Raw genomic sequence first — 144,179 nt, 5'->3', positions numbered from 1 at the left:
CCTTACATATGCATTTCTCTCTCTCTCTCTCTCTCTCTCTCTCTCTCTCTCTCTCTCTATGTGTGTGTGTGTGTGTGTGTGTGTGTGTGTGTGTGTGTGTGTGTGTGTGTATGTGTGTGTGTAGGTCCCCATAAGAAGACTGAACACTCATAATAATGAGCTACACAAGACTGATCTGAGAAGAGTGAAAACTCGTCTGCTCAAACAGAACAGAACAAACACAACACCTGTTTTTTTGCATGGAGGTCAAGCCTTCTGTCCCCCCACCCTACAACCCCTACTATAATGCCATTTGAGATTCTGGATTTTTGATCTTTCTGTCTTGATCTTCTAACATCTGTTCTTTTGATCTGTTTATTTGTGTGTATCTGTATAAAAATCGTACATATGAAAAATTAGACAGCAATATCATAGCAAACACTTTTTAATCAGCAATGACAAAAAATAGCCTTTACATATCTTGTGCTTTCACTACTATACACTGTTCCCCTCTACACCATAATTCATCAATATTGACTCACAAAAATTGAACAATGGTATAATAAGTTAACTAAATTTGATGCTAACCAATCTGCTAAATCTCACCACTGACTAGCCTTAAAACAGCTAGGCCAGTTAGAACTTCCACACTATCTCATCATCTACCTGGCAAAAATGTACAAATCTCAAAACTGTTCTGAGTTCCAAATCTTAGTGGAGCTTTATACTACTGCATGCTCACTGTGCTTTATGAACAAGTCCCTGTTAGTCATAACTAAACCCCATAGCTCTGCTGGTCCCATTTTACTTAAATTATGTCTCCAAAATCTGGATTTCCATCCATACCACCATCAAACAAAAAATCAAGCTATCCAGATTCAAACACTTGCTAAAACAACACTTGGAAATCCCATGGCTCTGCTTGCCCCTCCACAGACTAGACTACTCTGACCCTTTCACAACTACATTACCCTTACATACTTCAACAAAGCAAATTCTCAATGTACATTTCCTTATGTCTTCCATCCCTTTACCCCTACTGCCACTTCTGCAGGTTCTACTTATCCCCTGACAAATTTTCCCAGCAGCAAAATTCCAGTTCATAGTCATTACCTTCCACAGCCACATCTACATCTGCATCTACATCTAAATCTACATCTATGTCTAGATCTACATCTACATCTAAATCTACATCTAGAGCTACATCTGCATCTACATCTAAATCTACGTCTACATCTAGATCTACATCTGCATCTGTATGTACCTCTGAATCTACATCTACATCTGCATATGCATCTAAGTTTACATTTACATCTAGATCTACATCTGCATCTATATCTACATCTACAACTACATCTCTACATCTGCATCTGTATGTACATCTACATTTAAATCTACATCTGCATCTAGATCTACATCTACATCTGGTATGTACATTTGCATCTACATTTACATCTAAATCTACATCTACATCTAGATCGACATCTACATCTAGATCTATATCTGCATCTGCATGTACGTCTGCATCTACATCTACATCTGCATCTGCATCTAAATTTACATTTACATCTATATCTACATATGCATCTATATCTACATTTACATCTAAATCTGCATATCTACATCTGCATCTGTATGTACATCTACATCTACCTCTATATCTGCATCTGCACCTGCATCTAAATCTAAATCTAAATCTAGATCTCCATCTGCAACTATATCTACCTCATCTTTACTAAAACTTCCTTTATCTCTGTATTTCCTAATAAATATGCATACTACTCACATTTCCTCATCTGCTCTCTGCTTTCTACTCTTATCAACTCCTCTCTGCTTTCAACTCATATTTCCCACTCCCACATCTCATCCCACTATTATTCTTGAATATAAAATTTAAATTTTACATTTTAAACACCACTGTATAAGCCCATTAGTCTTGTATTAATATGTAATAGCTCTATATGTTCCTGATTGCAGATTTTCTCTGTTATAGTTGCCTTTCAGTTATTGTATGTCAGCAATATAACTATAAGCTTTATATTTTTCTCATTTTTATAAAATTGCCTAGTTTGTCAAAATACATTTTCTTCTCTGGCCTTTGCTTAAAAGGGGTGACCACAGACAAATTGGACTACCCCGCTCAATAAAAAGCAATAAATACCTCACAAAGAGGATTACCAGCCTCAAACAGATGCCCTATGCAGGCTGTCTCAAAAAACTCCAGCTTTACTCTGTCGCATATCGCCTACTCAAGGCGATCTCTGCCTAACATACAAAGCTATGTCAAACCCAAAGCTGTTGGACATGCTCCACTTAAAGAAATCCCAATCCCTCTGAGCTACATGCTCTAGGGACCTAAACCTTGTCACAACAATAAACAGAACATGCTGGAGGGATAGATTTCTGTCCCAGAGACTTCCCATACTTTGGAACAAACTACCTATCTATATCAAGCAAAGCTCCTCATTAGCACTGTTCAAGCAAAATCTTGATGATTGGATGGGAGATAGGAAATTCACCCCGGGGATCACTTCTGTGGCTCTGCTCGACAGGGGCACAGGAAAATAATTTTTCTTGGGTGGCGAAAGCCAAGGTACCATTTTGGCTAGGCTTATATAGGCACTAGGGCCAATACCCTAGTACCTACCTATGAACCTATGAAATAAATAAATAAGCATGAGAGTGTATGTGTCTGTGTTTATCTATCTGTTTAGATAGATAGATAGATAGATAGATAGATAGATAGATAGATAGATAGATAGATAGATAGATAGATAGATAGATTTATATTATTTTATTTATTTTACATTTGTTAACCGGGAAAGTCTGAATGGACACAAGTCCTTTTTCAGCGGAGGCTTGGGAAGAAAAGTTCCACATAAAAAAGCTAATACAACACAGGTACAATTAAAATATAAAAAACACAGTAGAACACAGTTAAATATACAATGTGAGACACATGGCGTAATTAAACATAATACTAGATATCATTTGCATTTATATGTACAATTAGTAAAAGTGAATCCAATATAATATCAGCATTAGGAACAAGTAGGTATATATATCTATATATCTTTTTTATATAGATAGATATATTTATAGATATCTGTATCTATACATACACATACATATATATATATATATATATATATATATATATATATATATATATATATATATAGCTCTTCTTATTCCCAAAATCCCACAAGCATGAAGATGAAAATCCTGAGATGACAATTATGAACAGGGAAATACCAAATCATGTAAGTTTGCCCAGGGCAAGTAAACACTTGCCCAACATGGGGACATATGCCCTTTCTTCACTGCAATGCGATCCTGGAGTTGGTATATAGAGTTAGGGGTGGTGTGGGGTGATGTAGCCCTCAATCTAGGTGGATTTTAAATAGTGTGGTGTGTCTTAGTGTTGTGTTGGGCAAGTATTTATTTGCCCTAAGTAAACTTATGAGGTTCGGTTTTTCCTGGTTTACGATTGTTGTCTTGGGATTTTCGTCTTTGTGCTTGTGGGATTTCGAGAATTCAAAGTTGACACATCTATATATAGAGATATAGATATAGATTTAGATATAGATATAGACATAGACATAGAGATAGATGTATATGGTGAGTTCAAGAATCTTGTTAGACGTGACCCACAGCAGTCTGACTTTGTGAATAGTATATCCTGTCTATTTAATATGGTAAACTTCTGAAGGGTTATGGAGGTTGGGGATGGTGGCAATGCATTACATTGCTAATCTTCAGCTGGTCAAGGTCTTTAACACCATTCCACATGCAGGCATCATACCAAAGCTAAATGCTTTACAATTGAACATTATGTGATAACACGAATAACAAACTAGCTGAAACACAGAACTCACATAGTGCAAATGGCAAATGTCTTATCAGAAAATTTAAAAAAATGATCAGCTGTGCCTCGCAGTGCTTACTGCAGGAACCTGTAATTTTTTGGTATATACTTCTCAAATTTCCAAAAAGTGAACAAAGACCTCAGGCTAATAAAATCTGTATATGACTCAAACTTGGGGTTGTTGTTAGGCAACCCTATAATACCCAAACCCTATGACAATCAAACACTCTAGAATTAAATCTCCATTCCAAACTCCTGTTGCTCTAAAAATGTGCTTATACTAGATCTAAAATGTGTAGTATCATTACTTTTGTTAGCAACCCCTGACCTCATTATACTATTTAGACAGCACACCACTAGAAAAGAAATAATGTAGCCAGGGCCCTTGCAATGTGATAACTCCCTCTCTTTTGGCCATACTGTGACAACGGTTGTCAGTTAATCCCTCCCCTTATACTCAGCATTGATTAGACAAATTAACAATTACAGTCCCCCATTGAGATGTATCTCTCTGAACATATTGAATGATAAGAAAGAGCACAAATGTTCCTAACCAAAAAAATCACAGGCCTAAAGTTCCTGGTTACAACAGAGGCTGGAAGCTCAATCCCTTCAGTGTCTTACTTTTGAGGGGAGATGTCTGCCTTACTTATTACACCATTAGAGACTCAATTGTCCTGGTTCTTCTGTTTCTGTACAAATCTAATATCTCCACCAATACTAGAACCGAAGACATAAAGATTCACCAACAGAAAAATAGAACATGGTGGAGGGGCAGTATTATATTCCAATCTCTCACAAATCTCTGGAACTAACTTATCCTGCATGATAGTAAGTGCAACTCACATACGCTAGACGAATGGATGGAATTCCATGAATTCACATATTTACTCTGGGATTTACTGGTACGGACATCCTGTAGGAAGGATGAGCAACCTTACCTAAGTACTAGTAAGCTGAGAATGGTCATAAAACTAAGTGGCTTTGGAATGTCTTTGAATCATATATGAATCTGTGAGTGTCTCTGTAAGTACCTACTACATTTTTCCTCTTCATTTACAAATATGTATATTTATCTCCCTGCAGGGGAAGGAAGTCTTTTACCACTCTGTCCATGTCTATGAACATAGAAAAACAAGTGATAACATGAGTCGTTCAGGGAAATGGCTTGGGTCCTTTAATGCTCATGCACTAGGCACAATGTCAAATTTCTTGTGCTTTTTTTAAACAAATTGAAGCTAAAACAATTGTGGTTAACCTACCAGTCAATGATTTCTAAATTGATGACTGTTTAAGTCATTGATGCAGACCAGGCTTGCTGATTTTTTTTCTCCAGTTAAGAGAGACACAGCCTTTGACCTACCCACTGTGATGTCTGCAGTGGTTAAAGAAGAGGATTATTTGCTTAGGCAGTCTACTCCATTCAGAGCTTTAGGAGGGACTCCATTCCAAATACTTTTGGTTAGGGTTCACCTTGACTGGAAGGGTGGAAAAGGAAGCCAGCAAATAGGTGTGTTTGAGAATATCCCTGCAGATGTCCTGATACAGAATGAGTTTGATAATGCAGTACCTTGTGTGCATGCAGTGACATACAGTCAGGCTTGAAGACAATCATGTGGGTCTGGTAGCCTGCGGGGACCCAGAAAGGCCACAGACTTGAAGCCAGTACTGGTGTGGTGATTACTTCAGGGAGGGAGCTACCATGTAGCAGTGAGATTGAAGGTGAGCCACAGCTGCTTGTGGGTACTGATGTTCCCTTGGACAGAATGACTGCAAGGGCAGAGGTTAGTAGTAGTACCAAGGCTGACAGTAAGGCACCACTGTCAGAGGATACCAGACGTCTTGTGGAAGGGGAGCTGGGAAGGGTTACCAAGAGAGAGTTGAGACAGGCTCAGCTCTCAGACCCTACATTACAAGGCCTGAGGGGGGTAGCCAGTGAGGTACCTGATTGTCAAAGAAAAGGGGAATCTGTATACTAGGGCAAAGGGTTTCTGTTTAGAGAGTGGACCCCTAAGGGAGGGCTACAGGGTGAGAGAATACATCAGTTGGTAGTGCCCAGAGCCTACCATCTGACATTTCTAGCTATAGCCCATGACATTCTCTTTGCAGGTCATATTGGCATAAAGTGTACAAAGAGATATATTATACAGAACTTTTATTAGCCTGGGATTTCCAAAGATGTAACAGGATTCTGCAGTACCTGAGAACAGTGCCATAAAGTAGGTAAGGCAGGAGACAAGGTCAAAGCTCCTTTGATGCCTTTGCCTGTGACTGAGGAGCCATTTCAGAGGGTAGCTATGGATATTGTGGGACCTTTGAGTACCCCACGTTCCACAGGGAAAAAGTATATCCTAGTGGTACTAGATTATGCTACCAGATACCCAGAGGCAGTGGCATTGTCCTCCATTGAGGCAGAAAAGGTGGAAAATGCTTTGTTAGAAGTTTTCAGCAGGCTAGGTTTCCTAAAAGAAATACTGACTGACAGAGGTACCAATTTCATGTCAAACCTGCTGGTTTGTCTATGAAAGTACTGTGGGGTGAAGCCCCTAAACTCTACCCCCTACCATCCCCAGACTAACAGTCTGGTTGAGAGGTTAAACTCCACACTAAAGACCATGCTATGGGCATCTGCAGACTAGTTTAAGAGGGAGTGGGACAAATATTTGCCCCATCTGTTGTTTGCTTACAGGGAGGTGCCCCAGAAATCCACACGTTTTTCACCCTTTGACTTACTGTATGGGCATAGGCTGAGGGAACCTCTAGATTTGATTTGAGATGAGTGGGAGAGTGAGTGTGAATCCCACAAGGAGTCTGTTGAGGCATATGTCCTAAACCTCAGGACAAGGCTCAGGAAACTCATGGTCTTGGCTCAGGAAAACCTGGCAGAAATCCAACAGCAGAAAAATGTCTGGTATGACAGGAATGCTCGAGCTAGAAAGTATGCTGTGGACAGCAGGTAATGGTTCTCATTCCTGTCAGACACAACAAGCTGCAGGCAGCTTGGAAGGGACCCTTCAAAGTGGTAAAGAAGATCAATGATCTTAACTATATGGTAGAACTGCTAGGCAATAGGCAGTGGCACAAACTGTACCATGTTAACATGATCAAATCTTACAATGACAGGGAGGCCCTTGTGCTGCGTATTGGCAGTAGGAGGCAGGAGGAGTCTGAGGGAGATCTATGGCTACAGGGAGCCAGCCAGGAATGTCCCAAATTGCTATGGTGGAGCCTAAGGTTGCAGGCATACAATAGGACAGTACAGCACTTTACTGGGTTCAACAATGCCAAGGTAACTGGAATCGCAATACAGTGAATGGGGTAATGTATTCCCAGATAGGCCCAACCCTCTCAAGCAACGTTTCTCATGGGTCACTTGAAAAACTAACTTGAGTCTTCAGAGGGTGGGGGTGGGAGAGGAGTGTGACAAAGGGAAATACTGCCAGCCCAGCTATCTGGTGTTTTGTAAATAATTTTATGTTATTTGTAACTATTAACATAATTTATAGAGAAGTGCAACAAAAGGGAGATACTGCCATCACAGCTGTTTGGAATTTTGTAAATGATCATATGTCATTTGTGAATGCCAACATGTTTCAAATGCTTGTGTTAAAAATGAATTAGAACTATATGTCATATAAGATGGTTTGTACAGACGTGTGCTGAAGATATATGTTATAGAGTACTCAGCTTAGAGATGTGTCTACAGTGTACCATAATGGAAGAGAACAAAAACGTATGTAAACTACTGTAACTGTGCAAATGTATATATTTTAACAGTGGGAACTGGCACATAGAAGGTTAACTTGCAAAACTTCAGAAACATAGTTGAAATTAAATTATTTTATAACTGCACCATAAAAGATGGTTTCACTGTAGCAAGGAGACAGGATGTCTAAAACTAGGGAGCCTTCTGTATTATCTTGCAATTGTTTTATTGTTTTATGTATTCCAGCAACTGCCAAGATGTATTTTTCACAAGTAGATGGAAAAGGCTGGCAGTTTCTAGCAATGGGGGTTTTGTTTGGGAACTAAAGTCAGATGACAAGAAGTGATGTCATCCTGCAAGCTGACTCAGCAGTGATGTTTGATATTAATTTAAGAACTCTCTAAGAGAGGGAGAGCATTTTGCATTTTGTCTTCCACCTGACAGCATCAGCTGAAAGACCCACTCACCACATCTGTCTTGCCTGGCGCTGTAAGTAAGTTAACTAGAGTACAGTAATTTCTCTTAGATTTAGACAGGAATATAGTGAAGTATACCTTAGATGTTTTCTTTATCTATTTGAGAATGTCTTGCAGCAATGTTGTTTTAAATATTTCCTGTGATTTTTAACTCTGATGTAACTGTGATTATTTACTGAGTATTTTCTTGTTATTTTATTATTTATTATTAAATATATTTAAACCTTTAGTTGTGGCTGATCTGTGTTGAGACATAATTATATTCTGTGAGTACTTGCATATTTATTTGGTGACACTGTGTGGGCCACTCGTAATAGCCTTGCTCTTGGTCAAACTACAATTTGTATTGATAGCAATATTGCACAGTAAGATTGGACACCCTTTGTTAAGGGCCTCAAAGTAGCTGATAAAGAGTTGGCTGTTGGCAATATTAATGACCTTATAGTCTGGGAAAAAGGGGGCATAGCTAGTAAACTTGTGCCAGCCTTTCCCAGGTGTGTGTGTCTGTTTATGTATAAATCAAATCTTAAAGAATGTGTGTGTCAGCTACTTGGGCAGGGGCATGAAGCACTGGTTGGACAGAGAGGGTACTGAAGGTCTTGGCTTGGGCACTCAGCTGAGATCTCAACTCTATAGCTGTGCTGGTGGGGAGTCTTACTGGGGATCTGGAGAAAGAAGGAGAAACCAGCCACAGACTGACTGTGATCTCTGTGTGCTCTCAAGGTAAATTGCACTTTACTGTGTGTGTACTTGTCATCCTCCCAGTGTGTACATCCCCACTGTTGCCAGTGGTGAGGATTGAGGCTCCTTGATTACTGTGTCAGTGTTGGGGTGTCACACATGCTAACACAAATCCTGTTAATTCTAGCAACTTTCTAAATTTATAAGAGCAATACTTAAAATTTGTCCCTATTTTGGGGGCCCTGTTCCCCCTATTATTTTAGGCATTGTCCATATTTCTTGTGCTAAGAGGCTGAGAGGTATGATATAGATAGCTAAAGATAAATATACGTATTTATATAAATCAAAACCATATAAGTCTTCATGCCTTTTGCTGAAATCTTATGGTTCTTTTTTTTCTGTCCTTTAGGGCAGTGTGTCACACAGACTTCTATATAACTTATATCTAGCATTGCTACCCTCATCCCAAGACTGTACTTACCTATTCCGACACTCTCTGTCGATACCACACATGAAGAGTTGAAGCATTTCAATCCGACAACAAATCCTCTATCAACATTCATTTATGAATGCAGTAGTATCCTTACAACTAATCGGAATCGCCCGATCATGCACACTAATACTTTTCTCCTGGTATGGCTGTCCAATGACTACATGATAGTTACTGCTCTGTATCTGCCTTCTAGTAATATCTCATGTATCCTCTGCAGAGTATTGCCCTGAATGGGATTATGTTTCTAATCTCATGATCCATTCTCTGACAGCATCTTCCAGTCTTTCCTTACTTACTATAGTACTGGACATCAATAGTAATGTAAATGCAATCTTATTTTTTTACACTTCTTATGTGCCTACTACATTTTGCTTCTTCACCTTTTAGAGACTAACCAGTGGTCTCATGTAATATATTTTTTTTACTATATAAAGCTAATACTGCACTGAAATATATTTAGTTAGAGATGGAATCTTACTGTATGGTTAAATGTTCTGCTAGAATGTTTATGCTTTCTGTACATTTCTTTGGCCATAATGTTTTGCTGGAAGTGCTCTTCATACCAACAGGGGTAAAGGCTTAAAAATGCTGAAAATAAAAGTCTCTTAGGAAGTGATGATTCAGAAGAATTTAAGTAATAAAGTAATACTGCTGAGCAATTGTTATGGCATGCATTCAAGTATATAACTTTAACATTGGTGGAGCTGTGAATGTCTTTATACAGTGGCAGCGGCTAGGCTAACTATAACCCCACCAATCATTCTGATTTTCTTGTCATTATGGTTGTAATTCATAGGCATGTGTTTCAGTGTAGCAAATGACTTGCACCACACAGATAAACTACAGTGCAGTGCAGAATAAATATGATTATCTAGAGGCTAACTTCATGAATAGGCATAAAGCTGTGCTTCATCAAGATAGAAAAGGCAGAAAAGAACCATCATAAGCAAAGTAGGCTGACATAGCCAAGAGTAGGTGAAGAATAGTGCTTGCAGCTGATGAGAACATGTATTATAGCTACAATAATGCAACAGTGGTACCCTGCTGCTGCTGCATGCTGCAATAAACATAAATAGCAGACACTTATTGAGTACACTACAAGGTGTAACACTTATTTCTTCATTGAAAGGTGTGTAAAGGGCAATACAGGAAAGTAGGTAAAAGGGGGAAAGCAAGGAGAGAAATACACCACAGGAAAACCTTAAGGTAAATCAGGATTAGAGGAAGGTTGGGCACATTTGTTTTGGAATGGCTCTATTTTTCGTAAATGGATAGAGATGGGAAGAGGGTAGGAGTATAAGGAATGAAGATGAGTAATAAAAGGGGAGTGTATTAAGAAGGGGGGTGGATGGGGAAGAAACCCACATGAAACAATGCAAATAAATGGAGATGAAGGGTATACATGGGGTGGAGGCAACAGATAGATATAAACATGCAAACAGAAAGCAGACAAATATGTGTGGACAGTGTGCAGTACATGCATTGTACCAAGTGTTGTCCAGACCAGAAATGCATTAGTGGAAGCCAATAGGTGATGTTCATGTGCCAATGTGTACAGTAACGTGGGCCAGACCCTCTTCTATTGGCCTGATTACACCAGCCTGCCAGTACACTGAGTCCAATATCTGATACAGGAGAGACTGATGCACGCCAATCCAGTGTGTCATTGCCCTGCCATCCATCACTTCTACCAAGCCTTCTAGTACTAACAGAACTGGATCGCATATATAAGAGAGGCTACATGCCTGCAGTGGGCCAGAACCATATCCTATCCTATCCTATCCTATCATATCCTATTTTATCCATCTCACCCTACTCATCTTCAGCCTCCACCCGTGTGGCAAGGATTTGCAGATGAAATGCCTGAGGATCAAATGGACTATCATGAAGTGCAGAAGGGATATACAAAAGGAATGGCACTATTAGTGAGAAGGACGTATAGCTTATATATTATACATACAAGTGTGTAAATAGGATAGCACTACTAGTGCCAAGCCATTAGTCTTTACTGCCTCATTTTAAAGTTACAGCATGCTCCTTTCCCTCTGCTCACACTGAATGACAAATGTGACATGTATGTTGCCACATATCACAGACAGATCTGACAGAGATGCAGATTATGGTGCAAAGCTACAGCTCCACACACACACACACACACACACACACACACACACACACACACGCATATATATATATATATATATATATATATATATATATATATATATATATATATATATATATATAGATAGATATATAGATGTATATATAGATATAGATAGATAGATACACATACAAACAAAAGTTTGAGATGCTGCCCAGTCCGATACTTCAACATAATGTTAAAACACAAAAAGAAAGAAATAGAACAAGGTGCCTACATTTAAGACTGCAATCCACACCACCATATATAGTTATAAATGAGGTGGAGCTATTAAACTGCCACAGATATGTGCAATGAAGCAGAAGCATGACATGGTGCACCCAATGGCACTGAAATGTGCCATATCACATATTAGAGCACAACATCACAACAATACACTGCTTACAACAACAGAACACAGAATATATATACAGTCACCCACAGCAGCCACCCCTGGTTTATCCTGACATCTGTTAGTGGAAAAACATTCCAATTATAAGGAGAGCTGCAAAAGTCAAATGAGGTTATTGACAGCAGTATGACACATAGTAGAAACAAAAAAGCCTTTCTATGCTATTTAAGATGCCCTAGTGTTAGCACTGCTTCTCATGCAGAGAGACATTCACAGTGGCATTAGCACAGGTCCTTATATGCATGTTTTAGCTGTGCAATCTAGTCAAGGTGTGTCATAGCTCCATGGACAAATTTCAGTGTCTTTAATGCTTGCTTTTAGCAAGGCTTCACTGAGGGCAAAAATGCTATAGCAAGTTGTAAATCCAGGAGTGGAGTTCAGTTTGGCACTAAGGAATAGTAACATTTTCATACTTATGGCCACACTACTATCTGGACTGTGTTGGGGAACTCAAATAACATACACTTTGTACCCTCCCTCTCTTATTTGCCCTTCACATGGAATGTCCATCTACCACTGTTGCACCTGCTGAAGACATCCAGAAATAGTACCACACTATTTTACTCCTATCAACTCTACTACCCATGCATCTCATCAGACATTACACTCAGTGTCAGGAAATGCCCTGTCACCTACAGCTTTCAGTGGACTTCTGTAAGTCACATGCCACACATGTATACCTGCATAGGTCTGCCCCTGCCACAGTACACTTTGATAAGTGCTAAAGTACTCATGTGTCCAGTGTTTTCATTTCCCCAGCTGTCTTCCAATTTTGTCCAACCATGTCTTGTTTTCATTAGCCAGGCCAACATATGTATGATATTAGTATTTCACTCTACCCTTCCATCAACTGCTTACTAGTATGGTCCACTGTCTTCCTCTGTTTATGCATGTCCTTCAAAGGATAGAGGGAGAAAGAAGGGGTTATGTCACTAGGAATGAAGCTTTACTACAGTCACTCATGGGTGATGCCTGCTTGGAGATGAGGCAATGATCAGCATCTGTCGGACTGCATACGGGATAGTGTGACCCACAATTTCAATGTCAAGAATGGGAAGACTCATATAACACTGCAAAATAGAAGCATGTTGAAGGCACAATAAGGCTTGCCTAGTACAAGACGTACTACAGAGGTGGAAAGGAGTGCAGATAAAGGTGGACCACCTACCACTGCAACTCTCACAGATGATGAGATACTGTTTGCATGCCTGCATCAAGATGATGAGGGAATACTACACCCAGGTTCATTTAGCAGCTCAGGTGTCTGAGACACTGACAGGGAGGGATGAGCATGATTCTCCCAGGTGGAGAGGTGTGATCTATAGAGTGAAGTAGCCCTGGAATGCAACAGGAGACACAGTGTAAGGGGGGGGTTGATGAAGGGAAAGATTATTAATGAAAATATCCCCTGGTGGACAGAGTCAATGGTATGATCCCTCAGGATTCCCTTAAGTTCCATACTGACCCCAGCCTTAGAAAAGCAATAGTCCAGGGGCTATAGGACAGGGTGATAGATCCAGTGATGGTGAGGGGCCAGAAGGACTGTAAAAAGGAACCTAAGACATGAATAAGGAAATTAATATAATATTGACATTATGGGAAGGGATCCTAGGCCAGCCTGACCCTGCACAATCTCAAATGGAGATCAGCCAGATTTGTAGGTTATCATATATATACCATTCAGTAACTATGATCAAAAATAACATCAGAGAGTACATTTGGGAGAAACAGACCTGGAAACAGTCACACATCTTGTTGCCAGGTGTGATGCATTAATGGCAGAGGGCCTGCATATTGAAAGTCATAATAATGCGACAAGACTGTTGCATTGGGGGTGGTGCAGACATTGCAATACTGAAGTAGCCGAGAAGCACTGGAAACATGAACCACAAAGCATTATAGAAAATGATGAATTGTATATCACATGGGATTACCTATTACCAACACTTCAAAAAATAGATGAGAGAAAACCAGAATATATTAGTCCATAAAAAGAAGAAAAAAGTAACATTGATCACTGAAATTTCTACACCCAGTGATTACAGTGTCTTACATACAGAAAGACACAAAGTCATAAAATACCAGGAGATGCAGGCAGAAATGACGGCAATGTCGAAGAAGGATACCCAGACAGTTCCAATAGTTGTAGGAGCAATGGGGCTTATAGAATATAATTTAGAGTCTTATTTAATATGCTATCAGTACATGTAACTGTATGAATTGCAGAAGGAGTCAGCTTTGGGCACATTGATGGTGCTGCGGAGAGGACTTTTGGCTAACATCAAAGACTGGAACAATACTAATTTCACAAGTTTAATTATACTTTGAATTAGGAAAGGGGTTCATTCCTGTCATGGTTTAGAAACTAAAAAGACTTGTTGAAATTAAGCCATGACTATGATCAGCATAACATCAGGGAGCACAGACTGACCACTGCCTAAATTCTACTTAGGTATATCAATTGTTCAGACTCAGAGGACTGCAAGAAGAGGTAAGTGTCTGATAATTTCCAACACACATCCATCTTTCACATTTTACCACAGCGAAATACGGCTTGCTGGTGGGTACTGGTACTTTAAGTCAGAACAGGGTCTGATGATGATGTCAAAAAACTAACACATTCACAGCCTGGGAGCACATTAACACTGCCTATTGCTCTATTAGGTGGTCCTATACCTACTGCCCAGTGTGAAAGAGTGGTCTGCCCCACACCTGCGGACATATAAGATTTTTAGCATAGGACTTCACCATTCCTGTCACTATGACTGGCAGTACTGCAGTGCTGCCACTGGGCTTATGGTGGCTGGGAAGTACACTGACAGTTATTGGTATTCTGGCACCTCTGACAATCAATCAACAGGAGTACAGTGCTGTAATCTGAGTACATTCAGCAAGTATGCGCACCAACTTGAAAATAAATGCCAGGATTTAAGACCTCTGGAAGGATGCTTTCCCATCACTGCCAAAACACCTGAAGTCCAGTAACAAAGCCATATCCAGTCATGCAGTCCATAGAGACACACATTCATCCCTGGCCAACTGCATGCAGATGATAGCCAGTGCTGTCATCAGTGGCCTATTGTGATGTGTTACCTGGAGTAAGGTTTATATGTGTTACTACCATCACAGAAAACACAGTACCTGCAGTGCATATCTGTTAACCTTGTAGCACAAGAAATCTGGACAAAGCTAAAAATAATGGGAAGGAAACGTAGAAATAAGGGCAAATTTTATGTATTGCTTGTACAAACTTAGAAGGTTGCTAGAATAAAAGGTGTTTTATTATCATGCATTTTATGAAAAGTATGACTTTGTCATTACTTAGTAACTTCAGTCCTCAATGATTTGACAGAAAACTACAAGTTTTATAAAGAACAGACCAAAAATATGAGGAAGAAATTTAGACATTATTTAAGAATCTGGACAGCTGAGAGGCATGCTGGAATGTTCAGTCTATCATTATACCTTACCCCATGGCAAGGATGCCAGCATCACAGAGTCACTCAGGGTCAGTCACCTCCTTTGCACACCTTATGCAGGTCTTGTTCCAAGAGTTCCACCACTGTTTCCTATGGGTTACCTATACTATTTCTTGTCCATCAGATGCAGGGAACCAACTACGTGGCTTTGTACTGGCTCCCTCCATGACAAGCCATTACAATGCCTACACTGCAGAAATTAAAAGAAAATAGAAGTTGAAGTTATGGAATGCCTCCAAAGTGAAGGATTTGATGTAGAAGGTCTAACACAGGTTACATTACAGCATGACGGAATGAGTCTCCAAAGTAAGGAGAAACAGGAAGATCAGGAGACATCTGAAGAAAAAAATATGGACACGGGAAAGAAAAAGAGATTTAATATAGTGTAAAATTGATGAAAGGAGAAAGCAAATCTAATTAGTACAAAAAGAGCAGCATCAAAAATATTTGAAGAGAAATACAAGCAAAGGAATCCTGACATATACAAAAAATAAGAAGACAAAGAGGAAAAGTAGAAAAGGAGCAGGGGCGGCTCGTGGCATCAGACTGCTGGACTGCAGCCCCCTCAGCTAAAAAGAAGAATAAAATATAAAAAAAAAAAATACCTTTTTTTATGTGTAGCAGTCGTTTTTTTTTGTTTAATGCAAAATCTGAGTCCGCGACTCAGAAGTACGTGCATGCGCACTTTAACCGCCTCGGGCTGTGGTGGTTTTAAACAGATTTTTTTTGTTTTGATTGCAGCCCGGTGGAGTAATGAAGGCATCATTGTGATGCCCAGAAGTCTATGCAGTTCCAAACCACATAGACTTGGAAGGGGCTCGGAGTGCGACGTCCGCAGGCATGTCATAACATGCTTGCTGGGCTAAATGCTGCTGATTGGTTGTCGCTCTCTTCCCGGGCTTTATGTGCTGGGAAAAGAGCGAGAATCAATCAGTCAGTTGTGGGCTTGACTTGTGCATTGATTCTAATCGTGACCGATTTTATTAATAATTTAATTTCTTTGGCATTGGTCGGATTTTAATTTTTTTTTATTTGGGTGGATTTTGTCAGCTGTGCTGGAGTGTGCAGCCTGTGCTAGCCTGAAGGAAGAACAGAAGAAGAAAGAAGAAGAAAGAAAAAAAGTTAGAAGAAGAACAGAGTGAAGGGGTGCAGAATTAAAGTAAGTATTGTAGCGCATGTTTCACTTTTCCTGCAGCAATTGTACATTTTTGATAATATTTTTGGGTGATTATGATTAATATTGTATTAATGTGTCCCTAATTTGGAATTCCATGTATGGTGAGCAGTAATACAATAAAAGGCTAAACATAAGTCATAGGGCTACATACAACAGTTGCCTGTCAAGAAAGGGATTTGTTTAAACTTACTTTCTGACAATTAACAGTTTAACTGTAATGTCTAATGATAGAATAGCAATTTTTAAGTTTATAAGATGGCTATTTGAAATTTGTCCTTATTTTTGAGACTGTAATACCCTGTTAGTGGCTTTGTCCAGGTTTTTTTTGCTAAGGTTGACAGCTATGGCAAGAACTGAATTCACTGAATATGTTTGAGGGCTGTATTCCCTCATTACTGGGTTTGTCCAGGTGTTTTGTGCTAAGAGGTTGATAGCTATGGTGAGAACTGAATTCATTAAATGATAGCCATTTAAGTTTTAGTCTTCCTCTCTTTCACAAAGCAGCTGATTTGGCATAGTGGTATGTTGCTCTTGACTGTTTTGCACAGGGAGGGACCTTGGCAGTAAAATGTATGGTGGTAACACAGCATTTTTCTTTCACAAAGCAGGTGATTTGGCATAGTGGTATGTTGTTCTGACTCTTTTGCACAGGGACCTTGGCAGTAAAATGTATGATGGTAACACAGCATTTTATTCTAGCAGCTTTCCAGGATTATACAAGCAATGTTTAACGTGTCCCTGGTTTTTGCCCTTTTGATCCACCCCAATAAATTTGTCTTTTTCCAGACTTCTTGTGCTGCGGAGTTGAGATGCAGTTGCGTATTGAGTAGATTTTACAAGGAGCTGAGAGCTGCAGGGGAAGAGAAGTTTAGTGCTGATTATGCTAAGTCAGCTCACATTGCTAATAGCACAACAGGTTGTGTACTTGCTTTTGATGCAGAAGGTTGTTGGTTCTATTCCCATAATGGGTGAATGCTGCCGTACTGAAATTTAAGATACTAACTATGAGCCTGTTATCAGTTTGCCATCCATTTCCTATTGCAATATTACTAGCTTATTTTTAATGTAATTTAGGCAATTTATTCCTCAGGGGCATCAGACACTTTATTTTTCGATGAAACCATGAAATATAAAGGTGATTGCTAGCAGCAACCTCTTCATTACAGATTTATTTAACGTGGAATTATTTAGATGACTTTTTTTACTGCTTCAGAGATTGTGCATATTTACTAATAATGGTGGACTGTAGAATTGTGCATATTTACTGATAATAGTGGAGTGTAGAAGTTTGAGTAGACTTTTATGATGGAAATGTTCTGAATTGGGCAGTTTTGTTTCATTGTTTACTGGAAAAATGTTCAAAGCAATAGGAAGGTGTATCAAAGAGCACATGTATGTTTTATATGCAAGGGGCCTATAATTTGAAAACAGCCCAAAATTAATCTTTATCTGCCACTGGCAAAATGTATTTTCTTTGAATGTGGGTTTCAATGCTGTTTCAATGAATGTGAGTTTCAAGGGCAGAGAAGTTTTAATGCTAAGTTTTCATTGTGAGACTGCATTGCTTTGTTTAGTAGATGACTTAGTGTTTGTGCTGTAAAATACAAAATAAAACTCAAATGAAGTCCAATTCATCATAGAAGTAAAGCAGTATGCACATTAGTGTGTATGGTAAATAGAGTGAAATAGCCAAGTAATGGTTCATTGGAATGGCTGCAGAGGCTCCATTCAATCATGATTTTGTCAGGGGGGAAGGGAAGCAAACTCAGACAGGCCCAGCTGAATTATACCTCCCAACTGTCCAGATTTTCAAAGAATGAATATATTTTTGCTTCTTATTTTTGGTTTGTTCTTCATAAAATTTGTATTTTTCTGGCAAATCATTTAGAAATTATGTCACTAAATAATGATACACTGAGTTTCAGACTTCATAACCTTCAGAAAAATGCATGCTAAAGTAAGAACTGTTATTCTATCAACTGTCTCAATTTATACAAGAGCAATTTTTAGTACTGTTTATATGTTCCCCCAATATATTTGGCCTTGTTCAGATTTACTGCATTAACAGGTTGAGAGGTACATGCAAATAAATTGCTTTATAGAATTAGGCATAGCCAACCTCTCAACTGTCCCTGATTTTAGCTCAAAATGTTGCTCTTCCCCCTAATAATCCCTCCGCAAAATAGCAATTTTGGAAGAAAATGTGGAGGGTTTACAATTAAGAAATAACTGTAATAATCAAAGTTATAGATTACTTGAAATGCATGTAGATTCTTTTATTTTGTCAGCTGCTCAAGTTAGCAGTACTAATATTAAAGTGTCCCTTCTTTGACAGGTTCCCAGCTGTATTGTGTGGCTATTTTATATTTTTGCTTTACATTTGGTCCATTTTTCATAAAATTGTGTTTTTTGGCAAATTAGTGACAAATCACTAAAGACTGAAGTTAGAAAATAATGACAGACATTTGAGTTTCAGATGTTATACCCTTCAGAAAAGTCATACTAATGCAAGACCTATTCTATTATCTTTCTAAGTTTATTAGAGCAATATTTAAAAATTGTCCTTATTTTTGGGCCTTTGTCCCACTTCTGTGTATGGCTTTGTCCAGATTTCTTGCTCTGAGGTTGAGAGGTATGACAAATGTGTCAGGGCCATCACAGTCAGCCAGAGACATTTCAAATTGTGACATACTTGTTGCACCCCACTCCACCATGTAGTGACTTTGGATGTGTCCAAGCAAGGCAAGGAGTAGTTATGCAGTGTAAATGTGCAGTGTGTCCCCCCATCCAAGGTAGACACAAGTACTACAGTGGCTTTTCATCTGTCCTTGATTTTGCAGAACGGTCTGGTTTCTGTCATATTTTTGTACTGTTGATTTATGCTTATTACTCAAAGTACCTGTTGCTCTGTGTTTAAGTAGCAATGCTTTAATGACCATAAGGTAAGCTTGTCTGAGATTGTAAGATGCAAGTAAGCTTTAATAAGCATACTGTTAAAGAATTGTCAACATTGAAAGCCTTTCTGTTGTTGCCATGCAGAGAATACCTGACTAGATAATGTATAAGCCTTGGGTATTAAAGGACAGGATTTCATTATTTTAAAAAGCTCATTACACTTGTTGGAGACTTCCAGTCATCTCTACAGACTTTACCCGTAAACTAAACAGAATGCCAATCATGTGTAGTCCATAACCTGTACAGTAACCTTTAAGCAATGTATCTTGAGCTTGTTTCTTGTTTGCTTTTCATTTTTTACTTTCATGTTTTCCCCATGAAACAAGTAGATAGTTGTCAGGCAGCAGGTCATTTTTGGATAAGAAACATTTTTACAAGTGGGGGCATCACAGAGATTTCTACTTTCAACATGATACTTGGTACTTTAATAAAGCTGAATATAAATTATAATTAGAACTGCAGTGCAAGGAGAAGTGGTTTGAGTTGAGTGCTTCTGGTTTTTCTTATACTTGATTTTGACTAGCATTCCAGTAATGTATTTAAAAAGTAATTTATTTTTTCATGCCTCACAACCTTTTGTTTCCATATAGATATTAAGTAAGCTGTCATGCAGCCAATGCATTGAAATATTTTTATTCTTCTACACTTATTTTTGTCTTGATTGGGCTCTCATAATGATGGTTTGCCACCCAGGGCAGCGTATTTAATTAAAGTTAGTTTTTGTGGTTTTTGAGCATAGCTCCTCCCCTTTCTGGTTGACCACACCCCTTCCACTTGACCCCACCCATTCAGCTGTCTCCTGCAGCCCCCTTTTGATTTGAAGTCACCAGCCACCACTGAAAAGGAGATTAGTAATGGAAAAGTTAAAGAAATAGAAACTGAGGTTATGCAGTACCTGCAAAGTGAAGGATTTAGTGCAGAAAATCTAACTCAGAAAGCACCACAGCAGGATAGAGTAATGGGCATCCAAATTAAGGAGAAACCAATGGAATAGGTAGCAACTGGACAGTTGCCATATGAAGATACTATGGAGCCTTCTAAGAGAAACCACTATAAACCTTCAATTGAAATTGGACAGCAACAAAAGGAACAGGAAACTGTGGAAACTCTGACACACTCAATGTTGAGGAATGATAGGCCAGTGAGTTCCCATATAACTGAGAAATGGATGACACAGGATGAAATTGAAGAGAATGTGCCACAGAAGATGCTATAGAACTTTCTATAAAATGCCTGCAGGAAATGGAGAACAAAAAATGTGCCCTCAGTTTAGAAGGAAATGAGGTAAGAGAAGAGTTGCTTGATTTAATAAAGATAGACAGATATATTAAGATCAATGAAAGAAAAAAGACTGCAGAAGGTCAATAAAACCCAAAAAGTCAGAAGTTTGATAAAACAAATGACCACAGTAATTAGGACTTCTCACAGCAATCCATGCGCTATAACAGAAGTATACAGGATGCATTACTGTGCAGCCAAATTAATAACAGATAAAATTCTAGCACAAGAACACAGGGTAGTCAGGGAAAGGAAGGGGAGAAATCAAATGCTATCATGAAAGTATCGAATAGAGAAAACTATAAAGGAATTCAGACAAGAAGTGTTACTGTTAGAAGAGTATTTTTTCAGCCAAAATACTCAGAAAGATAGATGTGATAAAAGCAATGCACAGTGTCAGAACAGATCAGGATTTGTCATGCACTATTGCAAATAAGAAATTAAAAATCTCAGCACAGGCAGAAAACTTAGAAGATATGCAAATAAATATAAAGGAAAAGTACAAATAAACAATTTATTGATGATGCCAAAAAGTTTTATAGAGAATTGGGAAAAAGGGCAAAAGGAAATGAAAGACCACCTAAAAATGAAGAAATAGATACATTTTGGAGAAGTATTTATGGAGATCTTGCGGAACATAAAGATGCTAAATGGATAAAAGAAGATTCTCACGACCTTCATCTCTCTATTTTGACCACTATGCCAACTCCCCTTTGCTGTGTAGACAGACATATCCTTCTGTTCCTAAGCACCTGTGCAAATGATGATGGTTGTGGTACTTACCCTGTGTGATGTAGTCTAAGTGGAGATGATCAATGCACAATGTGACTCAACCATTAAACTCCCAGCATAGACTTTAAAAAAACATTGCATACATCTTTTGTTATGTTCTACACCAAATTGCTATTTTGTGTTTACCAGAGCCCAGACTGGTGTACTATAGCAATAACCCACGCCTGGGTGTGAGTAATGCTAAATTTACCCACGGTTGGCGTGGTTTGGTCCTGAGGGCGAAGCCCGAGGGACCAAACAAAGCCAACCGTGGGTAAATTTAGCATTACCCACACCCAGAAGTGGGTTATTGCTATTATACCATGACATTATTTAAGAAAATAAACTATTACTTTTCTTAAATAATGGCATAGTATAATGCCTGTTTACTGCCCTTCCGCAGATGTCTGGCATCCGCGGCAGTTCTGATGTACTGCGCCTGCGCAGTACATCAGAGTTGTAAGCAACGGAGAAAGCAAGATCTCCGTTGCTTTTTTTTTAGTGTTTCGCTATGTTAAATGAGTTTAACGTAGTGAGACAGTTTTAAAATAAGCAACGGACATCCCCGTTGCTTATTTTAACTGTCTCGCCATGTTAAACTCATTTAACATAGCGAACACTAAAAAGCAACGGAGATCTTGCTTTCTCCGTTTTTAACACTGTTCGCTATGTTAAATGGGTTTAACATAGCGAGACAGCTTTAAAATAAGCAACAGACATCTCTGTTGCTTATTTTAGAGCTGTCTCGCTATGTTAAACCCATTTAACGTAGCGAGACAGTGTTTTAAAAAAACGAGTTATACTAATGGAAAAAAGTCCGGGCGACCGGACCTTTTTCCATTAGTATAACTCGATTTACAACGGGCACGCTGGCCAATCAGCGTGCACGTTTTGGGGGGGGTCATGGTATAATAGACATTACAGCTTCACCTGCACTGCAGTATACTGTGCATAAGAATGACTGAACAGTCCCACTCCATGAGTTCCACACACCAACTGGATGAAATCCATTACCAACTGTGACTTTGTTGGGTAAAATGTACTGCTGCTTGACAATGATCCTGTTGCCATGGGTGTAGATGGTCCCAACAATGATGGCTAGATTGCCTCTTCCTGATGATCATACTATGAACTGTTAATGAAGCTGACAACCTAAAGAGTATATGGCATTGATTAATGTTGGCTTGCACTAGAGACAAATTGCAGCAATAATACTGAAGTATGCTGAGTTCATTAACATTAGAAACTATGACAAATACAAACTAAGGTATCACCATGCATTGCTTTCAAGTTGCAATTTCACACACATTTTATGTGATGATCAATACATTTTATACATTGAACATGTTTTTGGTATTACTGCCTTTGGAAGGTACTAATTACACTGATTAAAAAAGCTAGGTGCTGACTAGTGCATTATCATCCCTTCTGAATGGCGCAGTGGTGCAGCAGTAGCATTGTTGCATCACAGCAAGAGGTTCTTCGGTTTGATTCTCTGCTGGCATGCCTTCTGTGTGGAGTCTGCATGTTCTCCCTGCATTCGTGTAGGTTTCCTCCAGGTGCTCCGGTTTCCTACAATGTTTCAAAGACATGTGTCTGGAGCATTTTTCCCCAGGCCACCGCTGAAAATTGGCTTTATTCCAAGTGGGATTTTCCCAGTAAACAAATGTTAATAAGTAAATAAATATGAAAATTGCATCACCGTTCCACTGGCTAAGTGTTTTGGGAACCATTGCTGCATTCTGAATGAACAATATTTTGAGCTTCTAAGTTTCTTATCACTGAAGCATTATTATATTGCACATTATTTCACTCTCAAAATATTGGTTTGATGTTGCCATGTTAGAACATTTTAGCTAAAAATTCTTTAGTAAGTTGTGGAATATTTCTTCTACTGTTGTTCACAAAAAGATAGGGTGCATTGCACAGATAAGACAAAATAAAATAAAGAATACAGCATCTTCATTTCAGTTTAAAAGCGTTCAGGTATGAAAGATGTTCCTGTCTCTGGGACAGGAAAATGGACTCCTATCTGTGACTGAGGCAACTCTTATTTGATTAGCTGCCTCAGCACTGGAGGAGCCAGGAATGGATGGAGAGGAATAAAGGGCCTTGGCCCACTCATCTTTACAGGTGATAAAAGAAGGATCTGTGCACCAGTGGCACGCAAGGTTGGTACAAGTTCTCTAGTGGAGAGTTGAAAACCACCTTGTGTGCTTTAAGGAGGGCAAGGACTACACACTGGCAACATCCCTTGCTGAAGTGAGTGACAGCACATTGCATAAGTTCTTCCCTTGCATAGCCAAACATGCACAGGGGATGTATGGCAATAAAAAAAAAAAAAAAAAAAAAAAAAAAAAACACAAAGCATGCTTGATTTCAACCTCAGTGGCTCCTGTTTGTCAGTTGTCACCCCACTGATGGATAACAAATGGGATAGCAGACCAAGGTGCAGTGTGATGGTCATCAGGTACATGCATAAAATAAGACAAAATAAAAAAAAAATACATAAAGAGAGAACTAAAAAAGTATGGAGAAAAAAGGAACCATTAAACAGCCCATGAAATAATGAACAGTAGCCCAGACATGAAAACTTATTTCTAACAAAGCTGTATATAGTAGCTCTTGTGTCTCTTGACCCACCCAGCACATTAAATTCAATGTTTAGATCCATGGGCAGCCACTGGAGTTTTCTATCTGGTTAACTGAAAGAGAGAAGCAAGTTATAGAAGAAAGCTGAAAATAATCTACTCCAGTCTACTGGAAAACAGTACAGGGATGGAAGCTCTGACAATATGTATAGAAATCTATAAAAATCCCAGCATTTAAATGCAAGTCCTACTGCAATGATTAAGTGGAATTTGATTTAACAGATGAATATTTTGATTAATCAAAATGTTATATTTTCCAGAGTAAATTATGAATGCAACAGAAAGTCATCTATTGGCTGTCACCACTACAATGGAAATATGCCACGTTTGAATGTTGTAAACGGGAAATGTCATATTGCTTACATTGTGACGCATGGAGATGCTAAGCAAGGTGTGCATTAAAAACAGCAAAAGTGGAACCAGGAAATATTACAAAGAGGCAATACGGTGTCTAATAACTAGTGCATGAGGTAAATAAGGTATTAAAGTAAATCATTATTGAAACAGATGAGTTTAAGAATAAGAGATTCCCAAGTGACACTGATGTTCTAAAGAGGAGGATCAATATACACTGAGAACCCTGTTAAAACATCATTGCCTATTATGGCATTCACTCTTAAAAAGCTGTGGCTAGCAGTGGGAACATTAAAATAAATAAATTAAAATAACAACACTAACCACAAATAACTGCAGCTCTTAAAAAGCTGTAGTTAGTGAGCAGGAAAAAATCAAACTAAAAGGTAGTGTAGTTTTTGTTACAAGGACTCTGTGTGCATGTGTGTGTGTGTGTGCGCGTGCGCGTGTGTGTGCGTGTGTGTGCGTGTGTGTGTGTGTGTGTGTGTGTGTGTGTGTGTGTGGGTGTGTTTGTGTGTGTGTGTATGTGTGTGTGTGTATGTGTGTGTGTGTGTCTGTATACATCTACATGCATGTTTGTGTGTGTGAGAGAAGAGAGAGAGAGAGAGATGGTGCACATGTACGTGTATGTCGGTGTCTGTTTTTCTCAATTAATACATCTGTGAAGTGACTTGGACTATCTCCACATTATGCTGACTGTTATTTACGTAACAAATCATTTATTTGACAGTAAACAAACATTTGAGTGAGTACATCTGCATGTACAGTTGTGTTTGTTTGTGTGCATGCAACAATTTTTTTCAAGACGTTTCTGATGTTTTTTTTTTTTTTTTTTAACGGTACAGAATGTTACAATGTATTCAATAATATATGGTGTAAGTCTCTTCATGTAGCAAATAGACTTGGCATTTCTACTTTAAAAGGTAGCAGAAAATGCTTTTCTGACATACAAAATATTCAGTATATAAATTGTTCTTATCTGTTGTCCTTGTGATATTTAATAATGTTGCCACTGTTATGATTTCTGCATTCATTTTATAATCATAATTTGTTGTTTTTAACAGTTCTCATGATGCTATATTTATTGACTGTAAAAAATGATTTTTTTTTCTTTCTTACAGAGTATGTATTTTTATATCTTGCAGAACTTAAATATCTCTTATTGAAATTGCTTTACACATATTGCAATCATAAGCATGTTAGGTTATTTGCACTATTTGTCTCAGTTTATATCAGAGAAGCATAGTCCACATAGACTTTGCTCCAACACAGATCTCTTTGGGATGTCACTAATGACAGCAGTAAAATAAGCAAGTAATTTGCTCACCTTAATTTGTTGTATTCTGTTGCATAATGACTGTTCTTTCCCCTATAAATATGTATGACTTGTATAATGCTTCTAATGTGTGAGATATATTTTTATCCTTGTCTTTTATTTTGTAGGTGCTCTTTATCACCATGCCTAGCACCTATCAAGCCGACACCCAAACAGATACTTCAATTCATTTCCGTTCTCTTGCATTTCATCTGAGCTCAGGACAAGATTTGTGTAGAGGATAAGGGAGCTTTGGTACCAGCCCTAACTATGTCCAACCTTTACCACTTCTTCACAAGTCACTGCATAGGTGTATGCCCCTTTAGTATATATGAACACATTTGGCTTACATGCAGAGTATAGTCTGGAGTAAATTATTTCTTCTAATTTGTCTTTGTCTGAGGGTACGCCATTCCATCTGCTGAGTCTTTATGGTTTATCTTCCAAAATGAGGCCTGAAAGGAGATCTATCATTCAAACCTGTGCTGGTAGGCATTCCATGTAATCTGTGACCTGCTCCATGCTGCAAAAGCTGGAGGAGAAGATGTTTTTCCCCTTATCCTAACTGTGCTCTAACTCCTCAACCCATTAGTGATATAGGTGCCACATCACCAAAATTAATCCAATGCCCTTCTCTTGATAAACAAAAGTCCTTCCCCCAACACACATGCCCACCACCTTTATGTGGAATTATGGTGAATGTCTTAAAATGGTAAGATAAGAAGCTTATACTGCCAACCCCACAATAAGTGTTATTACCTCTATAAAGAATTCTACAGGATATGAAAGCAAGATTTTCCCTTAACAAAATCATATTGTTCCAAATTTAACAAATGCAGATTCCCTGAATCATTTCCAGAAAGATACATTATGAGTAACTCAAGAATTTTACACTCTGATGGGAAGTCTGATGTGCCTACATTTTTTGGGGGGTGGTGGCTAAAGTTATCTTTCTGTGAAATAATACATGTACAGTATATTAAAAAGATTAGGTACATGACAACCTCTGTGACCTAGTGAAATAAAGCTCTGACTACACTGAAGGCAACTGGAATTATGGGCAAAGGCAATGAAGACAGATTTAAAATTTATTGAAGCGCTTTTCGTCAGCTACCAGTGCTGACTTCATCAGCTGACGAAAAGCGCTTCAATAAATTTTAAATCTTTCTGCATTGCCTTTGCCCGTAATTCTGGTTACTAGTTTGGTTCAGCCTGTGGATTTAAACAAATACTGTCAGCTTGCCCATCCTTGTGGAGTATGATGGCTGTAGCAAACCACATAGGTGACACCTGCTGGGAGCACTAAATGGTCACCCAGTATAGGTCTGAGCTCACCCAGCTCACCGTACTGTACTGTGAGTACTCAACATAAGTAAGGCGAAACTAGCATGCAGAGACATACTATCCCTTAGGAGGTAACAACTGCAAAATCACAGAAGCTGCAAACTGGGAAAGTAAGTGCTCTGAGTTGAGAAGGTAGGCCACCCTACAAGATCAGCAAGATGGTCCATTGTCTTCCAGCTAAATCTTGCCAGGAAATAGAGGGCAAGCCAGAATTCACAGGCAGGAACACATTGGCTAGAGGCCTATTGTCTAGTATGAGAATCATGGATCCTGTTCTATTGGAATGAATGGCCTGATTGAGTGATGGCAAATGAGCCATCAAGAACTTCAAAGGTAGAGGAAAAAAATATCAGATACATCTTCACTTGGGAAAAAATGTTTTATATGACTGATAAATAGATTTATCTTGATTCTCTATAGGACACCATCAGGTGTGTCATCTGGTCTCATAGAACTTGATTAGTTCAATTTCTGACAGTAGTTTGGTTTCCTCTAGGTACCTGAAGTATTGATGCATGGACAAGGTTTGCTCTGACACCACAAATGAGTGGAATAGAAGAATCTATTTTATAGTCCATTTTACTCTCTCCCTGCATCACTGCTGTCATGTAGTTAGTATAAATTAGTAAGGCATTGTGTTACTGAAGGAGTTGCAGTTCTGTAAAACAAATGCATTTCTGTGTTTCAGTTACTTTTGATACATCCCATGGCTACTACTACCAAGTGTCAAGCAGACGAATGAAAGGTAGCAGTTACCACAAGTGTAGTTACTTTAGTTACATAGAACTTAACAGTTCTATTGTGTATGATCAAGCTACTTTAATGTCGTACTGAAAACACCAACAAAAAAGATCAAACACATCCACTTGTTGTTGTTGTTTGTCTTTTCAGCTTTTCCTGGTTAGGGGTCACCACAGCGGAACTTCGGTCCGCTAATGATTGGCAGTAGATTTTTTTTATGATGCTGAGTTGCCAGCCCAACATCCAACCTTCATCAAAGGCATGCCCATTCACGCATGTCTTTCGGAGGCCACTCGACCATGGAGAGGACATGCAGACTCCACACAGAAGGCACTCCAGCTGTGAATCGAACAGGAGAACCTCTTGCTATGAGGCAACAATGCTACCACTGCACCACCGTGGCTTCAAACATACACACTACTAAACCCAAACAATATCAGAAGAAATAATATTGACAAAGGACAATTATTTCCTTTCTAGTATTAACACTAATACCTCCACATCACTAGCCTCAAATTCATATGAATAGCGGTAGTGTTAACGTATTTTTTTATGAAAATAAGGTGTAGGGTTAGGGGTGAGGGAAGGAAAAGCATTAGAATCAGGGTTAGCACCTATTACTAAAAAGGGCAGGGGTGTTCTGCCATATCTAATGTGTATCAGTTTGGATGACATGGACAATAGTTCAACTTAGTTCACCAGGGATAGCTATACCTCTTTCTTCAGTGATTCTGTATAATTTCAACTTTCTGTGCCTTTTTTAGGCAGAGGTCATTTAGTAGACCTTCCTACCTAGCAAAGCCAGATTAGGACTATTTAAATTTAAGACTGGATAGGGCTAGAATCCTGAACAAAAAATGTCTGACTATGCGGCATTAATGATCCCTAAGCAGATACACAGCTGTGCGTTTACTGAAACTTGGTTCTAGTATAATGGTGACACTACTTTTTAGAGGGGCTGGACAACTTATACTCACTCTGACCCCTGATAAGGAAAGATGTGTATCAGGAGATAACATTTATCCTCAATGCTTTAATCTTGTAGCAAATCCATGAACAACCCTCCATCCTAGTGTCAATAAAAAAGTCCACTTAATATATTATTGACAACTACAGATTTTTTATAGCTGCTACTGTCATTGACAACTACCTCAACACTCAGCACTCCACAAGCATTGAACGCAATACTATCATCCTATCTGATTTCAGCTGCCCATCCATAAACTTATGAATATATGCCACAAACAACAAATATTCCCAATGGCTCCTTAACTTTTGTGATATCAACTCCATCAACCAGCCTCTACCTTCTTGCACTTGGGAAACCTATCTCCTTGATCTGGTGCTTACTAACGTAGCACCAATCTGCTCCACACCATTCATTTCCATGATTAAACTATACTATCATATCTTTACCTTTTCCCTGAAAATCAAATCTAAAACTCTGTCTATCCCATTGTATTCATGAATGATTCCAAGGCAAATCCCCTAGCATTTTCTGAAAGCCTAAAGAAATTCAATCATCACTAAGGGATTCTATACCCACATTAACTACTGCATCAAGCTATCTGTCACAGTCCAGCCCAAGTATGATGTCAAATTTAATATCAATGCTCTGTAGTGGAACTCTAGTATAAGCAACTTTAGATTGTCCTGTTAAGAAATTAATTCACATTTCTTAATTCTATAATTGAGTTCAAGATGATCTGCAAAAAATAAATTTATGAGCAAAACTTGTAAAATCAGTTGAATATCACTGATTCAAAGACAGCAATTAGCTATTATTTAATTTTTAGGAATTTCAGAAATAAGACCCAACAATGTGTGGAAAACATCTAAACAGGCATCATCATTTCTAAGGCTGAAGGCATAGACACATATTCACCAACAAATGTAATTTAAACATGTCCCTTTTCTCAACCCTTTGCATTCCTCCTTATCATTCAGCTGCTACACCCATTTGAAACTACCTCGGAAAAGGTGATAAAAGACATAGCCAAAACCAAAAGTCACGCCTGGCTGGGTCATAATGAGATACTAGTTTCTCTCCTAGTCATTGCCAAACACAGCTTCACAGGTTACCTTATAAACCAATTCATTCTTAATGCCTCCACCAAATAGGTACCTGAGGCTTTGACAATGGCCATACCAGAACCCCTACACAAAAGTGACCTTGACGACCACTGTTCAATTAGGCTTACTGGCACTTTTCTTACATAATGTAAATATCATCAATGAATTTGGATAATGGCCACTGTAGAACACTTACACAAAAGTGGCCTTAAAGGTGAGCCTGACAACCATTGTCCAGTTAGTCTCACCAGCATTATTTTTTACATAATGTTAATTTTGTCAATGAACTTGCAAACAATTATGGAGCAAACTACATTTCAATGATCCAAACCAATCTGGCGTTGCAAAAGTTAATTCAGCAAATGAGTTACATATATGCAAGGAAACAGACACCAAATCAGGGAATATTATGTATAGTTAAAGTAGTTCCCCAAGTGCATACTATAGTGAAATGTATTTACTTGTATACTTTCATTTATTAATTAGGCTTATCTATCATGATGATAGGGATTTACATTAACAAGGAAGTACATTGTAAACAAATATGAGCATGTAGTAGCTACAAAGCACACGGTTTATGTATTAATGCATCTGTCATACATGTACTGATTACACTGAATTAATATTGAAAATTTAGCAGAGTTTTGTTTTTACCACATTACTTCGTCAGATGAATTTTATGACATACAGGTTACACAGTCTGTTTAGGCTTGAAGTAATTGAAAGAAAAACAAAAGGAAGAGGCTTTGTAGGTAAATAGTAGAAAACAAGAAAAGTGAGGATAGTAAAAATCATGCAATGGGTGGCAGCTACTTTGAGTATTAGATCAATGGCATATTTGGAAGATGGAGTGGAAAACCTTGAATGGAAGCTGCTGTTAAAAGCACTTGCATGTGGTAAAAGATTTAAAGTGGAAAGGCCAGAGTTTCTTAAAGGAGGTTAAGCTTGGAAGTTAGAAGAGTTGGAATATTCAATTGTAGGGGACAGTCAGAGAATACTCATTCAGAGGTAACTAAGGGGAGACTGTTTTTTTTTTTTAATAGTCTGAATATTGGTTTGTTGTGTTAGAAGTTTTAGAAGACTTGTATTGCCTAAAAAAAAAAAACTATTAGGGTGGACAGAATTTAGACAAGACATGAAAGTCTTGGAGGTAGTGGAACTGGTCATCCCTGGCAAAACATTTTTGAGTGTTTACCATCTCCTCCCATGCTGATATGTATTGTACCCCCCTTTGAATATCACCAGAAGATAATCTAGTTTCTGAAAACAATAATATTTAGTTTATTTTGTACCATCAAGACTATAATATTTAGTTCATATTGTGCCATCACTCTTGTTAATAAAGAATGCTGCTCAAGGCTAGGTTCTTACCTGCCTCAGACACAAATTCTGAGCTCTCCATCATTTCTTTCTAAATATAAAACAAGGAAGCAAGTTTAAAGTAATTGATGCCCACTTGTACTCCAACTATGTTATATCTGTACTTGAGGTGCAAGAATGCATGTTAGCCTGACAGACAGCTGAGCATGACCGTGTCCTAAAATCTTTACTTAAATAAGGTTAGTGGAAAAGGGGGGAATGGATTTGAATTTGTTAACATGTATACCATTATACTTTGTTTTACAACTAAATAAACCACTCCCATACCTGCTAACAGGTATATTAGTCAGAACGTTTGTGATGAAACTATCATTCTGTTTGCTTTTTGTTTTGCTTGTATCACTTGTCTGTGTGTTTAATAAAGGATTTTCAACAGGAAACAGACTTGTCTACTATGCTTGGATTGCTTCTGAATACCTAATAGTGTTAATACATCTATATAATATTAATAATATTTCAAAATAAGTTTTTATTTTTTTGATTTAGAATGTTTCTAAGTTCAGCATTTCTATTACCATTTTCTGAATTTTCCTCTTTTTAATATATAGTGATTAACTAGACATACATGAATTGAAAAACTTCCACACAAAAAAGTTTCTTACACTTTTTTTAGAGTTTTGAGAAGCAAAACAGGAGTAGAGAATAATGAGCTTGGTTTGTGCATTTGTGGTTGGCTATGGGGAGGGTCTATATCAGAATAGCGACATTTCAAAATGTCGAAGCATATTTATTCGACACAAAAATGTCGAATGCTGAGTTTGTCGAATGGCCAAAACATTGATTTCTTTCCAAGGGAAAGAAATCTGAAGGCCAAGAGACAACACAACATAAAAACTAACGTATGTAAGTGGGGGGCTTTACCCCCCACACCCCCCAACTAAATATTCTAAATCCGAGACTGCACTACAGTCGGGGAAAGGGCAGGTGTGACAGAACGGCCAACCAATTTCTTTCCCCTGAAAAGAAATCAATGTTTGGCTGTTTGACAAACTCAACGTTTGACATTTTCATGTCAAATAAATGTGCTTCGACATTTTCAAATGTTGATAATCTGATATAGACCCTATGGGGAATGCAAAAGTATTGGTAATGAGTGGATATGGACTTTTAATAGGTGCATTGTTGTAAAGATGAGTGGGAGAAGAAAGGAATGAGCATTCAGGACATACCTCTCAACCTGCAGACTTTGAAAATAGAAACGAAGAACTTTGAAAAAATACGAACATCCAGCTAAAACTGGGATGTCTAATTAGCATGAAATTTGAATACCAAATAACAAATAACCCATTCCACTGCCATTGGAATGAGGGCTACTACTCAGAATAATGTGTTTAAAAACAGAGAGTGACAAAATGATGGAAACTGATAAGCACACTATCAAATGCACAGTGTAAAAATTGGTAGATAATGAACTACAACATTGACTACACAAAGCTATTCATTCTTGCTTCAGAAAAAGAGAGGTGTAATGTCTACATTCTTTGTCTTTAACATTGTTGTTACTAGTATGGTAGTCACGTAGTGTGACTTTCTGTGTATTAGACAGCTTCAAAAATCAAATGTGCTTAAGGAGATTAAGAAAAGTTATATGAAGGGGTAAATAAAGCCTGAACTTAGTTACATACCTCCAAACATAGTTACATGTTATCAGGCCTGAAAATAGGAATGTCTGTCCAAAATAGGAACAGTTGAGGGGTATGATTCAGGAGAATGAGGTACTGCCCAGTACTCATTTCTGGATGAAGGATGGCAGAAAGAAGAATGACAGGAAGCTATCTCAGCTCCTACCAGAAACTGTAGAATGATCATATAGTTTAATCAACTACCAGAGAGAAATGTATTAATCTGATAAGAGTTAGAGATAAGAGAGATGTCAAGACAAGAGGGTTTATATCAGCTGCCACCAGAGAAGATAGGATTGGGGAGATCATAGCTGTCAATTGAAGATGATGAAATGAAATGATGGTGCTTTAGATGGAAAACAAGGTCATATACAACATAAACCATTGTGATCTAGTCAGGGGAATTTAGTAATGGAGGTGGTATTACAATGGTTGTATTATAATGGAAGAGGAAGCAGGTGGTTAGTGCAAAAGTGATTATAGAGATAATGGGTTAATTTGATGAGAAGAGGTATGACGAAATTAAAAGGATGAGTGGTATGTGCTTGAAAGATGATAATTTTGGTTGCCACCAGAGACTGAGCAATTAAGGAGGTGTAGAAACTGTGAGAAGAGATTGTGGGGAGTTGAAGTGTTTCTACCACAGCCGCCACAGTTTGAGAGAAGAAATAGTTTCTGCTGACACAAAACAGTGTGACATAAGGATAGGAAGCTAGAGGATACTGTAGTGAAGCAGAAAAATGCCTACAAAAGTGATTTAGGGAAGAAAAAAAGACTCTACTGCCAGCATATATGGTAGTATAGAGTGTAGGAGATTAGAGAATCCTGTAGTATAGGAGTAAAGAGATGAGTGGAGGAGTATGCTGGTTCTAATGCTGCTTGCATGTTAGTATAGGGAAGAAAGATCAAAATGGGGTGGGGGGGTGGAATGACAGAATAGACAGGTGGAATTTGCACTAGTATGCATTGTAATATGACTACCAGGTAACTTGGATTCTTTTCTCAGCAAACGGCTTTTCACTAGCAGACCAGGCAGACACACATCTTCCTCCCTTCCTTGCCTGACACTTCCCATACCATCTCTATTTTTTCCCTTTCCAGCATTCTCATTTTTCTCTACTCCCTTACCTTTTCTTATTTTTTTCTCCTCTCCTGTTCATGTCCACATTTTCTGTCCACATTTTCAACCCAGTCATTACACAGTATTTCACATACCTTGCACTGTAACTCAGTATTGCTGCACCTCTATCTACCACTCTTCAGTCTAATGAAGACTACTCTAAACTAACAGTATCAATACTCATTTTACCTGATTAGTAATGCTTGGTAAACTACCACTTCCTATACTAAGTATTACTTATAACTGTAAAGCTGTATGTCTACACTTAAAAGATTCATAAGACTTATTGTATTTCAACTCATGATGTATAAAGCTGTGTTTTTTGCATTAGTGTATGACAGTAGTATGCATCCATGTAAATATTATTTTCTTTCTTAGTCCAGAGATTTCACCCTGGGACTCTGCTGAAAAGGAACTTTTCTGCCAACCAGAGTAACTGTCAAGAAAAGCAATAAATAAAATATTACTTGGAAGGTAATATAGGCTGAGTTGCACTACATCTCCATGCCGCCAAGGGTAAACCTGTAGATTTGCTGACAGAATATCCTTACAGCAATACAAATTTTTGAATTGCATTAATGATCAGATCATGGATGAACTACTCTGTTGATAAGGCTAATACTCATCAGTATCTGTATATATTTATATATATTTATATATATTTTTAGATTGCCAAATGGCCTAAGGTTTATATATTTTCAACCATGTAGTATATTGTCTTGGATAAAATCATAGACTTAATAATCTGGTTAATAAGAGGTACCACATCATTATTAATGTTATTTAAAGTACATAAGGGTTATATTAATATGACACTAGTAACTAGGACAGGACCAGCTTGAATGTCACACTGATGGGGGAAGGCATGTGAATTTGTTAACATGTATACCAATGCATCATGTTTTACAGCACAATAAACCACTCCCATACCTGATAAAAGTATATATATATATATATATATATATATATATATATATATATATATATATATATATATATATATATATATATAGTTAGAAAGTTTGTGATGAAACTACTATTCTGTTATTTTTGTTTTACTTGGATCACTTGTCTGTGTGCTTAATAAAGGACTTCTGACTTGAAACAGGCTGTCTATCTACCCTTGGATTACTTTTGAATACTTAGTAATTTTGTATAATATTTTAAATTAAACTTTTTGGTATTTTTTTCCTTAGGACAAGTTTAAGTTTGCTACTTCTACTACCATTATATGATCTCATTAATATACAGTGATTAACTAGATATATATGAATTGAAAATCTTCCACACAGACAACTTTCTTACACTGTTTTGTTTTTGGACCCACTATACTTGTTTAGTGGGTTGTTTGAGACTTTGGGGATATCACGAAGATTACTTGTTTTTTTATACTGCACTTCCAAACATAGGAAGTTGATAGAATCAACAGGTTGTACATTAGCATGAACTTTTTAAAGAGCATGAAGTTTGAAACTAAAATGTCAGTCATCACTTTCTAACTTCGCTCTTCAATAACATGACACTGATTTGCCAGGAAAACAAATGTTTTGAAGAAAAGATTGCAAATAAGAATCAAAAACTGGACATTCTGCATGGATCAGGACAGTATGTACTCAAATGTATGTAATATTGAATCACATCAGTTCAGAGATTATCCCAGTGATATAGCAGAAAGTCACATATTTGATAATGAAAACTTTTGGACATCCTGGGAATATCTGGACAGTTGAGAGGTATGAATGTGAAGTATATAGTCAACATACAGTACAGGACAATGTACCTAAAGTGGAGGGTATAGTGATATCCCATTTCTGGCATTCTGTACTGAAGTTGTGTTAATGATCTGTAACAGGAAATGGGGACTGCCATTTAGAATGATCAGTCAGAGAATGTGTGTGTATTGAATAGGGACACAGAGATGACAACACAGGGAAATAGGATGGGTGAAATGCCCTAATGTACAGCAGAGGAGGCATGCCAATGGAAGATGGTTGTAGCAGAAACACCAAGCACATATCTATATTGTACAGTATGGACTGTACAGTGAAAATGTGTTGTCTGAGACTGTCACAAAAGGTGACATAACAATGGGGAGGCTGTCTGTGTGAGATAATCATCCTTAAACGAATAATGCAGAAGACATCTATAAGGGATCTGACATGCAAGTGGGGTAGGGTGCATATTGTGAAGCTGTGCAAACTGATATGCCTGAATATGAGTGTACTCTCAGCAGAGGTTTCCAGCAAGGTAGGCAAAGATAAAGGATCAGGGAAAATATTAAAAGAATCAGCCACAATCATGAACAATATCAGAGTAATACCACCAGTAATCCCATTCCTCTGGTATAACATATGTGATTTAGAGTGATCAGAAATGATTCTGCTCAAACACACTTGTACAGCTATTATGATATGTCCACACTCTGTGAGGGTAATCACACTCACTGTCCTGGCACTCTAACATCTGCTGGAGGTGTTAGGAGTGACACTGCTATACCTGTATGCAACATTATGAGCAATACAGGCTAGTTGATTGGTGTGCATGGCATATATCTATATGGCACAATCCACACTGTCACAGAAGAGATACATGCCATTAATGTTATCAAACACTAATGTATGCAGTGTGTACATAAGCAGAACAGGTAGATCATATGCATCTGGTGTAACAACTTGATTAGTGCTCTGTACCATCAGACAGTCATGTATATTCCACAGAAAGAATACCTAGATATAGCCAATCAGCTATATGACAGCGCACAGTTCAAAGGTGGTAAACTTCAGTTACACTTCACTGGAAGATGTGTAAGGAGGTACATGAAGAAGGGTGCACTGTACACAGTTATTGATGTGATGAAGACTGGGAACCATGACATTAGTATATCTTGTGATGTGCATATCCTTCACATACCCAGGACTTGTGTTACATTCAAGGGAGTAGTCAGCACTGTGACCACATGCTGATGGATATACCACTTACTCTCTAGCCCAGGACACAGGTCAGATACCTATTGGTCTAATTATAAGGTGTTATGTCCACATTATACTTGGGTGGTGTGTCTGTTTCCTGATTCAACAAATCTCTATATGTTTCTTGTCAATGTAGGTATTGTCATGGCTGTGGGAGCAGTTTTTGTTATGTGTTGATACTGTCTGTATTATACTAATATCACATTTGGAGTCAATGATTGCCCACAAGCTGTACTCCTTCAGGCAGCTGTTTGGGCACAGCATGTAATTGTCATCTCTGATGTCTGCCCCTTGACTTATGGGCAGGAAAGGGTCTAACAGATACCCCTGATGTACTGTTCTGATCACTGGACCTGAGAAATATGTCACATCACACATTTTAACATAGTGAAAGACCACTATGCCATATACTATTTTAGTGATATAGCTGTTTATGATCACATATGACAGTGTTGGTAGAATAATTCAGTGTGGATTTGTGTCAAATCCCTTGACCTGCTCAAATTCCACAAGATGATACTGTTGTCATCATGTATACCCTCAATGACCTCACTGAGAACATCTATCTAATGTAATGGACCTGATGCAGTATTAACAACTCACACAGCTCTGTTGCATAGACTTGGAATATTACTAATGTACATGTAGAAGAGGTCCATAATGACATGTTGGCCTACCTCGGACAATGAAAACCCAAAATCCCACAGTTAAAATAATGCCATCAATTAAGATGAATGGAATAATTACAAAAGTTGTTGTTGTGTCTTTCAGCTTTTCCCGGTTAGGGGTCGCCACAGCAGAATTCTGGTCTGCTAATGATTGGCAGTTGACTTTTACGTGCTGAGTTGCCAGCCCTAACGCACAACCTTCAATGAAGGTACGCCCATTCACGCATGTCTCCACGCAGAAGACGCTCTAGCTGAGAGTCGAACCGGACAGCGTCTTACTGTGAGGCGACAGCACTACCACAGCACCACCACCGCAGACTGCAATAATTACAAAAGTAATTAACATAATTAAGAATTTAAAGAGCCAGTGATACTTAGTCTAATACTTAAAACTATTATATAATAAAAAAACTTTTTTACACAAACAGCAACCTAAAAACATTATTCATATTTCTTATTTCACTATATATAACATTTTAAATATGAATAATTTTTAAAAATTATATATCTTATTCAAAAAACCAAACAAGTGGATAAAGTATATTCATAAAAATATAAACATAAATAGATGTAAACAAGTGTAACAAATAAAATAGTGAATACATCAAGCTTCATCTTTGAAGAGCTTTTAATTTCAAAATGCATTTTTGATTATTTGTTACACCTGTTTACATCTACTTATATTTATATTTATATGAAGATACTTTATCCACTCGTTTGGTTTTTTGAATAAGATATTATATAATTTTTAAAAATTATTCATATTTAAAATGTTATATATAGTGAAATAAGAAATAAGAATAATGTTGTTAGGTTGCTGTTTGTGTAAAAAGTTTTTTATTATATAATAGTTTCAAGTATTAGACTAAGTATCACTGGCTCTTTAAATTTCTTAATTATGTTCATAGGTTCATAGGTTCATAGGTTCATAGGTTCATAGGTTTATACTAGGCTATCTGCCCTAAGGCATTTATAAGCCTAGCCCAAATTTTTGTGGCTTACGCCACCCCTTATATGAAAAAATACTGTGCCCTTCATCTACTTTTGTAATTATTGCATTCATCTTAATTGATGGCGTTATTTTAACTGTGGGATTTTGGGTTTTCATTGTCTGAAGAAGTTCCTGCATTTTTTGAATGAAAGCGCTAACAATAAACCGGCTTGGATTGTACAGCTTGTTGCCTAGTTTTTGTTTTTTGGTTACGGTGTTGGCCTACCTCACAGTCAAGGATAGTCAGGATTTTTCTATTCATGTACACATCAGGTGCTGTCGCCCCCAACTCAGGTGGATGCATGTTGATGTATACCCTTGTATGGAAATATAGGTCATATGGAGGGTGTGTTTAACTGTGTATTAAACCATATTAGGAAGATGCATGTGCTGAGTCACACCATAGGTGATCTGTGATGTTGTCACAGTCCACTGATTCCATGTGATAGGTCTGGATGAAGGTAAGACAGTGCATACTGCCTATTGTGATATGGCCTAGGGTTTTGATGCAATCACACATGCCGATATCATTGAGAAAACCCCCAAACTGGGGATTAAACCTTACATCAGTTGATGGGTAACCAATTAGCTCACTGACAGAACACATTATATGAAAGTTGGTGAATTAGCTGTACCAGTAGAGCTGTCAGCACTGGCAAACCCCAGGGATCTGTGGTGGCCCCTCACTGTTTGAACTGTATTTCTTTGCAATTCAGGCTAAAGTACATGGCCTTTGGCCTACCAAGTTTGCTGATTCTTGCATATTCTGTGTAATAACTGAGTCCACCAATGGTGATAATGTAGTACAGGAGGAGATAAGGCACTCAACTGAATGGTGACAAAGACACATGATGCACAAATAAATGCATAAATGTGTGTTTGTAATGTTGTCTGCCTGAAAGTGGAGCAGCATGATAATCACAGCAATAATAACAGTCCTGCTATGAAGAAACCCAGTGATGCAACTACTGGGAATGCATGTAGACAGAAATTTGAACTTTGACCACCAAGTGTCCACACTGTTATTGAAAGTCTATGTTGTGCACGTCGTAAGTCATGTCATCATATTGAAATCTTAGGATTGTATTACAGCACTGTAGTCAAACCTCATTACACCACTAATAGAGTATAATGCTCATTTGCACATGTACCTCACCAGACACATGTAGCAGCTGGAGAGACCACAGGACTTTCTCAGTAAGATAACACAAGGCCTAAAAATGCCATTCCACAATGTATGTGGATAGATTTCAAGCCATGTCATTGTAATCTTTATTGTATAGGATGAGGTGACTTCTGCCTGGCCTCCAGGCCAGTGGTTGACCCTGTCCTGCTGGGAGTACTGCATATCCAAAAATGTGATATAGCTGACGACATCAACAGTGTCTATTGAGGAGAATACAGCATTGTCACACATGCTGGTGTAAAATTCTCCCTGTAATATCAAGTAACAGCTCAGACACGCACAGTTAATTGCAGGGTGAATAGAACTCTGATCTATATAAGTAAAGAACCTACAGAACATGGTACTTAATGCAAGTGCCACAGCTCAAGTCCAACTTGGAGTGTGTCAGACAACAGTTTATAGCTGATGACATCAGCAGTTTCTGTTGAGGAGAAGATAACAGTGTCCCACATGCTGGTGTTAAATACTCTCTGTGATGTCAAGCAACATCACACACACACACACACACACACACACACACACACACACACACACACACACACACACACACACACACACACACACACACACACACACACACACACACACACACACACACACACACACACAGACACAAATGCACACAGTTAACTGGAGTGAGAATATAACCCCTACCTATCTAATTACACAGACTAAAGAACCGAGCAATTAAAGCAAGCACCACAGCTCAGATCCTGCTTGGTGTGTGTCAGACAACATTTTATAGATGATAACATCAGCAGAGCCTGTTGAGGAAATGTTTACAGTGTCACACATGCTGGTGTAAAATTCTCTTTATAATGTCAAAGAGCAGGTCACACACAGGCAATTAACTACTCTGGGAATAGAACCCCTACCTAGCCAAGTTTGCAGACTACAAAGCATAGTACTTAATGCAAGCACCACAGCGCAAGTCTGACTTATACAGGAGTGCAGATTAACTTATAATAGATGACATCAGCAGGCCAAGTGGAAGACAAGAGTTTGTGAGGCCTCTGTGAAATGAATGTGCAGGCATGTGCAAGTATCAACATATTGTCATGCCATGGCATTGGAGCAGTAACTGTGAGATACACACTTCTGCTCTTCTGTCTTCACACACACACACACACACACACACACACACATGCACACATGCACACATGCACATGCACACACACACACACACACACACACACACACACACACACACACACACACACACACACGCACATACACCAAGTTGACTAAAGTGAGAACAGAACTTCTACCTTCCTAAGTACACATTCTATAGAACACAGTACTTAACACAAGTGCCAAGGCACACGTGTGACTTATACAAGAGTGTAGGAGAACTTATAGTAGATGACATCAGCAGGCTATGTTGGAGACAAGAGGTTCTGAGGCCTGTATGAAATAGATGTGTAGGCATGCATATGCAAGTATCTAAATACTGGCAATCCATGTCACTGGACTAGTGTGGAATACAAACTTCTGCTTTTTTGTCTAGATACACACACACATGCATGCACAAGCACGTGCACACAAACACCAACACACTGGCGCAGTTGACTGCAGTGAGAACAGATCGCCTAACCATCTAACTACACAGACTAAAGAACACAGTATGTTACACAAATGCCACAGCACAGGCCTGATTTATAAAAGAGAGCAGGTGAACATATAGCAGAAGACATCAGCATAGCTACATAGGTTGATAAGAGCCTACTAGCCTAATAGCAGTAGGGTGTTTGGAAGTCTAGCTGTGTAAAAACACAAGTACCCTTACTGAGCATAGTTGGATTGTCATTTTTAGCAGAATGAGTTTGTGAACAGTACCAACTGGCCCCTATCCATTAGGGACATAGGTGCCAGCCCAGAAGTGACTTTACAATCACCCAACCAGTACTCAAGGTTGTGGTTGAACAGGATCACTGAAAAGCACTGCTTCCCATGCAGTGGGAGCCTATTACAGAGGAGAATGAATCTTTGGTGGATATATCTGTCTCCCCAGCATGTTCTCTTTATGTCACAGGCTAGGTTAAGAACCCTGGGGCAAATTATTTTTGTCCCATTTGAATTACAAATGTCCATCATTTCCAGAAGGTCAGGGTCTGAGACTGCTCTGCAGGGTAGCCATAGGTCACCTGTCAGCAGCCTGCATTATACCAAGTACTGTGACTGGTATGTCAGTCTTTCCATGTATATCATGTTTGGAGGCCAGGGAGTCTTCCAAGTACATCCCTGTATTTTTTCCAATTGTTGAATGTGTCTGGTGAGGTATAGACAAATGTGAGCATTGTACTCCATTATTGGTGTGATAAGGGTAGAGTACAGCAGATTGATGACTACCGTGGTCTGGGAAGTGATGTTCATATGCAATGCAGATTGTATCATCACTATGGGCACATAGTGATGAAAGTCTAGATTGCATTCAACATGTGTTCCCAAGTCTCACAACACTGTGTTTGAGTTTCATTGACAAAGGGGACAATGAGTCACTGTATCCTTTAAGGTTCAGTCCGTGAGTTTGGCATCAATCATTAGCCTGTGTCAGCTTCTACTGTAGTATCTTACCATCACTGGAGGATCTATATGAATGTGTCCATTTAACAGTCATCTGCAAACTTGGTAAACCACAGGCCATCTACAGTTGCCTTGGCTATAGAGAAATGTTTTCCAAACAGTATAGGGCCCAGCACAGATCATCCTTGTGGTATTCCACTGGTGAGTGGGTTAGTGGTCAAGGTGCAGTCCCCAACTTTGAAAGTATGTGTTCTGTCATTGAGCCAGTTGGCTATCCATGTAGTACTATATGGCCTAATTTCTAGATGGGAGATCTTCACTATGAGACATGAATGGGGAATAGTGTCAAAGGCCTTGGATAATTGAACATAGGCAGTATGTTCTGTTATCCCTCATCCAAGTCTTTGAATTAGTATCCAAGAAGTCCACAAGGGTCAATATGCAAGATCTGCCCTTGACAAAACCAAAATATATGGTCAAGTGTTTTGAATGTCACTTATATCTATTTAGATATGGTCCATGCTGATTCCTGCACTATGCTTGCAGATAAGGCTTTTTAGGTGTATGGGTCAATAGCTGTAGTTCTGCATGTTACCATATTAATGTGGATTGCATAGCACACAATGTTTGATATAACATTTTGTAGTGTGGTTGATATATGTGTGGAGAAAGAACTGAAACCCCAGGCTTGTAGTGCTTGACGGGTGCCAACAGATGGATGTATTATAAATATATGACATATAGTTAGATAGAGCCCTCAGTTTGTAATATTTCTACATGTAATTTTATGTCATACAAAGGAATTGGACAGTAAACAGCAGTAAATAATACAGCATAATATATACATTTCCATAGCAAGGCGAGTAGCGGGTTATGCAATGGTTAGCAAAGTATATACACATGCAGGATACATGTTTGTGCATTGCTAAGCACTGAGCAAATGTGAGACAGATAGCTAAAGTCTGACAGTTAGTGGTGTGCCTCTGAAATACACCTGCAACTTAGCCGACTCAATGGCAGCACATGTTAATGCAGTGGTACAATCCTTTATAGAGCCAGATGGTACTGGGCACGAATATAGCTGTATCTGCTACTTTTGTATTACCGTTGTTGTGCATTGTTGCTCAATGCACACGATCATACAATAATGCATTAAATAAAAGAAATGGGAAAGATAGAACATTGGTGAAATGGGGAGCAAGTAGGGCAAAGGACAAAAGGAAACCAGGACAGGAAGGTGCAGGAGGGAGGCAGGCAAGAACTATAGCTATCCATTTCTTTAACAGTGTAAAGTGAACTTATGTGTAAAAATATTAACTGTCTTCTCCACAAAGAGGGGTGACCACAACACAATCATGTTGTATGGCCCATTGTACTGAATCAAGTGTGGCAAGAAGACTTGTGCAAAATGGAGAGCTATGTGTGGGATGATTTTTTTTTTTTTTGTGGGACAGGTGCAAAGAGGACTGTTGGGATAAGGATATAGATATGTCTGGGCAGATACATTGCATAGGTGAGGAAGTGTCTGCAAACAGATGAAACAAACAAGATTAGAGACAGTGACGGTGATGGACACAAAAGATTGTGGGACATCATGACTGGGATCAGGGTGGGGACATCCAGTACCCATAGTCATCAAGTTGGGTGACAGTGAGAATCAAGTCCTCACCCAGCAGACTGTCATCTCACTCTGCCCTGGCTGGAGTGCTTGAAGTCTCCTCCTCCTGGTACTACATAAAATGAGGGAGAGCAGCTGGCATAGGTGTGCACCAACAATGTGGGGCATAGCTCTATGCACCATTCCTGGCAACTTGGTACAGGTGATAAACTCATCACCTCTGCCACTGCTCCCAAAGGGAACCACTGGACTAGCCTCCAGGGCAGGACTACCTGAGGGAGCAGATAGTACAGAGGCAGCAGAGGTGGTTCTGCCAGGTTAGTTCCTAGAAGTGCTGGCCAGTAGTGCCAGAGCTGGTTGAGGGAGGGCAGGCAGATCATGTGGGGTAGGCCTACCCCCCTGTGCTCTGCAACATTTTGTGATGTGGTACACGTTGATGACATCGACACATTTTAAAGACACATAGTAAAATAAAACAAAAAATAATAAACTAAAATAAAAAATAAAATGAAAAAGAAAGATAAGGGTTGTATTAAGAAAAAAAAGATAAGATTAGTACCTTTGTATGTGACATACAATGCATTAATACAATTTGACTCTGTTATCTTTAACGATTAGTCTTAAGAGCACTACCATCTAGCTGATGACTTTTACCTTTAAATCTACTAGCTCATAACAGATGCACACTATACTACCGATTGCAGGAAATACTCCTTGACATGTCATTTATTGCACATATGCATGTTCCAGTTATACAGATTAAAGTTTGCAGCAGGGTGTGTGTGAAACAGGTATAGAGCTTTTAGTTTAAATCTTTAAGTTAGACATCAATGAAAAATTAACAGTATTGTATATTTGGGTAGTTTGGTATTTGAACCCTTAAGCTCTGACTAAAGTCACATATTGTACTCTTGGTTTGTAATACAGCCTAATACATGCATACTTGATTTTACAGTTGAGATGTGCATGCTCAATTTGATACAACTCTATAAAATACCAAAAAAGCTATCTTTAACTTTTAATGCTACAATAACACTACTCTTCTGCTGCATACATACCACACGCTACCCACATCCTTGCCAGTCTAGCCCCATGGGTTCTTACATTGACTTCCCTTTCCATGGCAGCTGTGGAAAAAAAAAACAGAACAGAACAGAATACCATTATGAATACCAGTCTTGCCTATATTCATCTTTTAAGTCTTACAAATATTCTCTGTAGTTGATACTTACATATCTGTGGAATGTCTGCAGTTCTAAATTCCTCAAGCCAAACATTGAGGGTATCCTTCTTCCTCCATCATAGCTCAATATATTGATCCCTACATTGGTCACCAGTGCACAGGATACTGGTGGCCCTGGATACAGCCTGGGCCAAACTATTCCAAACCTCTGACTTATACTGAGAGCCAGAATAGTCTGACACTGTGGTGTGGTAAAAATCTTGGACTCCTGAACACCCTATCTCTGTGCCCTAAATCTGACAATGTCTCCAGAAACACCTGCCATGTATAACATGGATCATGAGCAATGGAGAGTGATGGGTTCCCACCAATTCCAGTTATCGTGTTTACTGGGAGTGTGCACACTGTTTGAAAATGTTGTGCTCTGCTTCCCATCACACAAACAATGTGCTCAGCAGTGTGCACCTCCTAGCACCACATTTGAAAGATGGTAAGTGGGGCACAACACTGGCGAGCAGAGCAATTTCAAGGTTATTAGATGTACAGGCAGTTGTGTATGTGTGTTAGACAAATGTGAAGGCCATGACAGTCCAGATAGCAGAAACATACTTACAGGAATATAGTACCCAGTATACCCACAGTCATACATTTGATAATAAATGTGATCATACACAGATAGATGCGTATAATTAATATCAGCTTCACTATGTCAAGTATTATAAGTGAGAGTAACTATAATAGGAAGTAGAAGAACAGTAAAAGTGTATGGAACATGCTGTATTCAAATGCAGGACCATCAACATGTCAGTCTTACACATGTACCTGTTGCCACAAGAAGATTGAGAAAATGTTTGTCTATGTTGCAGTCCCTTGCAATAAACTGCAATGTCACAACAGTAAAACAAAGTTTGCACACCCTATACTAGAACCCAAGAGCATCTGTATTCCATCCTTACACTTAAGATCTGTTGCCACAGGACTAGTTACATGACATTCCTTATTTTACTAATCATTCTTAAGGTCTCCATGTTAACTGCAGTGCACTGTCATTTAGTGGGTTTGCACAATGTCCAGTTGTGTTAATTCAATACATCCTCTTTTTATTTTTGGCTGTCTGGGTCTTGTCTGCTTCCTGGTGGATCCAGTTGTCTAGTTTGCTCATTGCTGTGCTTCATGTAAACCAGATAAGCACAAACAAACCTCACATTAATTTTTCCATATTTCCAGTGCTTGTGCTAAGTGGTGCATCATGTAAACCCTGGCCCAAAAAAAAAAAAAAAAGTGATATAGTTGAAACAACGAAAAGTGACATATGAGATTCACACTAAAAAATGGTTGTACACGTGTGATATTGCTACATAGGTCTTGAACTCTCACTCCAATGCACCTTCAGAATACAGGATGGATGCCTTATCCCTCTTTGCCACACAAACAGCTTTGTAGCAAAGAACTCAACTCAATATGCACACAATCAATGGCAACAGCATCTATAGGGATATCAAACCATACAAGTATTATTTGTAAATGTAGTAGTTTTGGATGTAGTGCACCTATTGATCACACAACCTATCATGATTATTGCTTGCAAATATGCATCTCTGTCTTACATTTCTCTGTCTGTTGGCCATTCTTCATGTATCTGAATAACAATCTTAGACATGCAGTGTGTAAACCATTCCATATCACTGTCCTTAAACTGTGTGAGGATATTACCTGGAAATAATATTATATGGAGTTGCAAAAAAATGAAGGGCAGGTTGGATATGAAGGAACACAACCTGTTACTTGTGTGCTGCTTAACCATCAAAACAAGTTCTACACTCCGGCTGTGAAGAACCACTCATATACTCACATTAAAGTTAAAAGATTAAATGCTTTCTTTCTTTATTACGTACAAACAGAACTTCATCAGAATGTAGCTAAAAATAAAACACTTTGGTTTAAAAATCACGAATTAAACTCATGTGACATTCAGAAACTCCAGTATAAAAACAAATATTCACAATATGGACTAATCAATCATACCTTTACAATCAGGAAATGGATGTTGCAGAACAGAGAGAAAAGAACATCAGATTGAAAACTGTGAATAAAACCACGTAACATTTGGGAACTCCAATAGAAAACAAGCATTCACAATTTAAACTAATCAAACAGTACCTTAACATCCAGGAAAGGATAAGCAGTGCTGCTTTGTTAATAATGTTTCAAGCATTCATCTTATGGCATGAGAAATTACAATGTATTCTAAGGGCAAGTACGACTGCCAGACTCATGAGATAGTTTATTTGGGTGTATGTGAGTCTTGTCCTTGTTTTTACATAAGAAAGACCATTAGAACCTTTAAACACTGAATATATGACCATACCCTTGCAATCCAGCATCATAACATGAATAATGCTTTAACTAGACACTCTACTATTTGTGTCAACTTTAAGAAGTTTAGTTTCTTTGTGCTGGAGGCTGTTGACATTGGCGATTTCAATGAGAATTACAAAGTCAGACTTAAATGCCAAGAAACTGTTTGGCAAATTAGACTCAAGGCTGACCAACATCCATGATTAAATGACAACATTAATATTAAATGTTTTCTAGCAGCACAAAGGCTTTGCAGATGCCAAAATATCTTCATCACAGACTTGTGGTTTTTAATTTGTCAAGACAAGTGTATCATTTCCTGGATTTTAAGGTACTGTTTGATTGGTTTAAATTGCAAATACTTGTTTTTTATTGGAGTTCCTAAATGTTATGTGATTTTATTCATGGTTTTCAATCTGATGTTCTTTTCTCTCTTCTCTGCAACATCCATTTCCTGATTGTAAAGGTATTGACTGACTGGTCCAAATTGTGAATATTTGTTTTCTATTGGAGTTTTTGAATGCCATGTGAGTTTAATTCATGGTTTTTAAACTGAAGTGTTTGACTTTTAGCTAGATTCTGATGAAGTTCTGTTTGTACTTAATAAAGAATGAAAGAACATAATCTTTTAACTAATCAGAGTATCTGAGTGGTTCTTTACAGCCAGAGTGTATAACTTGTTTTCATAGTTTACAGTTTGGTTGTTCTAAGCCAGTTTTTTTTTTTTGGCTGCTTACTTACATTTCACACCTTACATTTGACACTTTGTAGATCTGACCTGACAGACCCACTGGAAGTAAGGCCACCTACAGTGCTGTTGTGTTTTCCTTCACCCAAACACTAATCAGTCACAGTTGCAAACCTTTATAACCAGTGAGGGAGGGCCTGCACTGTGTTTTCATCCCTACACGGATCCAATTTTTTGCGATTCAGCATCTGTAATGAGTTTATACCTCCTTTGCATCTTCAGCGTGCTGATAGCCCTGCTGAATCTACAGCATATAAAAAGACAACAGTGCAGCTAGGCAAACTGATGGTGAGGAGACTTGTATATGTGGAGAAGATTAAAGATGCACTATTACTTTGGGATATATCAGCACAGTAGAGTATTGAACTTCAGAAGGTATGGTTCCATTTGTTCAGCTACATACTGCATATGCTGGAATGTATCTAAGAAAATTATTTAGCAAAGGGGTTTACACTTTTATCTGTATGCATTAGAAGTGTACTAATGGCATGGGCATGTTTGCCAAGCCATTTTTGAGGTATATATGATTGCCAATACATGAAAACTGAATGTGTTGTGATAATCATCTACAAATATTTCAGGGGACAGTTCATTTGACAGCACTCTTAACATTCAAAGATGGTTTGATAGCAAAATGTGTCATTTTCCTGTTATTTTGAGGGGGAGCAAATGTGAGTTACTGTTGTTGCACAAACAATGATAAACTGTTGTTTTGTGGGAGTGGGTGGCACAGGTGAGTTACTGTTATGGTACAAACAAGGATATGATGCTCCTCTTAGTCTCCTTGTTTGACATTGTGCTTGTTGTTTGTATTTCACATCTGTAGGCTATTGTATATGTTTCTACAGGGGGTAATACTGATTGGCAACCTTTTCTGTTTTAAATGGAAACAAGTATTCCTTACGTATGTGATACTTATGTGTATTATCCTTTTGTTATCTTGTAGGATGCAAAGGAGTATGCCACCCAGGTATGTCAACCTCAAAGACCCCTCTTCACTGATGCTGAGAACCAGGTCATAGTAGATTACTTTAGACAACATGTTGCTTTTCTTCTGGAAAGGGGATGGCGAGATATGGGATGCAGGATGCTGATATGGCAACAGACAGTTGCTGATCTGAATGCAGTGGAGAGCCACATGAGCAGGTGTGCCACAGGGCTACTAACATGAATACATCTGCACAGAGGAGAGCAGCTGCAGTGGGCCGTGTCCAGATGGTTACCAGAAGAGGGCCTGCTAGGGAACCACCAGTGACATCAATGAAGAGTCCCTGGCCAACAGCATGGATCCAGACAGCTCACAGGAGAGTGCAGTACAGTATTTCTTGGATGTGGGACCAACAATGTCAGAGACAGAAAGTACGTACCAGGAGGAGCTGCCAGGTTGGTTTTGATATCTCAACCACTGAAAACTGTTGCATATTAAAACAATTGAAATCAATACATTACTTCTGTGTAACATGTATTTTTTTATGGGGGGTGTAAGGATTGGTACAGTTATTAGTATTATTTCTTGTTGACAGTGTAGTTAATGGACAGATAATGGGCTAAAAGTATTAGCACCTGCATTACTTTTAATATCGATGATGTTGCCCTTACTATTTGCTTAACTTCTTACTCTTCCTCACCTGTAGATGGTAAGCCACACAGTTTTATGTCAGTACTGATCAGCAATTGAAAGAAATATTTTAGTCTGTGCTGTTGAAGTCAAGACTGTTGTGTGTATTGCTGTAGTGTGTGTAATAGTGGCACAACTATTAGTTTGTTAGCATATATTGGAATACAGTAGTGTAGGTATTGATATTTCCTGTGTTTCTTTCTTTTTATCAGAGGTGATCATGACAGTGAAATGTGTAGGCACTCTGCCACCTGATGTCAGTATACTGTGATGATCATGGTGACCAAATTGAGGCACAGTCAGGGGGTGCAGAGGTTGAAGCTGACACTGACGTTGACATAAAGCCATTCCCTTCAATTCCATTGGACACAGCCAGCAGGCCTACGTCTACATCTTCCAGTGACATCACAGGTATTGGACAGGTGGAGGGTGAGTGCATTGATCAGGGAAGTGTGGTTACTTTTCCTTCAGTGTCTGTTGACTTTGTCCATAGCCAAAGTGTGGGCGTGGTGCCATGCAAAAGGGATGATAGGGGTGTTTGGAGGGGGCTTGCTGTCCGTCCTCCAACTGGTGCAGGTGTCTCTTCCTGTGCCACTCAAGGTATGTTTAGGGCCATCATGGAGGCATAGGCACATTCACGTAGGTGCTCCAGACAAATGCTCGGGGTTATAGATGTGGCTCATGCTGACATGCACAAATTTATTTATTTATTTATTTATTTATTTATTTATATTTGTTGACCGGGAGTGTCCGACTGGACGTAGGTCCATTTTCAGTGGAGGCCCGGGGAGAAAAGCTCCACAGTTAAAATAAATAGACAGTAGTTACATTGGATTACATAGCGATTAACAATTTACATAGCAATTACTTACAACATATTTACAGATGAAGAACATAGTACATCAGTAGACAACTAGAATCTTTATCTGTGAAGTACATAACAGACATTAACAAATGTTACAAGAAGAAGTTCCTGCTGTATAATAAGTACTGGCTTATGAGTGTCTGAGCTTGCTATAATCAAGGTAATTAGTGGAGTGGAAAGAAAGGTAGTGGTTGGATGGGGTGGGTGATATTAGAGTGGGAGTTGCAAGGGCATAGCCAGCATGGTTTTAGGTGCACTTTTAGTAAAGTTTTGAAGTGGGTGCATGATGGTATGGAGGTAATTGTGGGTGGGAGGAAGTTCCATAATTTGGCTATGGTGCAAGAGAATAGTGCTTCACCAGCAGAGTTATTGGCTTTAGTGATCTGCAAGTGATTTTTGTTGCTGGATCTTAGTGGTCTGGTGGTGTGATAGGATTGGAGTAGATTCTGAAGGGATGGGACATTTAGTGGATGGTTTACTAGTTTGTGGGCGAGTGAGAGTTGATACCATTGAAGAAGGTGAGGGAGTTCAAGCCAGCCCAGTTCAGCAAGTGAGAGACAGTGGTGACTACGATAGGATGCCCCTGTGACGAATTTGGGGATTTTGTTGTAGCAGGTCTCTAGCTTGTTTAGATTGCATTGCCTTAGGTTGGTATATATTGGAGAGGCATAAAGTAGGGTGGAGATAAGGTGGGAATTTGCTATTGAAATCTTTGCTGCTTTGGTGAGAAGTTGCTTATTTCTGTATAGTGCTCCTAGTTTTTTTGTGGACTTTTTTATGGTCATGGATATGTGAATGTCAAATTTTAGTTTATTGTCTATTTCCACTCCTAGCAATTTGGTGTGTTCAGTTGGGTATATAGTGGTGTTGTCTTTTGCTGTGATGTTAAAGTGAGAGTTATTTTGAGTATGTTTGGTGGGTTGGAAGATGAGTAGTTTAGTTTTGTTTGGGTTGATTATTAATTGGGCATAGGATAACCAAGTTTCAACAGAGGAAAAGGCTTCCTGTGTGACTGTTTGCAGTTTGGGTAGGGACTGGGCTGAGCAGATGATGGCTGAGTCATCTGTGTATTGTATGAGTGTACCATGTTTGGTGGCAGAGGCTAGATTATTGGTGAAAACAGAGAAGAGTAGGGGTCCAAGGATGGATCATTGGGGAACCCCTATGGAGACAGGTAGTTGGGGAGATATGTCATTCTGCTATACAACGGATTGTTGGCAGTCAGACAGGTAACTCTGAAACCAGTTGGTGACTGATTGTGAGAAGGATAGGTTATTGAGGACAGAGATAAGTTGTTTGTGTGGGACCATGTCAAATGCTTTAGATAGGTCTAGGAAAGTAGCAGAGGAAAGATAGCCATTGTTTTTATGCTGATGGATAGTGTTAGTAAAGGAGAGTAAGGCAGTGGTGGTGCTATGGTTTGGTCGGAAACCATGCTGAGTATTGGAAAAGAGGTTGTTAGTAAGGAGGTAGTCTGAGACCTGAGAGTGTATGCATCTCTCTAGTATTTTGGAGTGGAGAGAGAATAGCTATGGGGCGGTAATTGGTTAGTTCTGTGGAGGGTCTGTCTTTGTGGAGGGGAATTATATGTGATACTTTCCACAGTGTGGGAACATAACTTTCTGACAGAAATCGGTTAATCAAGATGGATACTGGGTAGGCCAGAGCATCAGCTGTGATTTGTAGGTATTCACTTGGGAGGTTGTCTGCTGCTAATCTGGTGGGCTTAAGTTTAGTTAAGAGTTTTTTTATGTTGGAGGTAGGTACAGGAGAAAAAGAGAAGGCAGTGGGGAGATTACTAGTTGAAGGTGTGGGTTGGAGGGGAGGGGGGTTGTGTTGTTTAGCTAGTGATAGTATGGTTTGAGTGAAGTGTGTCTTGAATGAGGTAGCAATATTTTCTGAGGAGTGATGGGATGTTAGGAGGAGGGGTACTGACTTTACCTGGGTGGAGGATGGAATTTATGGAGAACCAAAATTGTTTGGGGCTGTGTTGGGAGGAGTCTAGGGCAGACTGGTAGTATTGGAATTTGTCCTGTTTTATTAGCTTTTTGACTCTATTGCGTAGCTCTAGGAATTTCTGTCTAGTTGAGGGGGTGCCTCCACAAATGCCTCCACCATGTTGCTGATTCCATGGATCAGGTGAATGACAAATAGGAATGTGGGGTGTCGGCCATAGAACATGTGTTGTCTGTGATGGAATGTCTGCTGAGAAGAGAATGGCATCCTCATGGGTGTAGGTCAGCCACATCATCTGCTGTCAGCTAACATGACCATACCTGTTCACACTCCCTTAGTGGCAGTACTTCCACTGCATCATCAGTGGGTGCGCTGTCTAAACCTAGATGTGGTAGGTCATGGGGTCATAGTTGTGGGCATCCCATTGAAAGGAACTTGTCCAGCAGATATCGGCCACATTCAGGAACCAGCAGTGCATCTGACCATGGACATGTACATGCCAGTGCAACTCTTGGCAGAGCCAGTTCTAATGCTCGGGGATAACAATGATGAACTGCTACCTCTGCCATACATGCCTCACACCTGTCTCACATAATAAGATACAGAGCTAGCACAGAGCTTGGCTGTCTCCATGCAGACTCACACACCAATTTCACCTGAAGGACCCCTACAGACCCACACACAACAGTTACATGGTTCAGCTGTGTAGAGTCAAACTCATTTTGTCTCAATGGCCATTGGTTGGTTTATACAGATGTCTGCTGGCTTCTCTTTCTTACTCACAAGCACTCACTAACCTTTGGTGTTAGCCTAGGCCTCCTGCTCCCCCACACAACACTCTGTGCAAATGATGATAACTGTGCCATATCCCGGTTTTCTATCTTTTGGATTCAGGGATACATAAGCTTTGTGTCTGATGTTTAGGGGGCATAGCTGACTTAGTGCTTAGTCAGCTATGCCCCCTAAGCATCAGGGGGCATAGCTGACTTAGTGCTTAGTATATCTGCATTTGTGATGTTGAACTGGTAATGTTACCTTTGACGTATATTGGCCTTGGAAAGTTACATAACTGATAGCATCAAAATTTCCCTACTTTATTGTGACTGATGTTGTGAGGGTTGTGAAGTCAGAAACTGTAATGTGTATCATTACTTCCTAACTTCTCTCCTTAATGAATTTTCATTACAAATGTATGATGCTAAACTGGGCCATGCAGTGACCATCACTAGTTTTCAGGGGTATGGCGGTGTAAATCTCTGATGCCTGAAGCCTACTACTACTAATAATGAACACATATAAAATCACACAAATCTCTGCTGTCACATTATAAGATCATTTCAATACCAGTCTCCACATGTTATTTGCTTACAGTACCAACTAGTCTGATACAAGGATATGCCACTCATTCATGTTATTATACAATACACTCCGGGTTAGAGATGTACCTGGTAAAAGCAGCAGTTGACACAGTTGTAGTTCAGGGCTGACTCTAACTGATGCAAGCAGTACACAGCCAATACACGATGAGGTAAAGGTCACGTGAGTTGCCTAGCATCAATGTTACTATATGTATGTGTGTAGAAGGAAGGTTTTAGGCCCCTAGGTGGTTAGTGAGTGCACTATGTGTTGTCTCTTAGCCAATGCAAGGGCATACTGAGCACCTCTACTTCTGTCTAAACCAACAGCAGCTGGTGGTCCCCCCTCTGACTCTTCATCTATCTGTGGCTGTGGTGACCTTGGCATTGGTACTGGGATGTGTGCCCCTTGCCCTTGCTGATCCTGCTGAAACTGTTTCCTCAGGATTATGATGCTTATCATGGCACATACTGTGACTATTTCTGTATATGTCCATTGATTGTACTGCAGGGATCCCCCAGATGTATCTAGGCACTAGAACTGTCACTTCAGAAGCCCAAACACACACTCTTTGATATTTATGGTTAGAGCATGTGCCTCATTATGGCATTCTTCTGTGGGTGTGTGTGCAGTTCTTATGGTTGTCATCAGCCACTGCTCCAGTGCATAGCCTGCATCCCCATTAGATGTCTCTATGGGATATACCTCCCTAGCAAACATATGGTACAATAGGGAAGTGTGCCAGATATGTTAGTCATGGTAACTTCCAGGGTTGCCAGTACATGCATTCAAAATGATTCCCCTGACATTACACACAACTTGACAGTTGGTAGAGTGGTAGCCCTTTCTGTTAATGTAGAGCCTACCCTGTTCCACAAGTGTTGCCTTCATTTCCATATGTGTGCAATCTATGGCACCTAGTACTTCAGGGTAGTGTGGTACATGGTGGAGCTCTTGCATATTTCTGGCCCTTTCCTCATAACTATGGGGAAAAATATATGTGGTCACTGGCATGTGGGAGCATAGCATTCAGGAACTGGTGGAGCATCCAGGATGCTGATGCCTGTGACCCCCCCCCCCAGCATATCTCCTGTTGGTCTCTGAAAAGTACCTGTAGCTAGGATTCTAAGGGGTACACAAACCTTTGTCTCCACTGGGATGAGTTCCCCTTGGATGGGTCTGGCTCTGAGTTGAGGACAGAACAGATTGCAGAGTCCCTGTAGTGTGCCACAGTAAACCCTGTAGTGCTCTACAATTTCCACATCATGTAGGTTGTGAAAAGCCAAATGGGGCCTGAAAATTCTTCTCTTTGTTACCCTAGGCCTATTACCTGCTGCGGCAGCAGCATTGGCTTCAGCCTGTGGCACAAATAAATGAATTAAAGCAGCAGCAGGCTCTAACATTCTCTCTGTATAGACTCCTTTCTGTGGCTGTATTCCAAAAGTTTTGGACTTCACAGGGAAAACCAGCAAGGACTCTGTACAGATGCTTTATAGCTTGTTGAATAGCTCTACCATGTTAGATTTGTTAATTAGCATATAATTCAGATGCGTATGCTGTAATTAGCATGCCACAGTGTTTACCTTGTTTGCACGGGGGTGCGTGCCTTTACACAGCTTTTACTTAATCTAAAACTTTCTGTGTCCTCATCATGCTGCAACACACATGGTGAAAAATGACCTTGTAGGCTTTATTGAATCCTGGGGTCAGTTTTTCATGAAGTAAACATTTAGTACATTTTTTCAATGTATGTTTGGGAGGTATTGTGTAATATAAACAAAAAGACAAAGCTATCTTCGAGTTACATGTTCCAAAATGTTAGTCCAGTGACAAACATTTTTCCATTTTCTTGTACATGCAGTACCAAAAGAAATAAAATGAATGCTTAGTGGAAATAAATGAATAGTAATGTACATGAAATCATAATTTTAAAGTAAGTAATCACTTATGTTCACAACTACTGATTCTTTATTTACAAAACATTAATTGATCTATTACTTATTCAAATGAATTAACTTTGAAATAAATAAGTACAGATGTATAAAGGCTTTGCATCTGGGTACAGCTGAGCCCAGTGAAGATAATTGCTTAAAATTATAATTGCTTGGAGTACTTATGTCTTTTTAGGGTGTAACAGCAATTATGATTTCCTCACATAAAGCATTATTTTGAGTATAGCTTATGTAAAATAATTAATGCAAACATAACCAACGACAAATACATCAAAGGTTTGGATCTGGGTGTAGTGATGTTTACCATAGAGTATTATGTTTGCTTATCATGTTTCTGGCTTTTTGTGAACTAGCAACAATTAAAAATATAGTTCCTCAATACTAGTGATGGATTGAAGAGACAGAAAAGTCTGGAAGCTTATATCTGAAGATGGACTGGATAATTTGCAGTATTTCTGGACTAAATTAAGTTATTTTGATTAAGCCACGGCAAAAAAAAAATCACAAAGTCTGTGACAGAAAAGTGCATAGACAATTTCAGAAAAGCATTTGGCAGAGGCAATTTGTGCTTAGCAATTTGACTTACACTTGCTGATGAATTTCAAAGCAATCTTGTGGATTCCACAGATTATTAATTAAAAAAAAAAACAACAACAACAAAAAGCAAACTGCATTTAATGCATTACAGCAGGTCAGATACCACAAGACATACTAGAGGGCAATTTGCAAATGCTTCCAAAAGGCAGACAGCAAGGTGTCGAGCCAGGCTACAGTTAAGATAAGTCTCTGACCAGGAAATAATATATAGGTACAGGTAAGACAGGGAGCCGGTGCAGGCTTTGTGGAGGATGTGTGCACCCCAAATATCTTCACACAGTCTTTGGAGAAACTCAGTCCAGGCAGAAACAAAAGTGTGTCTAAGTCTAGGTATACTAGCCTCTAGGACATTGCAGCAGCATATGGGTTATTCTATAGGTGTGTTCCAGACAGCTGCTAGTCACATTCTGGGAGAGCTCCTGGCAGCAATATGCAGGAAAGTGGATGTCTTCATCCACGTCTCAGTAAAAGTCATGGAATGTAGGACTACCATGGGATACTTCTATCTCATTGTCAATTTTCCCCATGTACTCAGTGTAATTGACTGCACCCATGTACCAATCAAATCCCCAGCATTAGATTATGCTGAATGTGCATTCATAGGAAAGGTTGGCCATCACTCAGTTGCCAGCTTGTGTGTTCTGCAGATGGTCTCAATATCAATATCATAGCAACACACCCTAGTAGTGCACATGATGCAGCAATCTGGAGTGAAAGCAATCTGATGGCTGCATTCCAACATTGTGAAATTCAACAGGGGGTCCTGCTTGGTAAGTACACAACAACAGCAATGATGTAATCAAAATCTAGGCCTGTCAAAAGTGACTAAGGACATTAAATCTACGTTTTAACTTCAACAAATGTGTGACTGCAGTTATCCACTGGAGCCTTAGTTTATGATGCTATAGAGCCCCATCAACATCTCCTGAGGATGCGTACAACAGAGGACACACAGCAACATGGAACACCACCGAATGTGTGTTTGTAATGATGAAATCAAGATTTAGATATGTGGACACATCTGTGGATGCACTGCAATATACACCAGAAAAAGCATCACAGATGGTTACTGTGTGTGCCAAGTTGAACAACATGCTAACTAGCATGGTTGACCTACCCCAAGAATGCCATATGTCTGATGAGGAGCTATCTTAGCTGTCACAGGGTAATAAAGAGGACACAAGGGCAGGAACAACTAGGCATGAGCGATGGAGGCTGCAGCTGTATATTCTAACTCAGGTGATGCAATAACATCTGGATCAAAACTTTGTCATGACAAGACAAATGTAGAGAAGTATACAGATAAAGTAGTGATGTTCACATAGTGTTTCCTCATTACAGCAGCACAGAGCACAACTACAGGAAAAGGCCAGTAGCTGTCCATATGGAACATCATACATACTCTAACCACAGCATCATCAGCCAAACAATGTACATATATGTATGCTACAGAAATGAACACTTATGGAAGGCTACCATCTAACAGACGACTTTAGGCAAGGTACACTGCCAAAGTCAACCATACTTCCATGTGTGTGTCATGCCCGTGGTGCACATAACAGAAGGTGTTGATAGCAAGGTAGGCTGTAATCATGTATTATAACTTTCTGTATATATTAGTATTTCTGGCAATATTTCAATGTCTGTAGAAATGTGCATTAGAGAAAGGAAATATAAGAAACAGAACCTACATGTAAGGGATTAAACAGTAACACTGAGTTGCAATACACATGTCTTAAGAAAGTGTAATACCATAGGACAAAAACTTAAACAGCAGTAAGCAGCAACAATATTAACAACATGGAGAGGTGTGACAACAAAGTACCATACCTGACAAGGTCCGTACATTTGCATCACATGCCTGCCCTATCACACATAGATACTGATATAATGCACAGACGGGTGCAGTGGCAATGTCCATCCAGACATACTAGCACATGTTATGCAACAAAGCATCATGGGCATGTGTCACATAGCAGCCAAGGAACAGTGTTATGGAAAAGTCAACATATGTATAGACATGTGCATGGAAGTGGGTATGAATGGAAATGCACACATTGAAATTATACTTTGTCAAGAGGATATCAAAGTTGAGAACTGAAACCATAGGTGCATGATCTGTTGGGGGAGGCATGTGTAGTACCAGAATAAAATGCCACAAATATTACCAGTATGCACAAAGACATATACCTGTGCATGTGGTAATGGCAGATAACAATGAAAGGTTAAATCTATGAATCAAGTCTGTAGTCATGGGTTGCTATGCTGATGACTTGGAGATATGGCTGATATTTGTCAAGTAGCAACAGCAGGTCAAATGATAGCAAGATGAATAGCATGTAAGCAATAACATAAGGTAAGGTAAGAGATAAAAAGAAGTTTCACAAGGACAGATAACTAAAACTTGACACAAATGGACAGCATCTCGCTATGCCACCTACATAAGTATAAAAATAATGTGGCATTAGACAAGTAATAAAAGTCTAATAGGGAGAGTAAGCAGTGGTCAGCATAGTGGTCATAATTGGTACATGGTTAAATTGCACAACAGGAAACACACTGGATTAACTGCGAGTAAAACACTAATGCAATCTAAGACACCCATGTTGATGGCTCAGACCAGGGTCCTGGCTGCCCCGCCATGTCCAGAAACACTATGTCTACAGTCCTGTACCAAGGAGTTGGATATGGTGACATTCACAGATTGGGACACACTGTGATTATGGGCAGTACTGTGATGTATATGTCTAAATGTGACTGCTTGGTTCTGAACAATGTCACCAACAGCTAATATGCATCCGTGTTGTAGGACAGGTGATTATGTATATGGGCAATGCGTGGGCTTACTGACATGGGTGTTTGCCTTGCCCCACTAGAGGTAATCTGCTCATGAGTGTCAAGGCATGTAACTCCTGCTTTGCACTATGGCACTGCTCCAACACTGCCGTAACAAGACTTTGAAAAGTGGTATCATGCTGTGCAGCCCGTAGTGCCATGACATCCCCATGCCTGTGATCCTGACCCTCATATATCACAGGCAGGTGGTGTGCAACATGATCAATAGCATGTCATATCTATGATGTTGCAATGGATGTTTATGCACCTATAAGAGTAGGTGTACACCATCTGCTAGGTATCCACATATCAGCTAAATTCCCATGTGCAGTCCGATGGACAGTATTACTCTATTGTGGGGCAGAGTCACCATTACTACTAGTCTCATGTGCAGACAGTGAGTCATGGACATCCTGTTTACCAATATTTAATGCCCATACATTATTGACTGGCCATTCACATTATCCTCCTGATCAGAAGCTATACCATGAATTTGAGGACTGTTCTCTCCCAAACTAGATAAAATTGAACTCAATGTAATCTCTTGTGTTCCACTGGCAGATTTATTAGAATGAGGCACATCACATCCCACCTCAGGACAGTGGGTGGGTTTGGGAAAGAGGCAGTTAGTGTATGTGCTGCAAATGTCAAGATGGTGCATGTCATATACATTTGCAGAGGGTAAATGAGGTAGGATATGACTCAAATATTTTGACAAATATGTAACAAGACTGACTAATTATGGAGCTATTGACTTACTTGGTGAACATGGTTGTAGGGGGAGCAATGCCACTAAAGACCACTAAAAAAGCTAAATCAGCCCAAAAGCAGCTACATGTGAAGGTCAGTGTAAAACGTCACATACATACAGACACACACAATATGCCCTCCTCTGAATTCTGCTCCAGTGGTGAGAGTCAAAATGTCACTGTGGTGTAAAAACAGACACATACAGAAAAGTTCAGTAGATAGCACATATACATCCTCATGGTGCATGTAAACTGAAGCATAAAATTCAACAAAAGCAGAGAATTACTTACCTGATGGCTGCATACTTGTCCAGAAGATAAGGGACTTATGCAAGTTAACAAAGCAGGAGTACACATATGGTCAAAGTGACACTTCAGGATAATGCAACTGTATAGCCTGTCTTACCAAGTCAGTCATCTTCTGAAGAGGCTAACCATGTTTGTAATAGTGTTGAACCTGTGAGTTAAAGCGTAACATGTGCCACAATTAAGTACATATTATTCTTAACACAGGCAGTCGCAAGCAAAGGATACACATCATCCTAAATGAGTACATCGACACATACCAGACGTGCCAATTATGGGCAGATTATGATGGCCCTCTGTATGTGAATAGAACTTTACATATTTGGTCACAGTAACACTTAAGAATAATGCAGTATAACAACTATGCAGGCTGCCTTACTAGGTCTGTCATCCTCTGATGATACTAACCATGTTTCTCATTTTGTTGAACTTGTAAATTAAAGTGGAACACAGGCAGGCTGAATGTGATGACCCTGTACAGGTGAATATGACTTCAGTACAAATAGTACTTACCTTGTCACCCAGGCAGTGTTTATTTATCAGAACATGCAAGTAGTCTTACTGGGTCTTCCCTGAGCCATGATGTCTAGTACAATATGACATTGTATCACTATGAAGTGCATGAAACAGATACTACATTTGCAAATAAAAGTCTGAAAATTTAAAGTGCAATATGCTGTTGTGTTTGTGAACAGTGGAGATACCTGTATGTATTGGGACACCAGTCTCAGTCCTTACTACAGCAATGTGACAATTCTGGCAGATGGTATGGTTGGAGGTCAGGAATATTGCTGTTTATTCCAGGGGCCCACCACCAAGGGCAATCCACTCCCTCTCATATTGGTGGAATCTGTTGGTTGCATAGAGGATCATCGACAAAAACACCAAAGTAAGCACAAATCACAATAAGAAACCACTCCACTCTAGGAATACACAGGAAAAGCCTTACTGGTGCATCTGGTACCTCAGCTTTCGCCTTCAAGGAATATTTTTTTACACACAAGTAGCACTTGTTTTTGTACATCATATAATTGAATAATTAACAGTCATTAAGTATAAGTACTCCTCATTAAATATGACTGAATAATTAGACACTCCATATAAATTAATACATCCTAAAAGTTCCCTAAGAACATCAAATACAATCTCCAAAATACATGATAAATTCATTATTAAATGGATTTCATATGTTAAATACGGGAACTTATCACTTCACCTAAAACTCATTTGACCTAAACTCATTTCACCAGGATCAAATCCCCTGAAGTTCATTTCACCTAAAACTCATTTCAATGACAAGTAGTACTCTAAGGCAAGTCAATGGTATATGTCTATTTCCCCACTGTAGTGCGATCCTGGTGTTAGTATATATATTAAGGGGGTGTGAGGGGCGCAAATAATGTAAAACAAAACCAGACAGCATAAAACCAAAGTAAGTGAGGAGCTTCACCCCCACACCCCCCCAATGTGGGGGGCTACGCCCCCCCTAATTATATATACTAACACCAGGATCACACTACAGTGGGGGAAAGGACATATGTTCATAGGTTCATAGGTAGGTACTAGGCTATCTGCCAGAAGGCATTTGTAAGCCTAGCCAGAATGTGTTGGCTTTCGCTGCCCCCTTAGATTAGTTCCCTGTGTCTCTGTCCAGCAGACCCATTGAAGTGATCCCTGGGGTAAACTTTCTATTTCCCATCCACTCATCAAGGTTTCTCTTGAAGAGGGTTATCGAAGAGCTCTGCCTAATGTAGATTGGAATATTGTTCCAGAGCATGGGAAGTATCTGGGACAGGAATCTATCCCTCCAGCATGTCCTATTTATTGTTGTGGTGAGGTTTAGATCCCTGGAACATGTGGCTCGAGGGGATATGGTTTTCTTTAGGTGGAGCATGTCCATCAATTCTGGGTTGGACATGGCCTTGTATGTCTGGAAGAGATCACCTCTGAGTAGGCGGTATGCAACCCAGTACAGCTAGAGTTTCTTCAGTCAAGCTGCATACGGCATCTGCTTGAGGCCAGTGATCCTCTTGGTGAGGAACTTCTGTGGTCTTTCCAGTTGTTGCAGGTGTCTTGTAAGGTACATCCCAAATGGCATTGTACTCTATGATGGGTGTGATGAGTGATGCGTAGAGAGGCCCAATGACCTCTTTCGATCTGGATGCAAACCCTTTTGTGATTAGGTGGGCCACATAGAAGGATTTTCTAACCGCTTTGGCAATGTGATTATCAAAGGAGAGGTTACTATCTACTACTTGGGTCCCCAGATCCCTTATTATGTCTTCCGTATTTAGGGGGCTACCACATATGTGGTAGTTTGTGGGTACTTTGTTTTTTCCAAAGGGGATGACTATGCACTTTTTGGCATTTAGCTTGAGGCCATGGTTTTGACACCAGGTATCTGTCTCAGTGAGACCCTTTTGGAGGATGTCTCTGTCAGCCAGATAGTCAGTTATAGCCCCTATTCTGCAGTCATCTGCGAACTTGGTCAGCCATAGTCCTCCTGTGCTTGCCCGTACCTCTGAGAAGTATATGCTGAACAGGAGGGGTCCTAGGACTGAGCCCTGGGGAACGCCTCTTGTAACCGGTTTAGAGTCAGACCTAGCTTCTGCAACTCATACCATGTGGGTTCTGTCTGTGAGCCAGTTGGCAACGCATCTCGTGATGTAGGGGTTTATGTTCAGGCTGGTAAGCTTGTCTATAATACCTGAGTGGGGAATGGTGTCAAGGGCCTTTGCAAGGTCTAGGTAGGCTTTGTGGACCACCTTTCCCTCATCTATAGCCTTGGTAACTTTCTCAAAGAAGTCCGCCAGATTTAGAAGGCATGATCTGCCCTTAACAAAGCCGAACTGGGTAGAGTCCAGTGTTTGGAGGTATCCAATGTCTCTGTTAATGAGATTCATGATGATGTGCTCCATAGCTTTGCAGACCAAGCTATTCAGGCTTATAGGGTGATAGTTTCTGGGGTCCATTGTGGCTCCACCATTGTGGAGCAGAATAACAGTTGCTGTGCACCACATAGCCTGTGGAAAGGCTGAGTTTAAACAGTGTGTTTAGGTGAGGGGTTAGTTCATCTTTGAGCTCATGAAGGACGCAGCCGGGGAAACCATCTGGCCCCATTGATGCTGTCTTTTTGACTTTGGAGAGGGCTGTTTTAAACTGAGTGTCTGTGATTTCAGGGGCACTACATTCTTCTGGTATAGTTATGGGTGGATGATCTCTGAAGCATCGTGCTGTGCCAGTAACCTGGAGGTGTGGGTATCCTTGATGAATATGGATACTCCCCCGCGTTTTGTATTTCGGTCCAGGTTTTGTGGCCAAAATGTATGGTATGAGTTGTAGCCTGGTAGTGCTGGGGGGAATCTCTGGAGCCTTAAACCAGGTTTCTGTTACTGCACATATATCGATTTTCTCCATACTGAGGAGTGCCTCGAGTATGTGCATTTTGAGGTTTAGACTTCTGGGATTGAGCAGCATTACCCTCAGTTTTTTGTTACTATCTTGTGCTATTTATGGCAGTGGGTTTGTCTTTTGAGCCTTGCCTAAAAAAGGCACTATAGGGGTGGCAAGAGCCTTGGCCAGTATTCAAAAGCCTAAGGGTGACAGGTGCAAGCCATCTCTAGTAAATCAGCATGGCTTTTTGAGCATGTCATCCCAGGCTGACAGACACTGGATCTCCTTTGAATGACACCAGAAGCCTGGACAATTGTTGAAATTGATAATTTTCTCTCTATACCGTGGTATCATTCTTTGTGAGAGCAGGATGCTACTCAGGGTCAGGGTCATACCGGCCTGGGCTATGTGATCAGAGAGCTCCTCCATGTCTCTTTTCATGTAGTCCAGGGAGGTATGGCTCAGGACATTCACACCAACAATGACAGAATCACAGTTGTACTTGTTCTGGAGTGATGTGAGTGCTTGTGTTATGTGGCGGATCCTGGTACCCAACAGGCAACTAACAGTAACCTTCTCCTTGCTCAGCCTAGTGAGTGGGACGTCCATGTGCCTGACTATAGAGTCACCTATTACTAGTGTGTTGGGTATGTTATTTTGCCTTAAGGGCTGTGATTGTGTGGCACACTGGTTTTGTGAAGTATCTGTTTCATGGTTTGTGTTGGGGGTGGAGGTTGTCTGGATGTCTGCCTTGGAGGTCTCTATTGCTTTTGCAGATTTTTATATAGAGCCTCTGATTATGTTTTTGTATATTTCTGTGTGCTTTTTGTCAGTGCTGGTTTCATAGGTCTATGTGAGACTGGCGGTGTGATGCACGTAATTCCCTTCCCCTCTTGACTGCCTGGTCCAGTCTTGGGTTGAGAGAGCTTAGCCTCCAGTTTGGCTGTATAATTGCATCTCTGGCATGTATTAGTGTATGGAGGAAGGAGGAGAGCATTGTCTGTGTACATGAAGCAATTGTAACATTGCCTCAAAATTCCCAGATTCACCAGTTGGACTGGAGAGTACACCTGAAACTGCCCTTTGGATATGTCTGGATAGGTACAGTGAACTGTTTTACTGATTGGCTGGTAAGGTCGAATAGAGAGCCTTGTCCTTCTCTACAGTACAGGGGGGTCTAGTGCTAAGGTTTATTAGTGCTTGCTATGAGTTTTGGGCAAGTGCCGGGATGACAAGTGAATGATTTGAGTGCTTAAGTTGAAAGTTTGCCTAGTTCCAAGGGAAAAATTGAAGAGTAGACTTTGTGGAGCCGGGAATAGTTATACCCTAGCTAACCGGCGCTGCCTGGCATGCAAACCCACACAAATACGGGTTTTATAGCAGGGAAATGAAAGAGATAGGAATTAGCCCAAAATGGCCAATAAACAACTAATTTCTGGGCTGGGGACAGATAGGCTGCTCAAAGCTCCCTCTATCACAGTGAACAGAGAAACTTCCTTCTATCCAAATAAGGTATGGGCAAACACAGAAACTTGTAACACAGCCTTGAATTCAGCACTAACCTGAAAACTGGGCTAAACTAGCTTAGAAAGGTGGTAAAACAAATATTTTTTTTTTGTTTTGTTTTTTTTTTTTTTTTCAGGAAATAAAACAGATACAATAAAAAAAAACCCTTTAAATGCACAGAAATGGCTATCACACTTGAGTGTGTAGCATACAACAGTTAAACAGGTAATTTAAACACAAAAAGTACTTTGTTAAAGTGCAGGCAATAAAATAAGTTCAATATGTAGCTGAAACAAGCTTTTTAAGTCACAGAAACTCTAGAAAATTGGGTTTTAGGTGGAATTAGATAAAGGCAGCAAGAAAATGCAGAACAATGATACTTAATCACTCCAAAGTCTCTCTTTTATCTCTCTGCTGCTGTAGAACTCTGCAGAGCACCAGGCAGGAGCTTGCTGAGCTGTATACTAGCACAAAAACCTTGCAAATGTGGGTTTTATAGCAAGGAAATGAAAGAGATAGAAATTAGCCCAAAATGGCCAATAAACTACTAATTTCTGGCTGAAACCACACCTCCAGGGACAGATAGGCTGCTCAAAGCTCCCTCTCTCACAGTGAACAGAGAAACTTCTTTCTATCCAAGTAAGGTATGGGCAAACACAGAAACGTGTAACACAGCCCTGAATTTGTCACTAACCTGAAAACTGAACTAAACTAGCTTAGAAAGGCAGGAAAACAAGCATTTTTTTTTCCAGAAAATAAACCGGATACAAAAAAAAAAAAAAAAACACTTTAAATTCACAGAAATTGCTATCACACTTGAGTGTGTAGCCAACAACAGTTAAACAGGTAACTTAAACATAAAAAATGACTTTGTTAAAATGCAGGTAGTAAAATAAGTACAATATGTAGCTGAAACAAGCTTTTTAAATTACAGAAACTCTAGAAAATTGGGTTTTAGGTGGAATTAGATAAAGGCAGCAAGAAAATGCAGAAAAAAGTTACTTAATCACTCCAAAGTCTCTCTTTTGTCTCTTTGCTGCTGTAGAGCTCTGCAGGGCACCAGGCAGGAGCTTGCTGAGCTGTATACTAGCACAAAAATGTTGCAAATGTTGGTTTTATAGCTGGGAAATGAAATAGATAGAAATTACCCAACATGGCCAATAAACTACTAATTTCTGGCTGAAACCACTTCTCCAGGGACAGATAGGCTGCTCAAAGCTCCCTCTCTCACAGTGAACAGAGAAACTTCCTTCTATCCAAGTAAGGTATGGGCAAACACAGAAACGTGTAACACAGCCCTGAATTTGGCACTAACCTGAAAACTAGACTAAACTAGCTTAGAAATACAGGAAAACAAGCATTTTGTTTTGTTTTTTCAGAAAATAAAGCAGATACAAAAACACCCACTTTGAATGCACAGAATTAGCTATCACACTTGAGTGTGTAGCCTACAACAGTTAAACAGGTAATTTAAACACAAAAATGACTTTGTTAAAATGCAGGTAGTAAAATAAGTACAATATGTAGCTGAAACAAGTTTTTTAAATCACAGAAACTATAGAAAATTGGCGTTTTAGGTGAAATTAACTAAAGACAGAAAAAAAAATGTAGAAAAATGATACTTAATCACTCCAAAGTCACTCTTTTGTATCTCTGTTGCTGTAGAACTCTGCAGGGCACCAGACAGGAGCATGCTAAGCTGTATACTAGCACAAAAACCTTGCAAATGCGGGTTTTATAGCAGAGAAATGAAAGAGACAGAAATTAGCCCAAAAGGGCCAATAAACTACAAATTTCTGGGCTGAAACCACTCCTCCAGAGACAGATAGGCTGCCCGAAGCTCCCTCTCTCACAGTGAACAGAGAAACCTCCTTCTATCCAAGTAAGGGGTGGGCAAACACAGAAAGTTGTAACACAGCCCTGGATTCAGCACTAACCTGAAAACTGGACTAAACTAGCTTAGAAAGGTGGGAAAACAAGTATATTTTTGTTTTTTTTTCAGAAAATAAAGCAGATACAATCAAAAAAACAATTTAAAAGCACAGAAATGGCTATCACACTTGAGTGTGTAGCCTATGACAGTTAAACAGGTAATTTAAACAAAAAAAACTACTTTGCTAAAGTGCAGGCAGTAAAATAAGTACAATATGTAGCTGAAACAAGCTTTTTAAATCACAGAAACTCTAGAAAATCAGGTTTTAGGCAGAATTAGATAAAGGCAGCAAGAAAATGCAGAAAAATTATACTTAATCACTTCAAAGTCTGTCTTCTGTCTCTCTGCTGTTGTAGAACTTTGTGGGGCACCAGGCAGGAGCTTGCCATGCTGTATAATAGAACAAAAACCTTGCAAATGTGGGCTTCATAGCAGGGAAATGAAAGAGACAGGAATTAGCCCAACATGGCCAATAAACTACTAATTTCTGCTGAAACCACTCCTCCAGGGGCAGATAGGCTGCTCAAAGCTCCCTCTCTCACAGTGAACAGAGAAACTTCCTTCTATCCAAGTAAGGTATGGGCAAACACAGAAACTTGTAACACAGCCCTGAATTTGGCACTAACCTGAAAACTGGACTAAACTAGCTTAGAATGGCAGGAAAATAGTTTTTTTTTTGTTTTTTTCTTTTCAGAAAATAAAGCAGATACAATCAAAAAAAACTTTAAATGCACAGAAATTGCTATCACACTTGAGTGTATAGCCTACAACAGTCAAACAGGTAATTTCGACACAAAAATGACTTTGTTAAAATGCAGGTAGTAAAATTAAGTACAATATGTAGCTGAAACAAGCTTTTTAAATCACAGAAACTCTAAAAAATTGGTGTTTTAGGTGGAATTAGCTAAAGGCAGCAAGAAAATGCAGAAAAATGATACTTAATTACTCCAACGTCTCTCCTTTGTCTATCTGCTGCTGTAGAACTCTCTGCGGCAGCAAACATGAGCTTGCAAAGCTATATCCTAGCACAAAAAGCTGGTAAATGTGGGTTTTATAGCAGGGAAATGAAAGAAATAGAAATTAGCCAAAAATGGCCAATAAACTACTAATTTCTGAGCTGAAACCACTCCTCCAGGGACAGATTGGCTGCTCAAAGCTCCCTCTCTCACAGTAAACAGAGAAACTTCCTTCTAGCCAAGTAAGGGGTAGGCAAACACAGAAACTTGTAACACAGCTCTGAATTCAACAGTAACCTGAAAACTGGAATAAACTAGCTTAGAAAGGTGGGAAAGCAAGTATATATTTTTTTTTTCAGAAAATAAAGCAGATACAGTCAAAAAAACAATTTCAATGCCCAGAAATGGCTATCACACTTGAGTGTGTAGCCTACAACAGTTAAACAGGTAATTTAAACACAAAAACAACTTTGTTAAAGTGCAGGCAGTAAAATAAGTACAATATGTAGCGGAAACAAGCTTTTTAAATTATAGAAACTCTAGAAAATTTGCGTTTTAGGCAGAATTAGCTAAAGGCAGCAAGAAAATGTAGAAAAATGATAATCACTCCAAAGTCTTTCTTTTATCTCTCTGCTGCTGTAGAACTTTGCAGGGCACCAGGCAGGAGCTTGCTGAGCTGTATACTAGCACAAAAACCTTGCAAATGTGGGTTTTATAGCAGGGAAATGAAAGAGATAGAAATTAGCTCAAAATGGCCAATAAACTACTAATTTGTGGGCTGAAACTACTCCTCCAGGGACAGATAGGCTGCTCAAAGCTCCCTCTCTCACAGTGAACAGAGAAACCTCTTTCTATCCAAGTAAGGTATTGGCAAACACAGAAACTTGTAACACAGCCCTGAATTAAGCACTAACCTGAAAACTGGACTAAACTAGCTTAGAAAGGTGGGAAATCAAGTATATATATATATATTTTTTTTCAGAAAATAAAGCAGATACAATCAAAAAAACCCTTTAAATGCACAGAAATGGCTATCACAGTTGAGTTTGTAGTCTACAACAGTTAAACTGGTTATTTAAACACAAAAACTACTTTGTTAACGTTCAGGGAGTAAAATAATAACAAGCTTTTTAAATCACAGAAACTCTAGAAAATCTGTGTTTTATTCAGAATTAGCTACAGGCAGTAGAAAACGCAGAAAAATGATACTTATTCACTCCAAAGTCTCTCTTTTGTCTTTCTGCTGTTGTAGAACCCTGCAGGGCACCAGGCATGAGCTTGCTGAGCTGTATACATTTGCATACATATACCTTTGACTTGCCTTATTGTACTATTTGTCAGTAAAATGAGTTTTAGGAGAAATGAGTTTCAGGTGAAATGAACTTTACGTGATTTGGTCTTGGTGAAATGAGTTTAGGTGAAATGAGTTTTAGGTGAAGTGATACATACCCGTTAAATACACATACAATTATTTATAAAAAATAATGTAATTCATTTTTTATTTTTTATTAAACCCTACATATATCCACTATAATGTGTTCTAAATAAATATGCACATACAAAAACTACAATGGGATCACACATAGAAATCATGTCTTTTAGAAAAAAACATTCTACATTTCAACCTATTCTTTACTGATTTATCATTAAATTCACTAAATTCTCCCTACCCCATATTCAAATTGATGTTAAGATTTAATTCCCTAGGGCAAAGGGTACCAAAATTAATAATACTTTTCATTTCCAAGTGTGTCAGTTTATGTATAAATTCATCCCCTTGACAAAAATAGGGTTTAGCTAACACAGTAAAATAAAGAAGCATCATTATCTTTATGATTTGTAACAAAATGTTGTGCAACCGGGCTTTCTACCTTATGTCTTATGATGTCGCCCAAATGTTCCATAATTCTTTTCTTTACAGCCCTTTTGGTCTGCCCTGTATACCATTTTACTGAGGGACATCCACATCCTTATATATAAACAGCCCCCCTGGTTTCACAATTATAATAATCCCTAGCCTTATAGACCTTACCATTAATTGTCTTTCCATCTACATTTCTGATTTTGTTACACACCTTACATCTCCCACAGGGGAAACTACCTATCCTGCCCTGATCTCTGGTCCATTTACCAATAGATAATGACTCCCTTAAGTTTTTAAACCTACTATAGGAAAAAGTCACTCTATCAGGGAAGAGATCTTTCAACTTCTCATCATTTAATATTATAGGCCAAAATCTCTGGATCAGAGAATTTCTGAACAAGGAGAATATATGTTCACAAAAAATAACCTATCTGGATCTTCTTCCTTGTTCCATTTGTTGCTCTCCCATTCTACATAGGTAGCTTCTCTCCATCTCCTACTGTGTGTCAATCCCAATTTTATTAACACTTTGTTTTTAGCCCTATTTAGTACTTCATTGAACAGATATTCCCCTTGTTCAGAAGTAGTAACACTGTAGTGCGATCCTGGAGTTAGTATATATAGTTAGGAGTGTGTGTTGGGGGCGTAGCCACCTAGTCTGGTTTTATATGGTCCAGTTTAAAATTTAGAATGTTGAAATTGACTATTATGGGTTTCAGTCTTATGGGTTTCTGCCAAGTGACTTGTCAGTCTTTTGAAATTTTTTGAAATTTCAGACTTATGGTCTCAGTCAAATGAGGTCTCTATCATATGATAGGGATCCATATATACATATATATATATATATATATATATATATATATATATATATATATACATATATGTGTGTGTGTGTGTGTATATACATATATACATATATATATATATATATATATATATATATATATATATATATATATATAAAATTCTATATTTTACAACAGAATGAACAAAATATCGCAGATATTAGTAGTTTTATGTGGGTATTGCTGATGTACTTTTTATTCTGTTAGTGTTTTCCACATAGTATAGACATACTTGCTTTTGTATAACTGTTAAACATGCACCTTGCTAGTGGGAATATATCTACTTATGGACATTTTTTCTTTGTCATATGGTTTTTTTTGCTATGAGTATTGTTGCGCTGACATTACTGCTTATCAATAGTGACTGCATTACTCTGAGATAAATTTATAAGACCCAGACGCACTTGTATATTTATCAGCTTTTTTGCAAATCTTTATGTGAAGCTCATTACAATTTGCAGAAGGAAATGTCAATGTTTCTGTGTCTGGTTGCAGAATATCACATAGAATATGGAAGACTGGAGACATGAAGTAATATAGTGGCATCAAAAAAGGATATATCTTCTAGATGGTGCTAACCTCAGCCTCAGTCTCTTTAGGAGCTTAATGTTAGGAAATGCCACTTGGAGATACACTCTTTTGTTGATGCTTTGTTGTTCCTGCTAAACAGGATCATTGGGTATGGTAAGCAGGTAGGTGTATACAGGAGTGATAATAAACACAAAATTGTGTGAATAAAAACCAAAGCAATACACACTTCAAGCAGATAGGAAACACCAACCACAGAGATGATGAAAAAAGTTTTCTTTTAATAACATGTCCTGGTACCTCAGCAATTCGCCTTCAGCGGAACACCTCACCATACAAACCCCATCTCCTTATATACAATAAACAATTAACTCATTAATCAATCAGTTCATTAATCATTTTAAACCTACAGCAGCTCATCATTTTAAAAAATTCAGAATCACAATAGCTCATTGTTTAAAGTTCAAGAAAATATTGCACAACATTAAATAGACATTACTTAATGAAACTTAACATTGACATATATCTACCACTTCTACCTAAATGAAACAAATATAGATATTCAAAGGCTTCACAATATAATTTTTTTTTATATAAATATTTTTTATAATACTTGAATACCACAAATTTCACAATAAATCCCAGTGTCTAAATTCATAATGGAATCCCAGTGTCTAAATTCATACCCCTCAGATTTAACGTATGATAATTAAGAATCATTTTGTATTCTAATCTATTGAGTTCAGCTTTAAAATTATGAATCTCAAAATGTGGTCTAGCCAATACACTAAAAATAAATCCATCAGTATTACTATTATGTACATTAAAGAAATGTGAGGCCACGGGGCTATCCGTGTTCCCCCTTCTTACAGGACATGTTATTAAAAGAAAACTTTTTTCATCATCTCTGTGGTTGGTGTTTCCTATCTGCTTGAAGTGTGTATTGCTCTGTACAGGAGTGACCCTGATGTGAACACCTTAGTCTGTGAGTTAATAAAAAAAAAAAAGGACAGTTGCAGAAAGAATTGTAACTATCCTTTTTAAGTATGGAGATGGTTCTAATGGATGACTAAATGGTGGACAAGGTTCTAATGATGTTCTGAACTAGTGACATTGTTTGTTGAAATGTTGTGGTTATTCCTGCTTAGCAGCATCATTGTGTCTGGTAAACAGGTAGGCATACACATGAATTACATGATGTGGGCCTCTTAGTATGTGATTTGAGCAATAAAATGGAGGACATTTCTGAAAGAAAGGTGATTGTCTTTATTAAATCATATCTGTGGACACTGGTCTATTTGTTAACAGAATGGTGGACTATATTCTAATGATATTTTGAAATATTGACATTTGTAATTTGTGTTTATAGATTAAATGAAAGTTTATTACACTATTAAATGATAGCTGCATTAAACCTTTTTGGCTGGAAGAACAATAAGGCGGATAATCAATGATAGTCAGTGCAAGCTGCTTAAAAGGGAATACACAAATGTTTATTCAAATGCCCAGTTATGTTTTTATATTTATGTATTTTAGTCCAGTTATTTCTTTTTTTCTTCATAAGGAAACTGCTAAGTTTTTTTTTTAATTACAAAAAAATGGCTAACCATATATAGACATTATCAGAAGAAAACAACAGAGGCTATTGTGGATGGACAAGATTGCTGAAATAATAAATATGAATTTGTAAGCATTTAAAGAAGCAATTACGGATGGCTGGTCCTGATGTGCTAAAGTCCTTCAGATCAAAAAGAGTCAGATTTGAATAGTCAACTAAGCAATAACAATTTGTTAAGGTGTTGCTCTCCAATGGCTTTTGTGATTAAAGAGGAATGCAAGCATATTTGACATAGATGAGTTTGTTCTTAAAACAAAAAAATAGCTGTTAAGGCAAAAACAGAGAAGTTATGATTGCATAAATAACAAAAGCCAGTGATGATTCAGCTGTGTTTTTTGTTATTTATATAAAATAGTATTTATTCATTTATTTATTAACATTTCATTATCTAAGAAAGTACGACTGGTTAAGAGCCCATTTTCAGCTGAGGCCTGGTGAGAAAATCCCCACAGTATTACAAAGTATTTTAAGAATAATAATTTTACAGTCTTTAAAAATAACACAAAAAACAATTACAGTTTAAATAATTATACAAAATTAGACATAATATGAAAACATTAGTTAAGAATAGATACAAGTTATATGACAATGATTTAATAGAGAACGTTTAACCAGTTTATAGACAAAGTAAAGTTAAGTAAGTATAATACCAACCAGAACTGCAATGCAAAGTCAGAGAAAATCAGGATTATGGTATATTTAGAGAGAATGCCAGGGAGACAAATTTCTAAAAATAAGGACGTGAGTGAAGAAGTGGGAGTAAGGAAATGTAAGGTATGAATAAGTATTTTCTCACATTCAGGGATATAGTTTATCCTGCTGCTGAGCAAAAAGAGAGCCAACTTCTGGCTAGGAACTCTTTCAGATTGGTTTTGAATGATGGGAAGGAGAGGGTTTATATAGAGATAAGGAGTTACAGGCCTTCAAAACATGGTATGAGTACAGACAATGCTTAGCAGGTTTATAGGTTTGTGGACAGACAGGAGTGTTTGGTCATTGGATCATAATTGCTGACTGAGAACATAGTTATGTAGAATGTTATTTAGTACAGGACAAACAGATGAATTCTGGATGATTTTATAGGTGGTAAGAAGCTGAGTTTATGTTAGTTGACTGGATAGTTCTAACCAGTTTAGGTTTGTTAGAGCTATACAGTGGTGGGTTCCGAAAGGGGTATTTGATGAAAATTTACCATCTTTTTTATAGCATTGTTTAAGTTTTGATTTTTGTGAGGCATGAAGGTTAGTAAGGATGGAAGTGCCATAAAGAAATATGGGGAGAAGATACATAGTTGCAATTGTAGCTTTAGTTACATCTTTGAGAAGGCTTTTAGCTCTATAAAGCATCTGTAGTTTTTGATGAGTTTTTCTGATGCAATTTTGTAATGGAAAGTCAAATTTAAGATTTTCATCCACTATCAACCCTGATAATTTGCTATGAGAAGTGACTTTGATAGTTGTATTATCAAGTGAGAGAACTTTCAATTTTGTTTCTTCATGTGAATGGGATTTGGTGGCAAAAGCATTTTTTTTTTTTTAGGGTTGAGCATGCTTTTTTGGAGGTGTGCCATGCTGTCAGATATGCAAATGAGTGTGGAGTCATCTACGAACTGTATTAGGGAAGCCTATTGTATGGATGTGTGGAGGATATTGGTGAGAATGTTAAAGAAGAGAGGACCAAGGATAGAGCATTATGGTACACAAGTGGAGACTGAGATGTATGGACAGAGGGTAGAGTGCCATTTTAATGATTGATACATATTGGGCAGATAGCTTTTGAACCATAGAAGGGTGGGCTGAGAGAGACCTAATGAGAACATTTGAAGTAGAAGTTTGTTGTGACTAATTGTGTCAAAGGTTTCACTCAAGTCCAGAAATAATGAGGAAACTAGTTTGTAGTTATCTCAAGCTTTATTGACAGCATCTATATAGGCTGGAAATGTGGTGTAAGTGCTATGGGAAGGATGGAAGACAAGTTGGGTGGAGGATAGGAGTTCTTCCTGCAGCAGATAGTTTATCAATTGTTTTTGAATACATCTTTTTCACATATTTTTGTCAGCGGGGATAAGATTGCTATAGGTCTGAAGTTAGTAATGTCTGTTGAATTTCCTCCTTTCTACAGAGGGATAATCTGTGACATTTTCCACAAAGATGGGGCATGGGATTCTTGGATTGACATATTTATAATGATTGAGACAGTTTAGGCAATGCTACTGGCTGATATTTTAAGGTACTTACTTGGAAGGTCATCAGCTGAAGTAGAGCATGGTTTGAGTTTGTTTAAAAGTATTTTTATATAGGATATGGGCACAAGTTTGAAGGTAAAGGTGGACGTGGCGATACATGACTCTTGGGTAGGGTCAGGGTTAAATGCTGGTGAAGCCTTGTTTAGAGATACTATAATATTTATGAAATAAGAGTTGAATTCTATTCTGGCTTTGTGTAATCAGTTATTGGGAGAGGATTTAGGGTTGAATTTATGCCCATGATGCAAGATTTCTTTAATGGCTGTCCAGAACTTTTTAGTGTACTAGTATTCTGAAAGTTATTATAGTATACTTTTTTGTCTTCATTTATTTGCTTTTTGGTGTGAGTGTGAAGTATTCTCAAGTTTTTCAGATATTGTGGTGTTTTATACTTCTGTCATTCTTTCCACACCTTTCTCTCTGTCCTGCATTAGCATTCTACTCTTTTCTGATATACAAATTACATTATTTGTTTTAAGTCTCTTCCTTCTAGGAGGTGCAAGGCTATTTAGAATATTCAGGAAAGTTGTACTGAATTCATTTACAGCATCATCTAAGGGGTGGATTTTTAGGAAGTTTCAGTTAATAGATGATAAGGGTAGTAATGAACATTTATGGGTTATACTTAGAGATATGTGTTGTTGTATGAGCATGCTGTTTAAATGGATGTGTGAGATGTCTGGTTGTATAGACTGAGAGATGATCACTGAGACAGTCAGACATTGTACCTGAGGTGGTGTATTTGATAGGGTCTGATTGTACTATTCATTCTGACAGGGAATTTGATGTCTGGCTATAATGTGTGGTGCTATTAACTAGTTGTGTGAAACCAAATAAGTTTACATTATATGTAGGGGAGATAGAGTTTATGAGCAACCAAATGACTTTCACATCACTTAGTAGTTTTTTATTCTTTAGGAATTGTTATGGATTTCCAATGTTGGATATCGTCCAGTATACCATAGCTGTATTGTCACTGGGAGAAATATAAAAAACAGTAATGCATATTTATTTACACAACCAGTCTTTTAGACTTGATACCCATTTTCGTATTTTGTGATTTTGTGGATTTCTTTTTGTATAGTAAAGTTTTTTTCCTTTCCTTTTTGAATGTATTATTTAAGCTAAGCTTCAGAATGGTAAGGACTGTGGAATGAAGAGAAAAAGAGAAACAGAGAACATGTTTCTGCATGACACTATGGTATGAAATGAAGAGAGGTTGATGTGATGAAGAACATTTTTCTTAAGGTTAAATATATGTTTTTTTGTGAGAAATAGATGGTTTGCCTACATTATGTTAGGACTATGGCTTGGCAATAAATTTGGAGGAAAGGTAAGTTATACACAAATTATTGATGGAACTGAGTAAGAAAAGTGCTTGTCTTGCACGTGGTGATTATGCTCTGATATCCAGAAAAAGACAAATCAGTTAAGTGTTTCTGTAGCACGATACCAGATCTTAACAAATGCTAACCACTCCCTGCTCTGTGAGTACCGACCAGCAAACAGCAGAGGCAGAATAAAAAATAAATTTGTTTCTGCCTGCTGTCTGTGCTGGTAATGTGTCCTGACTTTTTCTAACATAAAATCTCTTACACTGTCTTTCTGGCAGCAATCACTAAGTAAAAAAAAGGAAAAATATTGTTAGGGGTCAAATGATTAGAACAGCTAGAATTACATCAAATTATGCAAATTTAAGGGTTGAACTGGAATACGTGGACAAGTTATTTTTGGAACGGGGTCACCCTGATGACCTGGTGGACAGTATCAAAAAGGAGGTTATAGATGGGTGGGGTACAAAATTTGTACCCCTACTCCATAGACAAGAGTTAATAGATGGAAACACATCATACGTAGGAAGGAGAAGTAAACCCATTAAGAGGAAGGATAGAGATACAACAGACAATAATATATATTTAGTGTTAACAGGTAAAAAAGATACAGGATTAGTTCAAAAGATTATTAACAAGTTTTGGAAAATGTTTAACATTATGCCCAATAGTTGTAATATTTTCAAGAAACCCATTAAATTTAGTTATAGGAAAAGTTTAAATTTAAAGTAAATACTGGAGAAAAGTCAAAGTAGGACATTTAAAGCAGATCTGAACCGAGGGGGGATGTTTAAGTGTGGCAGATCCCCACAATGTCCATTTATAGCACATGGTAGTGATTTATGGATTCCAATGATTACAACAAGACTTCACACAGTCGACAAACATTATTATATGACAAGAGTGTTGGTATATTTAGCATTTTGTATGGCTTGCTGGGCATATCATGTGGGAAAAACAGAATGGACACTAAAACAAAGACTCAAGGAACACATGTATGACATCACAAAGAGAAGAGATACTAACGCTCGTTACTGACACGTATTAAAATGTGAAAAAGCAAATTTCAAGTTTTGGGTTATTGAAAAGGTACAACATCAGGACAGAGAGGGGGATACTTTGACTTTTCTCCACTATTTCCTTCAAATTTAAACTTTTCCTATAACTAAATTTAAGTATTTTTTGCTGTTTTTTACCTAAAATACCTTTTCTTGCTTACTTTGAACAAGCTTAAACTGTTTTTTTAGCTGTTTGTTGCATTATATATTATATGCACTTAAAGTTACATTTGGTCAAAAATTGGTCGAAGGTTTGTTTGTTTGATTGTTAAATTTAACTGTTGAGGCTGCCCACTAAAGTGTGCTAGCCTGTGTAACTGATTTATTACTGTTTCTTGCATTTCTGTGTGCTTTCTGTCTCAAAAACAAAAAAAAAACAAAAAAAAATATCCTTGTTTTCCCGCCTCTCCTCGACTAGTTTAGACCAGTATACAGGCTTTGCTGTATTCTGGGCTGTGGTGTAGTTCCTGCGTTGTCCATTGCCTTACTTAGATAGAAGGAAGTTTCTTTGCTCACCAGTGGGAGTGGGGAGCCTTGAGCAGCCTATCTGTCCCTGAAGGAGTGACCTCAGCACAAGAGCTGTAGTAATTGGTTGCTTTGGACCATTTCTAGCTCTTTTGAAGTTCCCTTTTTAAAGTCCGCCTCTGTGCATTTTTTTCTGGCTATACTACTCAGAAACAGCTCCTCGTGGTCCTGCAGAGTGGTCCTAGCAGCAGAGAACTGAGAGAAGCGACTACTTTCCTGATTTAAGTATTTTCTGCTGTGTTTTACCTAAAATACCTTCTCTTGCTTACTTTGAACAAGCTTAAACTGTTTTTTTAGCTGTTTGTTGCATTATATATTATCTGCACCTAAAGTTACATTTGGTCAGAAATTGGTCGAAAGTTTGTTTGTTTGTTAAATTTAACTGTTGAAGCTGCCCACTAAAGTGTGCTAGCCTGTGTAACTGATTTATTACTGTTTCCTGCATTTCTGTGTGCTTTCTATATCAAAAACAAAAAAACCCAAAAAAAATATTGTTGTTTTCCCGCCTCTCCTCGACTAGTTTAGACCAGTATACAGGCTTTGCTGTATTCTGGGCTGTGGTGTAGTTCCTGTGTTGTCCATTGCCTTACGTGGATAGAAGGAAGTTTCTTTGCTCACCCGTGGGAGTGGGGAGCCTTGAGCAGCCTATCTGTCCCTGAAGGAGTGACCTCAGCACAAGAGCTTGTAGTAATTGATTGTTTTGGACCATTTCTAGCTCTTTTGAAGTTCCCTGTTTAAAATCTGCGTTTGCGCGGCTTTGTGTGAATGTGCGCATACAAGGTTAAACTTTTTCTGGCTCCGCCAAGTCTGCTCTTCAAATTTTCCCTTAAGAAAGCTCAACTCTTATAATAATCAGTCTACTCGCTTTTTTATAAGCCTAGCACTTGTTCTCAAAACCTCTCTTCTAAGTAAACACTCTCAAACTAAAGTAAGCACTACATCCACCTGCCACCCCTGTGAGTACTCACTTCCCTTAAAGGCACAGCACTCCCTTATAATAGTCTAGAATGTTGAGTAGTAGATTACTAGCATCGTCTCCGGTTCAGCTGGTTAATCTGGGAATCTTGAGACAATGCTATAATTGTCTCATGTACACAGACAACCCTCTCCTCCTCCCAAAAAACACAAATACATGTGAGAGATGCAGCTATATAGCCAAACTGGAGGTTGAACTCTCTCAACTCAGGACTGGCAAGACCAGACAGGAGGAGAAGGTAACCACACACACAGCAAACCCAATCCCACATAGACCTACCACAACTGCAAACCAAACACATAATAACACAAAGACATACTCGGAGGATCTAACATAAAACTTACCAAAACAACAGAGGCTCCCAAAGCAGACACACAAAAATCCACCACCTCAAAACATACACATGCAACACATACTTCAATAAATCAGTGTGTCAAACAATCACAGCCCTTAAGGCCAAACACCATGCCTGATACACTAGTAATAGGTGACTCTATAGTCAGACACACTGACGTTCTGCTTACCAGGCTGAACAAGGAGAGGGTAACTGTGAGCTGCCTATCAGGAGCTAGGATCTGCCACATAACACACACACTCAGGTCACTCCAAAGCAAGTACAAATATGACTCCGTCATTGTCCATGCCAGCGTGAATGACCTGAGACGTACCTCCCTGGACTACATGAAAAGAGACATAGAGGAGGTCTCTGATTATGTAGCCCAGGCTGGTATGACCCTGACCCTGAGCAGCATCTTGCCCTCACCAAGAATGATGCCACAATACAAAGACAAGATGATCAGCTTTAATAATTGGCTCAATTACTGGTGTCATTCTAGGGGGATCCAATGTCTGTCTGCTTGGGATGACATGCTGGACAAGCCACACTGCTTCACAAGGGATGGCTTGCATCTGTCACCACTGGGCTTCCGGATATTTGCTATGGCTCTTGCTACCCCCATAGTGCCTTTTTTAGGCAAGGCTCAAAAGACAAACCCACCTCCTTAGAAAACAAAAATGGAAAAAAATTAAGGGTAATGCTGCTCAATGCCAGAAGTCTAAATCTCAAGATGCAGGTTCTCAAAGCACTCCTCAGTATGGAGAACATCGATGTCTGTGCAGTAACTGAAACCTGGTTTAAGGCTCCTCAGAGCACCCCAGCACTACCAGGCTATACCTCGTATCATGCTTTTCGGCCCCAAAACTCGGGCCAAACCAAAAAGGGAGGGGGAGTGTCCATATTCATCAAGGACACCCACACCTCCAGGTTAGTGGCAACACATGAAGCATCAGAGACCATCCAGGTGCAACTAACCATAGGCAAAACTGCTATACAACTGATAGCATGTTACAGACCACCCTCCCAGTCTCCGGAACCCCATTCAGCCTTCCTGAAGACATTGGAGGATATGAATGTCTCACCAAACACCATCATATTGGGAGACTTCAACTACCCTAACATAGACTGGGTGCATTATTCTAGCCCTAACACCCTAGCCCAAAGGTTCCTGGAATTCAAATGCAATGGAACAGCTAGTCACCTCTCCCACAAGAGGAGATAATATACTAGACCTGATCATCACAAACATGGGGGCAAAGTGCTCCACACCGGAAGTATACCCCTCACTAGTGAGATCTGACCACAAACTAATCACCCTGGATATACATATCCCACCTCCACCCCCAACACAAAAGACTAAAACTTCTCAAAAGCCGACTTTACACTTCATAAGACTGAGATGGTATCCTTTAAGCCCACTGGGCCAGTGGAAACCACATCCCACAATGCTGAATCCTTCACAAATGCTTTCTACGGAATGCATGGATCATGCAATCCCAAATAAAACCAAGACCCTCTCCACCAAGGGCAGGCGTCCTGTCTGGTGGACCCCAGCCATAAACAAATTGTATAACAAAAGAAGGAAGCTACTGCATGACAGAGCAAAATCCCATAAAGAGAAGGCATCTCTGATCAGCACTAGTAGAAAGCTATGTTCTCTCATAAAAACATCCAAGGCCAACTTTGAGAGAAAAATCGCTATGGACACTAAAGATAACCACAAGGCCTTCTTCTGCTATGTTAGAAACCTGGGCGGAAACCCTCACATATGCTCAGAGTTAGTTCACAATGACAAAAAATACACTGAACCCACAGATATTGCCAACATTCTGGCAGACAGGTTCAGTGCAAATTTCTCCCCTCCCTCACCCCCAAAAGAAGAAATACTTATCCCAGCTGAATGTAACCTCCCTGTCATCTCAGATGTCCAGCTGAGAACCGCCCTTAGCAAAGCTAAAAACACAGCATCAATGGGACCTGATGGTATCCCGGGTTGCGTGCTACGTAAACTCCAAGAGGAGCTAAACCCGCATGTAAAAATGCCATTTAACCTTAGCCTTACTACAGGATATGTACCTGAACACTGGCATACAGCAACAGTGGTCCCACTCCACAAAGGAGGCACCTGTACAGACCCTGGTAACTACTGCCCCATAAGCTTAACCAGCCTGGTCTGCAAAGCTATGGAAAGAATCATTATGGAACTCATAAACAGAGACATTGGGGACCTACAGACACTTGATCCCACCCAGTTCGGCTTTGTAAAGGGCAGATCCTGCCTTTTGAACCTGGTTGACTTTTTCGAAACAGTCAGTAGAGCCATTGACAAGGGCAAAGCAGTCCACACAGCCTACCTGGACTTGGCTAAAGCTTTCGACACAATATCCCACTCAGGCATCATAGACAAGCTCAACAGCTTAAATGTAAATCCATATGTCACAAGATGGGTTTCAAACTGGCTAAAGGATAGAACCCATAAAGTCAAAATCGCTGGAGCCATGTCAGACTCAAAGCCAGTCACAAGTGGTGTCCCACAGGGCTCTGTTCTGGGACCCCTCTTGTTCAGCATTTACTTCTTAGATGTGAAAGCAAACATGGGAGGGTTGTGGCTGACAAAGTTCGCAGATAACTGCAAACTAGGCGCCATAGTCGATACACCAGCTGACACATACATCCTACAGAAAGGCCTCACTGAAACGGACAACTGGTGCCGGAGTCATGGCCTTAAACTAAATGCTAAAAAATGTATATTCATCCCCTTTGGGAAAAACAAAGTACCCACAAATTATCACATAGACAGTAACCCATTGAGTACGGAAAAAGTAATCAGAGACCTGGGGACCCAAGTCGATAGTGACCTCTCATTTGACACCCACATTGCCAAAGTGGTTAGAAAGACTTTCTACCTTGCCCACCTTATCATGAAGGGATTCACATCCAAATCAGAGGAGGTCATTGTACCCCATACTCCTCCCTTATCAGGCCCATGATTGAGTACAATGCCCCATTTGGTATGTACCTCACCCGGCACTTGCAACAGCTGGAGAAACCCCAAAAGTACCTCACCAAGAGGATCAAGGGTCTCCAACATATGTCATATGCTGCCAGACTAAAGAAACTCCAGCTCTATTCAGTAGCATACCGCCTACTCAGAGGTGATCTGTGCCTGACGTACAAGGCCATGTCCAATCAGGAATTGATGGACATGCTCCACCTCAAAAAATCCAAATCCATCAGAACCACGAGAGCTAAAGATTTAAACCTCAGCACAAATATGAATAGGACATGCTGGAGGGACAGATTCATAACCCAGAGGCTTCCCATACTCTGGAACAGAATCCCAGTTCATGTTAGGCAGAGCCCTTCACTGACTCTCTTCAAGAGAAATCTTGACGAGTGGATGGGAGATCGTAGGTTTACCCCAGGGATCATCTCTGTGTCACTACTAGACGGAGGATCAGTAAACTAATTCTATTATGTAAGGGGGTCTTCACTGTGTCACTACTAGACAGAGGCACAGTATAATAAATCTATTCTGTACACTTTTGTACCATTACATGGGGTGGTGAAAGCCACATCACTATGGCTAGGCTTATAAATGCCCCAGGGCAGATAGCCTAGTACTAAACTATGAAACTATGAAACTATGAAACAAAATTGGAGTTTAGGGAATTAGTATGGCAGTTGTGGTTAGACGCATGCACATACCCGGGTCTTATCGGCCATATATCCCTGATCCCAGTACTAAAAATAAGAGCAAACACCTTGTGATGCATGTGTTAACATGGTCTAGATTTTGTATGAATATCATGATAGTTCTATAAAAGATATTTATTACACACAGTAGCGTTGTCGCCTCATAGTAAGATGCTGTCCGGTTCGATTCTCAGCTAGAGCGTCTTCTGCATGCAGACATGCGTGAATGGGCATACCTTTGTTGAAGGTTGTGCATCAGGGCTGGTAACTCGGCATGTAAAAGTCAACTACCAATCATTAGCGGACAGGAGTTCCACTGTGGCGACCCCTAATTGGGAAAAGCTGAAAGACACAGCAGCAGTAGTTGACTAACATATTTATGAATGTTACACAATTTTTTTGTACAAAAATATGTGTGGAGAAAACGATTGTATACACAGTTTTTAATGGCTACTTTACAATATGGTATTCACAAGCATTTTATATATGTTTTATTTATGAGGCACTTTTATTTGATCCTATGTGTGTGCAACAGTGAATATTTAAACCTATGAGGAAATTATGTAATCTGATTCTGATGAAGTTTCCTGTTTTTAGGGATAAAAAAGCACTCAATCCATTGTTTGTTCTCTTTTATTAAATTTTTTGAATATTATTTTGGGCTCCCGTGACTTGTTGGTTTGAGACTGCTTTCACTGAGACTCGCTGCTTTCACTGGAGTTAATTTGTTTATAGCAATCACTATGTGTTTTATAGCTTATAATTAGTACTTTTTCCCACTGTAACTAGTAGCACGTGCAGCAGATAAAGAAAGCTTCATGCAATACAAACAATTATGACTAGGTCTCCAACCATAAGCCTTTATAACATATTCTTGATATGAGTGTGAAGATTCACCTCTTCAGCTTCACTCTTGAGGTGAATTTCTTGAAATTCATATCTTTAACATATTATAAGCCAGTCATGATCATCTGTGTTATCAGGTACACATATTTCCCTATAGTGAATATTAGAACTAACTATAGCACAAAGATTCATGCCATTAGCAAACAGCATATTATGTTTTTTTCCAGTAAGTGTTTCATTTAAACATACAGACACTCAAAAAAATAATTAAAGAAGAAAGCTGATTTTTCACAGTAGCTGATTAGCATTATTGCATGTTGTTGAAAGGAGATACAACACATGACAAAGCTTAGACCTTGGCATTGCTCCTTGTAAAAAAAAGTATAAATATATATTTATTTTATTTTATTTTACATCTGTTGACCAGGATAGTCTGACTGGACATATGTCCATTTTCAGTGGAGGACCAGGGAGAAAAGCTCCACATACCAAAAAAGAGACAGTACATACATCACTGAGTGATAAACTCAGGCAGACATGTTTAGAAAAATATAGACAAAGAATACAGGTAGATATCAATATACACAATGTACAGACTTACATCTGATTGGCAAAGACGTATCAGAAAATGTGAACTTTGAATACAATCAGATTACATGATTCACAATGCTTGACATTCAAATGCTATGAGACATAGGTACTTGGCTAAACAGCAGGTTGGGTAGCAAGACATGTATTAGTGAAGTTGTTAGTCAGGTTTAGAACAATAGCACAGCCAATGAGATGTGAGGTATTTTTTTAGTTCTCTTTTAAATAGAGGTAGTGAGGTTTTCTTGGTAATGGTAGTAGGGAGTAGATTCCAGATTTTACCAGTTGAGTTGGCAAATATAGCATCGCCTGCAGAGTTGTGGATTTTTGGGTCAGTATCAATAGTTTATCAGCTCAGGGTAATGGCCTAGGGGCACTATGAGGGGTGAGAATATTTTTGAGGGCAAAGGTGTTATCAGGTTGATGGAGTATTTTATGCACTACTATAAGTTGGATGAACTGTAGAGGGGTAGGATACTCTAGCCATCCCAGTGCTTTGAGGTTCTGGCAATGGTGGGTCCTAAAAGCCATGCCAGTAGCGAATCTGGCTATATGATTGTGACATCCTGATAATTTGTTGAGATCAGTTTTGGATAGGTTGGTGAGTACAGGGGAGGCATACATAAGGGTAAAGAAGAGGTTTGATCTTGCAAAAGCTACCTTAGCTACGGGGGTGAGAAAAGGTTTGGCTCTGTACAGGGAGCCAAGTTTTTTGTTGACTGACTTAATAGTGTGTTTTCCATGTTTATCAAATTTAAGGTTTTTGTTTATTATTACACCTAGAAGCTTTGTAAAGTCATCAGAGGAGATAATGGTGTCATTGCTAGATTTGATGTTGAAGGAAGGATGAGAAATTCTATGGTTAGGGGAGAAAAGTTGTAGCTTGGTTTTGTTAGGATATAGAAGCAGCCAGTGATTAGCTAGCCATGTTTCTACCATGCTGAAAGTGGTCTGGGTGAGGGTTAGAAGTTGTATAGGAGAGGAGCTGGAGCATATTAGCATTGAGTCATCTGCATATTGGATGCAGGTGACTCCTGAGATGGTGGTGTGCAGATCATTGATAAAGATAGAGAAAAGAAGGGGACCTAGTATGGACCCTTGTGGGACATCTAGGGTTAGAGGAAGTTGGGATGACAGCTTGCTCTGCCATAAGACAGCCTGCTGTCTGTCTACCATTTAGGTAGGAGTGAAACCATTGTATTGCATGTTGGTCTAAACCGATGGTTTGTAGGGTATTGAGCAGTAGCTGATGGTTGACCATATTAAAAGCTTTTCAGAGATCTAGGAAGAGTGCTGAAAGATAGTTTGTTATTGTTATGATGAAGATTGATGACATTAGAGAACGATAGAAGAGCCGTGGTGGTACTGTGGAATGTCTTAAAGCCATGCTTATAGTCGGCAAGCTTTCCATTTTGAATAAGAAAGTGCATGATTTGTTTGCGTATGCATCTTTCCATGATTTTAGCTAGTGGTGAAAGAATGGCTATAGGTCTAAAGTTAGACAATTCTGTGAACTTCCTCCTTTATGGAGAGGTATAACATGTGATATTTTCCATACTGCTAGGATGGATCCTTCTGAGATGGATATGTTGATCAGAATAGAAATGGGAAGTGTTATGGCATCAGCTGCTTTTTGAAGACATTTAGGTGGGAGTTGGTCGGCAGCTAGTGTAGTAGGTTTTAGCTTTTTGAGTAAGGTCTGGATCAGGTTGGTAGGTACGGTTTGAAAGGAAAAGGTGGGTTGGGTGCTGGGTGGATCAGGGCTAAATGTGCCAGAGCTGATGTTTGTGTCTGATGGCATGAGATGGGTAGCTAGAGACTGGATAGTTTCAGTAAAAAAGGAGTTGAAGCTGTTTGCAATTTCTACAAGGGCTTTATCAAGGGCAGCTGATGGGGTAGGAGTGGCAGAATGGCCTAGGTGGAGAAGATTGTTAATACCAGCCCAGAAATTTTGAGATTTTAGCTGATATTTTTGTTGTAGGAGGGTGTAGTGATTTTTTTTGTCTAGAGTGATAGATTTTTTGGTCTGATTCCTTAGCTGCCGGTATCTTACTTGCTCCATAGGGGCTTTGGTAACATGCCACCTGGCCCAGGCATTGTTTCTTAGTTTAATTTTGTTTTTTATTTCTGTGGCTTTTACACTGATGGTACGGATAGGAGCATGGTGGTTAAGGATAGCCAGAAATCTGTTATTGAAGTACTCAACTGCTTCTTGTAAAGGGAGTCATGTGTGTGTGTGTGGGGGGGTGCAGTCAGGCATGGAATCACAAGTGGCGATGCCTGGCACATTGCATGTTCTTTTTAAATTTAAATGTGTCTTTTGTTGACTGGGTTATCCCTGCTAGGCTACTGGCATCTTTTCAAGGGAGAACCAACATGGTATTTATACTACTACGGGACATTTGGCCAGGACATAAGGGAACCTCTACTCTTTGTAATAAATGTTGCAGGATCTTTTATATTCAACTGAGCACAACCAACTCAAGCAGAGGGGAACTCAGTTTAATGCCTCATCTGAAAGACAAGTCATTCAGTGATGCAACATCCCCTTTATGCAGCACTAAAGTGTCAATAATTCATCTGCCTGGTGTGGAAACAGAACCTTTAGTCTTCTGTGCTAAAGGCAGTTGTAACACCTGTTACACCATTTGCACTGTATTATGCCTCATTACTCATCAGTGATCATCCCAGTGTTGGTGGGGGGGTGCCACACACAGAGCCTTTTGTTTTCCAATTGAGCTATTACAGATTGTCAGGGATAGTTTAGGCCTATACAAAATAGCCCCTCACAAACTGGAGTCTACCACTGTAGGTGATTTGGTCCTGCCACCCTCCCATCAGTGTATTTACCAATTTCATCCTCTTACTTTCAATGAAACCTAACCTGGAGGTTAGTAAAGGGAGTGGATATTCACCTGACATTGGATTAGTTTTCCCTTTTCTTCTTCTATCCCTGCTGAGACAGAGATTGGGACCATTAGAAAATGAAGTAGAAGATGATGGCCATCTGTATTGCAGGGCAAGACATGATATGAATCACTTTGCCAAGTGCATGGTGTGGAATAATAAGAGTCCCATTGAACTGTATGACTCTTCCTGTTAGAAATGAAAATAAACCAAGTAAAGTTTCCTGAATATCCAAATAGCATTCAACATTTCACTGAAACATGTGGAAGTGCCTATCATTATGTTGCATTTCAAATGTCATGGCTCACTTAATTGTAGTCTGTAGGATTAGTGAAGCTGGTGGTACACAGTTGTTTTTTTTTTTTCTTTTCTTTTCTTCCTCTGTAGCGTGACCATTGAAAAGGAATATACAATTAAGGAGAGGGTATCCCTGTGCTTGCCCCATGCAAAAAATATTTTTATCTTTTTTACACTTTTTTTAAGTTACACGTTTTGGAGCTGAATATTCAGAAAAATATGTATTCTTTTGAATCAACTAAACAGAAAAAATATTGTCCATGCAACTCACAACATTCCTCTTAAGGTAATCTATGCTAAACATCAGGTGGCAATGAAAAACTATGTCAATATTATGTAGATGATAAGTTTACTGAAAGAGTAATAAATATATTTATATATATATATATATATATATATATATATATATATATATATATATATATATATATATATATACATACATGTTAGTCCACTAGTTTGACCATTATGTCTGCAAAAAAGGAAGCCTTATAATTATGCTTAATTTCAGCTAATGCACCCAGGAGCTGGTAGCATTTCTGAAAGCACGTAACCCACAGATTCTTTTGTCTTGATTATGTGACCTATGCTGAACATCAAGCTAGTCTACTCACCTGATATTAGCATTTCTGAAAGCAATATAACCATTGCAGTATCTTGTCTATTTTTTATAGGACTCTATACATAAAGCTATTTTTACTAGAATTTGTGAGAAAGACACAGTAATATAAGAAGGATGATAGTAGGCTGGAAGAAGGATTTAGTTTTTAAGGGGTGCTGCCACAGGTCTTGTGATATCCAAATAACAACAGATGTTAGCTTTAAGATATTACTTGGTGTAGCTTATTGCAAAGCAAAATGGCACTAACTACTGAACTAAGGTGACTATAGCATTTATAATGGGTTAGAGTCTTGAGAGTGGTGTACTAAACTACATACAACAAAAAGTAAAAGCAGCATACTTGGAAAGTCTCTACTGTGTCTGTATAACAAACTTGAAGACATTGCCCCTGCTTGCTGGAATGCTAGCCATCTAGATGTCAGAAAATACAAAAATTCCCTCAAATTCATAATTCTTCTCAAAGACCATCCAGTGGCGACCTGTAAATGCACATGCCCTAAATGTTATCTGCAAAGGTATTTTTCTTACTATTTCTTTTTGCAGTAATTATGCTGTCATCCTGTAAATTGGGCTTTCTGAATCTTATATGTGTATTTTTTTTCTTTAGTTTCATGACTGGAATTATCTTTATTCCATGTAATAAACTTGTGTTTGTATTCCCTATATGCTAAGTTTCAAGTACTTTGTGATTTTGAGTTACGTGGTCTCGCACTTTTATGATATGATGGGAGGGCAAACAGCTTGCAGTGATTATGTATGTATTTTGTAATGTGCAACAGGTTTCAGCACATAAAGTAACACAATCATTCAGTCACTCATACAGGAAACCATACTATAAATAACTAAATGCATTTATAGTCAAATAATAATAAAAGTGAAAAGGGAGAGGATAAAATTCTTAGTAATGTGTATAATGCTTGGCATGCAATGCAATAACATAGATGTAACACTAATAACTGTCTAGTATTGAATGATCAGTGTTAAACAGTAATGAGATCATGCAAATCACCAAAATGATAGCCTACAGTAAAATACAATTGGGTATGTTATGTATGAACTGGAATAGTATTGGAATAAAAACAATTGTTCGATGAACTGAGTGTGTTTCTTTGCAAGGTTGAAACTTCACCAGTATGTGGGACTAGGTACTGCAGGCAGTACCTGATGTGCACCAGATTTTCTACACTACTGAATTCCACATACAGATGTAGTTGTACTGCAAGCTTCTGGAGTCATTGCATGGTTCAATGTAGTGTGAAACATGCCCTAAACTGTTGAGGGGATGTCTTGCAGTATAATGATTTGAAAAAAATAAGTTTCTGTTGGACTATTTATCTTGCAAGTACATCCCTCAATGTAGACATAGGAATTCAGGTATGATAGCAACGCTACTCCTTCATCTGGAGATCCTGCACTGTACAGCCTCAACATTATAGAACACCACCTTCATGTCAGACTTGCCTAACTGTCAGCTGTACCAGGTCTGACATGCAAGTAGAGCTGCAGCGCAGAGAACATCAAATGGACTCAGCTGCCCCAATGATTTCTCTAGTACATTTGGGTTATGCTCAGAAGAGTTAATGAGATTCCAAAATGTAGATGTTTATGGTATCTCAGTACATTTTCATGGCATAGTGAGATTTCTTTCAGTTCAGTATATCAAAGTATTAGACTTCACACTGATCTCTCTTAAAACATCAACAGAAGGTGCCACCAAATGACACAGTAGAAGAATGTAATTGGACAACAGTTCTCCATTAAATACATGCAAACACATTTTTAAATATTAATAAATAAAGCTCATCTAAGCAACAAAAATAAAATATAAAATCTTATTATACAATCAAAACTCCCACGTTACATGAAGAGAACATAATTACAGCAAAAGGAATTGCCCCAAGATTCAATAAACTCCATGTAAGTCTCTTGCAGAGCCTACATGGAGTGTTTTTCCATACGAGATGTTGCTCATCACGTAGTATCGTACCATGCATATTAATGAGGCACAGTGCACATAAGCAAGGTTTCTCTGTTCACACCAGTGTTGTTGGCTGTGAAACCTCTAATATGAATGCAGAATGTGTGGATAGCATTTCTGTGTAAGGACGCTGGCTACAAAAGTGGATTTATGACATTACGGCAATTGCTTTTCCTTTCTTGAGTTTTCTTCATTAAAATTTGTTTGAGGCACTGCCATAGATTGTTTTGAGCCAGTGCTTGGGCGATGCGCCACTTAGCACAAATGTGTTTGGCCATGCTCATATGGTTTGTGCTAAGTGTGGCAGTGCACAAACTGGATGAATGGTCCACCCAAGTTGCAGACAGGATCCAGACAGCCAGAAACATAAATCAGATGCATTCGATTAATATACTGTTACTGTTGTGACATTCCAGATTATAGCAATGAAGTACAACATACACAACTGTTTTCTCAACCTTCTTATGGCAAAAAGGGTTTGACTATAGCATATTCCATACACTTTTAATGTTGTTCCATTTCACATTATTGTCATTCTCACTTATAACACTTAACATAGTATAGCCGATATTAATATTTACATGTGTGAGGGCTGAGATACTAATATTGTATCAGTTCCTTACTTATTTATCTATGTATTTCCCATTTATTATCAAAACTATGACTGTGGGTATACTGCAAACTATGTTCATGCAAGTACTGTATATTTCTGCTATTGGGACTGCCATGGCCTCCCCATTTGACTAACACAGCTACACAAGTGCCTGTATATTAAATAACCTTGAAATTGCATTGCTTGCCACTGCTGTACATCGCTTACTATTACATAAACATGTTGCCCTGCAGTGCGCACCCTCTTCTACTGTGTATGCACGATGGTACACGATGACAACTTTTTCAAATGTTGCAAAACCAAAAAGTGCAGACTCTCAGTAAGTACAATACGTGCAATTGGCAGGAAAACATCAGGATACAAAATGCAATTGTCATGAATTGCTCATTCTACATTGGGCTTGATCTATGGTAGTTATGTCTGGTGTTTGTGGTGATGGACTGCACTTCCAAGTGCAAAGGTGGGATGTTTAGGAGTCCAAAATGTTTGTTGGATGCTCTTGTTGCTGCAGCAGGAATATTTAGGCTCAGAATACAAGTCTAAAGCCTGGAATAGTATTGCTATGGCTTTAACCAGTGCTATAGGTATCCCCCGCACTAGTGCATAATGCTAAAATCATTTTGATGACCTCCAGAGGAGAAGGCGGGACATCCTTAACAACTGGATTAGAGAATTTAGTACGGGGACATCCAGCAGATGTGTAAGTATCAATTACAGTGACTAATTGTAAAACTCAAGACTGGTATTCATAATGGTATTCTATTCTGTTCTGTTTTTTTCCACAGCTGTCCCGGACTGAGCATCAAATGTGAGATCCCATGCCATGCAATTAGCAAGGATGCGAGAAGCATGTGGTATCTATGCATCAGAACAGTACTGTTATTGTAGCATTAAAAGTTAAAGATGCTTTAGTTGGTGTTTATTAGAGTTGTATCAAACTGAGGATGCATATCTCAACTGTAAAAGAAACTATACATGCCTTAGTCTGTAGCAGAAAGTAATAGTTCCATATGCTCAAATAACAGCTGGTATGCATCTCTAAACTGTAAAAGGAAAGTATGCATGCAGTAGTCTATAGGACAAAATAACAGTACAGTATTAGAGAGTAGCAAGCACTTGTGGGTTCAAAAACCACATTTCCCAAATATACAGTACTGCACATTTTTCATCATTTTTGCAATGTAACTTCAGACCTCTATACCAGTGGCGCAAATGGCCTGCTGTAAACTGTAATCAGTATAATTGGAAAATGCATGTATGCAATATATGCACACATCAAGGATTGGTGGCTGCAATCTGTACTATAGTGTGCATCTGCTATGAACTGGGTGGTCTTAAAAGTAATAAAGAAATGTGTTATGAGCTTGTAGTGTTAAAAGCAAAGGTAATAGAATAGAGTCAAATAATTGTATCAATGCTTTGTATGTCACATATGAAGTTACTAATGTTCTCCCTTTTTTTCTCTCTCTCTCCCCCCAGCACTTATTTTCTCTCTTTCTTATTTATTATTTTTATTTGTTGTTTTTTCCCCCCAGAGCACAGCATGGTAGGAATGTCCACAAGATCCTCCTGTGCCCACTCCACTGGCTACAGCACTGCTGCCCAGCACATCTGGTGCACAACTTGACAGCACCCCCTCTGCTGTCCCTGCACTATTTGGCCTCTCAGGTAGTTTTCCCCCATAGGATAGGCCTGTGGTTCTCTCTGGGAATAGTGACAGAGGTAGTGAATTTATCACCTGAGAAGAACTGCCAGGGATGGTGCATAGGATTGTGTGCAGCACTGTGAGTGCACACCTATGCCGGATGGAGTGCCTGCTCTCCATCCTTGTTCAAAATACCCGAAGGAGATGATGACCTCAAGCACTGACTCCAGTGGTGCAGTGAGGTGACAGTGATGACAGTGCAGTGGGTGGGACTCAATTCTCACTGCCATGCAGCTTGACGAGCATGGGACCTCGATTTCCCCGACCTCTTTCCAACCATGGTGCTCACCCACCTGTTGTGTCCTTCACCATTCCTGTGTCTTGTCTTACATGTCCTATCTGTGTGCCATTGCTTTCTCACCTACACAACCTACCTGACCCAGCCATACCTATGTCTCCTTCCCAACATTCCTCGCTCTCTCTCTCTCTCTCTCTCTGCAAAAAAAGGGCAAAGGACACCTGTCCAGAAAAAAAAATCATCCCATACATAACTCTCAATTTTGCACGTGTCTTCTTGACACAATTGGCTATACAATATGATTGTATTGTGGTCAACCCTCTCTCTAGAGGTGACAGTCCAAATTCAGCTAATATTCTGCATATATGATCATGTTTTACTGTTGAAGAAATGGATAGTTATGTTTCTTTCCTACATCCCTCCCACACATTTCTGCCCTCCTTTCACTTTGTTTTTTCCACTGCTTGCTCCCCATTTCACCACTTTCCTGTCGTCCACATTTCTTTTCTTTAAAGCATAGTTGCAGTTCATTGCAGTTGATAAGATCACCACTTCTGCCACTGCTCCTGGAGGGAAGTGTTGGCTTATCTTGCAGGAAAGAATTACTGGAGGAGACAGGTAGTGCAGAGGCAGCAGAGAGGGGCTTCCAGGTTGCGTCCCAGATGTGCTGGGCCTTAGTGCTGCAGCCTGTATAGTGGGGGCAGGTGGATTCTGTGGGGGAGGTCTAACCTACTGCAATGTGGGAAACAAATAAAGCAAAACATAAAAAGACAGGGAAGATAAGGGATGGGGTGAGAGAACATTAGCAACTTCATATGTGACACAAAATGCACTGATACAATTATTTGACTCTATTCTGTTACCTTTACTTTTAAGACTACCAACTCCTAACAAATAACTTTTTTGCTCTTAAGACTACAAAGCTCATAACTGATGCACACCATACAGCAGAGTTCAGCAAGCAATCCTTAAAGTGTGCATATATTGCACAAATATGTGTCCCAATTATACTGATTACAGTTTACAGCAGGCCATTGGTGACACTCTTTAGAGGTCTGATGTTACATTGCAATACTAATGAAAACTTAACAGTATTGTATATTTGGAAAGTGTGTTTTTAGAAACCACAACCTCTGAGAACTCTCTAATACTGAACTGTTATTTTGACCTACAGACTAATGCATGCATACTTTCCTGTTACAGTTGAGAGATGCATACTCAAATTGATACAACCGTATAATAAACTGAAAAAGGTATATTTACTTTTAATGCTACAATAACAGTACTGTTCGGATGCATAATACCACATGCTTCTCACATCCATGCCAATCTAGTGGCATGGGTTTGTTCATTCAGTTCTCAGTCTGTGACAGCTGCAGAAAAAACAGAACAGAGTACCATTATGAATACCAATCCTGACTATATCCAGCTTTTAACTCTTACAAGTATTCTCTGTAACTGATCCTTAAATATCTGTGGGTTGATCCCAGTCCTACATTTCTCAATTCAACATTTGAGGGTATCTCTCCTCCTTGTCTGGAGGTCTTTGTAGTGATACCTACATTGCTCACTAGTACCGGGAATACCAGTAGCACTGACAAAAACCCAGGAAAGACTATTTCATGCTACTGACTTGTAATCCAAGCAACAGTGGTCCCTCTGCAATAGCCTGGGCCCATGTTCATTCACTAGGTGTCCAACACACACTTTGGCCTCCTGGACATACCCATCTTTGAGCAGGAATTTCAAAACCTCTCCACGAATTTCTCCCATGCCTACCACAGATCAAGACAAATGTACGATGATGTTTTTTTGCCAATTGCAGGTATCACGCTTACTGAAAGTGCTCATGTTTTGGTTTTGCAACATTTGAAAATGTTGCGCATCCCTTACCATCTCTTAAACACAGTACTCGAGGGTGCACACTGGTGGGCAATGTGTTTGTGTGATGGCCAATATTATTAATTAAATGTATCCAGTTCAGTGGCTGTCTGGGTCCTGTCTGCTACCTGGGTCATCCATTCATCCAGTCTGTGCACTGCTGCTGTATGTGCAAACCAGAAAAGTATAGTCAAGCCCATTTGTGCTAAACTATGCATCATGCAAACAGTGCCCCCCCCCAAAAAAAAACAACTGAGAAATATGAGGAAAATTAATCTATGACGTACACAATAGAAAATGTTAGTGTACATGATACATGTGTATATAGGTCTGGATTTCAACTCTCACTATAATGCACCTGCAGAAAACAGGATTGGTGCCTTTTCCATCTTTTACACACAAATAGCTTTGCAGCAAAGAAATGAAGTAATTCCTCACACAACCAAGTACAACTGAATGTACACTGATATCAAGGCATAATCTGTTATTTCTACATTTAATGTATTTAGTATATTTGGATATAGTGCACTTAGTGATCACACAACTTATGAATATTGCTTGCAAATATACAGCTATGTCTTACCTTTCTGTGTTTCTTGGTCATGCATCAGTTATCTGACCAGTACTCAAAGACATGTAGTGTGTAAGACTCTGTCATTGTTCATGTTGGTGTGAATGACCTGAGACGTACCTCCCTGGACTACATGAAAAGAGACATGGAAGAGCTCTCTGATCATGTAGTCTAGGTGGGTATGACCCTGAGTAACATCCTGCCCTCACCAATAATGATACCACAGTATAAAGAAAAAATGATCAATTTCAACAATTGACTAAGCTTCTGGTGTTATTCAAAGGGGATCCAGTGTCTGTCAGCCTGGGACAACATGCTCGACAAGCCTTTTTGCTTCACAAGAGATGGCTTGCACCTATCACCCCTAAGCTTTCAAATACTGGCCAAGGCTCTTGCTGCCCCCATAGTGCCTTTTTTAGGCAAGGCTCAAAAGTCAAACCCATCTCCATAAACAGCACAGATAATAAAATGAGGGTTATGGAGTTTAAATCTCAAAATGCACATGCTTCAAGCACTCCTCAGTATGGAGAACACTGACATCTGTGCAGTAACTGAGACCTGGTTCAAGGCTCCACAGAGCACCCCAGCACTACCGGGCTACAACTCATACCACACATTTCAGCCACAGAACATGGAGCGAAACACAAAAGGAGGGGGTGTATCCATATTCATCAAGGATACCTACACCTCCAGGTTAGTGGTGCAGCATGATACCTCTGAGATCATCCATGAGCAACTAACATCGGGCAAATCTGCAATGCAAATTATGGCCTGCTACAGATCATCCTCCATGACCCAGGAGCACCACTCCGCCTTTCTAGAGACACTGGAAAACATGAAGGTCCTACCAAACACTCTGATACTGGGTGATTTCAATTACCCTACTGCTAACTGGGAAAACTACTCAAGCACAAACTCCCAGGTCCAATGCTTCCTGGAATTTATCAACTCAATTGCCCTGGATCAGCTGGTAAACTCCCCTACCAGAGGTGAAAACATATTGGACATGGTCATCACCAATATGGGTGACAGGTGTTCCTCACCGGAGGTCAACCCGTCACTGGTTAGATCAGACCATAAACCAATCACTCTGGTTGTCCACACCACACCACCACCCCAAACCAAGGAAACCACAGTGAAAAACTTTTCTATAGCAAACTTCACCTTACTTAACACAGAGGTGGTAAGTTTCACAGCCCCCATGCTAAAGGATAACAGTGTCCAAGATGAAGGAACCTTTACAAATGCACTCTATGAGCACCTACAAGGATGCATGGATCGTGCCATCCCTAGCAAAACCAAGACTCACTCCCCTAAGAGAAGGAAACCAGTCTGGTGGACCACTGCCATAAACAGGCTATACAATAGAAGGAGGAAACTAGTTCAGAAAAAAAGCAAATCCCAAGAAGGAAAGAAATCCTTGATCAGTATCAGTAAAAAACTAAGGACCCTCATAAAATTATCCAAAGCTAACTTTGAAAGAAAAATAGCCAAGGATTCGAAAGATAACCACAAAGCCTTCTTTAGCTATGTCAAGAATCTAAGTGACAACTTGCAGATTTGCTCTGAGCTAGTGCAGAATAGCACAAAATATACTGAACCTACTGATATTGCCAACATCCTGGCAGATAGATTCAGTGCAAACTTCACCCGCAAAAGGGTCCACAACAGTACCTGAAAAATGTAGTGTCCCAAAAATCACAGACACACAGGTAAAAACAGCCCTTTCAAAAGCCAAAAGCACAGCGTCAGTGGGGCCAGATAGTGCCCCAGGCTGCATCGTGCATGAACTACAGAACAAACTAACCCCGCACCTAAACACACTGTTCAACCTCAGCCACTCCACAGGCTACATGCCCATTGAATGGCACACAGCAATGGTTGTTCCACTCCACAAAGGAGGGGCCACAACTGACCCTGGTAACTATTGCCCCATAAGCCTGACTAGCCTGGTCTGCAAGGCTATGGAACACATCATCATAGAACTCATTAACAAAGACATTGGGAACCTCCAAACACTTGACCTGACCCAATTCAGCTTTGTTAAGGGCAGATCATGCCTACTAAACCTGGTTGACTTCTTTGAGACAGTCACCAAGGCCACAGATGAGGGGAAGGTGGTTCACACAGCCTGCCTTGACCTCGCCAAGGCTTTTGACACCATTCCGCACTTGGGAATTATAGAAAAATTCACCAGCCTGAACATAAACCCCTACTTCATGAGATGGGTTGCCAACTGGCTTAAAGACAGAACTCACATGGTAAGAATAGCGGGGTCTAGGTCCGACTCTAAACCAGTCACGAGTGGTGTCCCACAAGGCTCGCTCCTGGGACCCATACTGTTTGGCATATACTTCTCAGAAGTACAGGCAAAGACAGGAGGATTATGGCTAACCAAGTTCATCGATGACTGCAAACTGGGAGCCATAACTGACTCTCCGGCTGACATGGACATTCTCCAAAAGGGCCTTACTGAGACGGACACCTGGTGTCAAAGTCATGGTCTCAAGTTAAAAGCCAACAAATGCATAGTCATCCTATTTGGGAAAAACAAAACACCCATGAACTACCACATCAGCCCCCTTAATACAGAAGAGGTAATAAGAGATCTGGGGACCCAGGTAGATAGTAAACTCTCCTTTGACAATCATATTGACAAAGTAGTTAGGAAATCCTTCTATGTAGCCCATCTAATTACTAAAGGGTTTGCATCTAGAAATAAAGAAGTTATAGTGCCCCTCTACTCATCACTCATCAGACCCATCATAGAGTACAATGCCCCATTTGGAGTGTACCTCACAAGACACTTCCAACAGCTGGAAAGACCACAAAAGTACCTCACCAAGAGGATTACTGGCCTCAAACATATGTTCTATGCAGCCCGACTGGAAAAACTCCAGCTGTACTCAGTGACATATCACTTACTCAGAGGTGATCTCGGCCTGACTTACAAAGCCATGTTCAACTCAGAATTGATGGACATGCTCCAACTAAAGAAATCCAAGTGACTGCGAGCCACACACTATAGTGAGCTAAACTGCACCACAACAATAAATAGAACATGCTGGAGGGATAGATTCTTGTCACAGAGACTCCCCATGCTTTGGAACAAAATTCCTAACTACATTAGGCAGAGCCCCTCACTAACACTCTTCAAGAGAAACTTTGACGAGTGGATGGATAACAGAAAATACACCCCTGGGATCACTTCATTGGCTCTTCTTGACAGAGGCTCAGTTAATCAATCAATGTGGCAGCAAAAGCTGACACACTCTGGCTAGGCTTATGAATGCCCTTGGGCAGATAGCCTAGTACCTACCAATGAACCTATGAACCTATAAGCCAGTCTGTATCATTTATCTTAAAATGTGTGAGGATATTAACTGGGAATACTATGATATGGAGTTGCCGTCAAATGAAGGGCAGATTATATGGCACAAACAAGCACAGACTGCTCTTTTTTTTGGGGGGGGGGGCAATGGTGAGTTCTTGTTATATTGCATGCAAGGGTACACTGTTCTTTTGAGGGGGGACCAAGTTGAGCTATTGTTATGGCACAAACAAGGATATATTGCTCTTGTTACTCTCCTGGTTTTGCATCCTGCCTGTTTAATCTTGTGAGGGTTGTGAAGTCAGATACTGTAATTTGTCTTATTACTTTCTAACTTCTCTCTGTAATGATTTCCCATTACAAATGTATGGTGCTAAACTGAGGGCATGCAGTGATCATCAGTACTTTGGAGAGGTATGAATGTGTGAATCTGTGATGACTAAAGCCTACAACATGCTAATGGACACATACAAGTCAAATAACTCCCTGCTGTCACATATTACATTAATTTATGTACAAATCTCCCACCTTTTACTTGTTTACTGTACCAAGTTATGAAATACAAGGACATGCCATAATATTATTATACAATACATTACATGTTTGGGACTTAACATTGTAAATGCAGCAGTTGCCACAGTGTTAGTTCAGGGCTGACTGTGATGCAAGCAGTACATAGCCAATACATGGGGAGGTTAAGACTATCTCTCTGATTTGAGGCCAGCAGAGGTTGCAGAGTTCTTACAGTTTGTCCCTGTCCACCCTGTAGTACTCTACAATGTTGATGTTGTATATGTTGTGATAAGTTAAATGTGGCATGGAAACTTTTCTCAGTCTTAGCTTAGGCCTATTGGCAGCAACAGCACTGTGTGAAACTTCTACCAAATAAAAATGGATTAAAGCAGGAGCAGCAGCTCCTAATATTCTGTCTGTGTAGACTTTCCATGCCTGTACTCCACAAGTTTTGAAACCTGCAGGAAAAAAACAGCATGGAGTCTACGTGGATGGTTTATAACTTGTTTAATAGCTCCGTCAGATTGGTTGATTAGCTTGTAATTCAGTTACCTATGCTGTATCTAGCATCTCTAAGACACAGGCTAAGACAGATGCAATCCATTAATAATCTACTTCAGTATAAAAGGTCAAATGTGTAGATAGCCAAACAGATGGTGAGGATACTTGCTACATGTTTGCAGGACTTTATAGAGCATATTTCTTCATAAGAAAATCTTTACAGAGGAGTATTGAACTCCAGCAGGTATGCTCACATTTTGTTACCTACATAATACATATGTTTGAATATATTTATGAATTGTGAAGCAAAGCTTTTACATTTTTATATGTATGCAAATATTATAGGTGTACTAAGGGCATGGCCTTGTTTGTCAAGCCATTTCAGATGTACACAATTGAAAATACATGAAAATAGAATGCTGTGTGATAAATATGTACAAATGTTTCTGGGATAGATCCTTTGAAAGCACTTTTAGTGTTTCAAAGATGTTTTATTATGAAAATTGCTCATCTGCCTGTTCTTTAGTGGGTGGGGAGAGCAAAGAAAAGATACGTTATGTCACAAACTAAAAATGGACTGTTCTTTTGGGGGGCCACAATTGAGTTACTGCTGTGGCACATACAAGGATAGGTTGCTCTTGCTGCTCTCCTTGTTTTGTGTCCTGCCTGTTGTTAGTATTTCACATCTGTAGACTGTTTTATGTTTCTCCAGTGGGTAATATAGACTGGCTACCTTTACTGTTTTATCTGGAAACAGTTACTTTGTAGTTATGCAATACTCATGTGTATTATCATTCTGTTGTCTTTTAGGACACAAACAATGTCAGTGAAGCAGACACCCCTATTCAGAGATGCCAAAAACAACATCATTGTTGATGCTCTCTGTCAACATGGGGCTTTACTGCTGGGAAGAGGTCAGCCCAATACAGTACACAGACTAAATGATGGCAGCACATTATGAGAACATCAATTCTGTGGCCACCAACAGCTGAACCTATGAAGAGGTGTGCCACAGAGCGACTGATATAATTACCATTGCATGGAGGTGAGCAGCTGCAATTGCCTGGGACCAAAGGCTAAGAATGGTAAGGCCTGCTACAGCTACAGAACCACCTCTTACCCCCAATGAAGAGTTTCTGGTAAATATACTCCATTATGAGAGCACACAATATAGTGGACCACAGTATGTCATTGATGTGGGTGCCACTCTTTCTGAGTCCCAAAAAGAACTTTGAGGTAGGCTTTGTTATATAACTAGTTAAATACTGTTGTATAGTAAAACAATTGAAATAAATGTTACTTCTGTGTCGCACACCTTTTTTCTGAGGGGGGGGTTGATGATTGCTACGGTTATAGTCTTAGTTTGGTGCTGTCAGCCACATTCTTGTTGAAAGTAGAGTTAATGCAGATATAGAGGAATACATGTATTACCCACTGACTTACTGTTAAATGTGATGATGTTACTCTTACATCTTGCTTAATGTCTTTCTTGCAGATGGTAAGCCAAATACATTTTTGTCAGTATTGCAGATGAATTTAAAGAAATATCATAATGTGTCATTTTAGGCCTGTTGTGTGTATTGCTGTACTGTCTGTAATAGTGGCAGCACTGTTAGTTGTTTAGAATATATTGCACCATAGTGCAGGTATTAATGTATTCCTGTGTTTCTGCCTTTTTATCACAGGTGATCATGACAGTGGGAATGTGGGCCATGTACCACCTGATGTCAGCCTCTCAGAAAACACTGATGATGATGGTGGCCAAACTGAGGCACAGTCAGATGGTGCAGAAGTTAAATTTGACAGAGAAGTTGCCATCCAGCCACCTCCTTCATTTTCCCCAGACACATCCAATAAGCCTATACCTACCCAGTCTACTGAGCCCTTAGATATTGAACAGGTGGAGGATGAGGACACTGATCAGAGAAGTGTGGCTACTGTGGCTTCAGTTTCTGTTGACTCTGACTTTAGTGAAAGTGTGGGCTAGGTGCCACACAGGAGGATTGATAGGGGTATTTGAATGGGGCCTGCTTTCCCTTCTAAACCTGGTGTAGGTGTCTCTTTCAGTGTCACTCAATGTATGTTTAGGGCCATCATGGAGGCAAAGACACAATCAAAAAGGTGCTCCTGACCAATGCACAGGGCTGTAGATGTAGCACAGTCTGACATGCATGACTGTCCCCACAGTGTAACTAATGCAGTGGAGCATATGAATGACATGTTGGAACAAGGAGTGTCTCTGACAGAATGTTGCTGCGAGGGGAAAGGGGTCATCATGGGAGTAGGTCAGCCACATGACCATGCTTGATCATGCTCCCATAATGGCAGTACTTCCACTGTTCCGGTGAGTGTGCTGTCCACACCCAGATGTGGCAGGCCATGGGTTTGTGGTCCTGAGCATTCCCATGAAGGGAGCATGTCCATCAGACATCAGTCACATTCAGGTGCCAGCTATCTGAACCTGGGCATGCCTGTGCCAGTGCAACTCCTGACAGAGCCAGTTTTTGTGGTCGGAGGCGATAACAATGAACTGCCAACTTTAACAGGCATGACTCACACCTGTCCAATATACCAAAACATAGAGCTAGCAATGAGTTTGGCTGTGTTCATGCAGACTGTCATATACCACTTTCACATGGAGGATGCCTACATACACACAACAGTTACATGGTTCAGCCTACCTGCTTCCCTTTCTTACTTAAACACACTCACCAAACTTTTGCATCACCTAGGCATCCTGCCGTCACACAATATTCTGTGCAAGTGATAATAACTGTGCCATATGCCTGTTTTCTCTCTTTTAGATTCAGAAGATATAAAAGCTTTGTGTCTGATGCACAGGGCGCATAGCTACATTAGTGCTAAGTATATCTGCATTTGTTTTTGTTGAACTGATAACTGCACTTGCCACTTATACATATCTTGCCAAGTTATATAGTGGATAGCATCATCATTTCACTACTTTATAGTGTATTCTATTGTAAGGGTTGTGAAGTCAGAAACAGTAATGTGTCTCATTACTTTCTAACTTTTCTCTTTAATGATTTTCCAGTACAAACATTGTTGCACATCATAAGTCACACCATCACACTCAGATCTCAGGATTATATTACAGCACTGTAGTCAAATCTCATCAGAACAGTAATACAGTATAAAGCTGTCCTTTGCATGTACTTCACCAGAGAAATACAGCAACTGGACAGAACACAGAGCTTTCTCATCAAGATAACACAGGGCCTACAAAACATGCCATAATGTATGTGGATAGATTAAAAGACATGCCACAGTAATCTGTCTGATAGCAGATGAGGTGACATCTGGCTGGCCTCCAGGCCAGTGTCTAATCCTGCCCTGGTGGGATGACTACATATGCCATAATTTGATAGAGCTGATGACATCAGCATTGTCTGTTGAGCATATGGTAATGTCAATGTCCCACATGCTGATGTAAAATGTTCTCTGTAATGTCAAATAACAGCACACAAACACACACACACACACACACACACACACACACACACACACACACACACACACACACACACACACTTGTTTGCAGTGAGAATAGAACCCCTACCTATCTAAGTACACAGCATACATAACAGAGTACTTAATGCATGTGCCATGACACAAGTCTGATTTACACAGGGGTGCATGTGAATTTATAGTAGATGATGTCAGCAGGCCATTGGTAGACAAGAGGTTGTGAGGGCTGCATGAAATGGATGTGTAGGCTTGTGCAAGTATCAAAATACTGGTAAGCCATGCCATTGGAGAAGTAACTGTAGGATAACATGTCTACTGTGCTATCTAGAGACACACACATACACCAAGTTGACTGCAGTGAGAACAGAACTCCTACTTATCTAACTGCACAGACTACAGAACACAGTACTATATGCAATCAATGTTTCCACATGTAGTTTTATGTCATACAAAAGAAATGAACAATAAACACCAATAAGAAAGCATCATATATACAGTTCCATAACACAGTGAGCAGCAGATTCGTGCATTGGTTGACAATGTGTACAAGCATGCAAGTTGCATCTGTTTGATTGTAGGTAACACCTGTTGCCACAAGAATGTTGAGGAAACATTTGTCTGTGTTGCACTTCATTGCTGTAAATTGCAATGTCACAGCAGTAAAACAATGGTTGCACACTCTGTACTAGAACCTAGTACCATCTGCACTCCAGGCTAGGTTTTTACAATGGCCAAAGGCATTAATGGAATGTATCCAGTTTCTTTTTTTGTCTGTCTGCTTCCTACGTGGCCTACCACACTTTGTGCAAACCATGTAAACTCTGCCAAACCTGAAATTTATTTGTTCCTTGCTTGCACTGTTTTCACTATGAGGAGCATCACACAAAAAGTGCAATTAAAAAATGAGAATAATAAGAAAAAAAATAGTAATGGACACATATAAGTAAAATAAGTGTCTGTTATCACATGTTAAGGTATGTTATGTACAAATCCACTACTATTTACTTGAGTTCTGCACCAAGTTAAGAAATACAAGGATATGCCATAATATTATTAAAGAATACATTCTAGATTTAGGACTTACCTTGCAAATGCAGCAGCTGACACAATTTTATTTCAGGTCTAAAATGTCCTTGTCTCTACACCAATGGTATTGAAGTATTCAGGAAAAAACAGAATGGAGACTGTATGAATGCCTTGTAGCTTATTGAATACCTCACCCATGCTGAAAATCAGCTGCTTATCTTGTATGAGAAACACCTGCTGCTTAACTGAGTATGCTAGCTCTGTTGGTGCTCATTAGTGTATGATGTGCACCTCTGCTCTGCTGTGAGTACCTATGGTTAAATAAGGTAAACACATGTAAACTTGTTATTACTTTCCTCCGTTCCTGTGATACCATGCAAATATGCAGCTGAAAAAATAAAGGAAAGGTTGCAGACTCTGTACTAGAACCCAGGTTCATATATACTAGCCCTACACATACAGATGCTGCCATAGGAACAGTTGTATCACAACCACCGAGAAACCTACCATTCATTCCTCCATTTCCTGTGGTTGTACTTAGCACCACATTGTGCAAACAATGACACAAATTAAAAAAAAATTACTTACAGTGGACAGCGATGACTCATTTTAACAAACAATAAAGAGGATGAAACAGGACTTGTGAACTGTGCATTGCTTACATGCACTTTTACACTTCACAGACCTACATGTACACCTCCGTAAGTGTAACCTGGCATCCCCCCAATATCATCACTTACTGTTACCATCCATTGAAAACAAACACTGTGTAAGTGCCTACATGAAGTGAATATCCCTACACAGTTATATTTTTTTGGATTCAGCTAATCTAATGAGTTTTTACCTCATTTGCATATTCACCATGCTGACAGCCCTGAATCCACATGATTGGTAACCATGTAGGCAGGGAAACTGATGTTATACACGCAAGGGAGGGTATTACTTTGCTGTATACCTGCACAGAGAAATACAGGTTTGGATAACATTTGACTGTATTCTGTCAGATACATACTACATACACTTACAGGGGTGTATGAAGAGTCTGTTTCTTGGGATTTACAGTTTTAGCTATCTACATTAGTTATGAATATATTCTTCATTTGAGGGTGGGAGAGTAATGCTGCATTTATGTCATGGCACTTAAAAAGGATTTTTGCTATTGTTACTATACTTTTGTGGCATCCATTCTGTCTAATAATGTGATAATTTGTCTGCTGTTACATGTTAAGTTCAGTTCTCTTCAGATCTAATAACTTTTACCTTCAAGTGTTTTTGCTTGTAGACTCCTTTTTGTGGCTGTATGCAAAAAGTTACAAAAACATGAGCAGCACAAGCGCAAAGTCTACACATTTGCTTTACAGCTTGTTAAATTGCTCCACTATGTTGGTTTGCTTCATTAGCATGCACTTCAGCTACTTATGCTATAATTTGCTTGCCACACAAATTGCCATGTTTGCGCATGACTGCACGTCACTACACAGAGTTTAATGAATCTAAAACTTCATGGCGGTGCGATGTGCACATGGTAAAAATGACGGTGTAGGCTTTATTGAATCCTCCTCTATATAAAACATATGCACATATGCATATGATCATTAAGGACTATGGTTAAATATTAATTTCTCTTCTATACCAATGTAAAATGGTATCTGCTTCTGTAGTAATTTCACTTTAGTACAAATATATATAATTTAATACATTATGCATAAAGTTCAGTCAAATACAATTAGATCACATTATGTATATACACTGTAATTGTTTCTTAGCTAATAATGTTTCCTAAGACTGTTCTGCAGCTAAAATCTGCTATTATTCTACAAATAACTCTCTATTTTGTTTCTGCTGGAATTTTTTTTTTTTATAATGTATATGCCTTTTCTCACATGAATCATGACTGAATAAGATCTGCAGATCAATTCACAACATGAATAAAAACAACTAAAGAAAAGAAAAGAAAACATAAATGCAACACTTCAAGTTATTTTGTGTATTATGTAGCATTGAACTTGGCATTTTAAACTGGAGGTGGGGTACTTTTAGTGAAGCAATTAAATGGAATAGTGGCAGTGTCCAACAAGAGAAAATGCATCACTGAAGTGGTTGCTAGATCTTAATGGGTAATGGATACCATCATTTATGACTTATAATGGTTGGTCATAGTAATGTCCATCTGAATCTTTCTGAACTGAAAAGTTAGGTTTTAGAAGTCATGTAATGACAAGTTTGTCAGTAAAGAAGTGCTCCACATAATTATTGAGACTTTTGGACCATCTTCTACAAATAGCACTATCTCAGTGATACAGCCATTGCTGCTTTTTGCCTAAGACGCTTAGAAATGAATAGCTAAGATTTTTTTCCTAACTACTTATAAAGCCTGAAAGTGTAACAATATTATTATACAATTCCTCCCCTAAAACGTGCACGCTGATTGGTCAGCCCAACCAGTGTGCATGTTGTAAATCCCTCAATATACTAACGGAAAAAGGTCCGGTCGCCCGGACTTTTTCCGTTAGTAACAATCTCGCTATGTTAAAAGAGTTTAACATAGCGACACAGGTTTAAAAAAAGCAACGGAGATCTCCGTTGCTTTTTTTAAAGCTGTCTCGCTATGTTAAACTCCTTTAACATAGCGACACAGTGTGTAAAAAGCAATGGAGATCTTGCAATCTCTGTTGCTTTTTTTTTTAAAGCTGTCTCGCTATATTAAATGGGTTTAACATAGCGAGACAGCTTTAAAATAAGCAACGGGGATATCCGTTGCTTATTTTAAAGCTGTCTCACTATGTTAAACCCATTTAACATAGCGAAACAGTGCTGTTGCCCACAGCTCTGATGTACTGCGTAGGCATGCGCAGTACATCAGAACTGCCGCAGAATACCAGACAGCTGCGGAAGGGCAGTAAGAGGCATTATAATGCCATTATTTAAGAAAAGTAATTATTTTTCTTAAATAATGTCATTAGATATAATAACTTCTGGGTGTGGGTAATGCTGGATTTACCCACGGTTGGCTTTGTTTGGTCCCTCGGGCTTCGCCCTCGGGACCAAACCATGCCAACCGTGGGTAAATCCAGCATTACCCACACCCAGGCGTGGGTTATTGCTATAATGATACTAGGTGCAGTTAATTCCAGATCTGCCATGTTATACTCCAAAGACTTCATGTGAACATGCAACTTTAAAAAATAGGATAAATGGAGAATAATGCTTTTTATAGGGTTACCTGAGTTCATAAAGGCATGGACATTGAACTAGTTTTAACTCAGGTGCTGCACTTTCCATAAGAAATGTTCTTGTGACAGCAGTTTATGGGGAACATGTTATCTCTAAAATATAACACTGGAATGGTGGGTGCTACTAAGTGCATTTAACAGAACATTGGTGAATATATCTTTAGATTCATTCTAGAAACTGGGTCTTAGTTATCACATATTCCTTATTCATTGATTTATCTCAGCAAAGTGCATGGTGATTATATATGTTCTGAGTATTAGACTTTTTTCATATCATCTAGAGGAAAAAATTGTTATAGACTTATATCTAGGCAAACAAATCATGTTTGGAGGGTGGCCTAATGGTCAAGGTGTTTGCATTACAAACACAAGATGCTGGGCTTGAGTCTCACAAGGGATAATTGGCTAGGCTTAAAAAATGGCTCGCAAGGGCAGTTAGCTTAGTACTAATCTATGAAACTATGAACCTATGGATGTTTAATAACAAAGCAGGAAGAGAATCAGCCATTGCCTACATGGTTTGGTGGTACACTGCCATTTCCCACTATACTGAAGCTTGCTACAAGAGCTCACCATAGCATATACCTTTTTTCAATCTGAGAACATTAGCAGTTCTGAAGATATAAAACACAAATGTGACAACAATTCAGCTGGAATGCAGATGATGTCTTGTAACTATAGCTACATGAAAAAATATTAACTTTTTGCTTGTATTAATTGTACATTAGACAATAAAAGTCAAAACTGTTTAGACAAAAGACATGTAATAAAGGTCTTCCTGTCCATCTTTAGCAAACGGTGAAGCTTCTTCTTTTCACAATCAAATAATAAAACTGCTGTTTTTGTGGAACTAACAATTCTAGAGCTGGCTTACCACCAACATTTAAGTGATAAAGGGTCATTGCACAACCTGTAATTTCATTTTACCTTTTACAGTTTCCAAACTGCAAGAAATGCAACCTTTTTTTAGAATATGAGACCCCTCTGTTGACATTTCATGTGTGATGTCTGTGTTGTATTATGGCCACAGTCTACTTATGTAAACAGTACTGCAGTGTGAGAAATAAGCAACTGGCAGCAATGTCTGAACTAGAGCAATCATCAGAAATAATCAGTGCAGAATAATTGGCTGCTACTTTGTGAACAACACTGTAATCTTTGCAATTTCCAGACATCAGTTCATTTTTCTTTCTGCAGGAGAGCTATGACTATCATGGGCTGGTTAACAGAGCAATTCACTTAAGAGTGCCTTAAGCTGGAAATTCAATACAGAGGTCAGGGAAAGACTTAACTTAACAAATGAAAGAGTGAATCAATTAAATAATGGATAAAAAGAAAAAAAAAACATTCAGATGAGCTTCTTCACAGAAACTTATGTCTGAGCTGAATTTTCACTATTAACAACTTTATATACATTGTCACTTACAGAATATTTTATGTATGAGTTTTTTAAACTTGAAGTATTCAAACATGTTGAATTTTTTTAGTTCACCAGGCTATATACAGCAAATTAAGGAGGTCAGAGTATGATGTATTTACAAGCAGAAAAGTACAGTTTTGTACCTACCATAAATGTAGATGTTCGAAGATCCACATTGCTGCAGTCATAACTTATGGGTAGTCCGCTGTCCTCGGTCGGCCCGAATACCAAAGTATAAGGCTGACGTCGGTCATGGGCGCTCAGATCTGACGTGAGAGCGTCAAGGTATTAAAGCGCATGACCGACGTCATTTCCTCAGTCTTTTCTTGCCCCAGATGTCAGAAGGCCCTAAAAATAATGGCCACAGTCAAAAATAGAACAACTCCCTAAAACCATGTACAAAAAACAGCTACAACCAAATCATGCCACCACTCCAAACTACAGAGGGGAAGGAGGGAGGGTAAATTGGACTGCAGCAATGTGGATCTTCAAACATCTACATTTATGGTAGGTACAAAACTGTACTATGTTCTTCATCTCACATTGCTGCAGTCATAACTTATGGGTAGAATCCCAAAGCAGAGGTAAAGGGAGGCTGGCAAAATCATAAAGCATTGGGGGCTGCCAAAATGCCCTGTAAGATTGCAGTGGCAAATCCAGCCCTAGATTTGGAATAAAGAGGAAGATTGTAATGTTTAGAAAAAGTATGCACTGAACTCCAAGTAGCCGCTTCCAAAATATCTTTAGTAGCTACCCCCCTTAAAAAAGCAGTAGAAGTGGCAGTAGCCCTAGTGGAGTGAGGCCTGATTCCAGCTGGAATCTCCTTACCATGATGAGAATAACAAAAAGCAATACAAAGGCCAATCCACTTAGAAATAGTTTGTTTTGAAACAGGTTTCCCCTGAGAACCCAAAGCAAAAGAAACAAACAACTGCTGAGACTGTCTGAACCCTTTAGTCTTGCTCAAATAATAACGCAACTGCCTGTGATTATCCAAAGTGTGCAAAATTTTCTCCCCTTTATTTTGGGGATCTGCATAAAAAGTAGGCAAATGAATAGATTGGTTCAAGGCCACATTCGAAACCACTTTAGGCATAAAAGTAGGGTTAGTACGCAGAGATACCCTGTCCTTATGAAAAATTAGGAAGGGCTCAACTGCCATTAGAGCCTGCAATTCAGAAACCCTTCTAGCAGACGTAATGGCCAACAAAAAAGCAGTCTTCCAAGACAAAAACTTTAACTCAGCCGTAGCTGCAGGTTCAAAAGGAGGTAAAGTAAGTTTTTCCAACACAAAATTGAGATCCCAAGCAGGAGTAGGAGCTCTACGCGGGGGTCTTAAGTTCTTTGCCCCTCTAAGGAACTGCTTAAACAAAGGATGAGAGAATAATGGTGGGTCACAGTCATAGTGAGCAGAAATGGCTGCAGCATGAACTTTTATAGAGGAGAAAGACAAACCCTTGTCCAATAATTCTGTAAGATATTGAAGAGAAACACTCAAATCAGGCCTGGAAACATCAAAGCTCTTTGCTTTGCTCCAAATAAAAAATCTCCTCCATTTATCAGCATAAACTTTCCTTGTACTAGGCCTCCTGGCCTCCAAAATAACATTCAAAACTTGTTGAGGAAGCTGCGACCCTCCAGGTTCTAGAACAGAATATGCCAGGCTGTTAGATGCAGGGACTGAATCCTGACATTGAGGAAATGATTGCCCTCCTGAGTCAAAAGGTGTGGAATCAAAGGCAAAGGATAAGGAGGTTCCCGTACTAAACTCCTCAGCAGAGGGTACCAGTGCTGTCGAGGTCAGTCTGGAGCTATTAGAATCATGGAGGGCTTGTCTTGTCTGACCTTCAAGAGAACCTTTGGAAGAAGAGGCAGAGGTGGAAAAACATAAACGTGAAGATTGCTCCAACTGAATGATAGAGAATCCACTTTCCAAGCTGTGGGATGAAACATCTTTGTGCAAAACTTTGGCACCTGGAAATTTAGTGGAGAAGTGAACAGATCTATGTCTGGAGTCCCCCATATCATTGTCAACTGTCGAAATACATGGGGATCCAATTTCCACTTGTGGGGATCCACTATCCGTCTGCTCAAAACATCTGCTAAGGAGTTCTGTGCTCCTGGCAGAAACCTTGCTTGAAGAGTGAGTTGCAAACTGAGAGCAGTCTCCCACAAAATCATAGTTTGCCTGCAAAGAGGGTACGAATGGGTTCCCCCTTGCTTGTTGATGTACCACATGACAGTTGTGTTGTCTGTTTGAATCAACACCTGCCCTGGGAGAAGTAAATCCTTGAAAGCCATCAATGCAAACGGAACTGCTAACATTTCCTTCAAGTTGATATGTAAATGTTGAAGTCTGGCAGGCCACGTGTCTTGTACCCATTTTCCATTGAGGTGTGCTCCCCAAGCCTTGTCCGAGGCATCCGTCGTTAAAATCTGACTCGCCTCTGGTCGGGTCACAGAGAGTCCCTTGTTTAGGTGACATTCCTGAGCCCACCACAAAAATTCCTTTTGAATGCAAGGTATTATTTGAATGACAGTGTCCAGATCTTGGCAGTGTTGTGTCCATACATTTTTGAGATACCATTGCAGCTTCCTCATATGCAGTTTGGCATTGGGAAGCACCAGAATACAAGATGCCATGAACCCCAAGGCTTGAAGGACTGTCCTTGCAGTCAGCCTGGACCGTAGAGACAACTGATGGAAGTAAATTGTAAGATTCTTTTGCTTGTCCGGGGTCAAAAAGGCCATCTGGGAAGCTGTATTCAGTCTCACACCCAGAAAGCACATTTCCTGAGAGGGTACTAGACTGGACTTTGTTTCGTTCACAGAATACCCTAGGCACCTTAACACTGTCATAACATACTGTAGATGGTGAAGAAGCTCGTGCTTGTCTCGAGCAAGAATCAGGCAATCGTCCAAATAAGGATAAATTTGTATTCCTCTTAACCTGAAGAAGGCTATCACTGGAGCCAGAACTTTTGTGAATACCCTGGGCACAGTAGATAAGCCAAAGGGCAATGCAGAGAACTGATAATGTAAAGTCCCAGCCCAAAAACCCAGGAATCTCCTGCAACTGAGCCTGATAGGAACATGAAGATAAGCCTCTTTGAGATCCAGAGTTACCATCCAGTGATCTTTGCCGAACAGAGGCAGAAGTTGTTGCAACATCAACATTTTGAATTTTGGAATGTCCAGATATGTGTTGAGGATAGATAAATCCAAGATTGGTCTCCAAGTGTTTCCTTTCTTTGGTACAAGAAATAGGCGAGAGTAAAATCCGAGGCCCACTTCTGACTGAGGGACCTCCTGTATAGCCCCAATTTGAAGAAGCAAAGAAATCTGTTTGTGAGCCTCTACCCTTTGCTGAGGAGGAGCATCTGGCATGCCTTTGAAAGGAGGCAATGTGTGGAAATAAAACTTGTAGCCTCGGTCTATAATGTCCAACACCCATTTGTCCTGGGTGACTAGAAACCAACTTTGCTTGAAGAGTGCCAACTTTCCTCCCAAAGGAGCTGCCAGACAGGAAGGATCTGGCAGCTGGAGATGCAGGTCATTGGGCCTGTTTACGAAAGGACTGGCCCCTGCCCTCACCTCTAGATTGTGCTGGTGAACTCCACGGCCTAGGCCTGAAAGAACTCTGAGCTCTGCCCCTACCACGCCTAGATCTAACCCTAGACTGTGAATCAGAAGAAGGGTAAGTCCAACCCTTAGCAGGCCAGTTCCTGCTAAACTTAGGGGGCTGCACCTGCAAAAAATCTTTAACAGTCTGCATAGACTTAGCCTTGTCTTCCATTTTTTTCAATACAGACTCCACAGGAGAACCAAACAAAACTTCAGACTGCAAAGGAGCATCTAAAATCCTAGCTTTAACATGCTCTGACAAATTCTGATCCCTAAGCCAGGCGTGCCTGCGAATAACTGAACCAGTGGCAGCCACCCTGGAAGAAGCCTGCAAAGCATCAAAACCACACTGCAAACCATGCTTACCCACCTGATCAGAGGCATGTACCAAATCCTGTAATTCCTTACACTCTATGCCCTCTGCCAAAGCATCCACTTTAGATTTTAACAGAGTAAGGAGAAAATTCTGGTACTTCAACATATGAAACTGGCAATTCAAAGCCCTCATTGCTAGAGTGGAAGAAGTATACACTTTCTTACCCCACCTTTCCAAAGCTCTAGCATCCTTATCCAAAGGAACTGGATTCTTCACAATAGAAGCCCTGACCCACTTAGGTCCCTGGCTAATAGTTTCTGGGTCGGCCCTAGGGCTCTTGTACAGATATTTATGAGCCTCAGGCACTCTGTAATACCTATCTGGCTTAACTGGCGCAGGAGGCAAAGAATCTGGATTAAGGGAAGCCTCAGAGAAAACGTCTTGAACAACATCCAAAACAGGAGGTATAGCCAAGGGCCTATGCTGTGGTAAAAACAAAAATTCCCTAAGCCTCTTCCTGGAATCTGAGAAATCCTGACCTTCCCATTTAAAATGCTCCCTCATGGAATGCAGGGTTTCTGAAAAAGAAAAATCCTCTGGAGGAGAAGCAGAAGGAGTGGAATCCTCTGCGTCTGAATCAGAATAAGGAGGAAAATCCTGAATGCCTTCAGCCGAAGACTCTGAGTAATCTGAAGCCTGCTCCAAACTTTCCATTTCTGGATCCACCCTAGGCCTCTTATCAGGAGGGGGCATAGAACCCCTGATTAAAGTAATTAAATCTTCTGCCATTTTAAGCATGTGTTTCTTAGGCACAGAACCTGCAGAACTAGGACTGACACCTGTGGTAGACAAACCAGGCCTGCCTTTGGAAGGTACCTTAGAGACAGAAGGAGAAGGCCTAACCACCTTAGGCAAGGAAGGGAGAACAGTAACCTGAGAGGCCCCCTCAGCTTGACCTGACTCCTGAGAGGCCACATCTTGCAAAACCAACGTCTCCCCCTGAGACTCAGTTGAAACTTCGGCCGGATCAACCGAATCCACCGTAATGTCTAAAGCACCGTCATCCGGAACGGACGAGTCCTCTTGCTTGGACTGTAAAGATTTAACTTTGCGCTTCTTCGCGGTAGCGGGCGTCAGAGGATCCGACGGCATATTGTAATTACACCGCTTACCAAAGACAAGCCTAGCACAATCTAACCTACGCTTAATGGTGCGCTTATTAAATCTAGCACAAAAGCGACACCCTACTACGTCGTGCTCAGGTCCCAAGCAAGGAATACAAAGAGAGTGGTAATCCCTATGCGGTATTTGTTTCCCACAAGAAATACAATTATTCACTTTTTCTGACATCCGGAAGTAACTGAGGCAAGAAAAAACAAAAAGATTCCCCAACGGGGTACTTAGCCCAACTTGGTTTCGGTCTGAAACTCAGAATACGAAAATTTCAGAACGCCGAACGGCACTTGCAAACGCTGCTTCTGCTTCGGACCATGCGGCAAAAAAGACTGGGGAAATGACGTCGGTCATGCGCTTTAATACCTTGACGCTCTGACGTCAGATCTGAGCACCCATGACCGACGTCAGCCTTATACTTTGGTATTCGGGCCGACCGAGGACAGCGGACTACCCATAAGTTATGACTGCAGCAATGTGAGATGAAGAACATCATAAATTAGTGCCAAAACACTCATCAAGAAGGCATATATATATATATATATATATATATATATATATATATATATATATATATATATATATATATATATATGTTTTATAGCATTCTTTATGTCTAGGTCTTTGAAACAGTTCATAATACTTGCATTGAAGAAAGCATGTAAGTAGAGAGTACCACTGATTTTTGGACTGTGATACAATGATTAGAATACCTGTGTTGATAATACAACAGTTATTTAAGATACTGTAAGATTTATGAGATTATATGATTACTCCTTATGCTGTAAGTTGCGAAACTGCAGCTGAAGGCATTAATTGTAGGCAATTATTCAGATAGTCACGAATGGTTCACTGCTAGTTAAAAATTTGATAGCAGTCATTTTCAACAAGTTATCTCAAGTAAATAAAATCTTTCAATCAGCAATTATAGAGATAGTGCTATGGCTGGAAAAAAAAATTCAATACGTTCATAGATACTGCAGATATCTAGGTGAAATATTAACTACCACCAGATAAAGTATTCCAGTTGTAGTATGGTCCACATAAATGGCATGGATACTTTTGTACATCTTGAAACCTAAAGAAAGTATTTACTTAACGGGTATAGTAAATGCCAGAAGGAAGGCTTAGTGCATTTAGCTGTATGCTTGTGATCTTCATTTTAAGTGAGGAAATCAGACAAAACCCTTCATCAACGGATGGTGGAACATCTATATGATATAAAAAAGAAAAACATCTAATTATTTATGCAAACATAATTTTACCATTGCCCATACATGTTTTGATTCCAGATTTTGGAAACCACTGAAAATACCATTAAGATGTAATTACAGAAATTGTTTCTGATAAAAAGAATTCTTATGGCAGTTTAAAGTAACTATTCCAATATTGTATGCATGAATACTGGAACAATGTTTGAGTTTTATTGTTTCTGTTAGAGGAGTCTGAGCCAGAATCTCTCTAGTTGCTCTATTCCACTTTGTGATTTGTGGGTTAATTTAAAAGGAGATGGGTGAGCAGATGACTATGTGTATATAACCACTTGGTGAGAAAATAATCAGTGATGATCTAGGAGAGATGGGCTGGGGGGAGGGGGCTCAGTGAAAAATATGCTAGTAGTAAAGATTCTTTTTACCTGCAAGGTGAGGTAGATTTTTTTCTTTCAACTTCAGTGGCTAATCTGACAAGTCCAGTTTATGTTATTTGATACAGCATCTGGGAATCTCACGTGCCATGATCTGCTGGACTCTGTTAATATAAAAAAATGGTGAACAGTCTCTCATGAAAGATATAGCTATGGTTTCTATAGTCATGATTCAGAAAGTAGATGGCTGAATGTCTAAACTATGCTGCTACAGGACCAGAGCAAGACAGAGGGAGAGCAGATACAACTACAAGTAAATGAAAGTGGGAAACTTGAAAGTTTTTACAACAAAACACTAGCAGGAGAATGTGTGACAAAATGTGTTTGCCCAGCAGCAATGTCTGCTCAAAACAGAGCCACGTGTGATATGAGCATTTGAGTATGAGCAGAGTATTGTAAGCGACTTTCATTACTGAGTTGACGTGTGCTGAAGGTGAAACAGAACCCCTTGGTGCAACAGTTTGATCTCTTCAACCAGAAAAGCACTGTTTTAAAAGTCTTAAAACTTAGGATCAATTATTTGCAACATAAAGGTTTTAGAGCTTTCATATCTTAATGCATTATTGAATGATTATATGAATATCTCTTTATTAGAGGTACTTGGTGTGTTTATCGCACATTCACTGAAATAGGCTGTGGAATAGGAGGCAGCTAATATTTTGGTAAATGTAGACAATGATGATTATGAAGAAGGATGACAGCATTTACAAGAGAATCTTTCCTCATAAATGGGTCAGAAAGGTTCAGCTGACCCATAGTTTATTCACTGAACACTTTGATGGAGTGGCATCAGTCATCCTTATGGATGAAGAAAACAAATTATCATCATCATTGCATGGACCTACTTGGATGAGCATATTATAAAACCAGAAGAAGTCACCATTAAATCTGTGTGTTTTTTTTGAAGATGGGAAGAAAATTTGAAACAAAATTTCCATGCTAGTTGAATATAGTTTTGGTGACAGGAAATTCAACTTCCAGAACTATTTTTATTTGGACTTGACAAAAATACTTTGATCAAATTTTAAACCAGAATTTGATCATTTAGTTTAATGCACAGAGAGCTGGTATTAGTTCTGCCCTCATAGTTTGCAAGAAATCTGTGTTATTTTCTTTTTTGAAAAAATTGTGTCATTCCAGGTAGATTTCTACAATGTGTTGAGGTAGTTGCCAATGCTCATATAATAACAGGAGAGTATACTGTCTGTGGGTGAATGAGATGTGTTTTGGTCTCAAATACTCCAGGATGGTGGCCACTCAAGTACTATTGTTACAGTACACATGCATGCTACTATTTGTGCCTTCAAAAAGCAGGCGACTTGTTTCGTTGATCCTCATCCAATATATCTATATGCCCCTCTACATTCTTTCCCAGTTCCATTTTGAGAATTCTGCCACTTCCTTTGTTTGTAAATTTCCTGACAGCATTAATTGAATCTTTCACAGATTAACTTGCCCTCCTCTAATTATTTTCCCTTTATCCCCTATAATCTCTCTATCTGCCTGCTTCTTCTTGTATTTCTTGACTAGCTGTTTCCCCTTTACCACCCCTAGTGTCCACCAGTACCCCCTCAAGTACCACTGTTGAATTTCATGCTTTGTAATAACTTTACTCACTAATTCCATTGTTGGTGTTTTTTTCTCTGATCTGCAGTGCTTAATTTCTACTTTCCTTTTTTCAACTTTCTCCTATACCATCTCTGTGAGGATTACAGCTACATGCACACTATTTCCAGATGTAGCTCTCTGCATCAAATGCAATTTCCCTTAAGAGTACACAAAGACCACAGTCAGTCCGTGGATAATTTCTTCAGATCTCCAATTAGAATGCCCACTGGAACAGCTATAGAGTTGCGATCTCAGCTGAGTGGCTAAACCAAAGCCTCCAGCACCCTCTCTTCCAACCAGTGATTCATGTCCCTGCCCAAGTAGCTGAAACACACACACTCTTTGAGGTTTTATTTATATATACACACACACACACACACACACACACACACACACACACACACACACACACACACATGCATGCGTGCATGGGCACACACCTGGGAAAGGCTGGCACAGGTTTACTAGCTATGCCCCCTTTTGCCCAGACTATAAGGTAGTTATCACCATCACCAGCCAGCTCCTTATCAGCTACTTTAAGGCCCTTAACAAATGGTGTCCAATCTTACTGTGTAATGTTACTATGATAGCATTTAGCATCTACCTGTAAAAATACATAGACAAGGGCTTTCCTTAGATCTTTGACAAATACTGGAAGTCCTAAAATAATAAAACATTTCCAAGACAATACAAAAAGTCTCTCAGCACAGACTCTGTGTCTTTAGCCTAGCCTATAAAGTAATTTAATTTCAGCTATTTTTCTAAAATTTACTAGACTGAGGTTAACCTCCTGTATCCCAGTTTCCACTGTTAAAATGAGTACATCTAAATAGTTAAAATAGTGCATGTGCATTTCTGTTCTCTTCCGGTAGGATACACCATGGTTACATTTCAAACAGCACTTTGCAAATGCCTTCAGGCAGTTTGATATACACATGACATACAGTTCTAATATATTTCTGACACAAGCATACTGTATACATCATGTTGATATTCACAAATGACATAAAATATTTACAAAATTTCAGATAGCTGGGCTGGCAGTATCTCCTTTCATGACAGCAACAACAATTAGTCACTGCAAATATGTATTCAAGGGAAACCCATCCATAAAGTGATATATGTGCATTGCCAATGCACATGTATGGAAGGAAGCCCAATGGAACTTTCAGTAACATGTGAAAATTACTAAATAAAGACAAATGTGTAAATATCTATGAATAAGTGCAGCTGTAGTCATAATATGTAGATGGACATATATAAATACACATATCACAATGTGTACAATCTGACATAATCTGCTAGATATCTAATAAAAATTAATTAAGGTGAACGGCAATCAAAGCCATATCATTGTGGCTAACAGTAGCTAACAATGAATGCAGGACATTTGTAGGGAACACAAGTAATGCAAACATCCATGGAAATGGGGTGATAGAAAAGCAGATGTAGGGTCAGGGTTAAGAAGAGGGGCATACAAGAGATATGATGGAATAGGATGGTTGAAATGAGAGTCAGAGTGGCATTGGCAATTTTTTTGAGGGGATAGGCACCATTGGTATGTTGAATAGGAGTGGAAAAGACAGAAAAAGAGGAGGTGGCCAAAAGATCACGTAAAAATGCATAACAAATATTGCAAAATGTGATGGACAAAGGTCAGTAATATACATAAAGGATAGATAATATACACAGCACACATACAAACTATGTAACAAGGGTGAAGGAAAAATGACAAACAGGGTCGAGATGCAAATCAGCCATAGTGCAACACAAAAAATACATATGCACCAATGCACAAATTGGATGTTGCAGACTGTGTGACAGTCATACCAGAATGAGTACAACCAATGGTAGGTAAGTGTCAGAGAGCACTAAATAGGGAGTGCTGTCATTGCAGTACACAACGGATATCAAATACTATGACCCACTAGGCTGTCAGCAGAATAAGACAAGCAACAGCAACAATGATCACATCGAAGCAAGGAAATGCAGGAGCAGACAAGAACCTCCAACAATGCATGCGAAAGACACACAACTAAGCACAGTGCTAAACAGCAGTGTTGAAGCAAACAGTAAGTGGCTGTGTAATAAAATAATATGTAACACGCCACCAACACAGGAGAAATAGGATATGCATGTCAAAGAACACATTCCATATCAGACACAACACAGACGGGTGTTCAGGTATACAGTGTATGACATACAATGGCATTGCATACGCCAAACAGAAACAAGGTTCATAACACAGACTTGCACCAGTGACACAGAATATGAACTAAAGAGTGATAAATATATGAATAACAAAAGCAAAGGAATGCAAGCATGTGCACAGGCAGGAAGCATGCTAATGTCTGAGTAAAGCATAACACATAAGTGCAACACAGATGGAATCTATACACTTGCCACTATGTTGTATACATATGCCTTGCATGTATATAATACTGAACATAGTAAAACAAAATCATATTGTACCAGTAAACCTACATTACAATAATGATACATTGCAAAAAGGTGAACATACACATATACATATTCCATGTATACATGAAGCATACAGGACAAAGCTATAAGGGGAAGGGAGATGGGCAATGTAGGCCAACATTAGTGAAGAAATGTTAGTAAAAGAAAACAGTCACATAATAAAGCAGGACAACCATAGCTAGGGAGAGATATTTTACTTGTAAGTGTTCAAAATACAAGATGGACTGCAAATTCTCTCAAGGTACATTTAAACAAATAGCCAATGTCTGACACATGTGTAGTGCATTCAGGACAGATATAAACATGTCTTTGTACAAATGACAAACAACACAGTAATGTGCAACAGATAAACAGCAAATGGCATAGGTACACATCAAAAATAGGTTTGAATATCATATACTCATATATACGGCCATGCAAATATAATACTAGTGGCACACTCACGATCAATGATATAAATATCACAACAAATGTGCAAGACTGATCATGTATAGGACAATAAAATGGAATAAGCAGGTATAACTAGCTACATAAAACAAGAACCACTGTGTGTTGATCATATTAAGACCACACGGATGTACATCCATGTAATCAGTGCATACGTAATACAAGTATATACACAAGGACATGTCTGGTAACCTGTGTATACATGCCTCAATATAAGCTATGTATAAAAAGAATGGTTCAGTGCCATAAGCTAGATGTGTACAAAAAAGGGAGTCATGATTGATGCTGTACCAAGCATCACCTCTGTATATTCAATAAGGGACCAGTGGATCTCAATGCAGTATGTGAAGGATACATGTGCAGATGTACATATACCATTACTCTAAAAGTATTAAACATGTAGTACATGGAATAATAATCACCAGTACATGGCACATGCAAGATTATTGTCCCAATGTGACAGCATGACCCAGCAATGATACATAAGGTACAAAATGAAGGACACATTATAGAGTTGAACAGACATATGACAACAACAAACACACAAGTGGATGTAATACATATGCAAGCAATAATGCCTGCCAGGGTGTGTGTTAATGTGTAATTAATGCCCAACCAGGGGTGTTGTGAGGACAGATTCTGCAAGCTTTGTCCAAATTTCTTGATCAAAGAGGTTGAGAGGTTTGCTACCATGCACACACACACACACACACACACACACACACACACACACACACACACACACACACACACACACACACACACACACAGTCTCTGCTTTCATACACACATTCACTCACACAAGATCGGTCATCACTCTCTCTCGATCTCTGTCTCACACACAGTCTCCTCTGTTTACATACATGCATTCAGTCACACATCACTCTCACTTTCTTACATTCTGTCTCTCTCTCTCACACACACACACACACACACACACACACACACACACACACACACACACACACACACACACACAGTCTCTGCTTTCATGCACATATTCATGCACACTGCACAGATGCAGACAAACATAAACATACTTTTCTGTTTCACTCGATCGATTGCACTCTCTCTCTCTCTCATACACAGATACACTCTCATACAGGTATACACTCTCACACACATGTTTTATTTAATTGTTTTCTTTTTTTATTATACACACGCTAAACAGCAAAAGTTCTGCTTAGCAAGTATAAAATGCCAGCTTGCTCACTTTCTCTTTCACTGACATGCACACATACACTCAAGCACAGACATAAACCACACACACATATACCTTCCTTTTTTTAGTTGTCTTCTTTTTTTATATTTTACACTCAGTAAACAGCAAAAGCGCTGCTTAGTGAGTGTAAACTAATGTCGGCCATTCCGTTTTCTCAGTCTGTCCTCCACGGCAGCTTGATATACTGCAGTGAAGAGGCTGACTCATTCTTCTCAGCGGCCATTACTTGTACATTAATACCCTGCTGAAGAATGCTCATTCCCCAATCAGGGTACTGATGTACAGTTTGTTCCTGGTCTAAATATGGATAATATGTACATATAAACATACCTGATTGACCTCACCTATGTGAAAAAAATTGGAATAATGTAGTATATGAATTGCTATCATCCTTTCTAAGAATATACATGAACAACACAAGCAGACCATTTGTGTTCCGTTTGCATTATGCTAACTGTGATAGTTGTATCTGTCACACAGAACAATATTATACTGCACTGCATGCATCGGAGTACATGCATATACAAACTGAAGCAATAGCACCCCTGCCCTTATAAAGCAATGTATGCAGAAATGGCATCATATGATGACCATGTAAATAATAATGGTAATACATGTGCCATTTGTGAATGTCTGTCATACTGTAGCAGCAATATAAAGCCACATATGACCTGATATGGCCAGTGTTTGCCATGATGTCTATACAAAAAGCATGACAACAATATGGGGTGTGTGCAGAATTGTGCCTCTGCCATACAAGTTGATATATACAAAACAACATGGTGGCAGCATTAGATAAGTGGATCACACAGACAACATTAACATCCTTGCCGGGGTCAAACATTACAATGATTTTCCTTGGGATCTCATGGAAGGAGTCATGCATTGCCCATGGCATGTCCTGAAAAAGATTACCCATCAGATCCTTCATCTGTGTCTGGAATATGTCGGTCATTACAGTCCAGATCTAGTTTTGAAGGTCTTCAGCAAAGTGTGACAGTGGATGTCTCTAACTCTGATTTCCAGGAACAATGACACAAGCAGGTCCTGGTCTGTTGTCATTCTCATCATCATTTCCTTTGTGATTCCCTTCCTGCTCCTCAAAATCTGACTCATCTGGCAGTGGTAGGGTGAGTAGTTGTAATCATCATCATCATCCAATTGGTGAAGTGCACCGGTGCAACACTTTATCACATTACCAGATAGGAACAAAACATTATACATCCATAAGAGGTATTACCTGAAAAGAATGAATATCTGAGCATGCTAACAGAAAGTGCACAATCTACATGTTTAACTGTTATATATGTGATGTTAAATTATAGTTTGACCTTATCCAACTCTAATGCTTTATCTGAGGGCAGGCATACATCCAATCCAAAATAAATTGCAAAAGGTTGTATAACTACATCACAGTCATATACCAAATATGTCCAAAATGAACAATCATTGATAAGGCATGCATAAAAATGCATAAACCCATTAATATACACATGCACTAATTATGTATATAAGCAGACATTGTGTATATTGTGTAAACTGTACATTGTGATGCTATGACATGTCTATTACAAAACCTGCCATTAGTCATATGGTTATATATAGAATAACCAATTAGAGTTTACACAGTGCACAATCAATGATACTGAAGCAGTATGAAGGGTATGGAAAGGAGGTCACTCTCACAATAGTGAGATCTTTTTGGATGTAATACACATGGCAAGCCTGCCTGTATTGCCACATCTATGAACTGCTTCACAGTATATATTGACACATATATGATATAACACTGTCAGACTCATAGGCAGCTGGAACAACTTATTATTACCATATTGTCAGATGTGCACAAACATAACTCTAAAAGAGATTATATGATATGCAAGTGACAAAATCAAAACCTATTAAACAGGCCATGTGCAATGTGTACCCAAATTGCATTACAGCACAGTACATTTGTATTGTCAACACAGCGGTACAACAAATGATATAAATTTATAATAACAAACATAATTTAATGAGCATGCAACATTCTAAATACCACACTATTCATATATTATTGATATAAGTAGAAAGCAATGACTGAAAAAGTGAGCCTGTCATACATTTTCATCAAGTTACTCAGGTAATTTACAGGGTCTATGTCATAAAACCGAAAATGCAAACTCTCAAACGCTTGCAACATGAGTGAATAATCAAAAACTTGAAACTGGTATTGTGGAGGGCTGAGCCCCCCCGCTAAATATATATTCCTACTCTGAGATCACACTACAGTGAGGAAAGGGCAAATATTTTAATATTCACTGTACTGCAATCCCAAAATACCACTTTCCAGTTTCTGATTATTCACTCATGTGAGCATTCAAGAGTTTGTGTTTTCGTCTTTCTGAAGTAGACCCATTTTACATGTCATACAAAACTCAGTTTATCAAACATACTGTTGTTATTACTTGCACATTTTGTTGTATCAGTTTTCTGTATGCAGGTAAACTACACATGTGAATAGCAGACCGACTAATGCACCAGTACTTTGTAAGGCCACTGCCATGCCATCAATAAAATGGGGCCCAATTTCAAACAATTTGTTCCAGTAATGAGGCCCAAATGCAAAAAAAGTGCCCCAGTGTAAGCAGCTAATGACAACAGGCTAGACCTAGTTCCAAACAACTTGTCCCAGTCTAAGTAATTACTGACAGCAAGCTAAGAGCAGGTCTGTTGAAATGTGCTGCCTGATGTATGCCTGTTTCTAGACATGCCTTATACCAATAATAGTCACATACATTGAGAATAACTCTTGCAGAATATGACCTTTATTCATTACATAATGTGTGTCTCACACATTTATGTTGAGGTGCCAATATATCATTAGCATTGGCACTATAAATCAGTATTATGTGTCACTAATGTTTCATATTGACCTATTATGAGTAAAATACAACAGTAATCAATGGTACAGTTTAAACTGATATGCAAAGGTAAAAATATGTTTTAAGATAAACAACCAATGGTACAGTTCAAATAAATACGCAAATGAGGTTAGCAATGTAACATAGTTAATGGCTGACATCACAACATGAAATAAAGAAAATGTAATATGAATGGTTTTGAATAACTGTACACAGTGAGAAACACAGCAACAGCATGTAATAGTGAGAAAGAATGTGCATGATACATATACATAAATTTCCCTTAATAAATATATCACTGTCACTGTCTGTGCTTGTAGTATGCCTACACATTTGCTTGCAAATATGAACAAATGTATTGATAACCATGAGCATACTATACAAAACCTCAGAAACATAATAAAACTAGGCATGACTTGCTGCAAAATAGTGACAGAAAATTGTATGCAAGGTAGTGTTACACCAACCCTCATATATAGTATAGTAGTACAATGTTGCAGGAGCAGTGGAACTTAAGCAGTACATGCCAGTCAAGGTACACCAGCAGCATAAAACTGTGAGCCAGCAAACACTCTCAATAACAAAATAGGCAGGCTATGCACACCATATGATTCAGTGAGAACCACAGCCATACACAAGTGGTAACTGCATTCTGTATAAATAACAGTAACAATAAAAACATCAGTTTATACTGTATTATGCAAACAGCAATACAGAACACATACACCAAATTTACAAATATCACAGCCGAGTCAACCCCTCATTATGCCAGTTGAACACAGGTGTGTATCATTAAGACTGTGTCAACAAACAGCACATAACCTCAGTGTAAGAAAATAAATCAGTTAATAACTCATAAGACATTTCACCTACACTTTAATATTATTCATAATAAAGCAGTATGTATTACCCATACCTCACAGAAGCATCGTGAGGAGTCTGACATAATATCTGCTTGCCTGAACGTCACATGATTACACATCCAAACCTGCAGAATGAAATACGTTAATACCATTTCTGGAGACGTAAAGGAGGAAAGTAATAAGACACACCCCTCTCCCACCATTGCTCCTCAAGCTTGTGCATGTGTTCTATGCACGGAGCTCTGTTCAGCAGCAGCAAACATAATGAGATATGAAGTATTACAGTAACAGGTGAATTGTTTTACTCCAGTACATAATGACAGCATTGTACAACAAAAGAATGCTGAAAATGTATTTACTAATACATGTTAGCAAGCGGAGCTGTGCAATATCACATTTTGCTTGTTCAGTCATTGATGTTTCAATCTCAGTACTGTGCACACATGATGGTAGCTTCTAGCAAACTGGAAAAAGCTTGATTCAAACTGACAGCTCTCACCTATTTTCACACTACAAATCAAAACCCTATACCTGCTCATGTCATCAATTTTTATCTTGATTGCAAGAAGTAATATAAGTCAAACACCTTACATTTGTGAATTTGGGAAGTAAATATTGTGGGAAGAAATATCCAGGGAATTCTTATGGCAAGGCTTGTATAGGCCCTAGGGCCGATAGCCTAGTACCAACCTATGAACCTATGCACAGGAAAACCTTTACACACAATGACAACTGTGTCAGTCTAAGATGAACTTGTGGAAGTGTACATATATACCTAATCATGTGGACAATCACCTGCAAATCTACACATAAATACCTACAAATACCTACATATGAGCACATAAATATATATATGTATATATATATATATATATAGATATATATATATATATATATATATATATATATATATATATATATATATATATATCGAAGGCATCGATAGGTATAGATATGGATTTATATCAGTCAGTAGATATACCTATATGTGTAGCTGTATATGTTTTTGGACACATGGACATGTACATACATATTTTAGCTAAGCGTGAATTTGTGTGCATATATCACATGAAAAGTAAAAAAAATACTAGTGCTGTTATGTGCAGTATATAAACTGCTCTACACTTTAAACATCACATTGTACATAATATATCCAAATTGCATTGTACAACATGAAACGTTGATATCTGTAAAATAACTCAATGAGTGGAACAAAAATAATACCTCTCATAACACATTTTCTGTAAGTCACGCATGCCTGTTTAAGAATATTGAAGCTGCCTAATGACATAGGTGAGATTTGTATACCAGCATTATGTAATTATGACTGCATGCCATCTTATTGCTTGCAGCGATGCCACTCAGCTACAACAGTTTTTGTACCTAATATGTATCATTTAAGGTAGTCATGTATGATGTCATCATTCTCAGAAAGGAATTTCTTGTTAACATGCAATACTGTCATATTTATACCTGACTCATTTTTATGGTATGTTAACCACATGAGTAAACATTAACATTTAATTATAAGCACATATACCGATAAGTCATGTCCAGGTGCAAAGAAAACATAAGTACATCATTGCAGACATATATTGTAATATAGAATAGTCCAGACAATCTATGGGTAATGATGAACATGCATTTATCTGCAATATAAAACTAAAATGTATCAGTAGACAATTTAACTTTCATAGTTTGCATGAAAACATTCAGCTGTACTTGAAAAACATAAATAGCCATTAATGGAATTAGTGTACAGAACTGTCAGATTGAAACCTATGCATGTAAATTAGGTAAGAAGGCCAGTCAATGAATCCACATACAGTGCTTATCCTACAGCCATAACACAGTACAAGGATCACAGATCCACACCTCTTGAACATGGATTGTGTTTATAAGACTCACATGTACTACAGCCATGATGACCTACATTGGTCTTACATTCAGTTATCTGTTAAAAGAAGAAATGTATTAGGAAAGACTGTTGTGAATTTTAAATTTTAGAGTAACTAATGTATGGATTACTTCACATTCACACATAAATTAGTATTAACAGAAGTAAACTGTATAATCTTTCTAGCAGCTTTGCAGATTACAGAGATAAATAGTCATCCATGGCCTATGCATTATGGGCATCAATGCACTATGACCATGGCAGATGTGTAAATATCTGTATTGTATAAGTCATCAACCAAATATAAATTGTCCATATGTGATGTGCAAGATTAAATGAATTACTGCCAATAATTTCTCAAGAAAACTACACAGGGATTTCAATCCACACAAAGGGGAAGAGCATTTACATTGGCAAGCTACGTAAGCAGTTGAGCTAAAAGAAGGTTTTAAAATTGTATCTTATGGAATACAGTATAATAGTATGTTTGAAGTCCATATAAATGTACCAGTATAAAAGACAATTCTGCATAATGTTTACACTGGCCCATTATAGGTGAGGCTAACTTCAGAATGTGTCAGCTCATGAATGCAATCTTTAATGATTAAAAATATTATTCTCCCATGTCAAATACTATTACTACTACAGATAATCATGGAATGCATCACCTAAACAGATGCTTACTGTATATATATATATATATATATATATATATATATATATATATATATATAAAATGTATGTTTTACTGTGTTGAGTATGTGACTTACTGTAGGCATCAGGTGGATGTTGTCGGACTTCTGCAACTCTCTGGTGAAGATCCTCCAAGTGTATCTGGTGTAGGTCATCATAGTGGTATTGGACCTGCACTCCAGTCGGGCAGATCTCAGTTCATCCACAGTGCTCCCTCTCTATATGGTTCCAGATGTTGATCTTTGTATAGTTCCTGAGCCATGCTCATATTTTCTACTCATGCCTAGCTTAGACAGTGAGCATCTGCATCATCTACCTCTCAATGTCTTAGAGCAAGAAATCTGGACAGACCCATAAAGAAAAGTGGGGCAAAGTCAAAAAATTAGGGACATTTGTAAAATATTGCTCATTTTTATTTTATTTAACATTTATCTACTGGGAAAGTCTGACTTGGAATGAAGCCGATTTTCAGTGGAGGCCTGGTGAGAAATGCTCAAGATGCATTTCTTTGTAACGTGGGAGGAAACCCACACGAATGCAGGGAGGATATGCAGACTCCACATAGAAGGCACTCAAGCAAACAACACTACCACTACACCACTGTGCTGTGCTCTTATAAACTAAGAAAAGTGATAGAATAACAGGTTTTGCATTAGCATGAATGTCCTGAAGGTTATGAAGTCTGAAATTCAAATGTCTGTCTTTATTTTCTAACTTCAGTCTTCAATAACTTGCCACTAATTAGCCAGAGAACCACAATTTTATGACACATGGACCGAAAATATAAGGTAAAAATGTGGACATTCTCCAAAAATCTGTGCAGTTGAGAATTATCTACTCCTCTGTCCATTTTGGCAGCCAGACCTGCTGAAGCCTCCATTCATTCAGCATGCTTGGTATGGCTTTAGAAGCCTTTTTTGAAATGCATCCCCAAAACTGCTAACTGAGGTCCCACTCAGCTTGCAGGTAGCAATGGTATGATAAGAATATGTATCAATATAACATTTTAAAGTTGGTGCAAGTAGGATGGTGGCAGACTATTGGAGGCATCGGGCATGTGTTACCGATATTCCCATTTATTGATACCCATTGGGCAGTTGTGCTGAGCACTGGATGCATTTGCCAAGCTATTGGTTAATGTGCCAAGATTTTGGAACTTATGCAAATGCACACTAATGTGATTCCAAAACACTAGATGCTAATGAACCTCACTATTGGTCCATCTTAAATTCAGTTTCCCTATTACTCTAGCATGTCCAAAGGTCAGTCAATGGTTTCCTCTCCAGTCCAGCTGGTGAATCTGGGAATTTTGAGGCAATGTTACAACTGTCTCATGTACACGGACAACCCTCTCCTCCTCCAAAAAGGTTCAAATATATGTGAGAGATGCAACTATTTAGCCAAACTGGAGGCTGAGCTCTCTCATCTCAAAACTGGTGTAAACCAGTCAGGAGGAGAAGGTAACCTCACACAACACAATTCCAGTATCACATAGTCCCACCACATCAGCGAACCGAACACATAAAAATACACAAAAACATACTCGGAGGCTCTAAATAAAAATCTACCTAAGCAACAGAGACCTCCAAAGCAGATATCCAAGCAAACGCTACCTCAAAACAAAACACACACAACACATAACCCACAAAGTCAGTGTGCCAAGCAACCACAGCCCTTAAGGCTGAATAACACACCTGATACTCTTGTTATAGGTGACTCTATTGTCAGACACACTGATGTCCCGCTCAACAGGCTGAATAAAGAGAAGGTCACGGTGAGCTGCCTGTCGGGTGCTAGGATCCGACACATAACGCAAGCACTCGGGTCACTCCAAAGCAAATACAAATATGACTCAGTCATTGTACATGCTGGTGTGAATGACCTGAGACGTACCTCCCTGGACTACATGAAAAGAGACATAGAGGAGCTCTCTGATCATGTAGCCCAGGCTGGTATGACCCTGACCTTGAACAGCATCTTACCTTCTCCTAGAATGATGCCACAGTACAAAGACAAAATGATCGATTTTAACAATTGGCTAAAATTTTGGTGTCATTCAAAGGGGATCCAGTGTCTGTCAGTCTGGGATGACATGCTCGACAAGCCACGTTGCTTCACTAGGGACGGCTTGCACCTGTCACTACTGGGCTTTCGGATATTGGCAAAGGCTCTTGCCACCCCCATAGTGCCTTTTTTAGGCAAGGCTCAAAAGTCAAACCCACCCCCATAGACAGCACAAGGAACAAGAAACTAAGGGTAATGCTGCTAAACGCCAGAAGTCTTAACCTCAAGATGCACGCACTCGAAGCTCTCCTCAGTATGGAGAACATCGATATCTTTGCAGTGACAGAAACCTGGTTCAAGGCTCCAGAGAGCACCCCAGCACTACCAGGCTATACCTCATATCATGCTTTTTGGCCCCAAAACCCGGACCGAACCACAAAAGGAGGGGGAGTTTCCATATTTATCAAGGATATCCACACCTCCAGGTTAGTGGCATTGCACAAAGTATCGGAGACCATCCATGTGCAACTAACAGTGGGCAAGACTGCTTTTCAGTTTATAGCATCCTACAGACCACCCTCTCAAAGTCAGGAATCCCATTCAGCTTTCCTGAAAACATTGGAGAACATGAAGATCTCTCCGAACACCATTATATTGGGCGACTTCAACTACCCAAACATTGACTGGGAACACTACTCAAGCCCCAGCACCTTAGCCCAAAGATTCCTGGAAATTATAAACTCAAATGCTATGGAACAACTAGTCACCACTCCCACAAGAGGGGACAACATACTAGACCTGATCATTACCAACATGGGGACTCTATGCTCCACACCAGAAGTATATCCCTCATTGGTAAGATCAGACCATAAATTAATTTCACTGGATGTCCACACCCCGACCCCACCCCCAGCCCAGAAAACCACAGTGAAAAACTTCTCAAAAGCAAACTTCTCACTTCTCAAAACCAAAGTGGAATCCTTCAAGGCCCCAGGGTCAGTGGAAACTACAGCCCAAACTGCAAAATCCTATATAAATGCATTCTACGGACATCTCCAGGAATGCATTGATCATGCTATTCCAAACAAAACCAAGACCCAATCATCCAAAGGCAGCTGTCCAGTCTGGTGGACCCCTGCCATCAATAAACTGTACAACAGAAGGAGGAAGCTACTACATGATAGAGCAAAATCCCTAATAGGGAAGGCATCTCTGATCAGTACTAGCAAAAAATTACGATCCCTCATAAAATCCTCCAAGGCCAGCTTCGAGAGAAAAATTGCACAGGATACCAAAGACAATCATAAGGCTTTTTTAAGTTATGTTAGAAACCTGGGATGCAACTCCCAGACTTGTTCTGAGTTGATTCTAAACGACAAAAAATACACTGAACCCACAGACATCACCAATATCCTGGCAGACAGGTTCAGTGCAAACTTCTCCACCCCCCCCCCAAAAGAGAAAGTATCTATCCCGGCAGATGGCTGCCTCCCAAACATCTCAGATGCTCAGGTGAAGGCTGCCCTCTCCAAAGCAAAAAACACTGCTTCCATGGGACCAGATGGCGTCCCAGGTTGCGTCCTACATGAACTACAAGAGGAACTAATCCCTCAAATAAAACAGCTATACAATCTCAGCCTCACTGCAGGATATGTGCCCACAGAATGGCGTACAGGAACAGTGGTCCCACTCCACAAAGGTGGAGCCTCTACGGACCCTGGAAACTATCGCCCCATAAGCCTGACTAGCTTAGTCTGCAAGGCTATGGAGAGGATCATCATGGAGCTCATAAACAAAGGCATTGGGGACCTACAGACACTAGATCCTACCCAGTCCGGCTTTGTCAAGGGGAGATCCTGCCTTTTGAACCTGGTTGACTTCTTTGAAACAGTCACCAAAGCCATAGATGAAGGAAAGGTAGTCCACACAGCCTATCTGGACCTTGCAAAGGCATTTGATACAATACCCCACTCAGGCATCATAGATAAGCTATCCAGCTTAAATATAAACCCCTATGTCACAAGATGGGTCGCAAACTGGCTCAAAGACAGAACCCACAGAGTGAGAGTTGCTGGAGCCATGTCAGACTCAAAACCGGTCACAAGTGGCATCCCACAGGGTTCTGTCCTGGGACCACTCTTGTTCGGTATATACTTTTCCGAGGTACAGGCAAACGTGGGAGGACTATGGCTTACCAAGTTCGCAGACGACTGCAAACTGGGTGCCATAATCAACTTTCCAGCTGACACAAACATCCTTCAAAAAGGTCTCACAGAGACAGATAACTGGTGCCAGCGCCATGGTTTAAAGCTAAATGCCAAAAAATGTATAGTCATACCCTTTGGCAAAACAATGTGCCCACAAATTACCACATAGGCGGAAACCCATTAAGTACAGAGAAAGTTATTAGGGACCTGGGGACCCAAGTTGATAGCAATCTCTCCTTTGAAAACCACATTGCCAAAGTGGTTAGAAAGACCTTCTACATAGCCCACCTCATCAGGAAGGGTTTCACATCTAGATCAAGAGAGGTAATCGTGCCCTTTATTCATCCCTCATCAGGCCCATCATAGAATACAATGCCCCTTTTGGGATGTACCTTACCCGACACCTGCAGCAATTAGAAAGACCCCAAAAGTATCTCACCAAGAGGATCAAGGGTCTCAAACAGATGCCATATGCTGCTCGGTTAAAAAACTCCAGCTCTACTCAGTTGCATACCGCCTACTTCGAGGCGATCTATGCCTGACATACAAAGCTATGTCAAATCCAGAATTAATGGACATGCTCCACCTCAGTAAATCTAAATCCCTTAGAGCCACACGCTCGAGGGACTTGAACCTCAGCACAGAAATAAATAGAACTTGCTGGAGGGACAGGTTCATAACCCAGAGGCTCCCTTCGCTCTGGAATAGAATCCCAGTTCATGTGAGGCAGAGCACCTCACTGAATCTCTTCAAGAAGAATCTCCATAAGTGGATGGGGGATCGTAGGTTTGTCCCAGGGATTACTCCCGTGTCACTATTAGACAGAGGCACAGTAAACTAAACCTTAAAAAGGGCACAGTATACTCAAATCAAGGGGTGCCGTAAGCCATACAGAATCGGGCTAGGCCTATAATTGCCCCAGGGCAGATAGCCTAGTATGAACCTATGAACCTATGAACTAATTATGCATGGCAAGAATGTACTTTGAAGGTGTGTGTGCTTAGCTAACCTCACTCTGGTGTATAGTTCAGTTAGAGATAGCTTCCAAAGGAAACCTGTCTACGGCTTGCTTTGCTGTGATAGAATACAGTGCTATTATCACTTACCCATGTTCACATAATACTGTGCAAAACAAGTGAAACTTATTTTCAGGAAAAAGTAATTTGAAATTCTTTGCATTACAGTCTGTCTGTTACATAAAGAATGGGGGTAGGCATCAACAATATGCATATATAGTGGTACATACCCATGACTAACAAAGAGGTTTCCCCCATATGCAGATGTAGGGATAGAAAACAAACAGCCACACTGAACTACAGATACAGATGGAATCAACATATATCTGTAGTTATTGCAGATTAACCTACAATATCTGACATCTGTTTGCAGAGGCGACTTATGGGGTTGCAAGTTGTATGTTCAGGGACTGATTTATAGATACTCTCTGATGCTTAATCATATAGTAGTGGTCATTGTTGCATTCATTGGAATGTAGGCAAGATCAGGTTGGCTTAGTATTTACATTGTTTGTTGTTATACATAGCCATGATTGCATAACTATTAATTTTCATAAGCTGATGTTTTACTGTCTAGCATGATTTTCTGTTGTTCTGTTGTTTACCATGGCATGATGGTCACATTTGAGATGCTGTCTGCCACAGACTGCAATAATATCTGTGATGCATCCGATGTATTTGAGGTATAATTGGTAGGTATATTTGGATGTGCATGCCACTATGGCAACACCATCACTATAGTACTGAAGTTGTCACACTGGTTATGTGTTTGGCCATTACTTGTCATAGCATCTATTGACATGGGTTGTAAACCCATCTCTACATATATAACATGTCAAAATATGTGGAATGGCTTGATAATTAGTTGTGCGCATGTATGCTGTTGATGTTAGGGCATATGGCTTTCCAGACATGTTTTTTATGTACATTCCACTTACATGTACATGATGGTGGTATAGATGACACTGATTTTTTTGCATAGCTATGCACTGTAAATGAGAGGACAGGCATTACTCTGACCTGTGCTTTGAATTGTCATTTCAGTATGTAAACTTCTATATAAACTCTAAGATGTGCATATCACTCTGTCTTCCAGATGTCCAACTGCAATAGAAGGGACAGTTTTATACCTCACAAAAATGAAATTATTATAGAGAGAGATTGCACCAGTATGGGCACAACCTAATGGGACAGATGGGAAATACTGTGTCCAGAAAACAATTGTTGATGGATCTTAGACTCATGATCAGTGGACACAACAGATTCAAGGAGTCCTGCCGACGATGTCCTTCCATGCAGCCAACAGACTATGCTGCTATGAGAGGGCAATGAATGCCACTGAAGATGGACCTCCATTGGCTCCATTGGACTGAGATATCAATAGTCCTGGCCTCACATAACACCTGCCAGGATTGTTGAATCCCGGGGGGGGGGGGTTATTGAGGCAGATGTTCCAGGATGAACAGGTATGCTTAATGATCACAAGCACTGCAACATACATCAGTTTTCATTGATGGACAGTAATTCACAATTCTTACCATTATATTTATGTTATAGTAGCAGAGCTATGCCTTGCCTAAACACCATACCGGATGTGGCTGCATAAGGTAAGTGTTTTAGCATGTTATCTTACCTACACAGTATATACATAACACTGTCAGCAATGGGTGTGATGTGTTTTTTTTTAATTGCATAACCTCAGTAACATTGGAACAGCAGCAACACACATTGTGCCTGATGGAGACAGGGAACCTGTAAATGGTTCATCTCCTAGGCCCTTGCTTATAAATGTTTCATCTCTCAAACTCCTGCTTACACTTATCAAGGATACCAGAACTTGCTAGAGATTTGGGATGCATGGCTAGGCTTAAAATGGCCCTTGTGGTTGTTAGCCTATTAAACACCTATGAACCTATGAAAGTACTTAAGTGTCTCCATATCCTGTTTGTGATCCATAACTGTTGTGTACCTCTGTCTCCAGTTAAGGGTGGAGAATACACACACATTCTTTGTTTGCCATTTTAATCTACAAATAATTTTTTGTGAGACTTAGGCCATGAATCATCAGTCACAAACAGACCTGGTAAGATTGTTCATAATGCTGATATACTGCAGCATTGTTTAGCACACTTGTGATCTATGATATTAATGTTGACATGTTCACTACACAAGCACATCTGTATATCATCTGCACTGTTTGTTACGTAAGTGTCACCATATTCTGTTAGAGTGAACCATAGCTGTTGTGTGTCTCTGCTTCCTTTTATGATTGAGGTGAATATTCACATGCTGTTTTTGTGTGCCATCTTATAACACAGGTTCCATTTTATGTTTGATAATACATTCCCCAAAAAGGGAGGACATACCTGGTAAGGCCATCTATGTTTCACTATTGATAATTACATAAGTGCCCTACATGACTACGGTAGTCTTGTTCACCAACATAGGACACCTGCAATCTGGACGCTCATCCGGTATATGTATATCTTATTTACTGTGTGTTATACATCGGGTGGAATTCTACATGATGCCTTGTATGTGCTTACTACTCAGTTGTGTACATTTATCTTTTCACATGACAATGGAATTTCAGTCTTCAGCCTGGTGTTGGAGCAGGTGGAAGCTATGTGGGTTAGGTTTTAGTAGCTGTGTTGACATTTTCATTTGCTTGATATGCAATTAACGTACATAATGCATGGAACAAGCCATACCCAACAGAACCAAGATGCTTTCTTCCAAAAAAAGAAGCCAATCTGGTGGTCCCCTGCCATTAATAAACTCTACAACAGAAGGAAGAAACTGTTGCAGTAAAAAGGTGAAGTCCCAAGACTGGAAAAACTCCCTTATAAGCCTCAACAAAAAGTTGAGATTCCTCATCAAAACCTCTAAAGCCAGCTATGAAGGCATAATTGCAGCAGACACTAAAAACAACCACAAAGCCTTCTATATCAATAATCTCCATAGCAATACCCAGGTTTGCTCTGAGTTACTGCACAATGGTACCTCCTATACTTAGCCAACAGATATTGCCAGCATACTGGCCGACAGATTCAGTGCTAACTTTACCCCCACCCCCCACCCCCACAAATGACCAATCACAATACCGGAGGAATGCCAGGTACCCAGCATTACTGCAGCACAGGTTAAAGCTGCATTGTCCAAGGCCAAGAGTACAGCTTCCATGGTACCTGAGAATATATCTGGATGTGTTCTACATGAACTACAAAGTAAACTGGCACCACATCTGTGTGCCCTGTTTAATCACAGCCTCACCTCAGGCTTTGTCCCTCCTGAATGGTGCATTGTTACAGCTGCCCCTCTCCATAAAGGGGAATGACTACAGACCCTAGGAATTATCACCCCATTAGCCTGACAAGTCTGATATGTAAGGCTATGGATCACATCATCATGGACCTAATTAACAAGGTTATAGGGAACTGCCAAACTCTAGATCCCACACAATTTGATTTTGTGAAAGGTAGATCATGCCTGCTCAACCTGGTTGACTTCTTTGAGTCAGTAACCGGAGTTGTGGATGAGGGCAAGGCAGTTCATACAGCCTACCTTAATATGGCCAAGGCCTTTGATAACATTCCCCACTCAGGAATTATTGATAAACTCACCAAACTAGGCATCAACCCCTATACCACTAGGTGGGTTGCAAATTGGCTCACAGATATAACCCACAATGTGAAAGTAGCAGACTCCAGGCCAGACTGCTGCCCAGTCACAAGTGGAGTCCCTCAGGGATCAGTCCTGTATCATCTCCTGTTTGGCATCTACTTCTCAGAAGTCCAGGCCAAGACGGAGTGACTCGGGCCTACCAAGTTCGCAGATGACTGCAAGCTGGAGCTATTATAAACTCCTCAAGTGATACAGGCATCCTTCAGAAAGGCTTCACTGAGACCATTGACTGGTCACAAAACCATGGCCTTAAATGTAATGCCAAAAAATGCATCATCATCCCCTTTGTAAAAATTCAGTTCCCACTAATTGCCACATCGATGGTAGCCCAATGAACAATGAAGGTGTTATAAGAGATCTGAGGACACAGGTTGACAGCAACCTCTCCTTCGACCACCACATTGCCACTGTGGTCAGAAAGTCCTTCTATGTGGCACATCTCATTACCAAGACTTTTGTATCCAGGAAGGAAGAGGTCATCATCTCTCTCTACTCTTCCCTTATTAGGCCAGTCATCGAGTATAATGCCCCATTTGGCATGTACCTCACTAGACACATGCGACAGCTGGAAAGACCTCAAAAGTACCTCACAAATAAGATCCTAGGCTTTAAACACATGTCCTAATGGACAGACTCTAAAAACTCCAGCTATTCTCTGCCTCATATCGTCTACTAAGAGGTGATCTCTGCTTGACTTACAAAGCCATGTCTGACCCAGCTCTGTTAGAAATGCTACATCTAAAGCAATCCCAATCCTTCTGCACCACACATTCCAGAGACCTCAACCTCATTACCACAATCAACAGAACATGCAGGAGGGGTAGGTTCATAACCCAGAGATTGCCCATGCTCTGGAATAGACTTACCCTACATGTCATGCAGAGCACTTCACTGGTCCTCTTCAAGATAAATCTTGATGAGTGGATGGGAAATAGAAAGTTCATCCTGGGCATCACTCCAGTGGCTTTATTTGATAGAGGCACTGGGAACTAACATCGCACAGCATGATGCCAGGGCACTTTTATGTGCTAGGCTTGTAAAGGCTCCAGAGCCATTAGCCTAATACACAACTATGAATCTATGATATGCAAATGGCATACCACATCTTTGTTATATAGCATTCCAAAGCCAAACACAGCCATGACAACATGGCCCTCAGACATCAATGCGTGAGCTGCAACGTGCACACATCTCTCCTGTTGGTCACTTAACTGTGACCCCAGCAGCCACATCTAGGCAGACACAATGCACTACTGCTCCTACCCACACTGTGTCCCAAGTATTAGTATTACCACACCCAGCTCCTTGGTACAGCACCATGGGCTAAGTTTTTAGGTTCATACTTTCATAGGTATATACTAGGCTAACAACCACCAATTCCTTTGTAAGCCTAGCCATTCAACCCAACCAATTGTGTCCATGTGTGTCATGGATGTTTATTAAGAGGGGTGTGTTAGTTAGGAAGTTTCTAGAGGTTATGTGGGAGGAGCATGTTAGTTTGGGCATTACTGTCTGCCTCTGTCTATCAGAGACATGGGGGCCAGACCAGGGTTAATTTCTTATTTCCTATCCATTTTTCAAGGTTATGCCTAAATAGGGTTAGGGATAGAGTCTGCTTCACATGGATGGGGAGCTTGTTCCAGAGAGCGGGATCCATTGAGACACATATCTGTCTCACTAACATGTCATATTTATGTCACAAGCAAAATTTATATCCTTGGATTTAGTGGTTCTGATAATGTTCATTTTGTGGATGTGCAAAACGTCCACCAGAGCTGGATCCAAGGATGCCTTGTATGTCAGCATAGATCCCCTCTCAGTAACCTATAGAAGACCGAGTTTAGATATAGGGCTTCAAAATGATCCCTATAGGCCAATACATTTATACCCTGGATTCCCTGCTAATGAACCTTTGTGGGCATTCCAACTGTTCCATATGTCTGGTCTGGTAAGTTACATGCTGAAAGGAGCAGTACACTCAATGATGGGTCTGATAAGAGCCAAATAATGTGGCACTGTGACTTCTATGGACCCGGACACCATGCCTTTACTTATAAGTTGGGTGACATAGAATGATTTTCTTATTACCTTGGCCACATATTGCCTAAAGGACAGAATATTTTCTACATATGGTCCTGAATCCTGTCTACCAGGGCACATTTTATGGGTGTCTTATTGATGGAGTAATTAGAGTGGCTGGCAGTTTTTCCCAAAAGGCACTATAATGCAGATATTTGCAATGAATTTTAATGCATGACTTTGGCATTAGTCATTTGTCTACATTAGGCCATCTTGTAAGATGTTTTTGTCACAGAAGAAACTATGATAGCTCCCGATTTGCACTCATCTGTGAACTTGGTCAGACAAAGGCCCTTGACATTAACCTTTATATTATCGAAGTAGATGCCAGATAGGAGCACTCCCAGCACTGAGCCCTGAGGTACCCTGCTGGGTGATCAGTCTGTTATTGGAGGTGGTATAACCAATCCTGATCTCCTGGGTCCAGTCTGTGAGCCAACTGGCAATCTAGTGAAATATATAGGGACTTATGCTCAGTTTAGTGAATTTGTCAACTATACCTGAGTTGAATATTGTGTAGAATGCCTTAACCAGGTCCAGGTAGGTGGAATGCACCATTTTCCAATCATTTATTGCCTTGTTGACCTTCACAGAGAAGTCCTCCAGGTTTAGTAGGCATGACCTTCTCTTGACAAGGCAAAACTGGGTTGAGTCCAGTGCCTGAAAGTCGCCTGTGTCTTTGTTGATCATTTCCGTAATAATTTCTTACATGACTTGTGGTCTGTAGTCTAAGGGTTCACTTGATGGTTCACCCTTGTGAAGTGAGATAACCATTGCAGTCCTTAATTCTCATGGCACAAAACCTATTTTGAGGCTATAGTTGAAAAGTGACTCAAGAGGTCCTGATAGGTCATGTTTCAAGATATTTAGCAGGCATCCTAGGATAATGTTGGGGCCCACTGAGACTCTGGTTTTGGCCTTAGTGAGCACCACTAGGACCTGCTCCACATTAATAGTTGGGGGGGGATTATAGAGTGGTAGGTATTTTATAGGGGTGGCAGGGGAGGAGTGTGTAGGGTAAAGTTTGAGCTGAGTTTGTCAGCCAGCCAATTCACTATTTCACTCTGCTCACTGAAGGTAGCACCACTGTGCACCAGTTTGACACACTGATGTTTGCTGCCTTTCAGGTTTTGGACATAGTTGTAGAAGGCCTTTGGTTGTCTTTATTCTGTGAGGTTATTTTGACATTGTAATCAGCCTTGTTAGACTTAATTGTTATTCTTAGTTTCCTGTTTAATTTAATTACAGAGATCCTATCATTATGAGAGTTGCTCTTCCTGAGTTTAGCCATGACTTTTTTCCTTTTGCTATATAGATCCTATTATGGTTAGGATCCCAACAGTAGAGTTTGTTTTTCAAGTTTGTTTTGTGCTTACTTCTAGTAGATACAGCATCTTCTATACAGCCATTTACATGGTTGTCCATGGTCTCTGTGAACAATTCCACACAGGCTGCTGTGACCTCAGGGTTGGGAGGGGCAGTGAATTTTGACAAATTACCACTTAATAGGATGTTGTTTGCTTTGGATTAACAGTTAACAGTGTTTGCTGGGATTACCAAGCTGACTTTTATTTGGAAGGAGACAACTTTCTTGTCTGACGTTACCAGTGAGGATATGACACCTGCGTGTGTGTGTGTGTGTGTGTGTGTGTGTGTGTGTGTGTGTGTGTGTGTGTGTGTGTGTGTGTGTGTGTGTGTGTGTGTGTGTTGGGGGGGGTGGGTAGTGCTCTCCTGTAGTTGTGAGTACTAGGTCCAATATGTTTGAACTCTTAATGGGTGTGCACACTATAGTTAAGTCTCCCATTAATAGGATATTTGGTTAATAGTGAGTGTCTCTAGTGGGTCTAGCTATGGGATTCTAATGACACAGAGGGTGACCTATAGCTTATGCTAGGATATGGTATGAGACTTTGTCTATGGTGATTTACTTGTGGATAAATTCCAGGGCATCATCCTGTTTCACCAACTTAGAGTTATACTTTTTGCTAATATAGATTAAGACTCATCCACCTTTTGTCCTTCTCTGTACAGCTTATGTTCTAAATTTGTAGAAGACACAAAAGTCCTTTACTGCTAGTGCACTTCATGTGGATTTAAACCACGTCTAAGCAATGGTACAGATGTCTATATTCTCCTGAGTGAGGAGAGCTTGTAAGGTGTGGAGAGTCTTGTTTAGGCTCCTGGCATTCAGCAATAACACTTTTAGGTTTCTTTGGGTTTTATTTGTTATGTTGGTGGGTTTGTCAATTTGGCATTCCATAAAAAATAGTCTAAGTGGGTGGATAAATCTTTAGGCAATATTCAGAAGCCTAGGGGAGACAGGTGCATACCATCCTTTGCAAAGGAAAGTGGTTTGCTAACCATGTCTTTCCATGCTGATGAATATTGAATCCTCCTGGAAAGTATCAGAAAATAAGCCAGATATTGAAGTTGATCATATTTTGTTTGAATTGTACCATCATAATTGGTGATTGTAGAATTCAAGGACACATATTTGCCTGAGGCACATATTCAGATAAATCAACAATGTCTCTCTTTATCTAGTCCAGGGAAGTACATCACAGGTCATTCCCACTCACATGGACTATGACAGAATCATACTGATGCCTGTGGTGTAGTGACTTGCATGCACAACTTGTTGGATCTTGGCTTCAGATAAGCAACTGACCATTATCTTCTCTTTGTTCAGTCTGGTGAATGGACCATCTGTGCATCATACAATGGAGTCCCCTATGATAAGAGTCTTGGGTAATGTGTTTGCTTGCCTTATGGACTTTACTCTTGGAGCTCCACTGTGTGTAGGCATGTGTATGGTGTTTGGTGCTTTAGAGATTGCTGAGAATAGGCATTGCTCTTGCTGGGCCAACCAGGACCATGGTAAGTGACCCAGACTGTGTTAGAGTAACATTAACAGTTGATCCAGTGTGTGTCCTGTTATGTCATTCTCACCCTGTGGCAATGATAACCATTGTGCTGACCACTGACTAATCAATTTGTAGGTGATTTTTCAAATGCCTGATGCTACAGGGCCTTTCTGATTAGTTATCTGACCTAAGTAACAATCTTCAAGGTATGATATGTAGTTCATATTTGTCATTAATATGTTTTCATGATTAACAGCATGTTATTTTAGTCATTCTTCACTGATTGCTGCATTACAAATTTCTTTGTTGTCTGCCATTCCCAAATGCACAGGTATGCCTCTGTATGCATACCTATGTTACTTATGGTATTTTAGTATGGTACAGCACATGCTTCATCCTCAGAACTCAATGCACTCCTGTGGACCATTTTCCATTTTTTCTTCTCATGCTGACATGTAGTCTCCATGTGTGAGTTCCCATATATACTTGATTCCACCAACATATATACCTATGTTGCTGTATCTCAACCACTGCTGCATGTTCCATGTCTGATGTGTATAAGCTGACATTGATACTCCGCATGACTGAATGCATTCTTACCTCCACCTGAGTCATGTTGCAGGAATAACCTGTGCATCAACACAATGTGTTTTTGTGACATTCCATGTCAGGTATTGGATGTGGGACTTGTTTCTGGTATTTTTCTTTTTAGACAGTCCTTGGGATATTTGTCTTTACTCATGCTGCTGTATGTGATTCCCTATTGAAATGTTGGCACTCAAAATGCCAAGTGCTGGTAAACCAAAAAAATAAGATTGAAAACAGAGGAGAAGTGCAAATCCTTTAAACTTCATTTTGTAGGAGGCACGTCCTCAACCAGTGTATGTATCACCTCCGAGATTGCCATATCTTGGAGAAAAGGGAATATTTTGAGAAATGCCATGTCAGACCTAGTATATGTAAGTTCATTCTTTTGGCCACTCAGTCTTCATATTTCAGGACTTGCTCTAGTGGACCCCAACATGATAAATGCTTGCCTTTATATGCTGTTTACTGTGTTGCACCACAATATTACACTTCACTATACAGAAGCTGCCATGTTGCCTCAGCTTGGACATATAGCCTTCATCACCTACACCTATTTCCTTTCAGCCCATGTCCTCTTGATCATCCTGTGACAGCTCTGATAACTCCATATCTGACATCTCGGTTTCTGAAGTAGGTCACTTACACCTGTGGCTGGTAGGCCACCGTGTTTTGATGCTGTCATACTGTGCAGCATGGCACAGATGTTGACCATCTGTAATGCCTTTTCTGGTATGTATTGGAGTGCATTCATGGATGTGTCCAGTATCTGAATCTTGCTTTTAGCATGCCAAACATACTCTTGATGGTGTTTCATGTTGTGGTGTGTGCTCTTTTTTATTGATCCTTGTCAGGGGTTGATGGAGCTCTGCATGTTGTCATTAGCTAAGTCTCCACTGGATTAACTGCAGTCACCTGTTTTTAGATGGATGAGAAGGAATATTTGTTCATCTTGCTTCTTATTCTGATGTCTGTCTAATGCTTACTGTATAGTGCTGGTCATACACTTACCAAGTAGGACCCCACAGGTATTTCACCATGTTGGAAAGCAGACCTCAAGGCACTTTCCTGCCAGATTGCTGCATCATGCATACTACTGAAGCATGTTGCCATAATATTAGGAATGAGGCTGTCTGCAGACCACACCACCTGACAGTGTAGCAATGGCTACTCCTTTTTATTGCTGTACCATTCAGCATCCGGTACGGCTGTGTTTTTTTATTGGGTCATGGGTGCATGCTATTGCACCAAGAACACAGGGGACATTAGCAGTAGCATGGAACTATTGCATGCCAGTTCTGTGCTCCATGGCTGGTATTGGGAAGTGAATGTATTCATCAACCTTGCTGCACATTGCTGTGAGGAACTGTGACTGGCAGCATTTCCCATACAATGTTGAAATGTCCCAAAGGTCTGTTTACCTAAACTCAGGCACACTTTTGTTTCTACTGGTACTGGGTTACCCAGCAGGCTGCATGCATACATGGTGCCCACATTCTGCCTACAGCCTGCACCAGCTCTCTATTTAATCAGTATTTATCTGTCATTTCCTGTACAGAGAACTGGCTTAACTGCAACCTTGGCCTATACCCGACTGTCTGCCTTCTGCAATGCCTTTTCAGATCTAGTTTTGCTATGGCTTGCAATGCTCTAGCCTGCTGTAGTGCATTAAATGTTGCTCAGATTTTTTTAAGTTAGGTTTGCAGAGTCTGCAGGATTACCTAGGAATTTCTTGGATACAGTAGCATTAAAATTAAGCACATATGGCCTCCTCCTAGTGCTTTCAGAAAGTTGTCGTCAAAGTA

At 39.4% G+C, this 144,179-nt stretch overlaps 1 pseudogene; it reads left to right on the top strand.

Annotated features, from left to right (window-relative positions):
• The first annotated feature begins 49,545 nt into the window (after positions 1-49,545).
• LOC122816770 lies at positions 49,546-116,549 on the top strand (annotated as a pseudogene).
• The last annotated feature ends 27,630 nt before the right edge of the window (positions 116,550-144,179 follow it).

This window comes from Protopterus annectens, chromosome 1.part1 (assembly GCF_019279795.1).
Source record: "Protopterus annectens isolate FY-2018-M chromosome 1.part1, PAN1.0, whole genome shotgun sequence".
NCBI classification, from domain to species: Eukaryota; Metazoa; Chordata; order Ceratodontiformes; family Protopteridae; genus Protopterus; species Protopterus annectens.
This window is presented reverse-complemented; position numbering and strand designations above follow the sequence as displayed.